The following is a 144179-nucleotide window of genomic DNA, read 5'->3' as shown; positions in this document are numbered from 1 at the left end:
AAACATTATTCATGCAGTATTGAAAGAATAGAATGTGGAAGGAAAAGTGGTTAGTCAAACAAACAGATGATGGCGCTTCAGTAATGGGGGGGGGGGGGCAGAGAAAGAGGACTACAGCAATTGGTGAAGCAGTTCTGTCTCCTTGCGCTGTTTATTCATTGTTAAGCACACCACTTGAATTTGGTGTTGCTACATGCCTCCAAAATCATATGACAAGTACGCATGTTTGTAAGTGATAGTACTACATTCCATTCGTTTTTCAGCAAATCATCAAAACAAACTGTATTGCTAACTGAGAGAGGATTTAAACTGCCAGGCGCGAGCAACACTTGCTGAAACTTTCGTTCCAGGACAGTTTCAACAATATCTAGTCATTTCTCAGAGTTATATGGTGCTTTTAATTATATAATTGATGATACAGACTCTCAATGGGACCCAGAATCTTTGAGATGTGCTGCGGGAATGAAACGACGAATGGATGATCCTACGTTTGTCTACTTGCTTTGCATCTACCAAGGGAGCTTTGTTTATGTCGATCATCTCTTTAATGTTCTTCAGTCTAAATCTGTCAGTATAATTGCTTGCCACGAAGAAATAAGAACTGTTTTGAGAATCTTATGACAATCAAGAACGGAAACATTCTTTGATGAATGCATTAAATGCAGCTTCTGTTTGAATGGCTACTTATTCTGTGACAGTCAAAAGACACCTCTCAGGGCATTAACTTACGAGATAATGGATTTGCAAATTGTTCAGATGGAAAGAAGATTTAAAGAGTGTATCCCAAATTCAGTTTGTTGAACTTCTGAACGAAAAGTGTTTCCCAAATTATCAAAAAGAATTCCCAAAGTTGAAACTGCTTCAGTTATTAGAACAGTATCCTTTTTACGAACAAGAACAACTTGAGCAGGAACTGTGTAACAAATACGCTGATGAGGAAAAACACTTATCTCCAAGAATCCTCTTAAAGTACATTGTCAACAATGACTTAAACTCTGCTTATGAAGAAACAACGAAGTTCCTGCTTTTGGTTTCGACCCTACCCGCAATTATAGCAAGCATAGATCTAAGCATGAGTACTCTTAAAACGAGTGAAGAGTTACTTAAGGAATTCAATGTCCAACACCTGGCTGTCGTGTTTGAGCACATTAGCAATAGAAAAGACACTACTTGGAGAGCTATCCAGTGATCAGATCTTTGTAGACCAAGTTATAGACTTATTCGTGTAAAGAAAAAACAGGCGCATTGCACTTGTGTACAAGAAAATATAAGTGCTTCTTCTCTTGCTGCTGGAGTTCTACAAATTTGTCATCCTTTCTTGAACAAGTTAGTTATTATTATTAATATTATTATTGTTAGTGGTGTGGTAGTAGTAGTTGTTGTTGTTGTTTTATTTGATGCATTTTGTTTCATTTGTTTAAATTATTGTTTATTGTACTATTTTGTCTCCCTGTAATAACTGTAGTCTCCCCAACCTTTACAACCATGCTACGCCACTGATGTACAGAGAGTTCAAACAATGAACACTGTATGACTATTTACCTGCAATAAGCACCTGTTTCCCCTCAGGAACAATGTTTCCTTTCCGGTTGGCATGATCCAAATCCTTGACCTTCTTTTGTTTGATCACATTCCTCTTCCACAATTCAGGGCGTCTTTTCTGCCTTCTTAATTCATGTAAATCGTCTTCGGACTCGTCTGACGGTTCCATCACCGAAGCCATTTGGAAATCTCACAGCTGACTACTGCAAACCGCTACAGTGGTGCCCTCACGCCTCACTTCTTTCGTGCAATATAGGGACTTGTCTCTGTGAGAAGTCCTCTTTGTGCACTAAACGTAATTTCAACACTGATTTTGGCAGGGAAAAATCAGTGAACAAGTCCCATTTTAGAACCAAGAGATGTGGAATCGTGTGGAAATTCCAATTACAGTATTAACTCATATACCCCAAAAATGATTACATGTCCCATTTCTGATTTCAACGCCTCAATTGTTGACAGTAGAGTAGTGAGAAGTTTAATCCTGCTTCGCAGATCAAAATGAGCCTAGCGACCCTTATTTAGACTGATCTCACATGCATAGCAAAATTGAGTCGAGTTGTGACGACTACGGTTCTACCCTGTCACTAAGTATCGCCAAAATACCCGAAAAGTACCGTGTTAACTAATGCAGTCAAAATAAAGTCGTATCTAAATAGACGTTTCTCCAAATTTTGCTTCCCAACACAATATCTGACCATGCATTTATCCCAGATTAGCATAGAATAAACGTGTTAAATAAGATTTAATGACATTGACAAAAATATTTGCTTCTAACATCAATAAACAAAGGATACCAAAGTTGAGTGATGAACCCACAATTTTACACGACTCTCATTCAAAGTAATCACAACCCGTGTGGTTTGACAGCTACACACCTTTGAATTACCCACTATAGAATGTTAGCACCAATAGCAAGCGTGCTTCACTGTCATTGGTCGACGTTTACGAAATTAATGGCGGGCGCCCTTGTCCAAGTAGCAAAACATTGCAATACGTCTGGTGTTACAGCACACGAATTTAGACACATACCCTCCAAAAGTTATAAAAAATATTCATGCAGCGGCAGCGGATTTAAAATTTAAAAGAATGGAAATAATTAAAAGGGAAATGGCTACTGCTAATGAAAGTCAACAATGTCTACATAGAACACACCACTTCGTGGAGAACACTTTTATTCTAAAGAAGACAAACGTTATGTGATTGTCAGCCAAAAGGAAAAGAAATTACAAATTAAAATTGTTTGCAATAATTTTGAGTCTTTGAGAGGAGAGCGCTGCTTTTAAATCCTATCTTGTGTTGTGACGATGGTCGCGATATCGACGGCAGCTGGCTGGTCCTGGTGAAACGCTGAGATCTGCTCCCACGGTCGTGTGATTGCAGCTGATGATTTTTCCTCGTAATCGGGCGGGCGGTGGTATTCATTAAGCTGCAAATCTGATTACAGTAGCGTTTTGCAGGCCACAGGCTGGTCGATGTAATTGTTGTTACAGATGTCCGTATGTGCACAGTTTTAATGTTTCTGGCGCGCACAATTTAAGTTTACTTATGCCACACACAGTTTATAAAACTTGCCGACGGCGAATTCTGTAGAAAGTCAATTCGTATTGTGAGTGCTGCGATCGCGAAAAACCGTCCTGGGCGGGAATGTACTCACACACAATAGACAGTTCGCATAAGTTCGGAACGACTGTTACTGATTATAGGCGCCCGGTAGTTCATCGAAACGCGAATAAATACATAAGTTCACAGTACTTGGGTGTACGAAAACACAGTCAAAATACAAGCGCAGTTCAATTCACAGACACAGAGCTACAATACCGTCCATTCTCGGTTGCATTGTCATAGTTACTTCGTCTCACGGCACAGTCTAAGTATTTACTTCGCCCAGTTTCTACACTCACTATTATCATATCACGTCCTGGTATAAAACAGTCATTAAAAACGTACATCGCTTGCTACTAAACTCAATCTTCACCAACTCGTAAAAGTCACGACTCCCACAGTAAAACATGTGTCCGCCTTTCTAGCTACCCAACAACACACCCCCGCTTTGTTGGATCGACTATCGATATTGCTCTCTTTCAATACTCTCGCCCACAGTTTATACAACATCAAAGTAAATTACATATATCTTTACACAACTATTTTCTACCAAACTTTTACAGTAAACGATAAACAAAAAAAATTAAAGCATTCCACAATCAATAAACTCTAAACATATTTATCTACTTACAAAAAAGAAATAATTTCCAGTTACAATTTACACCTAGAAAACAACTTTTATCTCTATATTACAGGACAAACGAAAAATGCGCTACAACATCAAAGATATACGAACAGACGGAAAAAAGGAAAAAAAACAAGATAAATATATATCTATCGCAAATAACGATGTCTTCACAGAATCCACGATTAAAAGTTTCCGGTCAAATAGGTGAAGTAGTGCGTCGCATAATTTGTGTCGCGTGCCGCACAACGGCGAGAATACCGTGGAGTCTGCCCACAGCGGGTAGCGTTCATCTCACGCTAGGTGAGGAGAACCCTACGTCATAGTGACGTAACACTACGTCATCGTGACGTAAATAACCTAAATGGACTACACGAGTGCGTAAATCGATCTTTGCGGTTCTACCGATAACGTCAAAGCTAAATGTAAATACATGTGTACAAACAAAGTGACAGGAGTTATCTGTTACGCCCATCCCAGTTGAATTAATTATTAAGCTGTAATTCCAACAATTTGGGATGGTATTATGTGTTTCAGGAACATAATGAATGTCTGAACAAAGGAACCATAACGAAAGTAAAAAAAAAAAAAGCTTTTAGTCATTTTTTTTAAATCCGATGAATCGTGCATAAATCGTGTGGATAGAAACGTGAAATAATTAATTATTAAGCTGCAATCCAGAGAATGTGGGATATTATTGTGTGTTTCACGTACATAACGAATATCTGAATGAAGGAATCATAACCATAACGAAAGTGTCTTGTTATTTTTCTAGCCTGAATTTTTTTTAAGAATCTGATGAATCGTGTCTAAATCCTGTGGATAGAAACATGAAATAATTAATTATTAAGCTGCAATCCAAAGAATGTGAGATGTTATTGTGTGTTTCGTGAACATAACGAATATCTGAATGAAGGAATCATAACCATAACGAAAGTGCCTAGGCATTTTTTAATCCTATTAATCGTGCATAAATCATGTGGATAAAAACGTGAAATAGGGAGAAATTAAAGTGTTTCGTATTTTTATAAAAGCCAATGAACTGTACATAATTCATGTGGGCAGAAATGTTAAACTGAGAAACTGAAGTTCGAAGTAATTCCGAATGTTGCTGGGAATATTAAACCATCTAGGTCGATTTAATTTTGCCTTCATGTTGTAAATCAACTAAGAACAATGAACAGTGCAGATTGAAGACGCAAACAACAGTCGATGCATACAGAATGCACACAACAGTCGATAGGACAACTCGTGAAACTCATGATGACGCGTGCCTACGTCACGTTGACGTAGGGCTCTCCTCACCTAGCGGGAAATGAATGCTACCCGCCCACAGCCGTGAGTGCGAGCGATTCCGCGTGACGCCGTCGAAGCTCCAGAGCACGGGAGGAAGGAACGTTTCGATAGCGCGAGTTGTATCCTGTACGTAGCAGGTCGTTCCAGGACTGAGTGGCAAGGCCTGAGGAGGTGCACAGAGATAAGGGGGGCGGAACGAAGCGTGCGCGTGACCTCAGGCACAATGTGTGTGTGTGTGTGTCCTTGCCGCCGGCTGACCCCGCCGGCCTGGCGGCTGTCCACACGATAAGGCGGCCCGCGGGCAGCGCAGCGGCCGCGCCACACCAACCCGCGGCTCCAGACAGCTCAGAGGTGAGTACTGCCTGCTGCTGCTGCTCAGCTCTCCAGTCCCAAAGCTAGTCACGCAGACACCGATCACTCCTGCTCTGCAATACCCTTTGAAACTACCGCAACTTAGCGACTGATGACCCTGTAGCTTGTTCCCTTTCTCTCCAAACTAAACAATGTACAGGCAGCTTCTCAACCATCTGACTACAAATAACATATTATCAAGAACACAGTTTGGATTTCTGAAGGGTTCTGATATCGAGAAGGCTATTTACACCTACAGCGAAAATGTATTTAATTCATTAAATAACAAATTACAAGCAGCAGGTATTTTCTGTGATTTGTCAAAGGCATTCGATTGTGTGAACCACAACATTGTTTTAAATAAATTAGAATTCTATGGTGTCACGGGCAGCGCTGCAAAATGGTTCGAGTCACACCTTGCTAACGAAACAAAGGGTGTCAGTGCAAGGGACTAGTGAATTAAGTCATCAGTCATCATCAGAATGGGAAGAAATTACATGTGGTGTCCCACAAGGATCCATTTTAGGGCCATTGCTTTTCCTTGTGTGCATTAATGATCTCTCATCAGTTACACTGCCATAAGCAGAGTTCGTTTTGTTTGCAGATAACACAAGTATTGCAATAAATAGTAAGATAGTTCTAGAAAGATTTGCTAATGATATTTTCATGGATATTAATAAATGGTTTAAAGCCAACTCACTGACATTAAACTTCGAAAAGACTCACTACATGCAATTCAGAACCTGTAAGAGGTTTCCACCCAGCATATGCATAAAGTATGAAGAAGAGCACATAGAAGAGGTTGACAGTCTTAAATTCCTGGGATTACAACTTGACAATAAATTCAGTTGGGAGGAGCACACCACAGAACTGCAGAAACACCTTAACAAATCTGTATTTGTAATTCGAGTGTTAGCAGACATAGGCGACATAAAAATGAAAAATCTTGCATACTTTGTCTACTTTCACTCCATAATGTCATATGGTATAATATTTTGGGGTAACTCTTCAAGTCAAACAAAAGTTTTCGGAGTCCAAAGGCGTGTAATACGTATTATTTGTGGAGTAAATTCACGGACATCCTGTAGAAACCTCTTCAAAGAACTGGGTATACTGACTACTGCCTCTCAGTTTATTTACTCCTTAATGAAATTTGTCCTAAATAATATATCTCTTTTTCCAACAAACAGCTCAGTTCATACATACAATACCAGGAACAAAAATGATGTGCACAAGGACTTAAAAGCACTTACTTTAGTTCAAAAAGGGGTCCACTACTCAGGAACACTCATCTTCAATAATTTGCCAGCAAACATTAAAAATTTAGTTACAAATAAAGATCAGTTTAAAAGAAGCCTGAAAGACTTACTAGTGGCCAACTCCTTCTACTCCATTGACGAATTTTTTAATAGAAACAGATGATGTATTGTATATACTCATATTATTAATATTGTTATTTCAGCTTAAAAAAATTATGTATTGTATATTCTCATACTATTAGTATTGTTATTTCAGCTTTAAAAAAATGTCACATGTTCCATATCCACGAGGATCTCCTCAGTACGGATCTATGGAACAAAAAACTAATCTAATCTAATCCAAAACCAACTACCGCAACTTATGACCACCGGAAGCCGCTCTACTTCGGCCGTTTATGACTTACCTGGCGAACATCTTGGGCACACCACATTATTTAAGTAATTAGGGGTAATACAAAGAAGCAACACAAAATGGGGTCATCCCGTAACATCAGTATTAGGGAGGGCGAATGAAAGACTTGGTATTATTGCAAGGACTCATTTACATCTACAGACATAATTCCCAGGCGGAAGGTACCCTATACTACTAATAGTCGTTTCCTTTCCTCTTCCTCGCAAATAGACGGAAGGAAAAATGACTATCTATATGCCTCCTTATGAGCCCTAATTTCTCGTATCGTATCTTCGTGTTCCTTAAGCAAAATGTGTGTTGGCGGCAGCACAATCGATCTCCAGTCAGCTTATAATGCCAGGTCTCTAAATTTTCTCAGTAGCATTCCTGGAAAAGATGTCACCTCTCCTCCAGCAATTCCCATTTGAGTTCCCGAAGCATCTTCGTAATACTTGCGTGTTGTTCAAACCTGCCTGTTACAAATGTACGACCCGCATCTGAATTCCTTCGATGTCTTCCTTTAGACTGACCTGGTACGGACCTCAAACACTCGAGCAGTACTCAAGGATAGGTCACACTACCATCCTATATGTGGTCTCCTATCAGATAAATCATACTTTCCTAAAATTTTCCCAATAAACCAAAGATGACCGTTCACCTTCCCTGCCAAAATGCTCACATGTTTGTTCCATTTCATATCACTTTGCAACGTTACATCCAGGTATTTAAACGACGCGATTGTGTCAAGCAGGACACTACTAATATTGTATCCAAATATTACGCGTTTGTTTTTCTTACCCATCCGCATTAAATTTCGCTTTCCTACATTCTAGGAAAGTTCTCTGCGTCTGTAAAGGAGATCGCTTGCAAGACTCTATGGCGACCATTTGTAGAGTAGTGTACTTCTGAACATTGTAGGCACGGCAGCAGACACAGAATAAATTCAGACATACAGTGCAAGGATTATACCAAGATGGTATAGCCTGTAAGGAAACCAGAGAATTTACGAAGGAATCCTCGGAAGAAACGCATGATGTGGTCCTCGTAAAACCCTCTTCGACAAATTTGGGAAACCTTTATTCGAAGAAGGCTGTGCAACCATTATGCTGCAATATCTCGCTTAGAGGTCGTGAGAATGAGAGGAGATTGCAGAACATACAGACACTCAATTTCCTTCACTCAACACGTGTACGTGATACAACAGAAAATCGATAAGGTTAGTCTCAAGCACCCTCAGCCACCCATCGTGTACTGTCTCGCTGAGCTTGTGTAAACACTGGTGTGCAAAACCTAAGAACGAAAGTAACTGTAGCATGATGTGTCACTGCCAAATAACAAAACTCGACGAAATGTGGATCACAGACGGACAGTGGATACAGAAAAAAAAACTGAAAGAAATACGCATTGAGACGAACAGGAGCGACACTTTTACTCAAAGGCAATAACAACATTGAAGTCACCACAATGCTCCCCTCCATATTACAAAAGGCGAAAAATGATTCCTAATAGAGTGTAAGATCACCACAGAGAGCAATGCACGCTCTGGGACGTGCCCCCATGCTAGCCACAAGCTTGGTAACAAATTCTTTTGGTAGACGTTCCATCCCTCCACCAGTTAGCTGGCAACTGCCGGATAGTCACTGGTGCATGTGGACATGCTACAATACTACTTCTCAACGCATCCACCGAGCAAGGCGATGCAGTGATTAGCACACTGGACTCGCATTCGGGAGGACAACAGTTCAAACTTGTGTCCAGTTATCCTGATTTAGGTTTTCTGTGATTTCCATAAATCACTTCAGGCAAATGCAGAGATGGTTCCTTTCAAAGGGCACAGCCGATTTCCTTCCCCATCCTTCCCTAATCTGATGGGACCAACGACCTCGCTGTTCGGTCCACTCACCCAAATCGTGCGACCAACCGACCTCAATCCATCCCACAAGTGCTCGATGAGATTCAAGTCAGGGCTATGGGCAGGCCAACCCATTCACAAAATACCCTCTCATTCCATGGGCTCTTCCAGCTGTGCTGTTGAATGGGGTCACATATTGTCATCCATAACAATGTAGAAAGGACAGAATGTACCCCTGAAAAGATGTGCAGGAGAGAGGAGTACAGTGTCACAATACTGTTGACTGGTGCATGTACCATTTTAAAGGACTTGGAGGTCAATACATCCACACAACTTTATGCTTCCAAAATCTTTATGGTGCCTTAGACCAACAAAATGATTGTGTTTGACAATGTTCCTGGGTGCATTAAATGTTCCCACCTATTTCCATACGAGGCCATGTCCAGAGTCATTATTCAGACTAAATCTGCTCTCAATCTAGAAGATCACATGCCCCCACTCCCTGTCAGTCCAGTCCCTCTCCACTGGGCGCCATCACAAACAGTGTTACCGTATGCAGGTGTCAATGGATCACAACGTACCAGTCGTCAGGCAAATAGACCACCCACATGCAATTGCTATGATACTGTGGTATTGCATGCCTTGCAGTCCTGTTAAATGCAGTCGTGATTGCACCCACTGTTTGACACGGACCACTTCTGCCTCTTGCGTAATGTAACAGTCATCTGCTGCTGTAGTAGACTGTGGTCCACCACATGCTCTTCTTTGGGCAGCATTGCCTGTGTCTTGGAATGCTCCCCATGCACCTGAAGCAATGCTGTGAGGAATACCAAACTCCTGGGCTACACTTGTCACACTTTGCCCTTCTTCTAGTTTCCTGACGAGTCTCCTCGTGGAATGTCATACAGACATTGTCTCCAGGCCACTTTGCAACAAAGAACACCATCACATTGACCTCGTGCCATGTGTCAACCACCTTACTCTGCACAAATGGGAGACCTCTGATGACATATTCCCAAACTTTCATTCATCTCCACCAAGTTGTTAATAAGTTATGTTTCTTTATCTGTCTCGTCCTTCTAGAAGTGGATGTGGAGTTTGTGCTACATGTGTCCTCACCACACCCTCCTCCAAGCATGTGTTACACACGAGGCAGCCAAGAAGCAAACAACTATCAATGCTAACACATGTCCGTTGAGCTACGCAAGTAATCCAAACTGACAGTTACGGCACATAATGAAGGTCCCATAACAGTGAGATGCTGATTGTTGTTTCCTTTTATGTACTTGGCGCCCAAGAGCTTGTAGATAAACTGCACAAAAGCAGTGTGCGCCACTCACAAATTTGCAGGCAAGCTTGGTCTTAGATTTGAGGGGGGGATGCCCGCATCTCGTGGTCGTGCGGTAGCGTTCTCGCTTCCCACGCCCGGGTTCCCGGGTTCGATTCCCGGTGGGGTCAGGGATTTTCTCTGCCTCGTGATGGCTGGGTGTTGTGTGCTGTCCCTAGGTTAGTTAGGTTTAAGTAGTTCTAAGTTCTAGGGGACTGATGACCATAGATGTTAAGTCCCATAGTGCTCAGAGCCATTTGAACCAGATTTGAGGGGAGCAGGGGAACACAGAATAAAACATGTGAAACTGAAAAAATAATTCAAATACAGTAAAAAGCAAATCTATAACCAAAAACGGCAGTACGTTCAAAGATACACATCTTTAGATATCTGTGAAATCAAAATCAGTCACCAGGTAACATTCTGCGCTTTATTGTTCCAACATACTCTGATTTTCTTGGCAAAGTGGTCGTAGCATTACTGCCTGAGCCTGTCACTCTCTTCGACAGTGGATCTCTCGAATACATCCAGTGTGTGTGAGGAGCATTGCTGCAATGATGTAGCATCAGTTGCCATCAAATGTGTCCAGTTAGGCTTATGCCAACAGATACCACAGAGCAAACCATTTGGTTGATTGCTGCCTCCTGGAGTAAGGTGTCCTCAGGGGGGTGCTCATGTTTTATCTTCTTCGAATGCATTGACAAAATGATGACTGTAGTGGTACACAACTGACCTTTCTCCCTGCTGAACCTGTGGCACTGCATATCTGAGTCATGCATTGCTACATTGTCACCTCAACATTCTTCTAGAACTTACCAGCCATCAGACAAATCTTTCATGCATTCATGAAGAGAATCCTACACCACTGATGGAGGTTCTCTTCCAGACATTCCATTGCATCCTTTCTTCTTTGTGCACATTAATGGTGGGAAGGTATTTGTGTGGGTGGGGGGTGTGCTTCTAAAATTGTTTGTATTGTACACCTAGAGGCCAAATCAATCATGTTCAGACAGTTGCATACTGTTAGGATTAGGACAGCCAGCCCAGGCCCCCAATTGCCGGAAAAATGGCAGCATTCAGTCCTGAAGCTTTCTGCTTGGGTTACCTGCAAGTCATAACCGGTAGGTAGCAGTCATCAGCTGGTGTTTTGACTGCTGGACACCTCTCTGAGGCAATCATTCTTCTGCTTAACTGCAGTGAGAACACCGGCAAATATAAAACCATTTATTTGAAGAAGGCCTTGATCAGTAGGATATACTGACTTTTTATTGGATATGATTTTGTATCTGGATGTGCATGTGTATTATTTTGTCATATACATATATACTGTACACTGTCTTTGCGTGCCAAGGTGTGATATGAGGCTGTATAATTGCTATGCCATTTATAACTGAGGGACCAGTGGAAGAAAGTGCTAAAACACAAGAGCATGTTTTGAGCTACTGCATATTATGTGCTTTGTTAAACTTAAAGACAAGAATATAAAAGCAATAAGACAAAACAATTTATATAGAAGACAGTGTTTTCTAGTGTTACAACTAGAATTATTGGTTATCAGCATGTGGTGCACTGGACTACACAACAGCTAGCTTAATTAATTAATTTATTTATTTAACCTGGCAAGATTAGGGCCATCAGGCCCTCTCTTACATCTAACCAGGCATTCCACTTATTTTACATTCATACGTTTTAGTAGGCATGTTAAACTACATCTAGTACAAAAAGTGAAATAAACAATTAGAAAGGTACACCTGGAAAAATACATACATATAGAGTTTATATTCGTAGATCATAAGTATTGTTATAATTAGACATTATTGAAGAGACAAATTTTAGATAGGAGTGCTGGCAGCAGGGAGTATGAGGGAGACTCATGGTGAAGGGAGGAGAAGAATAGACATGATGAAACATAATTAAGGAAATATAAAGGAAAAGAAGATTGCCTGGCTAATAGAGATAGATGAAGGGGAAGGCATCTCAGGAGCAAGATAGAAGACGCTAGCTTTGCTATTTGACAGATGAGAGGATTGGCCTGGTACATTAATTTTGCGGAGAACTTTATGAGGATGATAGTAGGAAATGCTTCAACTTCTTCTTAAAAGCAACAGGAGATTGAATTTTGTGCAAGGTAAGGGGCAGTTTGTTCCAGAGGCGGACAGCGGCAACTGAGGAGGAGTTTGCAAAAGTTTTTGTTTTGTGAGTGGGCACAGTTAGGATACCAAATAAGAGTGACCTCGTGTTTCAATTATGATGGCATGACAGGTTTTTAATCTCTGAAGCAAGGTACTGTGGTGCTTGTGCGACGCGGAGTCTGTGAAGTAGACATAGAGTGTGGTAGTCACGCAATTTGTCCGGCCGCAACCACTTTAGCTCGGCGTATGAAGCACTAACATGATCATATTGGCGAATGTTGCAGGTGTAACGCATACAGGCATTCATGGTTAGCTCTAGCCGTCTTTTGTTTTCACTACTCGTGCCTTGTTGAATCACATCACAATAGTGGAGGTTCGGTAGAACGAGTGCTTGCACGAGTTGGCGTTTCAAGTCCTGTGGAAATATGTTCCGAAACTTTTTGAGAGCATAGAGACAAGCAGACGTCTTTTGGCACACTGTGACTGTATTCTCCGCCCAATTGAGATGCTCATCCAAAGTTACACCCAAGTTCTTCACTGTTTTCTGATATGGTATTGGAGTACCGTCGAGTAGAATAGGAGGTAGCCATTCGCGGAAATCTGAACTTATTAATTTCTGATGGGCTATTAAGATTACTTGCGTCTTTTTTGCATTTAGTTTAAGCCCCAGGCTTTTCGCCCATGTCACTACCGAAGACAGATCATTATTCATCTGAGCGATTGCAGTGTTTACATCTTCAGGTCTGACGCTTAGGTAGAGCTGGAGGTCGTCGGCATAGAAATGATATTTACAGGAGGACAGAACCGACGAAATATCGTTGACATATAAAGAAAACAAAAGTGGTCCTAAGACTGATCCTTGTGGCACTCCCGAGGAAACATGTTTCCAGGAAGATTTTTCATTTACACAGACAACACATTGCTGTCTATCTTTTAAGTAGCTTTCAAACCATCTCATTGCACTATCAGAGAAATTAAGCTGTTGCATTTTTCTGAGCAATATGTCAAAGTTAACAGTGTCAAAAGCTTTGCTGAAGTCCAGTAGCGTCAATATTGTTGCCTTTCGATTGTCGATGGCACATTTCAGGTCATCTGTTACTTTAATTAGAGCAGTGTTTGTGCTGTGGAAACCGGATTGAAATTTGTCATATAGGCTGAATTCATGCAAGTTTTCAGTGATTTGGTCATGAACAATATACTAAATTGAGGGTAAGCACTTTGTTCTTCTGATCCCTTCACTCTGGGTAATTGGTGTGTGAGCACTACATATTCGTCAGCTTCGTCATCAGTATTAATAACTGATAATTTATTTATCATCTGATGACATGTTTTCAGTGTCCTCTGTGTGCTGCCATACAGCAGAGTTACGAAAAGTAAGGACAACTCAGATTATATTTTATTATTGGTGAATAGTGTTATCTGCAAGGGGGACACGGGTTGTTTAGACAAGTTTGTATTTGCCACACAGCTCGGAAGGAGCCAGCCAAAATGTGCTGGGTTTTGGCAAGGACAGTTGTCCACTGACATCACACACATATGTCAGAGGTGCAAATGCCTGGGTGTGCATGTCACTGGCCAATGCAAACTTAATTCTGGGCAAAAACTTTCTGAATTCAGTACTTTTCTTTCATAAAACACATTTCAGTGCCACAATAAACCTATAGCTGAAGGCTGCAGTGTTGCGTTTCTATGTTGTGTAATAGGAAATATAAATGAATTTGAGATTATGCAATGTACCACACAATTGTGGAAATTTTATGGTTAACTAATAGCATATACTATGTGCAATGAATGGGATAATCATACGGCATTATTGGCTTTGAGACCTGGGGTTGTTCAGCCTCCTGGTGCAGGTCTTTCTATTTGAAGCCACTTCGTGACTTACCTGTCAATGACAATGAGATGAAATTCCAGGACAATACAAACACTCAGCCCTTGAGCTAATAAAATCTCTGACTCAGCCAGGAATAGAACACAGAACCTTTGCAGTCTAGAGGCACCAATGTTAACCATTAGACCAGAAACTGAAAACTTGCAATGAAGCATAGATACACATGATGACTGTAAGAAAAGTCCAGCACCCAATTTATATGTGGGAATGTCTAAATGTTGTCAATTATTAGGCTTAATTTCATCCAAAATTACTGCAACAGACAACAAAACATCTGCAATGAGTGAAAATATTTGTGAGCTGAAATTTTTGGATACTCAGTTAAAAATATACATGAATGGACTTTCTCTGGGACTATCATTCACAAAAGAGTTTGACATCCACATATATTCTCCTCAGAAGGAGGGGTGGGGGAACACAGATTCGGACTTCAGTAAAAGGAAAAACATAACTGAATCCATCAATTATCCAGAATTAAGAAACAGGTTAAACTGAGCTTAACAGTGGTACATGCAGAACTGAAAATAGTTGATCAGAACTGAAAATAAGGTGAAAAAATTCTAACAAAGGGCATCATTAACTTTTTCATGACTGTGATCATAGTGACCACAGTTGTTTTACACTACCAGAAGATACACATTTATATTAACATTACATTTTGTTTTCTTCTTCTTCTTCTTCTTCCTTTTTTGCTTGTGCCTTGCCCCACAATTTTGGCAGGGTCAGCATTGTTACAATCAGACTGGGCATTGTTAGTCTGAAGGGGTGACCAGATGCCCTGCCTGCTGCCACCCCATATCCCCCAGGACAGAATCAGTGTATCCCAGCTGTCTGCATCTAATGTAAACCATGAAATAGTGCAAACATGTATCAAATATCTGTGAGCCTTGTTACTGAGGGGGACCAGCCCAGTATTCCCCTAGTGGGATGTGGCAAACCACCTAAAAATCACATCCAGGCTAGCCAGCACACTGACCCTTGTAGTTAATCCACTGGGCAGATTCGATCCGGGGCCGGCGCACCTACTCGAGTCCAGGAAGCAACGCATTAGCACTCTCAACTAACCTATTGACTCAAAAAATTGTTCATGTATGCAATGAAATATGTTTACAGTTTTTGTTTGCTTTCTAGACTTATGTTTTCAATGTTAGAAAGCAAGTCAAAAATAGTAAATATGTTTCACTGTGTACCACTATAAAGAAAGTAGCCTTATGATTTTTCATAACCCATTGCAGAGGGTTAAATGAGACATAGACCCAAACAAAACTGCAGATACTAAATATGATTCATTTTTCACAGAACATAAATGTTGTGTTGATGTTGCCTTCTCTTAGAAAATAAAAATTACCCCCAAATCTAATTGATGACTAACTGCAGGTATTAAGAAATCTGCAGGCACTTTTAGAAACCACAACAGGCTTACAAACTGTAATGCAGCACTAAAGGCACAGCTCAGCATATAGAAAGGTTGTACATGCAGCAAAGAAGATGAACAGTGACTTCCTTATCAGAAAAGGCAGCAATAAAACTAAGTCCATTTGAAGTCATACACTATAATCTAGGTAACTACAAAGTGATAAACATCTGGTTATAAAAAAGAAGGAAAAGTTGTTGAAGATCCTCAAAATGTTGCTAATATATTCAATGACTACTATATTAACATTTCTCAAAATCTTATGAAGAACTTGTGAAACTCAAAAGTAACAAACATAAAAGTTCCTATAAATGAAAGAACAACCTTTTTGTACCCAGTTACACATTCAGAAGTAAGAAATGCAATTAATAAGCTGAAAAATAAAATATCTTGTGGATGTGATAGTGTTCCCAAGAGGGTCATAAGACATAGTACAGACAAAATAATAACTGAACTAATGTACAAAATTACAGACCATTGGCACAACTATCAGGTTTTTCTAAAGTTATTGAGAGAATAATGTATTAGAAACTGTTAAATTTTATGAACAAATGTAAAATTCTTACCAATGCACAGAATGGTTTCAGGAAAAACACGTCTACTAATACAGCTGTGTATCACTTCTTAGAACAGGTTTCAACTGCAGCAGATAATGATGAATTAAACTGTGAATATTTTTAAATCTATCCAAGGCATTTGACCTCATTAACCAAGGCATATTGCTAGAGAAGCTGTCTTGCTATGGTGTCTGTGGAAAAGTATACAACTGGTTTAAATCTTATCTGTTTGACAGGTATCAAAGTGTTAAACTAACTCATAATGTAAGAACACATTACTCAACATACAAGAAAGTTAACTGTTGTATACTCCAAGGTTCTGTTTTAGACTTCCTGTTCTTCTTGGTTTTCATTAATGACTTTCCAAACCATCTAACAAGAGGTGAATCAGTACAGATGAGACAACCCCCTCTATCAACGGACAGAGTGAAGCCAACAACAAATGAGGCAGCAAAATGGTTGAAAGACAACTATTTAGTTATAAATGACAAAAAAAACACATGAATGCATTTTAGGCACATAAGGAACAAAGGAAAAAATAACATATGAGTAGAGATAGAGAACAGTATAATGGAACAAACATCTTTCACAAAATTTTAGGTGTATTGTTGGACAACAATTTAAGATGGTGAAAAACATGTTGCATGATTTCCACAGAGACATTCGTTCAAATGCCCTATACCAAAATATTTTGACGTATGTTCCAAAAATAATGGTCAATGCCTTGCCTAAAGAAATCAAAAAACTACAAAATTTACATAAATTTAAAAAAGAATTAAAGAAACTATTGTAAAGTAAGAGTTGTTACTGTACTGACATTATGAATTAAGTCCAAAAAGCTGCTTCTATTTTCAGATGTTTATTTAATCACGACAGGCCTGTTTGAGCACTATTGCCATCATCAGGCGATAGTGCTGAAACAAGCCTGTCGTGATTAAATAAACATCTGAAAATAGAAGCAGCTTTTTGGACTTAATTCATAATGTCTTTACATGACTTATATCGAGCTGAGGGCCCATTGTAAACGCAATTGTTATTGTATTGATGAATTAATTTGCCATCAAAACAGATAGGTCTTATCATTTGACTTATTTCTATGAACTATTGTTATTCAACCTATACGTACAAGGAAGACATGAAATTTGTGCAAATGTGTAAAGTGAAATTTAAAAAAATGTTTCCCTCCCCCCCCCCCACCCACACACACACCCTCTCTCTCTCTCTCTCTCTCTCTCTCTCTCTCTCTCTCCATCAAAACTTCCTCATTTCAGAGAGAAACCAAACTATTCAAACCATCCACAGTCTGAAACAACCCAATAAAGACTGAATTCCTTAAAAATTGTGCTAGCGGTGTGTAAGAAGCACTGAGATAAGATAGCAAAATATGGCAGTATTGCTCTGTCAAGAACTGTAATGAATTACATACTGAATCCATTGCACAACTCACTGATGACAGTATGTGTTGATCACTTACTACCACAAGTTCCACATTTTCCTATCTAATAGGACCATTATTATGAGTGTAAAGGAAGTAAAAATTCAAGTGTGCTGATACTGCTAACAAACAGAACATTTTGACAAACTTTTCTGTTTCAACACAAAGAACCACAAGCTGTCAAACACACATTCCATGTGATACATTTTCAGCATTCTCTTCTTTTCGACATTAGCACAATTGTCATTAGTTTGTTCACATAATCACTAAGAAGTTTGTTTGGAGAAAGCAGTGACAGCTACCTTAATGTGCAATCTTTAAAATTCCCATTTTACAAATTAAGTGTGTCAGGAAGAAAATGGCTCTGAGCACTATGGGACTTAACATCTGAGGTCATCAGTCCCCTAGAACTTAGAACTACTTAAACCTAACTAACCTAAGGACATCACACACATCCATGACCGAGGCAGGATTCGAACCTGCAACTGTAGCAGTCGCACGGTTCCAGACTGTAGTGCCTGGAACTGCTCGACCACTTCGGCCGGCCGTGTGTCAGGAAGAAACCCAGTTTGTACAAGATGTCTGTTTTACAAGTTTTCTCTAGTTATTTCAGCTCAAAAATTCAGTCTTATTGCTAGTTTCAATCAGTTTCTGTACTGTCATGTTGTTGTTCATGACGACATTCTCCGTATCCAAGTGTTGGTACAGCAATCCTCTATTCATATCTGTTATTAAAATAGTATTATAACTTTATCCAGAGCCTTGACTGAAGCACAAAATTCATGCATCAGTCTCTCCAGAGTAATCCAAGTACAACAGCCATATAAATATGTAAGAGGGGGAAAGAATGTGAGATTGCTTTCATCATCACCTCTCACAGGAACAGTTACATTCCAATATGAAACTGGATAGAAAAGGAAAGAGGTTATCAAATCTTGTCTTACATTCAATTTGAGAGACTTTTATTAAAGAAATTAAGTACTGTGAATCTGCAAATGTCTCTAATTTGCAAACATTGCCTCAAGAACATCTGTCTGTATTTCACTTGGCAAAAAATACTTGAAGGCAAATTCACGAATACAGTACTTTGTCATTTAAATTGACCTGCGAGAAGCACTTCACGTGGCCCAATAGGTCTCCCACGGCTAGCAATTGTACTTTATCCCCATTTAAAAAACTTATTTAGAAATTATCATAAGCTCCTTCCAGTCAAATCTTTCAGATGTTCACCTTTATATATTGTTTTAATATTCACCACTGACCACCCCTATTTAATTAAAAGTAACAAAACCTGCAGTACTCTCTGTTCGTTACTTAAAGTGAGAAACCATACACAGAATGTGGACTGAAACTATATTTTAAATTTTGCATTTCAAAATTTGGTGTACAGAGGTACTTCATCTACAAACCATTGGATTCCCTTTCCAAAGTATGGACCTTCTTCACTGTAAGCTATGAAGTCAAATTTGATGCCAGTCTTTTCCAGGGTTTTCAAAATTAAGATATGAGAAGACCTGCTATGAATTTTTCTGGTTAACCCAGTTGTTCACAATGCTTTTGATATGTGCACACTATCAGACATAAAAAATAATGATAATCAAGGGTAAGCAAAATAGGGATGAGCAACACTTTTTTGGTGGTTTTGAGAAATATGTCACACATTTTCTGTTTGTGGAATTTTTATCACTCACAGTATAAACCACTTTAAAATAGAAATTGTCCAAGCTCATCACAATATTCTTATCACAGGTGAAATCATCACGTCTCATGAGTTTTCGCAGGCAGAATGTGTACAAGCTCTTTAGAACAAAAGAGAAAACATATACACAGTTAGCTGCAGTGCTGCCATTTTTTTAAGTTGTCCCTTATACACAGAAGAGCCAAAGAAACTGGTAAACCCGCCTAATATCACGTAGGGCCCCTGCAAGCATGCAGAAGTGCTGCAACACGATGTGGGTTAGACTCAACTAATGTCTGAAGTCCATACTTCCATAAGAGTACAAGCTGATGGAGATCTCTTCTGAATATCACGTTGCAAGGCATCCCTGATATGCTCAATAATGTTCATGTCTCAGGAGTTTGGTGGCCAGTGGAAGTGTTTAAACTCAGAAGAGTGTTCCTGGAGCCGCTCTGGACGTGTTGCATTGTCCTGCTGAAATTGCTCTAGTCTGTCGGAATGCACAATGGACACGAACAGATGCAGGTGATCATACAGGATACTTACATACATGTCACCTGTCAGGATCATATCTAGACATAACAGGGGTTCCATATCACTCCAACTGCACATGCCCCACACCGTTAGAGCCTCCACCAACTTGAACAATCCTCTGCTGACATGCAAGGTCTATGGATTCATGAGGTTGTCTCCATACCCGTACACATCCATCCACTCAATGCAATTTTAAATGAGACTCATCCAACCGGGCAACATGCTTCCAGTCATCAGCAGTCCAGTGTCAATGTTAACAGGTCCACACGAGATGTAAAGCTTTGTGTTGTGCAGTCATCTAGAGTACATGAGTGGGCCTCTGGCTCCAAAAGCCCACATCGATGATGCTTCATTGCATAGTTCACATACTGACACTTGTTGATGGGGCAGCATTGAAATCTGCAGCAATTTGTGGAAGGGTTACACTTCTGTCACATTGAATGATTCTCTTCAGTGATCGTTGGTCCTGTTCTTGCAGGATCTTTTTCTGGACGCATTGATGTTGAAGATTTGATGTTTTACAGGCTTCCTGACATTCACGGTACACTCGTGAAGTGGTCCTATGGGAAAATCCCCACTTCTTCGCAAGCTCAAAGATGGTGTGCCCCATTGTCCATGCACCAACTGTAACACCACATTCAAAGTTACTTAATTCTTAATAACCTGCTATTGTAGCAGCAGTAACCAATCTAACAACTGCACCAGAAACTTGTTGCCTTATATAGGCACTGCCGACCGCAGCGCTGTATTCTGCCTCTTTACATATCTCTGTATTGGAATTCATGTGCCTATACCAGTTTGTTTGGCACTTCAGTGTAGCTTCAAGCTAAAAACATGTTCAATGTTAGACACAACTTAAAACAGTGTAGAAAAGTGCCACAGATCAAGAACAGACCCTGTAACTAAAGAAATCATGAAAATTCATTTAACAGCATTCATAACGTATGTGTACCTTTATGCTTATTGATGAGCAATAATGGTTAAATTGTGTCACCAATAAATTAATGTTAGAAAATTTAGCACTGAGTCTGGCTGTCATACATACATGTAACCTACAAACTGCAAAACATTGGTGATGATATTATGTAAATTGAAGGTGGAGGAGAAAAGGAAAATAAAGGAAGGGGAAGGAACTATTGATATCAGCTACATCAGGACTTTATGTGGAATCTGCATCAAAAAGCTAATAACATGTATCACAGCAACGGATTCCGCGTGGTGTTCATATAATTTACTGATGTAATTGCAAACGTCTCCCGAGTGGAAAAATTCAATTATTCTTATGAGATTATTGAACTGGAAGGACTAAATCTGTCCACCATGGGGTGTGTGGCAGAGGGTACATCCCATTATACGAGTTATTAGGGCTTCTTCCTGTTCCATTCACATATGAAATGTGAGAAAAACAATTGTTTGAATGTCTCTGTGCATGCAGTAATTATTCTAATCTCATCCTCATGATCCCTGTGTGAGTGATACATATGGGATTGTAGTATATCCCTAGCATAATCATTTAAAGATGTGACTTGAAACTTTGTTAACAGACCTTCTTGGGATAGTTTACGGCTGTCTTCAAGAGTCTTCCAGTTTAGTTCCTTCAGTATCTCTGTGACGCTCTCTTTGGATTACACAAACCTGTGACCATTCTTACTGCCCTTCTACATATATGTTCAATACCTCCTGTTAGTCCTATCTGATACAGGTCCCAACACTTGAGCAATATCCTAGAACCAGTCGCACAAGTGATTTGTAAGCAATCTCCTTTGTAGACTGATTGCACTTCTCCAATATTCTACCAATAAGCCGAAGTCTACAGCCCCAATTTAATCCTCATATCACTGAAAAGATTAATGAAATAAGTGGTAGGGACACTCGTGTTAAGAAACAGCTGAAATTGTTAAAACTAAACTAAGCTCCAGGCCCTGATGGAATCCCTGCCAGATTCTATACTGGATTTGTGGCTGAGTTAGCCCCTCTTCCAACTATAATCTACCATAGATCCCTCAAACAAAAAACTGTCCCCAGTTCTTGGAAAAATGCCCAGGCCACACTCATCTACAGGAAGGGTAGTAGAAGTGACTCACAAAATTACCGTGTAATATCATTGACATTGATTTGTTGTAGAATCTTACAGTAAATTCTGAGCTCAAATATAATGACCTATCTTGAACAGAATGAGCTCCTCAATGCCAACCAGGATAGATTTCAAAAACATCTATCATGTGAAACTCAACTTGCACTTTTCTCACATGATATACTGAAAGCTTTGGATCAAGGCAACCAGGTAGATGCAGTGTTTGCTGATTTATGAAAAGCATTTGATTCAGTAGTGCACCTACACTTATTTTCAAAAGTACAGGGTATCTAGTGAAATATGTGACTAGATTGAGGACTTTTTGGTAGGGAGGACACAGCATGTTATCTTGAATGGAGAGTCATCATCAGATGTAGAAGTAACTTCGAGTGTGCCCCAGGGAAGTATGTTGGGACCCAAGCTGTTCATTATATGTTAATGACCTTGCAGACAATATTAATAGCTTTTTGCAGATGATGTTATCTACAATGATGTACTATCTGCGAGAAGATGCATATATATTAAGTCAGACTTTATAAGATTTCAACATGGTGTGGAGATTGGTGACTTGCTCTAAATGTTCAGAAATGTAAAATTTTGCTGTTCACAAAACAAAAAAATGTAGTACCCTTCGACTATAATATCGGTGAGTCAGTGTTGGAATCAGCCAACTCATACATATACCTAAGTGTAACACTTTGTAGTGGTATCTAATAGAATGATCACACGGATTCAGTCATGGGTAAAGCAGGTGGTAGACATCAGTCTGGTTGAATACTGGGGAAGTGCAATCAGTTTACAAAAGAGATTGCTAACAAATCACTCGTGCGATCCATCCTAGAATACAACTCAAGTGCGTGGGACTTACCAGATAGGACTAACAGGAGATATTGAACCTTTACAGAGAAGGGCAGCATGAACAGTCACAGGATCATTTAATCCTTAGGAGAGTGTCACAGAGAATCTGAAGACCTAAACTGGGAGACTCTTGAAGACAGATGTAAACTATTCCGAGAAAGTCTATTACCAAAGTTTCAAGAACTGGCTTTAAATGATTACTCTAGGGATATACTATATCTCCCTATGTACTGCTCACACAAGGACCATGAGGATGAGATTAAAATAATTACTGCATGCACAGAGGCATTCAAACATTATTCTTGCCACAGGAAGAAGCCTTAATAACTGGTACAATGGGATGTACGCACTTCATGGTGGTTTGCAGATTACTTAGAAAAAATCACAGTGGATGTAGCCAGAAAGCTTAAATACAGGAATCTAAAAACATCATTTTATGTGCACTACACACTTGGATACAGATACAGATAGCACTCCAGCTTACTAAAAGAGTTAAGTATATAAAACACTTGCAATTCAAGGCAAATTCTATAATTTCGTTATGTCAAAGAAGAAAAAATTACTTTGTGTAATCACAGCTGTTTTACTCCCGTGCTTAATCTCACTAGTGTATATTATCTGTTCGTAATTTAGGACCTATTAAAGACAAGATTATTTTCTTCAGCCACAACTTTGGAACATATCACCAAAGTTTATTGTTCAATTTATTTTTTTCCGTGAACAACTGTGGTAATTTATATAAACAGGGTGGTCCATTGATAGTGATCTGGCCAAATATCTCACAAAATTAGCATCAAAAGAAAAAATAAGAACAACAAATCTGTTCGAGCGTGATGGGGGAAAACAGATGGCACTATGGATGGCCCACTAGATGGCACTGCCATAGATCAAATTGATAGACACTGTATTTTTTAAAAAAATAGGTACCCCCATTTTTATTACATATTCATATAGTACATAAATAAATAGAAATGTTTGAACATTTGTTTCGCTTTGTGATGGATAGCGTTGTAATATTCCAACACTTATAATATGCCGTGCCAATATAGATGAACAGTTGGTAACAATGTGGTTTTTTAAATTAAAACACAAAAAGTAGTTACATTTGGACTTTATTTCTATTGTTCCAATGTGATATATTTACTTTTGTGACCTTATCATAAATTACGGGAATGCATGCTGTTAGTGCATGAGCAACCATAATAACCTCATTAATGTAATAAATGCTCAAAATGATGTCCCTTAGCTTCAGTGCATTTGGCAATATGCGTAATGAAATTCCTCTCATCAGCAAGTAGACCGCCTTCAGTAATTGTCGCACATGCATTGACAATGCACTGATGCATGTTTTCAGGTGTTGTCAGTGGATCACGATAACAAATATCTTTCAATTTTCCCCAAAGAAAGAAGTCCATAAATGTAAGGTCCGGTGAAAGTGCACACCATGGTATGGTACTTCTATGACCAATCCACCAGTCATTAAATATTCTATTTAATACCATTTCAACTGCACATGTGCTATGTGCCGGACATCCGTCATGTTGAAAGTACATCACCATTCTGTCATGAAGTGAAATATCTTGTAGTAGAACTGGCAATACATTAATTAAGAAATTGGTATATGTTGCACCACTTAGATTTCCATTGATAAAATAAGGCCCAATTAGATGTCCTCCCACAATTCCACACCATAATTAACCTGCCAGGATTGCTGATATTTCATTTGTCACAGCCATCGTGTATTTTCCATTGCCCAATAGTGCATATTATGCTGGTTTACGTTACCTCTGTTTGTAAATGGTGCTTTGCCACTAAATAGAACTCATGAAAAAATCTGTTATCTCCTCATAATTTATTTTGTGTTCAGTGGCAAAAATTTATGTGATGTTCAAAATCATCACCCTGCAATTCCTGGTGCATAGAAACATGGTAAGGGTGAAATGTATGATGATGTAGAATTCTCATCTACATCTACATCTACATCTACATGACTACTCTGCAATTCACATTTAAGTGCTTGGCAGAGGGTTCGTCGAACCACAATCATACTATCTCTTTACCATTCCACTCCCGAACAGCGCGCGGGAAAAACAAGCACCTAAACCTTTCTGTTCGAGCTCTGATTTCTCTTATTTTATTTTGATGATCATTCCTACCTATGTAGGCTGGGTTCAACAAAATATTTTCGCATTCGGAAAAGAAAGTTGTTGACTGAAATTTCGTAAATAGATCTCGCCGCGACGAAAAACGTCTTTGCTGTAATGACTTCCATTCCAATTCGCGTATCATATATGCCACACTCTCTCCCCTATTACGTGAAACACAAAACGAGCTGCCCTTTTTTGCACCCTTTCGATGTCCTCCGTCAATCCCACCTGGTAAGGATCCCACACCGCACAGCAATATTCTAACAGAGGATGAACGAGTGTAATGTAAGCTGTCTCTTTAGTGGACTTGTTGCATCTTCTTGAAATGCAACCTTTGGCTCGCCTTCCCCACAATATTATCTATGTGGCCTTTCCAACTGAAGTTGTTCGTAATTTTAACACCCAGGTACTTAGTTGAATTGACAGCCTTGAGAATTGTACTATTTATCGAGTAATCGAATTCCAACGGATTTCTTTTGGAACTCATGTGGATCACCTCACACTTTTCGTTATTTAGCGTCAACTGCCACCTGCCACACCATACAGCAATCTTTTCTAAATCGCTTTGCAACTGATACTGGTCTTCGGATGACCTTACTAGACGGTAAATTACAGCATCATCTGCGAACAACCTAAGAGAACTGCTCAGATTGTCACCCAAGTCATTTATATAGATCAGGACATTTTTGAAATTCCCTATTCCCGCTCAGTTTATCTGCTACTGGTGTGCGGATTAGCCTCAACTGGAGCTAAAACACTTATTCAGGCATCTTTGCAGTTCTTGGTTGCATCTTCTTCTTTGGATGATCACTTCCGGTTTCTTTAAATACACTAACTATCCGACAAAAGTTCCGGACACTTGGATGCTGTCTGTCACGATAATGATCAACATACATAGCACAAAGCTTGTTGGGCATTTTGACCACAATAGCCATAAATAAACACCATACCTACCTTTTCTGCAGCTGTTGAACATTCCATTTTAACAAATTATGACTTTTGCATAATTATTATAACTGGACAAGCATATTATCATACCTAATTTAAGAAATGAATTGCACACAGTGTTATCAGGTGTGTTGCTACATTTGTGAGAATATTGCAGCACCATCCATCACAAAGCAAAACAAATTCCTATTTATTTGCATACTATAAGAATGTGTAATAAAAATGGGGGTATATATTTAAAATATGCAGTTTCTATCAATTTGACCTATGGCAGCACCATCTAGTGGGCCATCCATAGCACCATTTGTTTTCCCTGTCACAATCAAACAGATTTATTCTTCTTATTTTTTCATTTGATGCTAATTTCATGAGATATTTGGCCCAATCACTATCAACGCACCAACCTGTATATTTGTCTTAGTAAAATAATCTTACAGCACATTTATGTTGAAATAGTCCTTCTTGTTTTATTCCTAAACCTGATGTTAACCATTTTCATCTCTGAAAATGGTGATACTCTGTAGATTCACTAGTTTAAAATCTTTGGTCCAACAGAATTTCACTGCACCACATACTTATCTTTGTACCTGATGACGCCCTAACAGCCAAAAACCGGTTTCTGAAATAAATAATAAATATTCTAGAATATTATAACAGTGTTGTGTGTGTTTTCATTCATGAATCAGGAAACTTTCCAGAGTATTTAAAAAAGGCAAGAGTTGCACCTCTAATAAAAAATGCAATACGGAAGATGCAGAGGACTACTGGCCCATTCCTCTGCTATCATCATCCTCAAAAATAACAGAATCAATTACAAACACAGCTTAATGATATATGACGGTAGTATCTGTTCCCGAAAGAACAGTTACCATGGATGACCATGCAGCTTTGCTAGAAATGAAATGATAATTAAATGCTAATTTCATGAGATATTTGGCCCGATCACTATCAATGCACCAACCTGTATATTTTATCTTAGTAAAATAATCTTACAGCACATTTATGTTGAAATAGTCCTTCTTGTTTGATTCCTAAACCTGATGTTAACCTGTATATTTTATCTTAGTAAAATAATCTTACAGCACATTTATGTTGAAATAGTCCTTCTTGTTTTATTCCTAAACCTGATGTTAACCTGTATATTTTATCTTAGTAAAATAATCTTACAGCACATTTATGTTGAAATAGTCCTTCTTGTTTTATTCCTAAACCTGATGTTAACCATCTATTAGGCGTGTGGACTTGTTGGGAATGTGGATCTCACGGGAAGTGTACAAGGGATAAGTCCCTGCAGACGCACTATCCTCTGTGCTCGCGGTGGCTCAGATGGATAGAGCGTCTGCCATGTAAGCAGGAGGTCCCAGGTTGGAAACCCAGTCGGGGCACACATTTTCAACATGTCCCCAATGAAGTACATCAACGCCTGTTTGCAGCTAGGGTGTCCATTTAATTATCATTTCACAGCTTAATGAATTATTTGACTAAATATGACCTTTTAAGTGCTTCACAGTCCAGTTTATATAGTGACAGAAGCGAGGAATCAACCATAGCAGAATTTATGAAAATGGTACTTGACACTCTTGACAAGGATGAGCATATTATAGGCAGATTCTTAAATATGTCAAAAGCTTCTGATACTGTTGCTCACAAAATTCTGCTAAGTTAGCTATAATCATTTGGAATAAAGGTGTAACTAATGATTGGTTCTGATCACAAAGAGTACAGATAACATGAACCTCAAATAAGGTCAAACATTTAGTGAAATGTTTACCAACATGAAAATCTTTTAATATAGGAAATCCTTAAGGTCTCAGACCATGACCAACACTGTTAATAATATACATCAAGCACTTTCCCAACCGCTTTACTATTGGGGAAAAAAATTCTCCTTGCCGATGACAGCAATAATACATTCAGTGAAAAACAAGACAAATCCTTGTAGAGAAAGCAATTGAAACCCTCGGTGTAGTTAACAATTGGTCAATATGCAATAAAGTTATAAGGAGCATTCAAAAAGAAATGAGCCAGAGGCATAATTACAGAAACCAGTATCTGTATGTTAGAAGTATTGACCATGGCTGTTGAGGCACTCGTCCCACTGTGAAACAAGGCGGTGAATGGCTGTCTCATAAAATTACCGGGTCTGTGATGTTAACCAGTTCCACACGTACAGCTGGACATCGTCATCTGAGGTGAATCATTTGCCGCTCAGAGTCTTTTTAAGGGGACTGAAAATGGTTGTACGGAGGGCGGCCGAGAACCTCCCACTTGAATTTCTGCAGAAGTGCCATGACTTTGTTGGCCATATGAGTCTTTGAATTGTCGTGGAGCAGAATGACCCCATGGGTGAGACTGCTTGGTCATTTTGATTTGATCGCTTGGCGAAGGGTGGTCAAGGTTTATGAGTAACACTGGGCTTTCACTGTTTTCCTGCACTGCAGGAAGTGAATCAGAAGGGGGCCATCTTGGTCAAAGAAAAACGTCAGCATAACCTATCCTGCACTTGTGTGTATGGCCTTGGCTTTTTTGGTGGTGGTGGTGGTGGTGATGGTGACCCTAGATGCTTCCACTGGACACTTTATCATTTTGATTCTGGTTCGAAGTGATGACACCATAATTCATCTCCAGCCACCACTTGTGCCAGGAACGCATTCCATTCACGAGCATAGCTCTGCAGATGAGCAAGACAGTGGGACATTTGACATGCTTCCTGGTGTGGTTGAAGACTGTGGGGCACCCATTGGGCCACACTTTGCTCACGTGCAGTCATTCCTTTGTGATAGGGAGAACATTTCCAATGCTCAATCCGACCATGGTAGCTAAGGCTTTCACTATCACTTGGCAGTCCTGAGTAATGAGTGCATCCACCAGCTGGATGATGTCATCTGCAATGCAGTGTGGTGCTCCAGACTGTGCATCATCAGCTAGTGACATCCGTCCTTCTCTGGAGTGCTTGTGCCACGCCTTGGCCCTTGCAAGGGACATGCAGTGTTTGCTGTACACTTGTGACATTCGTCAATGAATGTCCGTTTCTCCCCTGTCAGAAAATGAACAACACCTCTTTGCTCTTCATTTGATGCCTCAATGTCACTGTTTGCAATGCGACTGGCACTGTTGGACGATTGATGCATGCTGCTGCTAGCTCTGTATAGTCATGTCATGTGTACGCGTGCCCTATAGCAGTGGGCTGTGAACTTCCATGCACTGTTTGGAATCACGCCTCATTACACAAGCCACGATATTGCTCTCCTGTTACCAGTTTGCACATTCCATACTCTGGCTCATTTCTTTTTGAACACCCCTTATACATCAAACACAAAGAAAACAAATGCTGTGAATTCTGGTATGAAGAAGTAAAATTATGGTTTTAAATTAAATGTAGGTGGACTTCTACAAAACTAAATCTAAATTTATATCGACATCTATAATCTGAAAATCACTATGCAGAGTATGGCAGACAACATACAACTGGCATGGTAGAGGAATGCATACTGATTCTCAGCTGAAAAGGTGTGAATATAAAAAAAGATTCTTGCACACAGTATGTCATCAGCATGTTACGCCCTCACAGACCTGACATCAGTGTGTAAAAGCCAGTCATTTAGTTAGATGCTATTTGTATACTCAATACTCAATTCTTAGTTTTGGAATACTTTTATGGGAAAAAATGCAAAAAAAATTGAAAACAGTGTTCAATATACAGAAGAGGGTGATAAGAATGACCAGAATGAAAAATGCTCTTATTATAGTACAAAAAAGATGAATATGCCCTGGGAACAGTTAGTGATGTAAAAGAAAGGAACTAGCTTTTTGACTTATCTGGTAGCTTCAAACACATTTAAGACAAAACACCATGACATATTCCATATTCACAATTATTTACTTGTTAGTAGTAGGACTCATATCATGCAATGTAATGCATCATGTCAAGTAAAGTATCATGATACATGATGTGTCGTATAACATAAGACAAGCTACAGTGTCATCCAATGTGACATTTAACACTTTGTGCAATATTCTTCCTATTGTAGATGCAGCCTGCTCTCTAGAAGCACACAAATCAAATCTGTATCTGTTTGTTCTTACATGCCTCACCATATATGTAACAGGGAATAGGTTTTGGACAGAAATGGTCCCGTTGGGGAAATCAGCCCTCCCTCTCCCCCCCCCCCCTCCAAAAAAACCAGAAACAAATTCATCCACAGAAATTTTATCTGCCCCCCCCCCCCCACCCTTCACCACCACCAGAAAAACTTTTTTATTTATTACCACTGAGCCATGATATTATTGCACCTGGTCTCCAGTAGCTGACAAACTGTAGGTAGGGATTCCTGACTGGGGATGGAGGAAAAAAGGCCCTAAGAACATATTTCTGGAAATGCATCATTGCCATGGTAGATGGTGCTGACGAATGACAGTTCCGCTGTCCATGTGCCATGTGTTCATTAAGTGTTGCGGATGATATGGACAGTAGTGGTTGTCATGCAGGATACACATAGCTGTACTTTGGCTTACCCCATGTTGGCAGGCCACTTGCCTGGAGCAGGGACTAAGGTTTGTCTCAATATCCTGTAGAACTCAAGTCTTCCAAATTTTCTGTATGCACAGTCCGTCACCTCCCTGCACGTTCCTCTGTCTGAAAGATCCCATGATCACACAAAAGCCCCTAATTGTGCAATATGATTGGTGTCTGTGAGGGTAATTGTTTTGGTATAGCCATGGTGCCTCTCAGCCATTTGCATCTTATGAAATTTGAACCAATTCACCCAAGTTTGAAACATAGCAGCAGCATGCTTCAAAAACTTTGCAGAAAAACATGTTTTTTGCACGTAAAATCCAAATGTGACAAGAGGTTTTTTTTTTTTTTTTTTTTTTTTTTCCCCCCCCCCCCCCAAACAGTTAAAACTGACATTAGGTCAATGTCCAATACATCAGTGGGCCAAATTCAAACCACCAGTCTTATTTGAGTCTGGAGTTATTTAATGGTAAAACCTGAACAGTGCATATACAAATGGTGCCATTAGCTGAGTATTAATTTCTGCCCAAATAAAGTCTTTTGCAAAAGGAATTAATCTATTTGCACAATTTGGCCACATGCTAGTTCCAATTCATCATTCAAATCTTGCATAATATATTGTAACATAGTAAGACAAATGTTCCAGTGGGCATATAAATGCCGCTGGTCCAGGCTAGACCAAAAACTTTTTACCTCTTGTTCCATGCTCAAAGAGGAACCGAGAACATAGACCCCTCCAAACCATGATTCTGCTCATGGCCTTTTCATACATATCTATTCCAGCACTTCCATACTGTGACAATAACCAAAGACAGAAATCAGATTTGTGGTAACAATCTGTTAAAAACATTAAGAATTTTAACTACATCTTGTGAGTACATTTAAGAATCAGTTATGCATATCAAATATAACCTTGATGATCACAGCATAAACAGTGCTGTCCATAATCATGGAAAGATACCTAGACTGAATTTAGGTTTTCCCAAAAAAGAATGTATTGAAAACCTAGCACAGCATTTTCTACCAAGCAAAAGAATTATAAAATAGCTTGTTTAAGGTGAATCAGGATACAATGACAACAAACTAGTTTAAAAGTAAGTATTATTCTGTACAGTAAAAGCTTATTAGGTAATACATAGTAGATGGTCTGGTAAAATGTGTAACACAAATAAATAACAGTAAAAAATCAGTCATTTTACAACATGCTTTCACATTATAATATTTTTTCTTCTCTGGACAAACTTACTTCAAAGCTCTGTAAAGGGTGATACTAATATCTTATACTCTTTATGAGGTCAGCATATCTTTCATTAGGGAAGGATGCTGATAATTTTTTTTCCAGTAAGCTAATGGGAGTTTATGCTACAAGAAATTGAAACCAAATGTCTTTGTCACAATCTTGATGCCCCCTGATAGTGTGTGGCATCTTACCTTATGAAATACTGAGTTTACAGTATGTGGAGTGATTGGTATTAATAAATGAAAGAACAGTATAGCACTAGCATTTTACATTAGCAGCATTAAATAACTTCTTTGATGAATGTATAAATAAAACAGTATTGTACAGTAGGGATAAGATAAATGAGATTGACTGTTTTAAGCAGACTGGCCAAGTGTTTAGAAAGATGGAGGTTCCACACTCTGTCCTGTCACAATGATTTATATGTCCCACAGTTTCCGTAAATTACTTCTGGCAAATGCTTCTACAACTACCTGTCCTATCATTGTCTTCTTCTTCTTCTTCTTCTTCTTCTACTACTATTACTGCTACTACTGTTACATGTCCCAATTTTTAGCCAAGGCACGGATTTGCTGGAGGTGCAGAACAGTTTATCAGGTGTTGGAGATGGCACTGGCATGGCTGTGCCCACACACAAAGAAGACGCCGACAGTGCGGGTGCGTGACTTGAATGCCATGACTGACGGAGAGTGCGCAGCGCTGCTGCTCAACGTGGTGGAGCGCTGGCCTGCTGCTGCCGAGGCCGTCTGCTCTGGCAGGCCCTACCAAAGTGCCGACCATGTGGCCGCTGCTGCTGGTGACTACCTGGACTGCTTAACACCAGCAGGCAAGTGCTCTAGGCCACCACCATTTCTTAGCACCATTACACCACTAGACCCAGTTTCCAAACTGTAATAAGTTCTCTCTATAGAACAGGGAAGAGGAATAGGAGTAGGAATACACATTTTTGGGACAAGTGGTATGTTTGTAGTATACAGACAAATGTTTTCTGACAATGTAGATACGCAGCTCCAAACCTCGTATGTAGATGTGTGCGCCCTGGTAACTACCAGTTCCTCACCTCACACCCACATAGGTGCTGACTGCACTCTGGATATGTCAATTCAGTGCATGAACTGCACACTTTACACTGCTGACTGCAACAACTTCTGAGGGGACCAACCTCAGCTGAAGACCTCTCTCTCTGCTCTCCAGTCATTGCAGATGGTGTTTGCAGTTATTTTTTTCTGCCCAAGTACAAAATTTTGTTTATACTTTTAGTGTCCCTTTTCCTATTCAAATTCATCACTTGACTTATATAAAATGTAGTCCAATACATTTGTTTTACTTTCAATGATATTCCTCTTGTACACTCTTTTCCAGAAACTGCCGATTCCATTTGACTGACTTCCTACTCCATTGCCATCACTGACAAAATTCCAATGTCAATTGCAAGCCTTGAAGTTTTTATTTCTTCTGCCTGAACTTCAGTTCCATTTCTCAAATTTTCCTATGTTTCCTTCTTTGCTTGCTCTACATCCTTCAACTCTTATAACAGTATTTCTGAATAATTTGAGACCAAACATTTTTTAAGAGGAGGACAGTGACATTTGCATGTAACATGTCACACTGTCAAATGACTTTGTCCATCTCAAACTTTTGTGGTGTATTCCCACAGTGAGAATACATTCCTGACATGGAGGTCCAGCTGCACACGTAACAGGAGCGAGACCAGGTTGTCTCGGAGACATCTCTCAGTTTGGTGATGACATCTGCCTCCCACTCTCACCCAGTTAGCAGTTGCTTTTGTATGTGCATCCAAAAGTCACAGTGCCTGTGGACAAACCATCAGTGCACAGGACTCAGAGGGTGCCATCTGTTCAAGAAGTTGTGACAATGCATTCACAAACATAGAAAGGTGAGACAGATATTTCTGTGTAGTGGCTCTGGTTATGTCAGGCGGTATCTTCCACACATTACAAGCCTGTCAGCATGCAACTGTTGTTACGTGTTTATGGGTACTCAATGGCTAGGTTACCAATGTCCATAACTGTTATTGTTCCTTTCTGTTACAGCATCCATTTATTGATCCATGTTCCACAAATTCTAACACAAAGAAGAGTGTTCTGTGATGTAGAATCAGTTGAAGTACATATTAAAAAAGAAAAGTTAGTGCACCAGTGGTTAACCATCATGAAACTGCTACATTGTCCTGCTGTTGGGACTTTTTTGTGATCAGTCTTAAGAGCACTTAATGTAACCTGCCATGAATTCCTGTCTTGTGTCAACCTCTTCATCTCAGAGTAGCACTTGCAGCCTATGTTCTCAATTATTTGTTGGATTATTCCAGTCTCTGTCTCCCCCTGTAGTTTTCACCTTCTACTTCTTCCTCTGGTATCATGCAAGTTATTCTCTGATGTCCTCACCTCCTCATCAGTTATCAGTCCACCCAATTTTTGTCGTCGTCCTACAGACTACATTTGAAGCATTCTCTTCATTTCCAGTGTTCCTACAGTCCATGGTTCCCTACTGTAATATGATCCTGTGCTTCAAATAACAGTCTCAGAAATTTATTTCTCAAATAAGGCCTATGTTCAATACTAGTAGATTTCTTTTGGCCAGGAATGCCCAGTTTGCCTGTGCTAATATGCTTTGTGCACCATGCGTTACTTTGCATCCAAGGTAGCAGAATTCCTTGTCTGCTTTGTGGACCCCAACTTTGACATTAAGTTTATTACTAAACTCATTTCTGCTACTTCTCAATACATTTTTCTACCTTCAGTTTGCTCTCAATCCATATTTTGTACCGATTATACTGTTCATCCCTTTCAACAAATTCTGTAATTCTTCATTTTCACTGAGGTTGGCAGTGTCATATGTGAATCTTGTATTAATATCCTTTCACACTGATTCTAATTCCACTCTTGAATCTTTCTTTCTGTTTCCATCATTGCTTCTCCTGTGTATAGGTGGAACAGTAGAGGTATTTCTGTCTTACACACTTTTTAATCTGAGCTCTTTCTTCTTGGTCTTCCATTCTTATTGTTCCATCTTGGTTCTTGTACATACTGTATATTAGCCGTCTTTACATATAGATTTTCCTGATAATTTTGCACCTCTTGCACAACTTTACACTGTTGAAGAATTTTTCTAGGTTGACATACCTATGAAGGTCTCTTCATTTTTCTCCAGTCTTGCTTCCTTTATCAACCGCAATATCAGAATTGCCTCTCTGGTGCTTCACCATTCTTAAAGCCAAATTGATCATCATCTAACAGCTCCTCCATTTTCTTTTCCATTCTTCTGTATAGTATTCTCATCAGCCAATTGGGATATACAAGATGTAAAACTAATTATGCGATAGTTCTCTCACTTATCGCCCTTGCTATCTTTGGGATTGTGGGGATACTTTTTCCAAAAGTCTGATGGAATATCTCTGTTCTCACAGAATCTACACGCCAACTTTAGTAGTTGTATGTTTTGATTGCTAGCCAAAGAAACTATCCCTAGATGATGTACATGCTTATAAAAACAATTTTAACATAGTGTAGTTCACAGGAAAGCAGCTTCTTTCAGAACAGATAGTACTTTATCAGGTATACTAAATAGTTGGCATGTGTCTGTCTGCAAGGGTGACCTTCCTTTAAGTGACTGAGTGTATACAGGGTGTCTCAAACCTTTTGGGTCAAATTGAAACAAATGATAGTGGGTCCACAACTAACTATATTGAGATAGGGAACCAACTGTCAGATAAGCATATTTATTGTGTTATGAACATACATGGCATATGCCACATAATGATTATGTACCTCATACTAATTGTTCAAAGTGATGACCACCAGTCTCAGTGTGTGTATTGGAAGGGTGCATGCTGTTCTGCTGCACTCTCACAAAGATCCCAGGTGTTTGTCGTACTCTGCAACATGTAGCATGTAATAACAGTGGACATCGCTGACCACCAATGGTTTGGAAGGTGAGGTCCTCTCCCATGGCCAGCTTGACTGCTGGATCTCACGCCTCTAGAGTTTTCATCTAGGGTTACGTCAAGACAATGGTGAACAAAACCCTCATTGAGACAAATAAAGATCTGCTCGCTAAGGTCTAAGCTGCCTGTCTCAGGGCACAACAGGCACCAGGGACCTTTGAGAGAGTGCGCACTGTTGCCACACATGCACTGAGACTGGTGGTTGTCCCTTTGAACAATCAGTATGAGCTACGTTATTGTTATGCAGTGTATGCTGTGTATGTCACAGTCTAATCAGTTGTGGACACACTATCTTCAATTTCTACTTGACTCAAAGGGTTAGAGACAATCTGTACATGTTTCTCCTATTAGATAAAACATGTTATACCTGGCAGGTACTGTACAGTAGCTTGCAAAGTGTAGAAGTCAATGCTGATTGCAAAACTGTGTGTTTCCTCTGTCTCACAATAATTTTGGTAAAAGAACACTGTATTCTAGAACATGATTTCTTCTAAGTACAATAATATGTGAACAACAAACAATTTAGATGCTGGGAAATCAATATGCACCAACAGAAAAAATCACAGTACCAAAAAATAATTAATGCGGTGTAATGCTGTTTTGAGAATACATTTGTCTAGGTAACATATTTAGTGATTAACAGTACAAGATCACAGGTCAATCCAAGTGCAGAATACGCCATTACAAAAGTAAAACACCAGTACATTAACAATCTGTGTAACTGCCAGAATGTTGAATGCAAGCATGCAGACTTGTGTTGTACAGATGCCAGATGTCAGTTATGGGATAGAGTTCCACACATGTTGAACTTGGTCAGTCAATATAGGGATGGTTAATGTTGTGTGTGGATGATGCTCGAGTTGTCATCCAATGATGTCCAATATGTGGTCAACTGGAGACAGATATGGTGATTGAGCAGGTCAAGGCAACATGTTGATACTCTGTAGAGGATGTTGGGCTACAACAGCAGCATGTCAGCAAGCTTTTCCTTGTTGGAAAACATCTCCTGAAATGCTGTTCATGATTGGCAGCACAACAGGTCAAATCACCAGACAGACATACAAATTAGCAGTCGGGATGCACGGGACAACCCCTAGAGTGCTCCTGCTGTCGTACAAAGTCACATCCCAGACCATAATTCCAGGTGTAGGTCCTACATGTCTAGCATGCAGATATGTTGGTTGCAGGCCCTCAATTGTTCTTATTCTAACCAACACACTGCCACCACTGGCACAGAGGCAACACCACCGTTAATCAGAAAACAAAACAGACATCCACACTGCCCTCCATCAAGCTCTCACCTGACACCATTGGAATCACAAATGATTTGGTGTCAGTGGAATGCACACTAAAGGGTGTCTGGCTCGCAGCTGTCCCTGAAGTAACCGATTTGTAACAGTTCATTGTGTCAATGTTTAAACTCAGTGAGGTGTTGATAAAGGCATATTTGCAGCCTTAAAGGCATTCTTGGCTAATATCAATTCCTCATGTCCAATCTCAAAGGTAACTAATACTCATGACTGTTCTGTCATATATTTCGAATTTTGACTAGATATCATCTTTAAGATGTAGACACATACCTCTGCACTTTTGTTTATGTCACACAACTCCGTCTTGGTATTGCAGTTTTCATTTTTTTGCTGTCAGTGTGATTATAGGCATATAATATTTTGTGTTATTTGACACTGTATAATGTTCCAAGTGTTGTAGTGCCGTACATGAAAATGGGCATATAATATTTTGTGTTTTTTGACACTGTATAATGTTCCAAGTGGTGTTGTGCCATACACGAAAATGTGTAAGTTGTAATACAAAAGAAGAGCCGGCTATGAAACCCAGTTCCCCATGCGCACATGACGGTCTTGTGAGGATTAGTTCGAAGTCACTCATTTTAGTGGAATGTAATGAAATGGAATGATAACATAGGATCAGTTGTGGGTAAAGCAGGTGGTAGACTTCAATATATTGGTAGAATATTGGGGAAGCGCAATCAGTCTACAGAAGAGATTGCTTACAAATCACTCATGCAACCCATCCTAAAATATTGATCTGGTGTGTATAACCAATACCAGATCGGATTAACAGGGAATTTTGAATGTGTACAGAGAAGGCCAGCACGAATGGTCACAGGTTTTTTTTAATCCGTGGAAGAGTGTCAAGAAGATAGTGAAGGAACAGAAATGGATGACTCTTGAAGACAGACGGAAACTATACTGAGAAAGTCTATTAAAGTTCCAAGAACTAGCTTTAAATGATTACTCTAGGGATATATTGCAACACCCTAAATATCACTCACACAGGGATCGTGAAGATAAGATTAGAATAATTACTTCATGCAAAGAGGCATTCAAATAATCATTCTTCCCACACTCCATATGTAAATGGAACAGGAAGAAACCCTAATAACTGGTACAATGGGATATACCTTCTGCCATTCACCTCATGGTGGTTTGCAGAGTATAGATGTAGATGAAATACTGAGGTATAATCTCTCTCTTCTTCTAGCAGTGTTTCGAACACACATGACTGTGACAAGATTTTGCTGTGGCTTCAGTTTTGTATAGCGAATGAAGATACTGATTAAGGACCCAAACACATCTATGCTAAACACAGACAGGAGGATAATGCTGTGTACATATGAAATTATTTTTGTTTCTATTGCTGTGAGGGTGAATTGTGCACTTCATACTAAATGTGTTCTTGTTATTAACCACAAGTGCCGCTAGGGAGTATGTGTACTGGCAAAAGAGTGTGAGGATCCCTATGTCTTAGAAGAACAAGATGTTCAGTTATCACCTTTACATAATAGTCTTCACTATACATTATGATTACATTATAGAACAGTATTGCGGGGAAAATAGGCTAGCAATCTCATCTAGTGACCTACACACAGCGAGAGATTTCTAAGTGCAAAAAGTAGCAAAACTGAACAATATTATTAAACAATGGAAAGTCCAGGACGGAACGTAACAATATTACAAAAAAGATAATTGCTGCTCACCACATAGTGGATATGCTGACTCGCAGATAGGCACAACAAAATGCTGTCCAAAAGCTCACTTTCCAACAGTCTTTTTGTTGTGCCTATTTGTGACTCAGCATCTCCACTTTATATGAGCAATATTATTGTTATTCCATCCCAAATTTTCTGTTATTTGAGGATGCCTAAGAACTTCACACATGATAACTCGTATAACTAGTGCCAGTTGAACTCTACTTCTAGTACCTACAAGTCATTTTTATTTGTTTGGTATTTCATAATGTGGGTCTTTTTAAAATTAAGGTCCAAGCTGTTTGCTGTGGACTAGTTGTAGGCCTGTTTCACTCTCCTAAAAAAACTGAGACAGAATTACTGGTCATTACTTACCTTAAAAGCACCAATGTATAGTACTACTGAGACACATACAGCAATAAAAGTGACACACTACATAGTTTACAGAACTAATAGTTCCTCACTATCATGTTGAGAACCTTAGCTGCAGTACAATTATAAGGTTTATAATTTAAACAGCATCAAGCCTACAAGTATTATTTTAAGAAAATATTTAAATCAAACCATTACTGTTTTAGGATTTACTACAACTCTACCTTCATGCTGGGGCCTCATTTTGTACTCTTAACTGGTTTTGTGCACTAAGGTAAACAAGAAGTTTTTGTTTAAAATGGTAAACGTACATCTCTTGTAAGTTAACTGAATTTTGAACAAAAAACTATGTTTTTCTTGGTGCACAAAATCAATTATATACACAAAACAAGGGACCAGTGAGAAAAACTTTAAGAGCCATTTGAAGCTGGATTTGTAAATAAACACCCAAAACTGGAAATTGTTGATTTAAATAATCGTTTCTAACTGTGCATATGGCTAGTTGTTGTTGTTGTTGTTGTTGTTGAGAGAGGGGGTGGGATGAAACTTCGCTTTCCTCATGTTACACCGATTCTCTTGTGCTACAAACTTACAAACTATACAAACATTTCCCCTGTAGACAAGGAGGAGGTTCTGCGCAGCCACCCAGACCTGGGCAGCAAGGAGCAGCTGACAGAGGAGTCCAACAGGGAGCAGCACATGGCTGGCCTGCAGACAAACTCCAAGGCAACCGTCAGTGACATACATGAGCTGAGCCTCAGGTAGGCATTCCATGTTTATTTTCTTTTACCTCTCTGCATTATCTCAAGCACTCATTGTCTTTGTAAAGAAGAAATGAGAAATACTATTGTGTCAGTAAAACAACTTTTTTTTCAGTACACAAGAACACAGTAGGTCCCACATCATGTAACACTGGACTCAGACAGTTTCACTCTATGGTAATTCCCAGAGTTCATATTTGTATGGAAGAAATAATTACACTTCCTAATACACATTCTTCTCAAATTATGTAACTCATGCAGATGTTGGAGCTTTCTGTCAGTCTAATTGTGATTTTCTGTGTCGCTGTCATTCATGTTTGGATTTGCAGTACCATGCACTATACTACAGTCAGAAGTTTCTGTTAGACTTTCTTTGTGACTGTGGAGTCTTTCCACATCCCCAGAAAAATCTGCTCTGGTCTTCCTCAGTTTTTCTGTCCTAGTTACTACTCAGCTATGTTTTTTTGTGTAAATTTTTTTACATGTTGTACCCACATCTCTGTCAGGGCTTCGCCTACTGATGCAATCCATTTTATCACCTATATTCTATCTTTACTGCAAGTCTCATAGAATTCCACAACTTTCTCAGTTTTTAAAAATTATTAATTCAATCATCATGTGAGATAAATGTTATCATGTATATCCTTCCAGAATGTACAAGAAGTCACAGTATACATTAACAAAGACAATTTTAATCTGTATGCTTTATTAAGAATTATACTACCACTATTATGCTGCTCACATTTACACCAGCTAAATCTAACCAAGTACTTGAAAGAAAGCTGCTGCTTCCTGTATGATATTAAATCACTGCTGTTCAAGTTTAATATTCACTTGACCAGACTGGTATTTTTCAATGAAAAAAGTCACCTGCAGCTGTATATACAAAGCCCTATTTACAATATATGATTACTTGTCATGTGGTTTTGCAAGGAACCTTGCTATTTGCCATGTAGCTAACAGAACTTTTCCAATTCTTGAATCTAGATATTCAGATAATTTAGAGGTGGTGTGGCTAATGAGGTACATTTTCTTTTGAACCATTATGAGTCCCTGACTTCTACTACATCAATGTCAATACTCCAAAAGTCACCTGACAGTATGTGGCAGGGGCTACTATTTACTTTTGGTATGACTGTCTGACCTCTGTCTGACGAGGTCACACAAATCTGATATGCCGCGTACCAGCCGATTGCATACAGCTGTAATTCCTGAAGTTTTGGAACATGCGTACATTCTCATTTGAGATTATCAATGGATTACAAATAAACACCTCACTGCACAGCTGCACTGGGACTCTGAAGGTGTTATTCTGTTTTATGGTGAAATGACGAACTCTGAAGTTTATTGTGCTACCATCAGGAAACTGGAGAAACAACTTTAATGTGTTCATTGCCACAACAATGCAAATGAACTACTTCTCCTCCAAAACAACACAACCCTTGCTCAAGCTGCAAGGAGATCACAAAAATTCATTGGACTGTTGTTCCTCATGCACCCTACAGCCCAAATCTTGCACCTTCGGACTTCCATCTGTTTGGCCCAATGAAGGACGCATTCCACAGGAAGCAGTACATAGATGATGGGGAGGTTACTAATGCAGCAAAACGTAGGTCTGACATCAACCAGTAGAGTGGTGCTGTGTGGGCATACGTGCACTCGCAGTAAGGTGGCATAATGCCATCGCCTTGGATGGAGATTGTATTGGAAAATAGGATTTTGTAGCCAAAAGAGTGGGGAAAAATACGGTGTATTGGAATCTTGCTGGAAAACAACCTTTTCTCAGAAAAAGAAATGTGTTGCATTACTTATTGAATGATCCTCATATCTCTGCCTGTCAAATTCACTGATTGCCTTATGTAAACTCTTTGTGTTGTTCAATCTCCCTAGCTGAATACCTCCTTTTCTGCATTAGTTGACAGACTTAATGGAAAAGTGGCCGCAAACCAAGTAAAGAGACAACAGAGCAGGCTGCTCGGAAGTATGAATTAAGGAAGCTGTTTCTGACCCAGCGTGGACTATGCCAATTGTTATTCACTGTAGAGGGAAGCTCGTAATTGTACCAGGTACTGTGTGATCGTTTTCATTTCGTTTACAGAAGATGATATATACTTGCATAGGCACTGCTATTGTGAAATAACTGAAAGTAGACTGTCATCTGTAAAACGAACATTAATAGTTTCTTTTTACAATATGTGGGTGTGTAAATCAACTACACATCAAAGTTCCACACACTGTGTGGAATGTGAAAACTTATTTGAAAAGTCATAGCTTCTGACACTGGAACAGGGCTACTACGTAAACGCATGGGGGGGAGGTGGGGGGGATGTCGGAACTTCATAAATGAAAAGAAACAAGACTTATTAATCCAAAGCCTTGACAATGTAGCACACATCATTGTTTTGAAGAACTTTACAATTGAGATAAGTCAGTTTTTGATTAGTTATCAGTTGAAAAAGGCTGTAATGTACATGCATGGAATCAATCATCAGTTAGTTGATGGCGCTCAGCACTATGGTATCAGTTAGTTGAGAAAGAGAACTTGTGTGCCAGCACAGGTAACCATTGACGGAAGAGAGTCAAACGAATATGAAGTTCAAGAATTATGTAAATACACATTATTTTACTTAAATAGGAATTTTACACACACAAACGTATTTGAAAAGAAAAATTCAATACCGATAATTTTATGCATATTTCGTTCATTTAACTTACCACTGAAAGGGCAAGAAAAAGTCATCAGTGAAACTCTCGCTGAATGACTTTTCAGTAAAAACATTAATTTGTCACAATGACATAACATACAGCCTATTTTAAAGGTGCTTGTGTTTTGCCTGAAAGCGTTTTGAAAAAAGATCTCTTGTATTTACCTTGCAGGTGTAAGATATATGAGAGGATTATACTGATAGTTTTTTTGAATTTACTGTGAATTTTCTTCTCGAAGAATCCTCTTGTGGAGTGTCTTTCCGCACTCCAACAGGATTCATCATGCAGGATGGAAGGTGAAAGTCTTTAATGTATTCAAAAAGTTTACATTCCAGATGAAGTTGAATTTAAACCCCATGATGAGGCTGCAATTTGTCCTATTTACATTTTCCTTACCAGTATGTATTTCTAAGCATGATCCTGTGACACTTCAGAAACCAAAGCACCTTATTTGGATTTCAAAATTCTTTTTTCCAGGTGAAATGTAAATACGATTTTACACCATTTTACAATTTTTAAAATAGAGAGGTACCCCTTCCCCTTTGCCAGCTAAGGAAAAATCATGAATGACTCACCCTTTTATGCAAAGAAACCAACTAGGGGGTGCCAAAAGGAAACAATCAAACTTTAAAATTATCTTAAAAACTATTCGTTACAATGCAAGCAGTCAAAATTTTAAAAATCTACAAATAAAAAAAGCAACAGCTTCTCATAAGTATGTGTGTGTTTCACAGTTGATAGAAAAGACGAAAAATGTGATTTCATTACATACGACTTAACTATTATATATGTTCCATAATTATAAAACAGTTGAACTCAAATGAGGAATGAGTGATTACACAAGAAAGGAGACCCAGATGGGAAAGACGAATGGAGGAACTAGACTGAGGAACAACACCAGCTGAAGTGACCTTAAATGGCCTTTCCTGTGAATGAGACTGACCACAACCAAAGTGAATGGTGAAGAACCATTCCTTGTAAGTCATTCCTAGGTCTTTCTGCCACTTCAGTGAACCATTCCTTCAACCCATTCATTCATGAATGTCCCCCTCTATGCAGCATCACACTGAGTGCCACTGTCTACAGTGCTGTGGATCTCATTTCTTTATTTACGTTAGACAGGTGCTAGTAGAATATCTTTGCAACAGCGTGCCTAACTCCATCGTGAATCATAGTTGAGAAGCTAAGCTCTACATAAAAATTATTTTTGTGTCTTATATTGTGACTGGGTAAATCACAGTTCAGTTGAAACTGATTTTTAGTATTCATGACAAAATTCATGAAGAAGTATAGCGAGGGGTCCAGAAAAATGTAGACTGTCTTTGATAGTCAGTATTAATGGAACATAATGACATATCACTACAATTCTTGCATGGAAGGAAGGTTATTTCATTTGACTGAACTACAGCTGTCAGCGTTGCTAGTGGGATGGCTGCACAGGATGTCTTGATGGTTTCTCGTAGCTCCTTCTGTGTGGCTGGTTTCTGTTGATAAACTTCATATTTAAAGGTCCTCCATGTAGAAGTCAAGAGGTGTAAGGTCTGGAGAATGCGGTGGATGCTCAGCTCCTCTTTGACCTGTCCATCATCCAGGCAGATTTTCATCCCAGTAGGCTACGACATCTCTGAGGTAGTAACATGGAGTGCCATCTTGTTGTAGGTAAAATCTTTCATTTCCGAACACCTCACAGATGGCCGGTAAAATGGAAGTTTGCAGCATATGAAGATGCACCTTACCAGTTACGGTACCTTCAAAGAAGAATGGGCCACACCACACCACACCACACCACACCACACCACACCACACCACACATTAACACCTGGTAGATTAACATGTTTGTCCATGTCAATGTGAAGATTTTCAGGAGTCCAATACATACAGTTGCAGTGGTTTACAGTACCGTTCAGTTTGAACTGCACCTTATCGGGTCAGATAACCATCCCTCCTCATGAAGCATGCTTTCAAAACACTTGCAGTACTCCATCCTTCGACCTGTGTCGTCCTCATTCATAGTGTGCAGCAATCTTTGAATGTATACTTTCCACTTCGCAGCCTTCAGAATTTGTCGTATATTTGATCACCTTACCCTGCTTTCATTTGCACCCTGTTCCACAGATTTTTGAGGTGACCCAGTAAACTGTCGCAACACAGCAGTGTTGGAAGCTGGACTTGATGTTTTTCCTGGGCCAGACCTTTCCTTATGCTCATCCTGAATGGTACTGTCAAGTTTCAAATTTATCCCGAATACAATAAATTGTTGTATGTGTTGGTGTCTGAGTTCCATACACATTACGGCATTGCCATTGTACCTCCATCATGTTTTTGTACTTCCAGTACCACTTCAATAGGACCTTGTGTTGCTCATATGAGAATCTTGCTGCTCTGTCATTTGCTGGAAAACGTGTGCCAAGATCTGTTGAGAAAACAATGGGTTATGCCACTATGCAAAGATATATCACATTTACTATCAAAGACTGTCTATATTTTCTGGATCCTCTGCATTTATTGGAGAATGAGAATGAAAATTCCAAGACCCTCAAATAGGGTTGTATAAGATGTGCAATTATCTACATGGCACAATTCTCTTAATCCTGACTTTCTCTGAATGGACACTATTTACACAAGATGCGCTGTCTCAGAAGGTAATTTACCCATGACTACAGGGATGTAAAATAAGCCACCTCTGGTTTTTATGGTTTTTAGGTGAAACACATACTGAACTGAACTGAACTTCTTGAATATTTTATCTATGTGTCGAGTACAGGGGTGTACAAGAGGTGGCCAGGAAAGGGCAGCTGCCGCCCTCCCCCCACTCACATTATTTAGTAAATTCACATTTAGCACTGCCAGATGGACAGGCATATAAATTCAGTGTTAGTTTGAAGAAAGCCGGCAAAGGTAATGCATATTTACTAGTAGAGAGTGTGTCCAGTGCCAACTGGCATGAAATCAGTTTCAAAACTGTTTTGTCATTCATCACAAAACTGAGCTACAGTGCTTACTTTTTGGACACTGATATATTGCTGTCAATTGCTTCCTAACCAATAGCATTATATCTCACATTACTTTTCAGTAAATCATCTTCACTAGCTTCCCATTAAAACTCCTGTTTAGTTACAGTCTTCATTTCTTTTACATGAACTAATAGGGTTTTTCTGCATTTTGTTACCTGTTGGCCAGAGAGTGAGAGGCAAATCCCACAATGACAATTCCAAATTAATAAATGTTTCCCATACAACTCTTCATCTACCCTCCACAGGAATACTTTAGGTTTATTTAGTTTTGCCTCCTATAGCTGCAATTAACTCCTAGTCGATACTGTTCTCTCAAATGATGATGTTAATGTGGTCTTCTGCAGAGATATTATCTCTGAATTTTTACAACAATAGATGGAATAATTCAAAGTAAAATCAACATATTCTGTTTCTACTACTCACAAACTGAAATTTTCTTTCATCCATAGTCAATCATTAATTCCTTAACGTCATTGTGTTATTTAGTTGCCTCCACATTCTTTCAACACTTTTTTCTGATTCTTCCAGCACTCACTCACTGCAAGGATTGTATAACACCCTCCACAGTTTTTTCATACTGTTGTTGTTGTTGTTGTTGTTGTTGTTGTGGTCTTCAGTCCTGAGACTGGTTTGATGCAGCTCTCCATGCTACTCTATCCTGTGCAAGCTTCTTCATCTCCCAGTACCTACTGCAGCCTACATCCTTCTGAATCTGCTTAGTGTATTCATCTCTTGGTCTCCCTCTACGGTTTTTATCCTCCACGCTGCCCTCCAATACTAAATTGGTGATCCCTCGATGTCTCAGAACATATCCTACCAACCGATCCCTTCTTCTAGTCAAGTTGTGCCACAAGCTCCTGTTCTCCTCAACTCTATTCAATACCTCCTCATTAGTTATGTGATCTACCCATCTAATCTTCAGCATTCTTCAGTAGCACCACATTTCTCATTTAATCATACAGTAAAGCTGCATGCCCTCCGGAAAAAATAATGCTGTAGTTTCCCCTTGCTTTCAGCCCATTCGCAGTACCAGAACAGCAAGGCCAATTTGGTTAGTGTTACAAGGCCAGATCAGTCAATCATCCAGACTGTTGCCCCTGCAACAACTGAAATGGCTGCTGCCCCTCTTCAGGAACCACACGTTTGTCTGGCCTCTCAACAGATACCCCTCCATTGTGGTTGCACCTATGGTACGGCTATCTGTATCGTTGAGGCAGGCAAGCCTCCCCACCAATGGCAAGGTCCATGATTTGTGGGGGGGGGGGGGTTCATACTATAGGTATTTAAAGGGAACAGTAACGCTTTCCAGTCATACTACACTGATATCTATAATTCCATGACAGTTGTCACATTTTTGAGCATTTGTTCCTTCTTGTATATAAAATAGTCAAAGCAAAGTTATTTGCAGAAGTAACTTGAGCACAATGTCATTTCATACCTATACATAATTTTTTATCTAGCACACAGGAATGGGCTGTCTTTTCGTATCAGGGGACTGAAGTTACACAGCACGTCAATTTATTATGACTTTGTTCTACTTCGTTGTTTATTTCAAGCATGTTATGTGAAGTTCTGACAGAATGTAAATACAATGCCTGACAAAACAAATGTGAAGAACCCAGAAGATGCGGTCAGATTTCAATACAAACTTTGAATGCATACACACCATAATCAGGCACATAAATAATGATAGTTGCAATTCTCTGTGGCAGGTTGAATAGTCAAAAGAGTGTATTGTTTGTGTTTAACATTGTTACCATGCCTGGTAGGGTATATAATGGGTGTGAAGAGGATCAGATGTCGAGTCAACACTGAAACATGTGAAAATGCCAAACACTAGTGTGAGACAGCTTTATCAGCATCAGAGGAGTTTGAAAGCGTCCTCGTTATGGATCTCCATTTGGCCGGCAGGTCGAATCGTATAATATGCTAAATTTGCAAAGCATTTAGATGAGACAGTGGCGAACGCTGTAATGCACGTGAACGTGAGGGCACGCATATTTGTTGTCAAGGTTCTGGACAACCACATCTGGCCACCAAAAGGGAGAATTGTCTTTCTGCGCTCTAAGCTCATTGTAGCCCCTTTACATCCTCATCTGCAATTCTACAACAACTAATGGGCTCCTTGATATATTCTGTGTCATCCCGCACCATTGGTGGAGACTAGTAACAGGTGGACTAGGGAATTAGTGTGACATTCATTGGCTGTCATTAACACCATAACACAGCTTTATTTGCAGTGGTGCCATGGCTGGGAAATATGGACTGCTGGGACGAATGGCATAAAATTGCGTTCAGCAATGGATCACGGTTCTGCACTACCCCGGATGACAATCGTCAATGAATATGATGGTGACTTTGGGAGATGTAGTGTTCTTACAATGTTTTGGAGGAGCACAGCCATGTTACTCCTGGTGTCACTGGTGCAGGGAGCCATCAGGTATGACTTCACGTCACGGCTGACGGCAAAATGGTGTGTCACGGACAGCCTGTGTCCTCACGTTACTCCTCAAGTGACAGAATCACAGTGCCATCTTTCAGCAAGACAATGCTTGTCCACACGTGGCACTTCTATGCCGCAACCAGCAGGATCACCAGAATCGTCCCAAACAGTACACGGGTGAGACTAGTTCAGATAGCAACTTCGTTCCCCAGCGCCAGCATCCAGGATATCGAGGACCAGTTACAACAGTAGTGGACCACCTAGCCTCAGAAGAGGATACAACAGCCTTACGACAGGCTTCCCAATTGCATCAGTGTGCTGACATTGCCAAGTTCTTCGTAAATTTGACTCTGTACTGTAATTGCTGAAATAACATCACACACACGCTATCAACCCATGAAGTTTCATTTCGTTTCCTGCTCCCCTTCTGGGACCTTCACTTTTTTTTCCAGGCAAGTGTAACTTAGGAATAACAGTAACAACTCACGAAATAGTAGAAGCAGTGAGTCATCGACAGATGCACAAATAAAGAGCAAAAACTCAGCTAACTTTTGGACAATATCCTTTCTCAAACTAGAGTACACACATGCGCACACACACACACACACTACATACACTTCTACTACTCGGTGAGTTGTTACCTACACTCATAAAATATTTACTTTGTAACTACTGGAATACAAATTTGATTCACATGTATTTTTTTTTTTTTTATTCCAGCTATAAATCAAAATTTGGATTCCCATTTGTAATTTGTGCACGGGAAAATAAAGCAGACACAATTCTTGAAGGGCTGAGGAGGAGGTTACAGAATTCTAAGGAAGACGAACTGGAAACAGGTATTTCTGAAGTAAAGAAGATATGCAATTTAAGAATAAAAGATTTAGTTGAAGACTGAACTTTTGCATCATGTATATAACAACTTGTTATTCAATGTATATGAAATAAAAACCAATATTTCCCTTCAAATAAAAATAAAGGTGTATCAGCTAGAAGTAGCACTACACTGGCTTAATTTATTAATTCATCATGTTTCATGGATTCCAGCGTCAGGAACAGTGCTCAGGGACATACAATGAATGCATTGTGTGTTCCAAAATTGCACAGCTGACAGAGGAATCAAAACAGTTGAAGATGAGATTAAGCAATGGACACAACTAAACAACGTCTGTTTTCTATGCAGTATCTTGTAGACAAAATGCAGTTTCTCGCTAGGCTGCCAATTAATCATGCCCTGTCACTGGTTTTCCTTATAACGGAGTCTATGTGGTCATTCTGAAATAGATACATTGGTGCTCTCTAATATTAGCGCAAAATGACACACTATTTAGAACTCATTAATCTGGTAGTCAAACGATAACAAAAGAATTACCAGAGAGAGGCAGTCAACAGCTTCTTCCTGGCTTGAAAATTAATTACCACTATATGTAACATATATGCTATATGTAAAAACCACTTGCCACCCTGTTGTCCATGCTTAAAAATGTAGCAGAAACTGTAATGTTTGCTGATGATGTAACAACACTGATCAATTATCCAAACTCAAACTCACTACAGTTCATACAATACGTGGTTTAACACATCACTTTTAGTACAGCAACATTTTATCCAGTGTCTACCTAGCTGGCGAATGATGATCATCACAGTGTAAACATTTTATTACCTAATTAGTTTAGTATAGCACGCTGCTTGGAAGTTTGTTACTGACTGCACATGTACATTGATATGGATGGATGCCAGTGCCTTCAAGGCGGGATGACGGTGGCAGTTTTGCTACACATTGCGGTACCTGCTGGCTTGGCAGTTATTCCTCACTATGAGACCCCAGTACAGAGAAGCAGGGCAGGGCACGGCACACCATCAAATGAAGGACGCACGTTGACAATGGCGCTGACATCACGGAAGACAAAGTTTTCATTAGCTGACATTAATCTCATACAGAATGCATTTAATATCATAGCGCATGTATGAACACAACAATGTCATGAAGTGTTGGCATATTGTAACTTTTTCTTATTCTCGTATCAGAAAGATACATACTCTATACAGTTATGACATTTTGTAACAGTAGAAGCACTATAACTGTATTTCAGATGAAGAGTTGACTATTATTTAGTAGAAAAGTGGAGACAGATAAAAGCCTCCAGATTCCAGCAAAGGACAATTGCAACAGTGAAGAAGTCCAAGCACAGAAGAAAATATATGGTTTGTCTAAACAGTATTTAAAGAGGCAGAACTTCAGAGTTCAAGAGTAACAGTGCTCATAGTCTGAATATATACTATTTCAGAGACCAGTAATATTTCAGATAGAAGTGGCTCATAGCTTAAGTATTAACCTCATGTAAAAGAAACACCATGTGAAAAAGTCCTTGGGGTCAACTGGGTTACAAGGAGGAGATTAGTGTTTAATGTTCCGTTGACAATGAGGTCATTAGAGAGAGAGCACGAGCTCGGATTTGGGAAGGAAATTGGCCATGCCCTTTCAAAGGAACCATCCCCACATTTGCCTGAAACGATTTAGGGAAATCATGGACAACCTAAATCAGGATGGCCAGAGACGGGTTCGAAGCATCCTCCTCCAAAATGTATGTCCAGTGTGCTAACCACTGTGCCACTCCCCTCGGTAACTGGATTACAAGTCAACGCATAGATAAATTAATCAGGATGCTCGGTTCAGCATGTTTTGTGTTCAGAAGTATAAGAAAGTTGGCTTCTTTTGCATATTTCCACTCCCCATAGTTTTCTGGATTCATCTTCTGGGGCAGTGTACCTAAACTATATCGGGTCCACAATTAAAGTTCCAGTTCCAAAATGCCATAGAAAGAGAACCATGGTTCAGAATGACAGAAATTTGAACAACATATTATTGATGCAAGGGGAAACATATTGGAATAAAAAAATAATTAACAAAAATTTGACAAATTGATGGCACTGTAAGTGTCAGAATATGCACAGCAACAGCCACGCAGCACACGACTGCTCTTCAGGTTGCATCCATGACACCCAACATGACTGCCTCCATGAAGGATCACGCACAGCTGGTAAAGCTCTTTTACAATAACAGTGACTGTTCATCAGTAGTCCTACAGAAGTTCTGAACATTAGTCTAATATCTGTTAAGGGTCTGGAGAAAATCATTATGAAATTCGAAAAGACAGGTTCTTTTGAAGTGCAACACGGCAAATGGAGGAATGCAGTTGATCCACCGTCTGTCAAAGATGTGGCCACAGCATTGACGGAGGGGTCGAGCAGTGGTGTGCAAACAAGCAGTGCACGGGGAATTGCCCTAACTGGACATGTCTGTGAACATGGTGCATAAGATCCTACGAAACAACCATATAAAATGTCTTCCTTCAGAAGCTGCTTCCTGCCAACCGGCCAGCATGACAAGCATTCACTTTGGAATTTCTTGGCTGCATGTAAGTCCAAGGACATGTCAATAAGCAGAATTGCAGAACATATGCAACAGAAAATTCAGTCACATCAACATGTACTTCATTCTGCAAAGGTGACTGTGTGGTGCAGGTTGAGAGCATCGTTTAACATAGGGCTGTATTTTTTAAGAGATGAGTCCTGCGGGTCCTGTTACTTCTGCAGTCACGAGTAAATGCTATGGGAGACTTTTACGCACCAACGTCATTCCAACCCTTCAACAATGTGTATGTATGGGTACAATCATTTTAATGCAAGATTTTGGTCCTATGCACATTGCACAGCAAGTTAAGTGGCTGCTGCAGAGGCATTTCCGAAATTTTAGAATTATCAGCCATCATTTGCCTACAGTCTGGCTGTTCAGATAACGGGATTTTAATCCATGTGACTTATGTCTTTGGGATTATCTGAAAGATGCTGTGTTCTGTGCACACATTACAAGCATAGCTGAATTGAAGGCATGCAATGGGTAACACATTCTGAGTGTGATCTCTAGGACAGTCTGATCTGTTGTGGAACGTGCTGTTTCTCAATTTCAACTTGTGACGTACAGTGGTAGACAGCATACTGAACATGTCTTGCACCTGTCTCACGACCATTAGAAACTGATGTTGTTTTGCTTTTACATGGCTTTTGCCCAAGGACAATCAAAAACCGATGACATTTTGCTTCTTATGCAGTTTTTGGCCTCATGACAATTAAAAACCTATTTTTTCCAACAAATGTGGTACAACCTTGCCATGGTGGGTGGACTTGCCTAACTGACAGTGCCACAACTGTTGCCTGCCAAACTTGTGCATTCATGCACACTGAACTGTACAGATGGTGTAATGTGCAACTCGAACCGTAGGCATCGTACTGCGATTCATCTGTCTTTTGTAATTGACCCCATTTACGTTAAGTCGCTTAAAGTGCCATGTATTCATAAAATTTTTGTTAATTTATTTTTGTTCCATGACATTTTCCTGTGTGTCAGAAACATGCCATTGAAATTTGGTATCATCCCGAGCGTTTCTACAGCATTTTGAAATTGGAACTTTCATTATGGATACCCTGTAAATAAATTGTTTATTCAGAAGATAACTAATCATCTTTAGGTGGTGTCTTAGGATCTTTGACATGTTACACTCATTTTCCAATACATTTACTAACTGATGGTTTTTGCTGTTGATAGTAAAACATAAACCATGGACCTTGGGGAGATAGGGTGGCCTGCCTGCATCAACGATACAGATAGCCCTACTGTATGTGCAACCATAATGGACGGATATCTGTGGAGAGACCAGACTAGCCCAATATTCATGAAGAGGGACAGCAACATCAGCAGTTGCGCAGGCAATAATATGGACGATTGACTGATCTGGCCTTGTAACATCTGCTGACATGCCTGCGTTGGTATTGTACGGAGGGGGGAGTGGTAAGTAGCAGAAAGGAGAGAAATAAAAAGAAATTAAAAGACTGGGTGTGGCGGTGAAATAACGGCTGTGTAGTGCTGGAATGGGAACAGGGAGGGGGCTGGATGGGTGAAGACAGTGACTAACAAAAGTTGAGACCAGGAGAATTATGGGAACGTAGGATGTATTGCAGGGAAAGTTCCCACCTGCGCAATTCAGAAAAGCTGGTGTTGGTGGGAAGGATCCATATGGCACAGGCTGTGAAGCAGTCATTGAGATGAGGAATATCATGTTTGGCAGCGTGTTCCCCAAAAGGGTGGTCCACCTGTTTTTTGGCCACAGTTTGTCGGTGGCCATTCGTACGGACAGACAGCTTGTTGGTTGTCATGCAATAGAATGCAGCACAATGATTGCAGCTTAGCTTGTAAATCACGTGACTGGTTTCACAGGTAGTCCTGCCTTTGATCGTATAGGTGATGTTAGTGACCTGACAGGAGTAGGTGGTAGTAGGAGGGTGTATGGGACAGGTCTTGCATCTAGGTCTATTGCAGGGGTATGAGGCATGAAATGAGGGGTTGGGAGCAGGGGTTGTGTTAGGATGGACATGTATATTGTATAGGTTCAGTGGACGGCAGAATACCACGGTAGGAGGGGTGGGAAGGATAGTGGGCAGGGCATTTCTCATTTCAGGGCACGACGAGAGGTAATCGAAACCCTGACGGAGAATGTAATTCAATTGCTCCAGTCCCGGTTGCTACTGAGTTATGAGCGGAACGCTCCTCTGTGGCTGGACTGTGGGACTTTGGAAGGTGGTGGGAGACTGGAAAGATAAGGCACGGGAGATTTGTTTTTGTACAAGGATGGGAGGATAATTACGGTCAGTGAAGGCTTCAGTGAAGCTCTCGCTGTATTTTGAGAGGGACTGCTCATCACTGCAGATGCGACAACCATGGGTGGCTAGGCTGTACGGAAGGGACTTCTTGGTATGGAATGGGTGGCAGCTGTCAAAGTGGAGATATTGCTGGTGGTTAGTAGGTTTGATACGGATGAAGGCACTGATGTAGCCATCTGAGGTGGAGGTCAACATCTAGGAAGGTGGCTTGTTAGGTTGAATAGGACCAGGTGAAGCAAATGGGGGAGAAGTTGTTGAGGTTCTGGAGGAATGTGAATAAGGTGTCCTCACCTTCAACCCAGATAGCAAAGATGTCATCAATGAATTTGAACCAGGTGAGGGGTTTAGGATTCTGGGTATTTGGGAAGGATTCCTCTAGATGGCCCATGAATAGGTTAGCATAGGATGGTGCTATGGGGGTGCCCATAGCTGTACTGCGAATTTGTAGGTAATGCCTTCAAAGGAGAAGTAATTGTGGGTGAGGATATAGTTGGTCATGGAGACTAGGAAGGAGGTTGTTGAGTTTGGAATAAATAGGGTGTCTGGAAAGGCAGTGTTCGATAGCAGTAAGGCCATGGGCATTAGGAATGTTAGTGCACAGGGAGGTGGCATCAATAGTGATGAGCAGGGAATCATGTGGTTAAGGGACAGGAACTGTGGAGAGTCGGTCGAGGAAATGGTTGGTATCTTTTATATAGGAGGATAGGTTCTGGGTAATAGGTTGAAGGTGTTGGTCTATGAGAGCAGAGATTCTCTCAGTGGGGGCACAGTAACCGGCCACAATGCGGCATCCTGGGTGGTTGGGTTAATGGACTTTAGGAAGCATGTAGAAGGTGGGAGTGCGGGGAGCGGTAGGGGTAAGTAGAGAGATGGACTCTGGGAAGAGGTTCTGGGATGGCCCTAAGGATTTGAGTTGAGTAGTGACTGGAGATCCTGCTGGATTACTGGAATGGGATCACAGTGGCATGGCTAGTAGGTGGAAGTATCTGACAGATGATGTAGTCCTTCTGCCACAAAATCCTTGCTGTTCAAAACAACAGTGATGGAGCCTTTGTCTGCAGGTAGGATTATAATGTTGGGATCAGTTTTTAGATGGTGTACTGTGGTTCTTTCTGTGGATGTAAGGTTAGTTTTCATATTGAGGGATTTGAGGAATGATGGTGAGGCAAGGTTCAAGGTTAAGAAATTCTGGAAAGTTAACAGGGGGTGGTTTACAGGCAATGGGGGTGGATCACGGTTGGATAGAGGAGTGAACTGAGTTAGGCAAGATTCAATATTGGTCTTTGGTTGAGTCTGATTGGTCGGGTTGGTGGCGAAAAAGTCCGGCCACAGGGGAGCATTCCCCTCATAGCTCAGTACCATCCGGGACTGGAGCAACTGAATTACATTCTCCGCCAGGGTTTCGATTACCTCTCGTCGTGCCCTGAAATGAGAAATGTCCTGCCCACTATCCTTCCCACCCCTCCTACCGTGGTATTCCACCGTCCACTGAACCTACACAATATACTTGCCCATCCTTACACAACCCCTGCTCCCACCCCTCATTTCATGGCTCATACCCCTGCAATAGACCTAGATGCAAGACCTGTCCCATACATCCTCCTTCCACCACCTACTCCAGTCAGGTCACTAACATCACCTATACAATCAAAGGCAGGGATAACTGCGAAACCAGTCACATGATTTACAAGCTAAGCAGCAACCACTGTGCTGCATTCTATGCAGGCATAACAACCAACAAGCTGTCTGTCCATATGAATGGCCACCGACAAACCGTGGCCAAAAAACAAGTGGACCACCCTGTTGCGGATCACGCTGCCAAACATGATATCCCTCATCTCAATGACTGTGCCAAATGGATCCTTCCCACCAACACCAGCTTTTCTGAATTGCGCAGGTGGGAACTTTCCCTGCAATACATCCTACGTTCCCGTAACCCTCCTGGCCTCAACCTTCGTTAGTCACTGTTTTCACCCATCCAGCCCCCTCCCTGTTCCCATTCCAGCACTAAACAGCTGTCATTTCACCACCACACCCAGTCTTTTAATTTCTTTTTATTCTCTCCTTTCTGCTATTTACCCCCTCCCCCCTCCACATCTTCTCTCCTGGCCTCCGTATAAACTGCAACACTTCACTGTCCACTACTCCCATCATACTATCCCTCTCCCTCCCCACCCCAGCCTCCTCCTTACCCCACCCACTCACCACTCCCATCATGCACTGATACTGCTGCTCACAGTGTGGCATCAGCTCTCTGAGACTGCAGACGTGTGTGCAAGTTGCATTTGCGTGCGTGCGCACATGTTTGTTTGTGTGTGTGTGTGTGTGTGTGTGTGTGTGTGTGTGTGTCTACTGCTGACAAAGGCCTTTATGGCTGAAAGCTACAACTGTGCGAGCTTTTTGTTACGCCTATCGTGACTCAGCATCTCCGCTATATGGTATTGATAGATTGAAATTAGACACAGTGGGAATGAGTGAAGTGCAGTGGCAGGAAGGAGATTTCTTATCAGGTTAGTACAGCATTAAAAACACAAAATCAAATGAGGTAATGCAGGAGTACACTTAATAATGAATAAGAAAATAGGAATGCACATAAGCTACTATGAATACCAAAGTAAACTCATTAGCACAGCCAAGATAGACATGTAGTCGACACCCACCATAGTAGTACAACTTGACATGCCAACTAGACCCACAGATTAAGGGACTAAATTTAATTGTGATAGGTGATTGCAATTCTGTAGTAGTAGGAAAAGGAAGAGAAGGAAAACTTGAAGGGAAACATGGACTGGGGGGAAAGGAAAGAATGAGGTGGGCACTTGGTAGAACTTTGCACAGAGCATATTTTAATCATTGCTAGCACTTAGTTTAAGAATAATGAGAGAGACGGTTGTATAATACTTGGAAAGGACCTGAAGAAACTAGTAGATTTCAGACTGATTATATTATGTTAAGACAGATCTCGAAATCAGATTTTAAACTGTAAGACATTACCAGAGGCAGATGTAGAGTCTGATCATAATTTACTGGTTATGAACTGAAGAATCTGCAAAAAGGCAGGGATTTAGAGAAATAGGACCTGGATAAACTGAGCAAACCTGAAGTCGTTGAGCATTTCAAAAGGCGCATTGTGCAACGTGGAACTGAAACAGGGGTAAGGAATACAACATAAGATGAACAAGTAGTGAATACACCAGAGGACCACATAGGCAAAAAAACAAGCCCCAGTAAAAATCCTCAGATAACACATGAAATACTAAATTTAAGTGACTAAAGGAGAAAATATAAAAATGTAGCACAGGAAAAAGGTGAAATCGAATATAAGTGCCTAAAAAATGAGATTTATAGGAAATTCAATATGGCTAAGCAGGAATGGAATAGCTAGAGGGGGAATGCAAAACTGTAGAAACATGGGGGAAAGATAGTTGCCATCTCCAGGGAAATTAAAGAGATCTGTGGAGAAAAGAGCAGGAGCATGTGAGCTAACATCCAATAGATATTCGGGCTGACATGCGGTTCCTCTTTATCGATATGTCTTGGCTCAAACTCGTCTAGGAGTTGAACTGGACGTGTCACATTACATGCTGTAAATTAGGCACTTGTGACCCTTTGGTTAATTGTCTGGCTGATGGCAAAATGTAAAGTTAATATAACATACAATAACTGTAATAATAATATCTGGAACTTTTTTGAAAAGTTGTTAAACTGTCCTGTTCCAACAGATGAATTAGAATTTCCAGTGACACCTCAAAATCTAGAGGAAGATTTCCCGCCAACAGAGCTAGAAATTCATGAAGCCATCAAAACACTCAAAAACAATAAAGCAAGTGGTGAAGACTCCATTACAGCAGAATTATTGAAGTGGTCAGAATCAAAAATCATAAAGGATCTACAGCTGCTTTTTGAGAACATTTGGAAAACTGAAAAGATTCCAGTTGAATGGAAAACAGCAATAATCCACCCGCTACATAAAAAGGGAGACAAACAAAATGTCAGTAATTACAGAGGAGTGTCACTTCTGCCAGTGGCATACAAAATATTATCAAAAATTCTCCTCAACAGAGTGGTAGATACTTTAGACAAACAAATAGGAGAATATCAGGGTGGTTTTCGATAGGGAAGATCCTGTGCAGAACAAATTTTTTAACTTAAAGTCAATAATTCGCCATAGAATGTTAACCAGCAAACCAATACTAGTGTCATTTATAGATTTCAAGAAAGCATTTGACTGTATAGACAGAGAAACGATAGATAAGGTCGTTAGAGAATTTGGTGTTAAAGCAAAACAAGCAAACATAATTCGTGAAACACTAACAGGTACAGTATCTAAAGTCAAATTTATGGGAGAAGTATCTCAGCCTTTTGAAATAAAAACTGGTGTTAGACAAGGTGACGGTTTATCACCTTTACTGTTTAACTGTGTTCTAGAAAAAATTGTAAGGATCTGGAATTCGGAGCTAAAAAAAAAAAAATCACAAAATTGAACCAATAACTCTGGGAAGGAAAACAAATGGAATTAAGGTAAACTGTTTGGCTTTTGCAGATGATTTCGCAATACTTTCAGAAAACCTGACAGAAGCAGTTACTCAAATAAACATTCTGGAAAAATTAGCAAACAGAACTGGTCTCAAAATTTCAGCTGAAAAAACAAAATTCATGACAAATATAAAAAATGCACCAAAATACATAGAAACATAAATAGGTAAAATAGAGTGAGTAAATAAATTTAAATATCTTGGAGAAACTATACAACAGAATGGACTAGAAAAATCTGCAGTAGATGTAAGAATTAACAAAATGGAAAGAGCATATCGTTTGACCAAAAACATTTACAAAAAGAAATGTATATCTAGAAAAAACAAAACTGAAACACTACACCACAGTGGTACGACCAGAATGTTTATATGGATCTGAATGCCTAATGATGAACTATAAGATGGACAAACTAGAGGTACTGGAAAGAAGGATTATTAGAAAAATAATGGGTGCAATCAAAACTGCAGATGGTTGGAAAATAAGAAGTAATGAGGAGATCTACAAAAATATAGAGAAAATATCTGAAGTAATAGCCAAACAAAGATTACTTTTTTTTGGACATCTCTACCGAATGGATGGAAATAGACTAACAAAACAAATACTCCTATATTTTTGGAAGAAGAAATCGACAATAGCATGGATTACAGAAGTAAGAAAAGATCTTGAAAGAAACAACATCAAAGAATCAGAAATAGCAGAAAGAAACCGTTTTAAAAACAAAATACTAAATTTGGAAGGCTTTCAAAGCAGAAGAAATAAAAAATCGGGAACAACATGGACAGAAGAAAGGAAGAGACTTCATGGGGAGAAAATGAGGGAATACTGGAAAAATAGGAAACAACAACAAAGGAAGAAGAGGAACTGAAGTTGTTAACGTGATCCTAGTTGGTCAATACGACTGTAAAAAAAAAAATCTGGAATTAAATTAAGGACCCATAAATGATGTAGGCCACACAGTTGCGATTTGGTTAGAATGTTTGTTCAGAAAGCAAACTAACACGAAAAGTTGTCGTATTTAGAATTACTGTTACACTCGAGCGCAAATCCATTTGAGAGAGTTCGATCACTCACAATCTCATCACGAAACACAAGTCCAATACTCGACCTCAATATTTAAATGACAAGTTTGAGTTCACACCAGGCGCACAGCTGCTCATCGCTCAGAGACTAATCCCACGATACCACACAATGTGAAATTTTCTACATCGCTTCAATTCCTAGCTACCTAGAGACCAAACATCCGCTTTTGCATCTCCATCAACACTGTTCCCTTTGGTGTCTAGACCAGAACTCTCCCACTGCCTGTCTCTGGCCACGTCCCCTGCAAGCCAAACATCATTGCTCAACTGACTAGGTCAGTTCCATTTCCTGAAGCTGTCAATCTGATTGGCTACAGCTTATTCTACATTATTTTACATTTTAACATATTTAAATAATCAAAGCTTGACCACCTCCACGTTCTAAATAAAGTAACAATAATATCCATTACATAATATACATTAAATTATTTTACAATAAAACCAATACAATTTCCTTCTTAGGTTTGAATACCATGGCCAGTAGCCTTGCACAATGTGCTTTCTGATAAATAAATAAAGAACAACAGTAACTATTATGCACTAAGCTTTACAACAAATATTCTATTACCTAATGACTTATCATTCAATGTGTTTTGTGTGGAGGAAATGATGATCTGATGGTTAACTGAAAATACTGATAATTTACAATTACTATATATTTTAAACAAATAAAGTTACAGAGTTGATATTTACAACATTTGCCATTTTAATTATGCACTTCTATATGAAATATTGATCATTAAGATCGACCAATGTATTCAGATTTTAGCATTCAGGTCTTTGTTACATAACTTGTTAGTTTCACTTTAACAGTAAATCCTAAACTATTATAGATATGATCAGTACTCAAGTTTTATTGGGATCACCATGAAAATTTATGGAGGATGGTAGAGTAAAATTACTGTGGCTTCATTCCCTGAATTACTACAAAATTAAACAGTTTTCATAAATGCTTCCCTTTATGGCTGATCTTAGGTCCACCCTATTTAACACTGTTACGTCTCCCTCGCCATAAAAAGCTTCTACGGGGTTTCCCTATGACTTAAGTTCTTGTCCGTCTCACTCGCACACTACAGCACTTAGGCCTCATTCAGCACAACAGATGCCTGTGAATTTCCCCATCTTGTGGCAAATCTGCGCTCTTTGTGGCACACGGTCCTGGACGACAGAGGTCGTTTCACAGTTCCTGAGGGCTGACTCTTTGGCTATATACTTAAGTGAGAACAAAATGCTCATTAACTCACAAGCTGTGTGAATATCAAGAGCTCAGAAGGCAAGCCAGCACTACGCAAAGATGGGAAATCTGAAAGGTGTACGGAATATATAGACGGTCTATGAAAGAGAAACAAAAGTTAGGCCACTGTTATAGAAAGAACGGAGAACGTAGGTGAGGATGAGATGGGCGAAATGATACTGAGGGAAGAATCTGACAGAGCGCTGCAAGACATAAATGCAAACAAGCTCTCTAAGTAGATGTTCCCTATGAATTACTGATATAATTGGGAATGCTAAGCATGACGAAACTATTCCACCTGGTGCGCAGAGTATATGAAACAGGGCAAATACCTTCAGATTTCAAGAACAATGTTATAATTCTAACTCCAAAGAACGCAGTGCTGATAGGTGTGAACAAGGTTGTCATCGGCGGGGAGGGGGGAGTGTGGGGGACAGGGTGGATGTGGCCCTGTCACTATTTTTTTGAAAAGCAATTTCAATTTTTTGTGTCCTAGTTGACACAAAAGGATGCTGTTGAATGAATATCTCCAAGCTTAACCTATTACACATAGTAATAGCTCTTGTGCAGTTAGAATTGATGGTTTGCAGGATTTACTAATGAGCCAGAATATCAATATTATTCACTAAAGCGACAATATTCCAAGTTTATGTGAACTGTGTTGGTATGACTATGAGTGGTGAAGGAGCATGCTAGATAAGCGCAAATCTGATTGCTTTTGCTATGTTTTTAGAAGGGTGGCAAAGAGACACACAGCTAACAATTGAATGCCATGCGACAATCACTTATAATCTGGTGTTGGTATAGTAATATCACTAACTGTATCAAGAGGAATTGCTATGAAGTGAGTTCAAAGCAGTTCACCCATACTGATTTTTTTTAGGCAAATGTACGATGGTAAGCAAATATTTATTACAAAATGTATTTTACTTTACTCAAATTTACCACCACAATGTAGTAGAAACATAGTTTATATGGATTTATCAACTATCTCTTAAACTGATCTAAATACGATACACAGACTATAAAGTTCTACATACAGGGTGTATACACGGACAAGGAAAAACATTCCTCGATTTTCCAGTTAAAAATACACTTGTCTCCAGGTGGAAACATTTTCCTGAGCAGAAAAAAAAAAAAAAAAACCAGCACACGTTTTGGAAAGATCTTTGATGAGCAGCAACTTGTACGCTGTGTATTTTTGTTTTACAGATGCATAAATACAAATTCCACCAAACATAACACATTGTCTCTGAAGTTTTGAAATCAAGATTGTAATATGCTTTTGTCAGTCAATCGTGGTTCAGGTCACATAATCTCGGCTGCCAATGACAGCAGATATTCAGAGCATGGGACACATGATGTAGTCGGCCAACAGCATCACTTAAGTAGTGTGAACACACAAATAGGGAAAGTTAATAGTTTAAATTAATATAGGTATAGTACAGCTACAAGAAAAGCTAAGCTTTTACATATGATATTGGTCTATTTGCATGTGTTATTCTTTAAGATATATCAAATGTGTGAGTAAAATTTTAAATAGTAACATAAATGTCTGGTCTTCTGGCCCGAAATTCATCTGGTGTAAAAGAAAATTACTTTGAAAGTAACGCTTCTCAAACTACCATTCCCAATATTTTTTTTTCATGACCAGTTAGAAACGTAAACAGTTGCGACGTCACGCTCAAACAAACTAGTTACTTGTTATGAAGTATTGCGTAGTCTTCGTCCTAAAGCCTTTGACACATTCTATGGAGAAACTTGGAAACAGAATTAAAGTTCAAGGAGAGAAAATAAAACCTGAGTTTTGTCGATGGCATAATTCTAGCAAGGCAGCAAAGAACATGGAAGAGCAGGTCTTGAAAAGTGATTGCAAGATGAACATCAATCAGACTTAAAGAAAGATAATGGAGAATACAGTCAAGTTAAGGCAGGTGATGTTGAGAAAATTAGATTAGGAAACGGGACAAAAAAGATCATGAGTTTTGCTATTTGGGCAGCAAAGTAACTGATGATGGCCAAAGTTGAGATGCTATTAAATGCAGATGGGATATACGAGGGTAAGTCAATTATTATCCATAGTTTGGTTATATTTTTGTTTATTTTGGTAGTACTGTCATTTTACGTTGATGACACATGCTTTGTTTATTTGTTGTTATATCTTTGTAATTTTCAAGCTGCTAGGTTAGTTTCGTTATTGCTGCCGTGCTGTTAATCATAGCTGCTCTGCTGTCTATTTGCACCAAAGAAGAGCAACATTCAGTGATCCATTTTTTGTGCTCGGAAGGTGTATCAGAGCCCGAAATTCATCGAAGACTTTCAGTACAGTACAGGAACAGTGTTTTGCCACAACGAAGTGTCTATGAATGGATTGAAACATTTCGAAATGGTCACACAAGTGCAACGCACAATGAAGGAGTCGGACAACAGTTTACCGCCACAAATGAAGAAAACATAGTGCATTCATGTGAAATGATTCTCTTACACAGACTATTAACTATTGATGAAGTGGCACATTGTCTGCAAATTAGTCAAGGTTCTGCCTATGAAACTATACACAACAGACTTTGGTTTCATAAAGTTTGTGCAAGATGGGTCCCAAAACAACTCAAACAGTTGCATAAACAAACATGCTTGGACATCTGCAAAAAACATTTGGATCGCTATGGTAACAAAGGCGACAACTTCTTATACAGGATCATTACTGGTGACAAGACATGGATCCATCATTACGAGCTGGAGAGTAAACGGCAGAGTATGGAATGGAAACATCCGAATTGGCCATGCAAGAAAAAGTTCAAGACCCAATCGTCCACAGGAAAACTGATGCCTACAGTTTTTTGGGATGCACAAGGTCCAGTACTGCAACATTATGGGGAAAGGGGCACAACAATAAAGTGTACATTATAGTGAGATGCTAACTGCCAGACTAAAGCCTGCAATTCAAAGCAAACGCCAAGGATTGCTGTCAAAAGGTGTTGTGTTGTTGCACGACAATGCCCGTCCACATACTGGTGCCCACACTACTGAAACACTTCAGAAACTCTGGATCTTCCTCCATATAGTCCCGGTCTTGCTCCTTCTGACTATCAATTGTTTGGTCCACTTAAACAGACATTAAGGGGTCGTTGATTTGCCTCGGATGAAGAAGTGAAAGAAGCGGTGCATTCCTGGCTTGCAGCTCAACCGAGAACCTTCTTTTATGAGAACATCAGGAAACTTTTACAACAATGGACAAAGTGTGTTGAAATGCAAGAAGACTATGTCGAAAAATGATGTTTTTGTAAGTTTCCTATTGGAAAAACACACACACACACACACACACACACACACACACACACACACACACACACACACACAAAAGCAGGCACCTCACGCATATGACCACCATCACCAGCATTTTTGTGCTGGAATGGCAGGTGATGGTCATGTGTGCGTGAGGTGTGCCTGCTTGTGTGAATGAATATATATCTGTGTGTGTGTGTGTGTGTAGCGGGGGGGGGGGGGGGGGCGGACGCGTGCGCGAGTAGCAGTCTATCTCTTCCTTATACTGTTGTTATTCCAACTTGGAACTTCTATTGTTTACACTCCTCTAAACAAATTTTTATATTGCGAATCTATGTAAACAAAAAAATACCTAATTCAATGCTCCATTAGATCACTGTAAAATATTAAATAAGCAGCACATGAGTCATGTTGTGTGTTAATGATCTTGCAGACAATATTAATAGTAAAATCAGGCTTTCTGCAGATACGCAGTTATCTATAGTGAAGCACTACCCGAGAGAAGCTGCATAAATATTCAGTCAGATCTTGATAGGATTTCAGCCATGGTGCAGACTGACAACTTCCTCTAAATGTTGATAAATGTAAAATTTTGTACTTCACAAAATGAAAAAATGTAGTATCCTATGATTATAATGTCAATGAGTACTGTTGGAATTGGCCACTCATACAAATACCTGGGTGTAACACTTTGTAGGGATATGAAATGGAATGATCACACAAGCTCAGTAATAGGTAAAGCAGGTGGTGGCAGATTTGGGTTAATTGGTAGTTAGAATACTGGGGAAGTGCAATCAGTCCACAAAAGAGATTGCTTACAAACCACAGCTTTAAATTATTACTCTAGGGATATACAACAACTTCCTACATATCACTCACTCAGGGATCATGAGGATAAGATTAGCATTAACTACTGCATGCACAGAGGCATTCAATCATTCTTCCTGCACTCCATATGTGAATGGAATAGGAAGAAACTCTAATAACTGGTACAATGGGGCATACCCTCTGACATGCACCTCAAGGTGGTTTGCAGAGTATGGGTGTAGATTTAGTACTGCCCTAAAAATGCTAAATCATTCCAAATGAAACTGCAAATGTGAAAGTCCCCCCCCCCCCCCCCCCCCCAAATCCAGAAGATGAATATTATGTGGTCTAGCACAAGTAATATATTACTTCATTTGTTTCACTGATCAAACCTGAGAACTTTTTCATTAAAATTAATAACTATGTTTTTTATTAAACAATGGAAACTACAGGATGGAATAACAACATTACGAAAAGGATAGATTGCTACTCACTATATACAGGAGATATTGAGTTGACAAGCACACATTTAAGCTTTTTGTGTCTTCTTCTAAAGTGAAAGCACGTGTGTATAAAAACGTGCACGCGCACACACGCATCATCTCTGGTCACAGAGGCTGTGGTGCGAGCCATCCAGCCTCTGTTATCACACACAATGGTGTGTGTGTGTGTGTGTGTGTGTGTGTGTGTGTGTGTTTCTGCTTTAGAAGGCCATTTGGCACAAGTCTTAAAAGTATAGTGTGTGCTTGTTGTGCCTGTCTGCAACTCAGTATCTCCTCTATATGGTGGATAACAAACTATCCTTTTCATAATATGTTGTTTGTTACTGCTAGGTGAACGACTGAAACAGACATAATGTCCATAATGTCTGTACATTCCTCAAAAATGTAAGTTATAGCTACCAAACATGTTGGACAGTAACTGGAAAATAAAAATACTGTGACTGAAAAACAGAATGTTATTAATAAAGTACAGTCCAAACCTATAACAAGTTACAGACAGTCTACTAACATTAAAGTAGCACTGAAATTAGTTCCCATTTATAAGATAGAACCTGTAAGATGTGTATGTTTACAGGGATAGTACATGTGAAGGGATGTATTTCCACTTGATATGTGCCTGAATTAAATTCATACACAAAAGGTACAGAGCAAAATGAAACATAGCCTTTGCTGGCTTATAAGCAAGTAAGCTCATGCTGAGATGCGGGAGATTGTGTTTCATATTTTGTGTTTACCAAAAATCTATTTCAATATTTTTCTTCCGATGTAATGTAGCTGACGACAACAGGTACCAACTACAAAATTCCATGTGAAAGAGAGGAGACAAAAAAAATGATCAAGTGAGGTAGAGTACAGAAATTCAAAATTTTGCTACAGTAAAGTTGTTTTTGTTCTGTAAAATTGAAACAGTTTAAGTAACTAGATATGCTCATTCAGAACAGATCCATAAATACTGTAAATTTCAAGCTTTGAGTGTACAGTAAAATAAGTATTTATTATGAGTTTTAGATTCTGATTTTAATAAAGTGTAGTGTCGGATGACTATCAATTTATTAGATCTTGTTACAAAGTATTTCCGATGAAGATACTGGATTATGGGCATGTGTTTGAAACAACTACTAAATCAGTTTTAAGAGAAAAGTGAAGTCATTCTAGTGTATATTGCCAAACTAATGTAATACTGGATCCAAAACCAAATAATATAAGGGAAGATAGTACACACACCAAAGTTCAATATATTGCTGAACTCAAGTTAAGAACAAAGCTGACTGCTCTGAAGTAGAGGAGTGGTAGAAAGCATGCCACAGGGTATTCAGGGACTCCATCCAGCATGCGAATTTGAAACCCAGTGCTCCCATATGCAATTTGAGCACTTTGACTACTCGCTCAGTAACAACACTCAGGTGCATAATAATGAAACTGTTTGGTGTTTACTGCATGCAAGACTTCACAGTCCTATAACTGCTTGTCTGGTTTTGGAATTAGTGCATAAATATGAAAAAAGTTGCTCTTGTAATAACACAACACTACAGTAGATTGAGTCTCTTACATTTCAGTAATATACATAGCATGCATGGAGACGTAATGTACTGAAAGTCTTTCAAACTGTCATACTTTACAATATTTAACTTATATTTACTAGGTATTATCATCATATTACCTACACTGCACAGCCAGATGGATGTCTTCCACCCAAATATTCTGCACTTTGTAGATAGAGGGTGTTTCAAAATAAATGTGCAGTTTTAAAGGTTTTGTGGCATTTATTACATTCAACTTACAATAATTAATAATATCTCAAATGAAAGAGCAACTCAAAACAGATTTGTATGTCTGTCTGTGTGCCAAGGGAAGAGTATGGAATGACCATAGGTGACTGAAGAATATATTGAAAGAGTGGGAGTCTTTCACACATAGCCCCAAGAAAGTTTGGAAGGCTAGTTGTGAACTAGCAATTCCAATTATGTCTGTGTGGAGACTTTTAAGGTGATGTTTACATCTGTTTGCAGTTCTTACAAGCTCTAAAGCCTAAAGACTACAGTTGACATACCATCTTTGCAAACGAAATGTTGTTGCATGACACAGATTTTCTGGATCCTGTCATCTTCAGTGATGAATCGACATTTCATGCAAATGGAAATGTCAACACACACAATGTGCACATTACTCTCTTAAATTCGATGTTTTTGTGCAATATCCCAACAAAACGTTGATGGGCCTTTCTTTGTGGATGAGGCACCTGTAACTGGCATTTCATATCTTGATGCACTAGAACTGTGGCACTTTCCACAACTGGAAGAAGCTGAGTCACATAACTTTATTTGACAAAATAATGCCACTTCACCGGCATAACTTACAAGGGAACCTCCCCATCGCACCCCCCTCAGATTTAGTTACAAGTTGGCACAGTGGATAGGCCCTGAAAAACTGAACACAGATCAGTCGAGAAAACAGGAAGAAGTTGTGTGGAACTATGAAAAAAATAAGTAAAATATACAAACTTAGTAGTTCATGCACAAGATAGGCAACTTCAAGGATAATGTGAGCTCATGAGTGCCGTGGTCCCGTGGTTAGCGTGAGCAGCTGCGGAACGAGAGGTCCTTCGTTCAAGTCTTCCCTTGAGTGAAAAGTTTACATTCTTTATTTTCGCAAAGTTATGATCTGTCCGTTCGTTCATTGACGTCTCTATTCACTGTAATAACTTTAGTGTCTGTGTTTTGCGACCGCACCGCAAACTTGCAGTTCGGAAAATATTAATTGACCTTGTTATTGAAGTCGCGAGCTATATTTACTGGACTTATATTGCCCACGGAATACATCTCAAGTATTTAATGCACTCTCCTCCAAAGTAGCGAACAGTCAACTGCCAGCCAGAGAGCCTCGTTAGCAAGAATACTCTCTCTTCCGTGCGCTGTAGTCAACTGAGGGTCGTGTGCTTCCATGTTTGTTTAGGTGTAGCGTCCCTATACTACGGCGCAGTTAGCTCGCATCGGACGGACAGATAATAATTGTGTGAAAATAAAAAATTAAACTTTTCACTCGAGGGAAGACTTGAACCAAGGACCCCTCGTTCCGCAGCTGCTCACACTAACCACGGGACCACGGCGCTCATGAGCTCATACTGTCCTTGAAGTTGCGTATCTTGCACATGGACTGCTCAGTTTGTATATTTTGCTTATTTTTTCCATAGTTCCACACAACTTCTTCCTGTTTTCTCGATTGATCTGTGTTCAGTTTTTCAAGGCCTATCCACTGTGCCAACTTATAAATAAATCTGAGGGGGGTGCGATGGGGAGGTTCCCTTGTTAGTATGCAAATGGGCAAACAACATTGTACCTGAGAGCTGGATTGGTCGCAAGTGGCCAGATGACAGACCTTGTTCTCCGACATCCACATTCACACACGATCTGACGCCTTGCGATTTTTACCTTCAGGGGTTCGTTAAGGATCATTTGTATGTGCTTCTGCTCCCAGCTGATTTACTCAACTTTTGAAGAAACAGCATTGTTGCAACAATTATTCCAGACACACTGACCAAGGTTTAGGAAGAACTCGCTTATCGGTTCAATGTGTGACGAATGGCACTCACATCGAACACTTGTAAAACATATGAGTTGCTCTTTCATTTGATGTATTACTAGGAATAAAGGAAATATCTCACCGATTAGTGGGAGAGTTAAGTCTTAGACAGGCACACACAGGAATGGAGTTCTACAGGTTGGCTGGAGTGAGGATTTGTGGTGGATGAGTGTAGAAAAGAAAAGACATGGAGCAGGAGGAAGGGTGGGTAATCAACCTTCCCTCCTCCTCCATGTCTCCCTTTTCCAATTACACTTGCACATTATATATTCTGTTAATTTTACACAGTTTAAATAATGAATCTAAGGTGAAAACTTTATTTAAGGGAAACAATATTAAAATCATACTTACCAACATAAACAATGACGTTATTCTGTGTTTCATCTGCTGCTAGGTTTGTTCTGCATATAATGGTAACAGCAGTTGTAGTAGATTTTCATTACTATTTAATCAGTCACAGTATGATGATCAGTTGTTCGCAATCAACAAACATTAGGCACGAACCAAAACTCTTAATGATAGCCATAGTTTTAAATTCATTTCAATCTGCACTGGTTTTCATATGGTATACAGTACTCAAAATACTTAAAACAGAAATGTTCTTAACACAGAAAAACATTTTAAAAAAATAACAAAAAAGAAAAAACAGCTTACATGACTACAAAATGCTAACTGAGATAATCTTAACATCAAAATTCATGACCATGTAGTAGATGACGAGAAGGATTTCTGCTATGTCTAATGAAAAATAATTCATCACAGACTAAGTGAAAAGGATAAAAGAAGTACACTAGTACAAGCAAATTCAGTCAATTAGTATCAAACATAGGCCTTAAAATGAGAAAGAAATTTCTGAAAATGTAGCTCTGGAGCACAGTATTGTATGAATGCGAATCTAGAACTGAGGGGGAAATGCAAGAAGAGAATCTAAGTGAATGAGATGTGTTAAGAGATGGATGAAATCTGAATGGGTCAATAAGATAAGAAATCAGGAAGTACTCTGCAGAATTGGCAACAAAAATGTGTGTGGAAAACACTGACCAGAAAGAGGGTAAGGATGATGGTAAATGTCCAATCAGGGAATAGCTTCAGTGGTATTAGGAAGCCATTGGAGGGGGGTGTTACAGGAAGAGAAGGAAGGTACAGGAAGAGAGAGACTAGAATATATAAATCAAATAATTGGTGACATTAGGTGTAAAAGCAACTCAAGGATGATGAGAAAGACCTAGGCGAGGAAATTGTGGAGCGCCGTATCAAAGTGATAATAAGATTGATTACCCAAAAGAAGTTATCGCTAACACTCCTACTCTGCTGTTTCATCTGTTTGGTTACATTAAGGAAAACACTAGCAATGTACGTAATGAGTGCAAATAATAACAGCACCCATAGGCATTTTTGAGGATGACGTTTAATTAACAAGAAAAAGTTTAAGGGCATTTCATACACACTTAGCAACAGAGTACGAAAGGAAAAATTTGAACTATTTGCAACAAATAGTACATTTATTGAGTTCAACAGCAAAAATAGTGACTGCACATTTCGACAAAAACACATTCTGGGCTTGAATAACAAAATTACGCAATTCAAATTAAATTCTAGGCAAGTGAATGGTGACAGGAACACAATAATTTAGCTACTGCAGACCCATATGAGTTTAAAATGTTACAACAACTGCATGTGTTGAATAGCAAACACATGAAGGTCAACCAGTAGTTACCTTTACTGGCCAATAATTAATTTAGTGGATCAATAATTGTACGTTTAGCTTTAGGATTCACTAGTAGGTCAGCCAGGATTTGTCTCAATTATCACTTTTCACCTACAGCAAATGTTGGTTAAGCTGAAAAACTCCAAGTCACATCATAGTTCACAGTCCACGTTAAACTGTAGGTACCGATATTTCTGTGTGGGTAAGTCAGTTTAAAGGCCAGAGGAAAGGTAACACCTCCAAAATGGCCATGCCTAGTAAATCACACTGGTGCCCAAATCAACCACTCAGTTGTTTACTGCTCTACTTAGGCCACCTGCTCTGGCAACAGCTTTTTAGCATTGAATAACAGTGGCTTTAAAACTTGTAAGCTACTGAAACTTTTGTCCTCATAGAAAACCACCCACAACCATGACCGATAGTCTACAATGCATTTTTGCATCATGCTCAGCAAACAGCTGAAAGCCCAATTCATTGCTACACTACAGTCAGCAACAGTTTGTGTTCAAAGTCAAATTGTTTGTGGCAAACAACAGTTGGCTATGAGTGTGGGGCTGTGGGTGGGTAGCTTCCAGATGACTTATTCTCTATGGTGTTGGTCACATTGGGAACTCTGACAACACTGTTTAGAAAACACACAGCCAGAATATGCCACTTGCTGTTTTCATAATATCCTGTGCCACTGTGGTGAGCAGCATACTGTGTTCCAGTGGCTTAAGTCCTGAGAAGTAGATTGCTTATTTCATTTACTATACATACATCTGACTCTTGTTTCTTTTGGCTTTGTAAAAAATATCTTGAAATTTGATAAGTTTCTTCAACTTATTTTCCTCCATCTTCACAATATGGAAACACTAATAATAAATACTGTGTATCTACAACATGCAATAAATATCTGTGGTCAAAGTCCAATATTCATGTTGATAGCTGATTTAGCTGTGTTGCCAAGCATGCCTTGTGCTAATTTCAATTAACAGTGAACCTTGTTAAATTGAGTGAAGTTCAGTGTTATACAACATAGCAAATTCATGAACTGGATTTTCTGTCAAAACTGATCTCCAGTCAGTGAAGTTTACACATTCGCTCTAAATATTATGTAGCTTTAAAACAATGCAATTAACTATAACGTCCAACAAAAAGCGTACAACCACTGGATTTTTAAAACATTTTATTATAATGTCTAAATTACAAGTTATGATCCAAAAATACAGGAAAATGGGAACACACAGCATTACAATTACTATTTGTCCCAAAGCTTCTCCAAAAGAAGGTGAGGTTGTGCCATCTCCTCACGGAACTCTTCGATGTTCAGTATGTCTTCGAAACCTATGCGGTCGTCACGCCCGGTCAGGGTGTCGTACATGAGATTTGAGCTGGGCAGAAAGGGCAAGTGACCCACCCTTCGTGCAGCACGCAGCTCCATTGCAAACTTCAGCGGCCCCTGCAGGCCTTGCAAGTTCTGCATCATCTGCATCGACATGCGGAGCTCGTTGGCAGCATACTGCAGTTGGAGAACAAAAAATATAACTAAATTTGAAAAATTTTACAATTCACTGCATTTCAATGAAAGTACTTTTTTTTCTTTTAACTTACATTACTTTCAGATTCTTCCAAAGGATGTGAAGGAACTAATTTTTCTTTTGTTGCAGCAAGTCTGAAAAAGACAAGTATTAAAGTTATGATTCATCATCTCTCAAGCTGTTTATTCTAAACAGAGGAATTATCTTTAACCATGTGAGAATTATATTTCACCATACTCATATCCCACAGAAAAGATGTAACAGAAATAACTTAATGGAGGTATTAAAAATGAACCAAGACAAGAAACATAATAAAAGGACACAGCAGATAGCTTGTCAAATTTGAACAAAATAAGTGGGAAACATTATACAGACAGAAAAAAGAAGTTACCATTAAATGGCACTGTAAGAGGCAGAATATGCAAAATAAAAGTTGCAGGATCCACAGTTGTTCCTCAGTTTGTATCAAAGACTCTTGGCATGACTTTCTCATGTGGGATCACACACGACTGGTAAAGCTCTTTTACAAGAATGGTGATTGTGTGCCAATAGCTCTGTATAAGTTCCAGACATTCAATGGCATGCAAAACGGCACTGGCCCAATGTCTACCAAAGGTCTGCAGAAAATGGTTACGAAATTCAAAAAGACAGGTTCTTTTGAAATGCAATGTGACAAGGGAACGGAAACAACTGATCCGACGTCAGTAAATGATGTGGCCACAACACTACAGGAGCACTTGAGTGGTGATGTGCACACATGCACTGTGTAGGGATTTGCCCAAACTTGGGATAGGCCTGTGAACACAGCCTGTAAATCTCTATGACACACACTGCACTGCTATCCACCCATAATCACCCATGTTCTGGAACTGCTTTTTACTGATGTGACAGTAAGGCCAGTGAAGCATCTACTGCAGCGGCATTTTGCAAGAGCTAGAATTATCAGCCATAATTTTCCTTCAGTCTGGCCATCCAGATCACCTGATCTCAACCCATGTGACTCCAAGCTCTGCAGTTATCTGAAAGATGCTGTGTTCAGTGCTCCAATTACAAATGTAGCTGAATTAAAGGCACACACTGCATGGCACACACTGCATAACACATTCTGAACATGAGCTCAGAGGCACTCCGATCTGCTGTGGAATATACTGTTTCTCAATTTCAACTTGTGGCATACAACAGTGGACAGCACATCATCTCGCCAGTTTCACAATGATCAAAAATGGATTTCAGTTTCTTTTTATGCAGTTTTTGGCCTCAGGAAATTCAAAACCAATGTTTCCCATCCAATGTGATGTGACCCTGCCATGGTGGATGGGCTTACATAACTAACAGTGCCCCAACTGCTGAATGCCACACTTGTGCTGTGATGCACATGGCACAGTATGGCTGATTTAATGTGCAACTCTCACCATAACCATCGTACTGCTATTCCTTTGTTATTTATAGTCAAACCTATTTCCGCCATGACTCTTAAAGCACTACCTAGTGGTAAAATTTTTTTCCATAATGCTTCCCCATAATTTGATAATATTCCACTGAAATTTCATGTCATTCTGAGCATTTTTAAACTGGTACTTTAATTATGATCAGCCTGTATACTTACACCCCATTCCCTTTCACGATTCCAGCTGCGGATCTACGTCAAATCTCTCTTTGTCCAAAAGTGGAATGACATCTGATGTTGCTTATAGTAATAAACTATGCACAATCAAGGCGTCTACTGCAGTTTGGTGCTCTTCCTTCCACTCCTCTCGGAAGGAGTCTACTGTTTTATGCCGTCTCCACATTGCTCATACCAGGCTCACCCATTGCTTCCTCCTGCATTATTAACCACCCCCATAATGTGGTTGTGGAGCCAGACTGACAGTATCCCACATACTGGTGAACTGTCCCCCATGGGTTGGGTTGGGTTGTTTGGGGAAGGAGACCAGACAGCGAGGTCATTGGTCTCGTCGGATTAGGGAAGGATGGGGAAGGAAGTCGGCCGTGCCCTTTCAGAGGAACCATCCCGGCATTTGCCTGTAGTGATTTAGGGAAATCACGGAAAACCTAAATCAGGATGGCCGGACGCGGGATTGAACCGTCGTCCTCCCGAATGCGAGTCCAGTGTCTAACCACTGCGCCACCTAGCTCGGTAACTGTCCCCCATCTTTTGGCCCTTTGTGCTAAGCATAGTCTTCCTGGTTCCTTAATTTTAATATTAGTAGACGCTTCACGGATGGCTGAACTGGTCCTCAGTTTCCTCTGTGAAAGTGGTTTTCATTTCCAGATATAAAGATTTTGCTTTACTCCTGGAGCAGGGGCAGGGTGGTTGTGGATGGGACCTCTCCATGTATTCTCAGTAGGGGGTCCCATGATCATGACCACTCCCCCATAGAAAGACCGCCCCTTTTTTCCAGTTTTTAAACTTGGTTTCACCTTTTAAGCTTTCTACTGTGTGTGTTTTAACTTCATTATTTTATGATTTGACTCCACTGACTGGAGCCCTCCACTTTTAATGGACCCTGTTTCTTCTGTGAGTAACTTCAGAACAGTGGGACTGATAACCTCACTGTTTGGTCCCATAAACCCTCTCAATCAATCAATCATCTGACACTGTTTCATAAGAATATCATTGTGTAATGAGATTGGTAACGTACATTTGATTCTTTCTACCGCATACATCCAGAACTCTGATGAAATATTTGTACGCATGTGCTGTGTCCATGGACAAGGCCACCTGTCATGGACAAATAAGAATACCAAAGATTGTGGCACCATATGCCTGCTTGGATATGTGATGTCACATGGCAGATTTCCCTGGTCAAAACATTGCTATGGTGACCATGACGTCACTTGTGCATATTTATTTTTCTTGTATACAGAAACTGATGTTAATGGAGATTGTTTTATTGGATTTTTAGCATTTGTTACTAGTTGCAGTTAATAATGATTCAGAGTGATGGGTACCATGGAGTTGCTTCTAGATTCACTCAAGTTAGCTCTTTGATAGTAGATCAGGGAGGTGTTTAATTTCATTCTTGCTACATAGGTCAAGTGGTGGAGTTTTCTATACCAGTTTTTTTAGTGATTTACAGTTTTTGTGGTATACAACACTGTATGAGCTGCAAGGTTCGAGTGGAGTTTTTGGTAGAACCTAACAGTGTTTTGCAGCTTAATTTGTGTGTTGATATCATAGAGTTAAGTTTATCTATTTAGGTTAACTGAAATTGTCAATGCTAATTTTATGGATTTTGTGTTTAATGTAGGCTTGTTTGATTTAGTACAGGTCTTTGTTTGGGTATATATTTTGTATTAGGAATGTCATTTTGTTTGTCCTCCTTCCCCAAACCCATCATTTTGTTTGTCCTTCCCCAAACCCCCTAATTACTGCAGTTGTCTTGTTGGTTTCATGTTCTTCCTCAATTTATTTTGTATAGTGGGATTGTTTTCCTTTCTCACTGTCTTGAATGTGTGATATAGTTGCCATATTGCACAAGGGTGAAACGGTGGTGCCTGTCATCTTCATATCGTCACAGGTCAAAGCTGATGGCAGGTATCAGACTTTAGGTATTTCCCTCACCAACATTTTGGTTGTAGTGTTACAAATATTGTGATGGAGCTTGTTGAAAATAAATGAAATGAAAAATAATTTAAAGTAAAGACATAAAGAAATTACAGACACTGGCTGTGAGCAGGCACTGATTTAAATCAATAGGCAAAGTAAAAAATATGTGCTGGACTAAGATTCGAACCTGGGGCTCCTTCTTATTAGGCAGATGCACTGATCACTAAGCCAGCCAGACACAGCTGTAAGGAATGCCTCGTCAGACTCAAATTCTCAACTTATCCACACACTACTGTGAGTGTACCTTGACCATTATTCTCGTTATTCGTGGCATTTCACTGATTCCCAGAAGAGTTTAGGCCTAGTGTGCGCCTGCCCTGAAGAAATCATTGACTGTCCTCACCTCTATTATATATTTGTTGCGTCTTAATTTGACATGTCAAACAGCAGACATCATTTATATACAATTTAGAATAACATTACTGCTGCAGTGGCATATGTATGTAAACATAATACTCATATCACACAGAACATTGCACTATATGGGTTGATGTGACAGTCAATGTGAAAATGGCATAGCACCAAAATCAGCTGATAGTGATATTTATTACAACAATTGTGTAACAGCCAAGGTGAAAAATGGAATTGTCCTTAAATATATTTATGGCTGTGGCACCAAGTATGAAACAACTTATTCAATAAGTTCTTTTTGGATGAGTCTGTTTTGAAATATAGTAGCAGATATAAGCTGCATAGATTTTCTAACCGACTTCTTCAGTGTCCATCACTTATCTACATCTACGTGACTACTCTGCAATTCACATTTAAGTGCTTGGCAGAGGGTTCATCGAACCACAATCACACTATCTCTCTACCATTCCACTCCCGAACAGCGCGCGGGAAAAACGAACACCTAAACCTTTCTGTTCGAACTCTGATTTCTCTAATTTTATTTTGATGATCATTCCTACCTATGTAGGTTGGGCTCAACAAAATATTTTCACATTTGGAAGAGAAAGTTGATGAGTGAAATTTCGTAAATAGATCTCGCCACGACGAAAAACGTCTTTGCTTTAATGACTTCCATCCCAACTCGCGTATATCTGCCACACTCTCTCCCCTATTACGTGATAATACAAAACGAGCTGCCCTTTTTTGCACCCTTTCGATGTCCTTCGTCAATCCCACCTGGTAAGGATCCCACACCGCGCAGCAATATTCTAACAGAGGACGAACGAGTGTAGTGTAAGCTGTCTCTTTAATGGACTTGTTGCATCTTCTGAGTGTCCTGCCAATGAAACGCAACCTTTGGCTCGCCTTCCCCACAATATTATCTATGTGGTCTTTCCAACTGAAGTTGTTCGTAATTTTAACACCCAGGTACTTAGTTGAATTGACAGCCTTGAGAATTGTACTATTTATCAAGTAATCAAATTCCAACGGATTTCTTTTGGAACTCATGTGGATCACCTCACACTTTTCGTTATTTAGCGTCAACTGCCACCTGCCACACCATATAGCAATCTTTTCTAAATTGCTTTGCAACTGATACTGGTCTTCGGATGACCTTACTAGACGGTAAATTACAGCATCATCTGCGAACAACCTTGTTCTCTCTGATGGACTCCATGTATAACTGGCAGCCATTCTTCTCACTTTTCTGCAGTTGTGGGACAAGAGAAATCATCTCATCCCCATCAACATGCAAGTCACCGAAGTTGCAACAGGTCTACCAGATGGGAGGCTCTAGCCACACGACATTTCCCATTATCTCCTCACATTCATGCTAAGCAAACTGAACATATCTTGTTGTAGCCATTCATTTTGACGTTTTATTTGATTACTGTTTTGTAGTTGCATGAGCAGAGATGATAGTGAGAGCCAACTGTATATCATTTCCAGTAAATAACATTTTCTCAGCTTTAGTTACATTCATTTTCCTAAACTTATTGGTACAACACATTTTGGAAGCATAGGGCCACCATCAGGCGCCTAAATGTTAACTACACAATAGCTGTTAATTACAGATTCATGTAAACTGCAAAAAGATTTTCTGCCAGTCGCGTCAGTGAGGTTGTATTCTGAGATGTCACTTTCCAGAAATTTAATGATAATGTGTGGTTTTTATTTAAATAATTTCAGAGTACATTATTATCTGCTACACAGAGTGCAAAAACAAAAACTGCTTCATCATTACTTGCCACCTATTCATTGAGGTGTGTGACTCTAGGCCCTGTTCATCTTGAGGCTTTATTCATTCTTATTAAGACTTATCATGCTCATTGATTTCAATGACTTCCCTGAACAAATAATTCTGGCAGGCCTTCCCCACCAGGATGTGCATGGCAGTGAATTTTATTATGGTATTGGTCTTGCAGAGCAGATGCTCCACCACAACTGATTCTCCACCTGTCTCAGCCTGCAGTACGATTACTGTTCGATGATCCTAGTCTTGTGGGTCAGCTACCAATTCATCTTGCACCTGCTACAGGTGTATTAATGATTCCTTTTTTCTGGCTCAAGAGATGATTTGAAAGTTGGCCAGGTATTGGTAGGTGTATGCCGCTTACCAATACACTCTGTAGTTTAGATTCTCATCATTCCTTGTAATCAGCACATTTAGAAAGTGTAGCTTTTGGTCCTTTTCTACCTCCATAGTAAATTTAATGTTGCTTTGAATACTGTTCAGATGTCTTATGAAATCGCCAAAATGTTTCCTAGCACAGCCCCACACAACAAACATTTCACTGACGTACTCTAGCCAGTTCCCTGGGATGACCACATGATTTAAGACCCATAGAAAGACAGCTGAGCAGGTGGCCAAGGGCAGAGAGATGGGTGGATAGCAAAGACCAAAGGGTGATGAGAGTAACATCAGTCGATAGCCTTCAGGCTGCTCATTGAATGTAAACAAATTAAAACACTATGGAGGGAGGCCTTAGAAACAAAATGGAGGACTCCGCGAACGGTTAGAAGTGCTGCTGTGAACACACTACATGATCATGGCAATAAATGGTGTTCTAAACCAGGAGATGTCAAAGCGTATCCTACCTTATCAATTGTATTAGAACCATCAATGTACAAGATGGTGGCACCCTGGAACTCTGCAAGGTTGGCACGTAGAAGATGCTGGAAAATTATAGGGGTGAGGGACCTTAGGATCCTGGAATAGGTCAGTCCTAATCCGTGGTCTAGGCACCACCACAGGAGGGTAATGGGAGGAAATACGTGGGGTGGATTCCAGTGAGTGGAGATGAAAATCCTGACGGGGAAGTGAGACGCACACCAACTCGTAATCCCACCCATGGGCAGTCGTCAGGAGGGTGATATCCCTCGTTTGCAAAGAGGATACACGGGATGGTCAGGGAATTGGCAAATGGCGATTGCACCATCATATTAATAGAGGAGGAATCCCCGCTTCTGTGAGGAGACTGTCACAGGGAATAGTGCAATAGCCAGATGCACCCCACAATGGTGAACAGGGTGAAATAGTTGCAAAGTGGAAGGAGCCGCTGAGCCACAAACCTTGTAACAATACCAACGCTATACTATTGTACATATAATAAATTTTTCTTCTAATTTTCGATAAATTAGTGTAATCGATGTTCTGATTTCATTTCTTTTCTTTTCATGTCATTATGTTAAAGAAACTGTAAACAACTTTCGATGTGAATATTAATGTTTATGTCAAATTGCAAGCAATATTGTAACAAAATTGAAATGTAAGAAATGTTGAAACTGTTGTAAGATGTTAAAGTTGTAATTGTGCGCCTGGTCCATACGTAGGCAATGTATTAGGATATGTAGAATGCAAAACCTCGGGTGAATACCCTGTCTGTAGGGGAGCGGTAAAAGGCGGATGGCAGGCGAGCGCGGGAAGATGCACACGGGCGCTGTACGGCATAACGGGCTCAGCAGTAGTAGTCGGAGTTGGGCATCGGTCTGAGAAACATGTTCTGGATCGAGGAGGCTCTCCTGGAAAACGTGATTTTGTTGAGCCTCGGATGTGCCGTTTCCGACGCCTATACAGCATGGCAATATTCCATAGGCACTAAACGGAAAAGTATGGCGACGCTAAGAAGAAGCAAAGTGCCGATACATCAAGAGTCATTGCTGTGATTGTATGTGTGCTCTGTGCCACGCCATCTCGCCGCCTGCCGACCGCCGCAGCGATACAAACAGGTTGAAACTTTTAGTACTGTATTCGTGTGGACCAGTGTTACTTTTGTTCCATACTGTTCAATAACAACTTAAATTTTACCAGAACTGTCCTATCAGTTAATTATCCTCACAACTAACCTAGACAGGGTCCTTTCCACATGTTGTGCAATCCGAGTGTCCCGAAATGAAGATTTAAAGTTGATGTTAATAAAAATTACCTGCAGCCCTATCTATGTTAGAATGATGTTTAACGAACTTTGTTGTTAATGAATATATCGGTAAATAACAAAGGTCTGACAAAGTTGGAAGATAATGTTGAAATGGGTTTAGTAATGAAATTTAATTAATTTGAGACAAAAATAATGGTAGTTAAATGAGCAGGAAATAAGACAAAAAGAGTAGTAACTCATATATCGGAAATCTTGAGTGCCTAATGATTTCAATAATCAAAATTTTCAATACAGTGATCATAACAGTTTCAGGGTCCTCCCCCCCCCCTTTTCCTTTTCTATACATTTGAATTCTGAAGTGTACGGAACTGATTTGACCAGCAAAGTTAAAGTCAATATAAAACCAAAATTTATCAGTGTTTTACCTTTTTCAAAATTGACATTGTATGTGTGTTTCGAAAGTGCTATTTCTAGGGTAACCTATGCCCGATTTTAATCAGATCAATAGACAGTACGAAGTTTGTAGTAAACATTATAGTGTAATGTTATGTATTTATGGTTTATCCATATTGGTACGGAAAAGGGAAATTATCAGTTCAGTAGATTTTCTGGTTCTAAAATTTACCATATTATGCAGTATTATTACGTGTTGTTTGGCACGAACGTACATCACTTGTACAGGGAAGAAACTTAGTTAATGCCTAATTGGGCTGGCGACTGTATTATTAACAATTTGGTAGCATCTTCTGTGTTGTTTCTTGTCCGTCCTGACGTGTAGTTTCATTTCGTACTTGCTTGACGTATCATTGTTATTATTGAGTGGGTATACGTCTGATTTGCCTCCATTCAGGTACACGCGGTCAAAATCTATACCAAAATCCTTTCTCTTAAGGTGAAGCCCGTCAACTTACCATAGTACAGGCTTTACAGAGTATCGTACGCCCAAGCGTAGTGTTACAAGTGGCGACCGGTGATAGGACATCCAGTTGTTATCGGATACAAATTAATGTGAATACCGAACAGTGGATGTTCAGTGGCACGAATTGCAATAATATTCAGTAAAGTAAATAGCAGTGAACGTCAAGTACAGTGGAGAGGTGTAATTTGCATTCAGTATGGACAAGAACATAGAAACAGTAGATGTGCCGAGCGTAATGAAGAATGCGCATGGCAATAGCAGGAGTTTACGCGGTCAGATAACAGATGGCGTTAGCGGAAGACAATTGGCGTATATACAATATCACGAACATGTTAACGAACAGATTGAAATGTCGAGATTGCCTCGAACACAGCAAGGGATAAAACAAGAAGTAGAGGATGACTTTGTAGATGATAGTGGGTATGTGAACGAATCCACTGACATGTTTGATTCTCCACAGATAAAGAAAGAATCGAAAGAAAATTTTGAGGTAGGATCGGAACACACCGATTCCGTAGAACAAAACAGTGTGAAAATTTTAAGCATGAACGATTTATTTGAACAATTAACCAAACAAATTGAAGGACAGAGTGAGCAGCTCATAACACAGAATAATCAGCTTAAAACACACGTTGCCGAGCAGCTCAAAACGCAGAATGATCAGCTTCAGAAACAAGTCAGTAATCAGGTTAGTAAGCTTAAAACACATGTTGATGAGCAGCTTAAAACAAAGTAATCAGCTTAAAACACACGTTGACAAGCAGCTTAAAACACAAGTTGGTCAGGTTAAAGCACAGGTCGAAGAGCAAGGAATTAAAATTAGTAAACAAATAGAACAGTTAGAACAACAAGTGGGTAGTTTAAGCTCTGTAGTAAATACTATGAAGTTTGAAATTGACACAATTAATAAAAATATGGATACTATGCAGGGGGAAATTGACAACATTAACAGTAGGTTTGATGTTGAAATTCTCAACATCCAAGAGAAAGTAGAGCCTCTAGTTGAAACAAAAGCAGACGAAAAAGTTTTCGATCTTAAAACTGAGATCGTAAACGAATGTCAACATGGAATCTCACAGTTGAAAAAGGCAGTTTCAGACACGGAAAGAGATTTAGGTGAGAAAGTTACCGGATGTGTACAAAAATGTGAACAAAATACTTCGAAAATTCAAGGCAAAATTTTCGATCTTGAGAGTAAAATTAAAGATAGGCCTGGTGTTGTCTATAATGGCACACCACTTACGAAGCTATTGGAAGGTGAGGAACGCTTCGATCCCGCCAAGAAACATAACGGATGGCATCCGTTAGATTTCATCAAAAATTGCGAGAGAATGTTTCCTGAACACTTGTCTGGTCAGGAAAAGATAAACGTAGTAATTAGCGCCTTAGCAGGTGACGCTAAGCGCTGGGGAATTAATTTGAATACCGAACGAATGACGTTCGAAGAATTTAAGCAAAAATTTACGGAAGAATATTGGTCTGAACAAAAACAGGATCATTTGTGGCGCGAGTTTATCATGGCCAAACTTCATGATAACAGGGGCAGGAATTCTTTGAAAGATTTCTGCGAATATTGGTACCGGAAGTTGACGCATTTAAGAGGAAGAAGATCCGATTCAGAAATCATCTGGGAGCTATATAAAACGCTTACAGAAGATTCAAAGAGATACGTGGGAAGCAATCATCGCAGCTTCCAAGCATTTCTCGAAAGGGTCGAAGACCACTGGCGCGAAAGTCGAGCCAATTACCAGAATTTTGGTAACAGAAATAATCGTAATAATGACGAAAGAAATGACGGCGATGGGTTTCGCGTCAATATGATACAAAGAGGTAGGGGCAGAGGAAGAGGAAGTTATCTAGGTCGCGGTAGAGGGTACACCGCGCAAAATAATAACAACGCGGGAAACTGATTTCCGCGAACGTTGTGGGCCAAACGGAAGCGGACAGTACATACCGGCCTCGATTTAAGAAATGTTACCGGACTAACACTAAAGTTATGAGACAGGTTAGAGACAGGCGTGGAACGACGCAACGTGTAATTGCGGGCCAAGCGCCAGGTGCGAGCGCTGGTGAGTCATCTTTGCCGCGCAGAGCAATACTTGTTAACAGGTGAGTGGAGCATCAGAGGGCAACGGCCCAGCCTAGCAGAACAGCTGTTCTGAGAGAAGCCGCTAGCAATGCGGCAGCATTAGGTACGAACATTGCCGTAAGAACTGGTGAATACATTACGAGTGGTAATTTCGGGACAAAGGAAATAGTAGATGAAACAGTGGATACACAGAGAGGTGCGGTTAGCAGTGTTAGCAATAAAGTAAATGGCGAGAACGAATTAGCAGAAGTAACTGATTGGCGTGTGCAGATCGACGATCTGTACAAAGGCCTTAAGCAATGTGAGTGGGAGGATTTTAAGAAGGAGTATGAGGCAAGGAAGTTAATTAGTGGAAAAGGAAATAGTAGGGGCGTCGATAAGGTGACGTGGCCCAAATTTGAAGAGGAGAGAGTAAATAGCGCCGCGCAAAGTACGCGTGCTGCCGATAGGACGAAGGTTAAAGATAGGAAGGAATTGGAGGATGAAATCCTTAGCATTGACGAGGAAGTAACTTCTGTTAACAATACGCCAATAGTACAAGCTGCTACCGAAAGGCACCGTGGGGAAGGGGCAGGTAATTACCTGAAAGTAATTGAAGTCCACGAGGATTACACTAAATATGAAGTAACAGTGGATGTGAGTAAAGCTGATAATGAGGCCGTTTTGCCAAAAGAAGATACTGAGTTAAAATCAAAGCCTGATGAAAATGCAGAGGAAGAACTTAGTGCCTGTCTCAGAAAAGCTTTTATATTAGAACCTGAAAGCGATCCAGAATGGTCGGATTCGGACGATAGTTCAGATGACGAATATTTCGGTACTAGTGAAAATAATGGGGATACAGCTAATTGCGATATTGTACCTAATGATGATGAAGTTTCAAAACAAAATCCAGATGTTGAGACTGAACAAAGAAAGAAAGAGCCACCTGACGACTCAGTGTTTATTTTGCAAAGAGTTCAGGTAAGCAAAGACTTTGAACTCCAGAAACCTAGAAAGCCACCAGATATAAATGGTTCATAGGTCAGGAACGTATCTGGGGACAATGTCACAGTCGACCAAGGTGCGTTGTGGAAAAAACAGGAAGCGGCATGATTTAGAGTCTGGGGCAGATTTATATTGGACTTTGAGACTGTCATGAACACCTTACATCATGAAACTACTGGGTTCCCACCGGAAGAAATTTTGTTAGGCAGCAGAAGTAAAAGTTTAATTGAAGAAAAACTAGAGTTTCCACCTTGTACAAGCTTGGGGTTGAGTCAAAAGAAAGAATTAGTCAGAAAAAAGGGCAAAGCAAAAAGCTGAATCTAGATCTAAAAGACGTGATAAAAACCTGAAAGTTTCAAAATTTAAAATTGGGGATTATGTTCTTTTAAAAACCCATGAAAAGTCTAGTGAACTGAACCATGAAATTTCCAAATTTAAATATATTTATAATGGACCGCATATAATACAGAACATTCCACACGATCATGCTTATTACTTGACCTACCCAAAAATCCAAAAGACCTTTAGGTGTAAGAAATGTGGTGGACCTGAAACTATGTTCCTAGGAGTGAGTGACCTAAGTACACTCAGAAAGCAATTTGCAATAAATATGCTATATTTTATACTGAAACTATTTTATTCCAAATGTAACAAATCTTTGTAACTGTATATATACCAATGTCAGTGTGCTAATATACTTATGCGAGTTTCAGATTACCAAATGTACTGTAAATGTAAAGATGTATGGAGAAAAGGGTTGAAAAGAAAGGATAAATGCTGTAAGCCAGATAAAAGATGGGACTGTCAAAAATCAAAGTGGGCAGTATATGAGTCATAATATAAAGGACTTCCATACACCAAAGAGGGCAGATAAATAGTCAAAGGAGAATTTTAAGTGTGGTACAGGAAATGTGATAAAATGGTGCGAAACAGACTGCCCAACTCTGAATAATAGGCAGCAAATATGTGTAGTAATTTTCTAAATATTATTGTGTGTTTATTAGTAAGTAAGGAAATGGACTGCCATTCAATGCAAGCAGCAACAAATTGTCTTATAGTGTATTTGCTTTTGTAGTTAAGTGTTAGTGTTCCAGATTTTGAAATTATTTCTTTGAGAAATTTAGTAAAAATGAGTAATTTGCTATTTAAATCATGTTTTGATAGGAGGTTGGACTGTGCCAAAGGCACTTAAGCAAACGATAAGTAAATGTTCTCGATATATTAAAAAGTATAGACCTATATAATGTGAGTGAAAGTAAGTTTGTGGTATAAAAAATTTTTGATGGGACAATCACACAAAGATTCAGAACCACTGTATAAATATAAAAATTAGTGTTCCCATCAAATTTGCACTTAGTGAAATTTACTGGAAACAGGGGCATGTGTAACAACACCAACGCTATACTATTGTACATATAATAAATTTTTCTTCTAATTTTCGATAAATTAGTGTAATCGATGTTCTGATTTCATTTCTTTTCTTTTCATGTCATTATGTTAAAGAAACTGTAAACAATGTTCGATGTGAATATTAATGTTTATGTCAAATTGCAAGCAATATTATAACAAAATTGAAATGCAAGAAATGTGGAAACTGTTGTAAGATGTTAAAGTTGTAATTGTGCGCCTGGTCCATACGTAGGCAATGTATTAGGATATGTAGAATGCAAAACCTCGGGTGAATACCCTGTCTGTAGGGGAGTGGTAAAAGATAGATGGCAGGCGAGCGCGGGAAGATGCACACGGGCGCTGTACGGCATAACGGGCTCAGCAGTAGTAGTCGGAGTTGGGCATCGGTCTGAGAAACATGTTCTGGATCGAGGAGGCTCTCCTGGTTCAAATGGCTCTGAGCACTATGGGACTTAACATCTATGGTCATCAGTCCCCTAGAACTTAGAACTACTTAAACCTAACTAACCTAAGGACAGCACACAACACCCAGCCATCACGAGGCAGAGAAAATCCCTGACCCCGCCGGGAATCGAACCCGGGAACCCGGGCGTGGGAAGCGAGAACGCGGAGGCTCTCCTGGAAAACGTGATTTTGTTGAGCCTCGGATGTGCCGTTTCCGACGCCTATACAGCATGGCAATATTCCATAGGCACTAAACGGAAAAGTATGGCGACGCTAAGAAGAAGCAAAGTGCCGATACATCAAGAGCCATTGCTGTGATTGTATGTGAGCTCTGTGCCTCGCCATCTCGCCGCCTGCCGACTGCTGCAGCGATACAAACAGGTTGAAACTTTTAGTACTGTATTCGTGTGGACCAGTGTTACTTTTGTTCCATACTGCTCAATAACAACTTAAATTTTACCAGAACTGTCCTATCAGTTAGTTATCCTCACAACCAACCTAGACAGGGTCCTTTCCACATGTTGTGCAATCCGAGTGTCCCGAAATGAAGATTTAAAGTTGATGTTAATAATAATTACCTGCAGCCCTATCTATGTTAGAATGATGTTTAACGAACTTTGTTGTTAATGAATATATCGGTAAATAACAAAGGTCTGACAAAGTTGGAATATAATGTTGAAATTGGTTTAGTAATGAAATTTAATTAATTTGAGACAAAAATAATGGTAGTTAAATGAGCAGGAAATAAGACAAAAAGAGTAGTAACTCATATATCGGAGATCTTGAGTGCTTAATGATTTCAATAATCAAAATTTTCAATACAGTGATCATAACAGTTTCAGGGTCCCCCCCCCCCCCCCTTTTCCTTTTCCTTTTCTATACATTTGAATTCTGAAGTGTACGGATCTGATTTGACCAGCAAAGTTAAAGTCAATATAAAACCAAAATTTATCAGTGTTTTACCTTTTTCAAAATTGACATTGTATGTGTGTTTCGAAAGTGCTATTTCTAGGGTAACCTATGCCCGATTTTAATCAGATCAATAGACAGTACGAAGTTTGTATTAAACATTGTGGTGTCACCGCCAGACACCACACTTGCTAGGTGGTAGCTTCTAAATCAGCAGCGGTCCGCTAGTATACGACGGACCCGCGTGTCGCCACTGTCAGTAATTGCAGACCGAGCGCCGCCACACGGCAGGCCTAGAGAGACGTCCTGGCACTCGCCCCAGTTGTACAGCCGACTTTGCTAGGAAAGGTTCACTGAGAATTACGCTCTCAATTGCCGAGACGATAGTTAACATAGCCTTCAGCTACATCAATTGCTACGACCTAGCAAGGCACCAATTATCCTTTGCTATGTATCTAATTAAGCATGTACAGTAACAAGACCAATGTTCACCAATTGTGGATTAAAGTTAAGTATTCCAGCAGCTACGTACTTTTCTTTATAGCATTCATTACGTATCCTGTTTCAGACCTCACGCCAGCCTGCGTGAGTTTAAGCGCGTGCCTTTCGGTTACCCGTCACTCTGGATTGGCTGTCTTGCCAGTCCACAACAAACATTATAGTGTAATGTTATGTATTTATGGTTTAGCCATATTGGTACGGAAAAGGGAAATTATCAGTTCAGTAGATTTTCTGGTTCTAGAATTTACCATATTATGCAGTATTATTACGTGTTGTTTGGCACGAACGTACATCACTTGCACAGGGAAGAAACTTAGTTAATGCCTAATTAGGCTGGCGACCGTATTATTAACCATTTGGTAGCATCTTCTGTGTTGTTTCTTGTCCGTCCTGGCGTGTAGTTTCATTTCGTACTTGCTTGACGTATCATTGTTATTACTGAGTGGTTATACGTCTGATTTGCCTCCATTCAGGTACACGCGGTCAAAATCTATACAAAAATCCTTTCTCTTAAGGTGAAGCCCGTCAACTTACCATAGTACAGGCTTTAAAGAGTATCGTACGCCCGAGCGTAGAGTTACAACCTGACTACCATAATCTAGTCTGGACAGGAAAAAAAGAGGTACTGTCTGCACCCCAAGATGTGAGGGCCAGGAGGCAGAGAGCATTAACCTTCCGCGTGCATGTAGTCTTTAGGTGGTGAATATGGGGAAGCCATGTCAGCTTTTTATCAAAAATAATCCGAAAAAAATGGGACTATGCTACTACATCAAGGAACAGGTCATCTAAATAAAGTTCCGGACAGGGGCGCACTGTGGTTCATGACAAAAATACATAACCTGCATTTTGGAGGGAGAAAACTGGAAGTCATGGGAGGTGGCCCACGCAGACGCCTGTCAGATGGTGCCTTGGAGCCGGCACTCAGCAGATGCTACTGCGTGGGAGCTGCACCAAATCGTCGACGTACATCATCAGGGTAATCACAGGCCCAACAGAGGTTACAAACAAGCCCACTGATGGCTATGAGGAAGAGTGTGACACTTAGCACAGAACCCTATGCGATATCATTCTCCTGAATCCGAGGGGCGCTGAGTTAAGTACCAACTTGAAACTGGAAGAGCCGGTGAGATAAAAACTCACAAATAAAAATCAGAAGGGGGTCACAGAAGCCCCCGTCATGGAGGGTAACTAAAATGTGATGGCACCAAGCCATGTCATATGCCTTATGTAGGTCAAAGAAGACTGCGACAACATGCTGGCAGTTAGTAAAAGCCTGTCAGATGGCTGTCTCCAATCTGAATAAATGGTCAGTTGGAGATCGTTCTGCCCGGATTGGTTGGTTGGTGAGGAAGGGACCAAACTGCCACGTCATCAGTCCCTTGTTCCGAATAAAACAATGCCACAAGGGCGAGAATAAAACAAGTGAGACTTACAACACAAAATGGAGAGAAAGTAAAAACCACAAGAATGACGGAAGAGCAACAAACACTTAAATGGACAAAAGGGGACAAGATAACTACAGAAACGCAAGAAACAGATAGAAGAGATTAAAACAACAAAACAGATTACCATGGCTGGCTGACCATGAGAATAAAAGAGAGAAGTCAGCCACTCTGCAACACATTAAAACCTCCACGCTAAAAGCACTAGGGTGGAGGACGCAGAGCGACAAAGGACATGCGCTAAAACTTAGATCAAATGATAAAATCCACCCTCACGAATAAAGTGTAAAATTAAATCAGCCAAGGTGGTGGTGTCAGATAAAATTAGCGGCAATGAGTCCGGTAACCAAGATTTCGTCACACGGCAGTTTAAGTGGGACAGTACACGAGAAAATGGGCCACTGACAACCGGGCGCCGCATCGACACTGAGGCAGCTCTTCACGGTGCAGGAGGTAGCCGCGGGTCGCCCAAGCGTGGCCAATGTGGAGCCAGCAGAGAATCACAGAGTCCATGCGAGAGGCCAACATGGAGGACTGCTACACATTCATAGTCTCCTCAATGGCACACAGCTTGTTGTTCATAATGAGACCATGCCATTCTGCCTCCAAAGCCAAAAAACCTAGTGGTGTACAAATGAATGCAGGTCAGTTATTGGAATGCCAACCTAAATAAGCGGTTTCCATGTAGTCTGTTTAGCCAGCCTGTCAGCAAGTTCATGCCTGGGATTCCTACGTGTCCTGGGGTCCACACAAACACCACTGAACGACCGGACCATTCTAGGGCATAGATGGACTCCTGGATGGTCACTACCAAAGGATGACGAGGGTAGTACTGGCCGATAGCTTGAAGAAACGACTCCCCAGGGCATGAACGGATGTGCTCAATAGCATGAGATATAGCCACCAGCTCTGCAGTGAAAACACTGCAGTCATTGGGCTAAGAATGCTGTTCAATATGTCCTCCATGGACATACGTGAAGCCAACGTGACCATCAGCCATCCAGCCATCAGTGTAAACTTCTTTGTGGCCTCAGTACATGTCAAGAATCTAGAGGAAGTGAGAGTGGAGAGCCGCGGGGTGAACTGAATCCTTTGGGCCATGTGAAAGGTCCAGGCGAAGCCGTGGCCTAGGTGTACACCATGGAAGTGTACGTGAATGGGCCACGAGTATAGGTGGTAAAGGCAAGGATTCCAGTTAAAATACAAGGGATCGGACACGAACTGACCTGGGCTCCCAATCGGGAGATGAATCGCCGTGGGTGGGAAAACAAGACAGTAATTTGGATGCGCAGGAGAATTACAGACGTGTGTGACATAACTGGCGAGCAGTTGCGCACCCCTGACCTGCAATGGAGGGACTCCAGCCTCTGCCAGGACGCTGGTCACCAGACTCATCCTAAAAGCTCCCATCACTAGTCGAACGCCACAGTGGTGCACTGGTTGAGTTAACGCAACACTGAAGGTGCTGCTGAACCATAAACCAGACTCCCATAGTCAAGACGGGATTGAACAAGGGCTCTGTAGAGCTGCAGCAGCGTAGAACGATCTGCACCTCAGTTGGTGCTGTCAGGTAGCAAAGCTTAAGCTGACGAAGATGAGGAAGCAAAGTCAACCGAGCATCGAAAACCAGTCCAAAAAATCGATATGTCTCCACTACAGTGAGGGGATTGTCAGTAAGGTAAAGTTCTGGTTCCGGATGAACAGTACGACGCCGACAGAACTGCATAACACATGACTCTGCGGCCAAAAACTGGAAGCCGTGGGCTACAGCCCATCACTGCGCCTTGTGGATGGCTCCCTGTAGGCGCCGCTCAGCAACACCAGTACTGGTGGAGCAGTATGAAATTCAGAAGTCGCCTGCATACAGAGAGGGTGAGACGGACGGCCCTACAGCTGCTGCTAGACCATTAATAGCCACTACAAATAGAGATACACTCAATACAGAGCCCTGTGGGAACTCATTCTCCTGGATATGGGAGGGGGGGGGGGGGGGGGGGACTATGGGAGGGACCAACTTGGACATGGAGAGTACGAAGTGACAGGAAATTCTGGATAAAAATCGGCAGCAGGCCTCCGAGACCTCTCGTATAATGTGGCAAGGATATGATGTCGCCTGATGGTGTCATGCGCTTTTCGTAAATAAAAAAAGATGGCAACAAGGTGTTGGCGTCTGGAAAAGGCCGTTCGGATGGTAGACTCCTGGGACACATGATTATCAGTGGCAGAGCAACCCAGGCGGAAACTGCCCTGGCACAGGGCCAGTAGGCCACGTAATTCCAGGACCCAACGCAACCACCAACACACCATACAGTCCAGCAGCTTGCAAAGAATGTTGGTGAGGTTGATGGGCCGACAGCTATCCACATCAAGCAGGTTTTTGGAAGGTTTGAGCACTGGTATGATGGTGTTCTCCCACCAGTGCGATGGAAAGATGCCATCGCACCAGATATGGTTGAAGATCTCGAGGAGATGTCGCTTGTAGTCAGACAAGAGATGTTTAATCATCTGACTGTGGATCTGATCTGCCTAGGAGCTGTGTCAGGGCAATGTACACGGGCACTGAGGAGCTCCCACTCTGTAAATGGGGCGTTATGGGATTCACTGCGGCGTGTAGTGAACGAGAGGACTTTCCCTTCCATTTGCTGTTTGAGAGTGCGAAAGGCTGGGAGGTAATTCTCCAATGCAGAGGCGCGAGCATAGTGCTCAGCAATCGCATTTGCGGTGGTACGTAACACGCCATTTATGTTAACACAGGGAACACCTGTTGGGATCTGGTACCAAAAACTCGTTTGATCTCTGCCCAGACTTGGGAAGGTGACATATGGCACCCAATGGTCGAGGCTACTCTCTTCAAACATTCCTGTTCCCACCTTTTGATAATCTGGCGAACGATGGCACGAAGCCGCTTAAAGGCTATGAGGTGCTCCAGGGAAGGTTGCCTCTTATGCCGCTGTAGAGCTCACCAACACTCCGTAACTGTCTCAGCGACTTCCGGCAAAAAAAAGGGACTGTCTTTCGCCGGGGGCACCCTAAAGAACGAGGGATCACATTTTCTGCCTCAGAAACGATCACTGTAGTTACCTGCTCAACCACCACATCGATGTTACCATGTAGGGGAGCTTCAACGGTGACAGCAGAGGTGAAAGCATCCCATTCTGCCTTGCTTAAAGCCCATCTGGGCGGGCATCCGTGGGCCTGACGCCGAGGCAGTGACAGGAAGATGGGGAGGTGGTCACTACCACACAGGTCATCATGTGCTCTCCAATGGATAGATGGGAGAAGACCAGGACTGCAAACCAAGAGATCAATGGCCGAGTATGTGCCACGTGCCACAGTGAAATGTGTGGGGGCACCTGTATTTAAGAGGCAGAGCTCGAACTGAGAAAGTAAGGTTTCGACATCTCTGCCTCGGCCAGTAAGCACGGTGCCACCTCACAAGCAGTTATGAGTGTTAAAATCTCCCAAAAGTAGGAAAGGTTTAGGGAGTTGATAAATCAATGCAGCCAATGTGTTCAGGGGTACCAGACCATCTGGAGGAAGATATACATTGCAGGCAGCCACAGCCAAGCTTCAAGAGGGGTTTGAAGGGGCACAGGTTCAATGCATACTGTGTTCAGGACATAGACACGAACTCCACCTGACACACTATTATAGTCACTACGGTTCTTGTAATATATTCCTATAGCTGCAGAGGGCAGGGGTCCGCATTTCCGGGAAGCAGGTTTCCTGAAGGGCAATGCAGAAAGCAGGTGTAAAGCTTAACAGTTGCTGTAGCTCAGCCAGGTGGTGGAAAAAACTGCAGAAATTCCACAGGAGGATGACGTTATCGTGAGGCTGGGAAGGTGTGAAGCATGCAAGGAGGCAGGGCACCTCAGGGTCACCTGCTGCCACCGACTGAGTATTTGTAGCCTTTTGGTCACCTCTTATGACAGGCAGGAATACCTCGGGCCTATTCTAACCCCCGAAACTGCAGGGGGCGTTCTGCCCAGAAGACACACTGAGATTCAAGTACCCCACTTCGATCGGGGCTCTGACCACGGGCGCCACCCAGCCACAGCAAAGGCTAAGTGGCATGATAGCTGTTGCAGGGAGTCCTGATGCGCCAGGAAGACAGGCACCTACTCCTTGGCATATGTGGGGAATTTACAGCTCAGGCATCAGCACAGCAGTGCGATCCATGTGTTGTCAGGGGTCTACCACCAAATGGGTACATGACGGCCTCACCACAATGGATTGGCTACCGTGCTGGATGTTGGGCGCAGAGAAATACAATATTGTCCTGGGGACAAAAGAGGACATGAGACAACGGAAGGAGGTGACGACATGCCCCGGAAGGTGTCCTCGCCCAAATAGTTGAATTGCAGGTGGAGATGCAAATCCATGACAAGAGAATCAGGAGATTGAATATAAGGGTACTATGGATAACTCTTACACCACATAAGGCATCCTTCCCCACATGGCCCGCACTTCTGTAGAATTTTGAAAGTGGCAGGTCAAACCATAGAGTGGGACCTGAACTCACAGGGCTAAAAGTGTGCAACTCCTTTTAGTCACCTCTTATGACAGGCAAGAATACCTCGGGCCTATTCTGACCCCCGAAACCGCAGGGGGCGTTCTGCCCGGAAGACACACGGAGATTCGAGTACCCAACATGATCTGAAGCTACGCATCCTCTTGAACAGTTTACAAAGTACATTCATCAGGCTAATTGGGCAGTAGCTATCGCAAGATGTTGGGTTCTTCCCGGGCTCAAGGATGGGGATAGCTATACTGTCTCAACATTGTGACAGAAACGCACTCTTGAGCCAAATGCGGTTGAATACCCTGAGGAGATACTGCCTCTGGGGAATGTAGAGGTGTTGGATCATCTGGTTGTGGATGGAATCCGGGCCTAGGTATATGTCTCGTGAAGACGTAAGAGCCTGCAAGAATTTCCACTCAGTGAAGAGTTCATTACAGGGTTCCATGTGGTGCAAGGTGTGAAACAGAGGGTGGGCTGTTCAACTCGGCATAGAAGGATAGGAAGAGGACACTGATGCCTTCACAAAGTGTGTTGCGAGGTGTTCTGGGAGGACCATCAGATCAGTGCACAGAGTACTTTGGAGGTTAAGACCCTGGACAGTTGCATGTTGCTGGCAGCCCAGAAGGCTACAGAGCTTGGACCAAACCTGTGATGAAGAGGCATACGTTCCCTGAGAGAAAACTTAGCATCCCCAGCATTCCTACTTACTATTCTTAATAAAGTATGATTAAAGGCAAGGAGGTTGGTCTCTGAAGGATGGCGTTTAAGTCGCTGCAGCGCCCGTCAGCAATCCACCAAGGTACTGATCGACAACAAGGGGAACCTGTGGAAAGGGGGACAGCAGCGCCAGCAGCATGAAGAATAGTGGCAGAAACACCTTGCACAACCGCATCAATCGAATTCGAGATTGAGGAGTCGAAGTGCACAGCAGACGTATATAATGGCCAATTGGCCCTGTGGAATGCCCAATGTGGGGGGCTGTCTGCCTGTCGGCAGCAGGGGAACAATAAAATCACCAGAAAGTGGTCACTGTCACAAAGGTCATCATCGGATGACCAATGAAGAGGAGCCAGGAGAGCAGGGGAGGTGATCGTAAGATCGATAGCAGTAAAGGTGCATTGAGCGGCACTGGAGTGGGTACCGGAACTACTACTGAGGAGAGACAAATCGAGGTCTATAGTAAGTTGGTCAGTTAGGAGACCCCTACCCATTGAAGTGGCACTCCCCCCACAGTGGGTGGTAGCCACTGAAGTCCCCAAGGATGAAAAATGGGGGTGGGAGTTGCTGGATTAAGGTAGACTGTTCAACATAAGGAAGTGACCTACCTGGAGGGAGGTAGACATTCCAAATGGTGATTGCCAGAGTTTTTGCACTCTAGGCACTATTGCTTCCCAGTTGGTATCTAGGGGGCTCCAGTCACTAATAACATCGGATCAAACCAAAGTGCAGACCTTACCAGATGCTACCCTGGGGCTGGCATGGTTCCAACAGAATGCCTGATAACCATAAAATGTTGGAGAGTTGTCATGTGGAGGTCCGTTTCTCTCAGAGCAAAACAGAACACAGAATAGGAGGAGACAAAACAACATATTTCCAGTAGGTGGTGATAGTATCCGTTGCCATTCCACTGGATGATCATGTGGCAAGGGACCGGTTTAGACATAAAGAAGCTGAGGAGGAGGTCATGTCACTCAGTCAGTGATCATCACCGACAAGGATGGGGTGATATCCACAAATAAGATGTCAGACTCAGGTTGCGAGAGGGGAGATGCCACCTCTGGGGGCACCGGGGAGATCAACCACCAGCAGGTGCCAAAGAACGGGGGCACTTCTTCAACCGGGGAGAGGGAGTGGCTCCCAGGAAGGGATGTCGCGGGATCTGCAGGGGAGGGGGAGCGGTGAGGGGGACAGGGCTGGGGTATAGAAGAGGTAAGAGGAGGAAAGGATGTAACAGATGCAAAACTTGAAAATAGTGACATTGGATGGAGTCTCTCATACTTTTGGTGAGCCTCAGCATAAGACAAGCGATCCAGGGACATGTACTCTTGGATCTTCTTTCCTCTCTTGTAAGCCGGTGAGCGATGGGAGTGGCGGTCATGACAATTGACACATACAGATGGCAGAATACAGGGGCATCCCTCGTGGGGCGGGTGTCCAGTCACCACATAGAGCGTCTGTCATTCAGTGGGAAGACATATGCCCAAAACACAAGCACTGAAAGCATCTCATGGGTGGTGGGATGTACGGCTTCACATCACATCTGTAGCACATAACCTTGACCTTCTCTGGGAGGGTATACCCCTCGAAAGCCAGAATGAACATGCCAGTATCTATGCAATTGCCTTTGTGACCCTTCTGTACACGTCGAACAAAATTAACGCCATGTCACTCCAGGTAAGCCCGGAGTTCCTCGTCATTCTGCAGGATGAGGTCCCTATGAAAAATCACTCCCTGGACCATATTGAGAGACTGGTGAGGGGTAATAGACACTGGGACATTTCCATGATTATGACAAGCACAAAGAGCTGCAGATGGGGTGGCAGAACAAGCTTTGATCAACAGGGGGCCCAATGCATCTTACTACGAGACTACACTTCACTTCACCAAACTTGTCCTCAATATTCTCCAAAAAAAAAATGGCTTTGTGGCATGAATGTGTACCCATCTGTCGTAGTACAGGTAAGGCAGTGGGGAAACTGTTTCATCCTAAGATAGTGAGCCTGGCCTTCCTCCCATGGTGTAACCAGGGAAGGGAAGGCTGCTGGGTCATATGAAGCACTATTCAATGATCCTTCACCATTCAAAGATATGGCCACTTGAGAATGGCCAGATTTTTGCAGTTTGATAAGCTTCATGCGCCAAGCATCCATCCTGATACCACCCCCTCCGATCAGGGGCTCTCCCCAAGGATGCCACCCAGCCACAGTAAGGGCCACCTGGCATATCAGCTGTTGCCGGGAATACCGGTGCTCCGAGAAGACAAGCAACCGCTCCTTGGTATACATAAGGAGGGATCAGTTCAGTGTCAGTAGTGTGATCCCTGTGTTGTCTGGGGGCTCAGCCAGATGGGTACACAACAGCCCCACCACATGGACTGGCTGCACTTGCTGGGCTACAGGGGAAGGGAGAGAGGAAGGAAGGAGGGAGAGGAATCCATACCGTAGATGCTAGGGAGGGAGTTCTTCCCCAAATGGTTCACACTACAAACAAACAAACAAAAATATGAATGGAGGTCAAACCTAACTGCAAACAGGATGAAAGAATGGGCAGAAGTAACAAAATTGCAAGCAATACAGCGAACCAGGTGGATATGGATAACGAGATTGATATAAATCAGAACACCGAGAGAGAGGAAGGAGAGGGCAACAGGGAGGGAGCAAGGACAGGGAGGAAGTGAAGACAGGGAGGGAGGGCAGGGTGAAGGAAATGAAGCCAGGGAAGGAAGAATGGGCTGCAATAACTCAAGGCCCCATGTTCACCACACACAAACTCATGAATGAACCGTGAGTCCTCTGGGGGGGGGGGGGGGGGGGCAGTGTCAGATGTTGGATGAGTCCTGTATTGGAAGACTGATTTAAATTTGGTAATTGCCGTGAAGTGTATGAGAAACTGACAGAACAACTCAAGGAATGCTGTTTTTAGAATGTCAAAAGAAGCAGTTGGAAAGAAATTGGAAATTTTACATACTTCTCTGGAATGTAGACATATGAATAGGTGCATCTCCTCTCCTGAAATGCTAATGGTGGAACTGAAGTTAGCACGCAAATGCAATTAACTTAATGAGTTCTATTAAAGTTGCTCAACAGAAAACAATGTAATTTTAAAAAGCTCCCAGAAAACCACATAAAAACAACAAATTACTTTTTCACATCCCAGCAATTTGAAAAATTTCATTTTACAAACAAGGACCAAACCACAAAAGATAACTACGGATATCCAAATAAATTTTTATGCCCCAATAATGCACACAAGATGCATCTAAAATTACTTAGAATTATGTTTTCTTTTAAAAGTAGCTACCAAAAATGACATTATCTTTCCAAACAAAAACGTACAACTCAGAAGTTTTGGATTCCAAGGAAAAAACCTGGTTTCTGAAACATTATAAACAATGGACAGGGGAGTATCTGACAGTTTTTAATTATTTGGCAAGGGAATATATAAACAGTCCTACTGATTGTGTGTGTGTGTGTGTGTGTGTGTGTGTGTGTGTGTGTGTGTGTGTGTGTGTGTGCACACAAATATTTCATCAAAGTTCTTTGGATGCGGGCAGTAGAAAGCATAAAACGTATGTTACCAATCTCATTGCACAATGATATTCTTATGAAAATAAGAAGTGTCATATGATGCTGGGCGAAGAATATGAGAAACTAATAGGAAAACTCAAGGTGTCTCTTCTGTTCTACAAAATGAGAGTAATGCACATTATGGCCAATGGGACCTCATGGCTTAACTACAGGCGACATGTTAATACATGCTATATTTTACCCTATTATTTTGTACAATGACTGAATTCTAACTACAATTTTTGCACTGCAGTAGCATTCCACTATTAAAATGACAAAATAGTACCTTTCCACTGAGTCAACAAGCATGAAGTTAATAAACATTTACATGTCCAACCATGTTTGTAACATCCTATTGAAACACTGATTCCTGTTGTCCCATTAAAGAAGTGTAGACAGGGCTAAGACACAATCAGAGTGGAAAAAATAAACTCAGACTTCCAGCCAGCCTTTTTAAACTCATGTAAAATATTCATGACATAGATGTCTGTACAAATCAACAAGATTGCACATTTTCACACAAAGATTTAATGCAGCTAAGAAAACCTTTACAGCAGAACTTTCAAACCTTAGAAAACAGGTCCACTGTAATGAAATCTCACAATTTACAAATGTAAGCAAAGCCTCCTGGAAACTGATCAATTGCGTATGGAAAAATCTCCACAACTAGGGACAGCAAACCCTTATGTTTACAGGATGGTAATATAATAAAAGAACCAAAAGCATTATGTAACCTTTTTAATAATCATTTCGGGAATATGGAAGTGTACGATTCCACCCCTCTGCTTTGACCTATGACATCATCAATTTGGCGGAAATGGCTATTCTAAGTGTCTCCAATATGGTGCCTATGATATCTCTACATACACACAGCAACAAACACTAAAATACGTATAAATAAGACAATAACATCTCCCTCCAAAAATACAATCAAACTAATGGGACAACCGCAGGAAATTGGGGGTTTTAGTGAGGAGAAAAGCTAAATATAACAGAAAAAAACACACACATCACAATCCTAAAATACGCAAGACGGCAAAAAAAAAAAAAAAAAAAAAAAAAAAAAAAAAAAAAAAAAAAAAAAATTGAAAATTAAAAAAATTTTAAAAAAATAAAAAATTTCAAAATCTACAGGAATCCCTTGACATATATATCTCAATGGCAGCCGACGATACCGAAACACCAATGCCTACAGCAAAAACTATAGAAATTGGAATCAGACATTTCCCTTGACACAGCTGATGGTAACTTACCAAAACGCCTATACCTACATATAAAAATATGAAAATTGGAATTGGGCATTTCCCTTGACCTGTATAGGTCAAGTATAGGTCAACTATAACTACTGGTACGAAAAAACCAACACTTACAACTACGAAAACCAAAACCAAAACCACAACGCCTCAAAAATTAAAAACTCAAACATCCCTATGTAAATTAAAACACATTCAACACACAATAAATTACAACTCGAGAAAAACAGACCGGAAAAAAAAATAAATAAAAAAAAATTACTTACCACCAACAAAGTTCGGCCGGCCATCACACACACACACACACACACACACACACACACACACACACAGAGGACGCCATCAACCACAACAAGACGACATCTACAAACATAACCAACTCAAACTCCGTGTTGTAATGACGTCACACCACAACACCCTTACGTCATGGGCCAAAGCAGACGGGTGGAATTGGACGCTTCCGTTGACCCAACATTTCATATCACTAACGGGAAATCCAACACACACCTTAGAAGTGTACTGAGAGATACCATATCATACCCTTCAAGTAGTGAGTTTTGAATTTGGTGAGACCAAAGAAAATCATTATTTAATAATATTGGTCTTTAAATATGTCTGCTTGTGTCTGTATATGTGTGGATGGATGTGTGTGTGTGTGTGCGCGCGAGTGTATACCCGTCCTTTTTTCCCCCTAAGGTAAGTCTTTCCGCTCCCGGGATTGGAATGACTCCTTACCCTCTCCCTTAAAACCCACATCCTTTCGTCTTTCCCTCTCCTTCCCTCTTTCCTGATGAGGCAACAGTTTGTTGCGAAAGCTTGAATTTTGTGTGTATGTTTCTGTTTGTTTGTGTGTCTGTCGACCTGCCAGCACTTTCATTTGGTAAGTCACATCATCTTTGTTTTTAGATATATTTTTCCTACGTGGAATGTTTCCCTCTATTATAATGATTAGATTAGATTAATACTTGTTCCATAGATCATGAATACGACACTTCGTAATGATGTGGAATGTGTCAGGTTAATAAAAGATGTTTGTACAAGATATTACATTACACAAAAAATTGCATGACACTAATGTTTAAGTCCCCCCCCCCCCCCCCTTAATTTATATCTAAAAATTCAGCCAATGAGTAGAAGGAGTTGTCATCTAGAAATTCTTTTAATTTATTTTTAAATGTTAGTTGGCTATCTGTCAGACTTTTGATGCTGTTTGGTAGGTGACCAAAGACTTTTGTGGCAGCATAATTTACCCCTTTCTGTGCCAAAGTCAGATTTAACCCTGCATAGTGAAGATCATCCTTTCTCCTGGTGTTATAGCTATGCACACTGCTATTACTTTTGAACTGGGTTGGATTATTAACAACAAATTTCATAAGTGAATATATATACTGCGAGGTTACTGTGAGGATCCCTAGATCCTTAAATAGTTGTCTGCAGGATGACTGTGGGTGGGCTCCAGCAATTATTCTGATTACACGTTTTTGAGCAATGAATACTTTTCTACTCAACGATGAATTACCCCAGAATATGATGCCATACGAAAGCAGTGAATGAAAGTAGGCATAGTAAGTTAATTTACTGAGATTCGTATCACCAAAATTTGCAATAACCCTAATAGCATACATAGCTGAACTCAGACGTTTCAGCAGACCATCAATGTGTTGCTTCCAGTTTAACCTCTTATCAATGGACACACCTAAAAATTTTGAAAATTCTACCTTAGCTACAGACTTCTGTTCAAATTCTATATTTATTACTGGAGTTGTGCCATTTACTGTACAGAACTGTATATACTGTGTTTTATCAAAATTTAAAGAGAGTCCGTTTGCTGAGAACCACTTAATAATTTTGGGAAAAACATCATTTACAATTACATCACTTAGTTTTGGTTTTTGGATGTTATTACTATACTTGTATTATCAGCAAAAAGAACTAACTTTGCATCTTCATCAATGTGGAATGGTAAGTCATTAATGTTTATCAAGAACAGTAAAGGACCTAAGACCGAACCCTGTGGGACCCCGTACTCGATAGCCCCCCAGTTTGAGGAATCAGCTGTTGTTTTAACATTACATGAACCACTTATTTCAACTTTCTGCATTCTTCCAGTTAAGTATGAATTAAACCATTTGTGCAATGCCCCACTCAAACCATAATGATCTAGCTTATCTAAAAGAATTCCATGATTTACACAATCAAAGGCCTTTGAGAGATCACAAAAAATACCAATGGGTGATGTCCGGTTATTCGGAGCATTTAATATTTGATCAGTGAAAGTGTATATAGCATTTTCTGTTGAAAACCCTTTCTGAAAACCAAACTGATATTTTGTTAGTGCTTTATTTTTACAAATATGGGAGGCTACTCTTGAATACAATAATTTCTCAAAAATGTTTGAAAGAGCTGTCAGAAGAGAGATTGGGCGGTAGTTGTTGACATCCGACGTATCCCCCTTTTTATGCAATGGTTTTACAATGGCATATTTCAGTCTATCGGGGAAAACACCCTGCTCTAAGAGCTATTACATACGTGGCCGTAAGAGCTTTTGCTTTTCAGTGAGTTTATTATTTTACTGATTTCAGAGGGAGAGGTTGGTGGAACTGCACAGGTATGGCCTCTTCTATTAGTAGCCTTCCCTCTCTTCTAGTGAAGATCTAGATCCTATTTTCTCCACAACATTTAAAAAATGATTATTGAAAATATTTTCAATTTCTGATTGTTTGCTAGTACACTTGTAATTCAGTTTGATGGCACTAAAGTCTTCCTGTGCTCTTGGTTGCCCTGTTTCCCTTTCAATAATATTCCAAATTGCTTTAATTTTATTATCAGAGTTATTGATCTCAGACATGATACACATTCTTCCGGACTTTTTAATAACTTTTCTTAGTACCGCACAATAGTTTTTATAATATTGAACAATTTCGGGGTCAGTACTCCCTCTTGCTGTTAGACACAGTTCTCTTTTACAGTTGCAAGATATTCTTATTCCTTTAGTTAGCCAAGGTTTTTTTATATGTTTTCTTGGAATTATGTTTAACTATTTTCTTGGGAAAACAATTTTCAAATACCCTTAAAAATGTATCGTGAAATAAGTTATATTTCAAGTTCGTATCGGGTTCCTTATACACTTCATCCCAGTCTAGCTGCTGTAGGCTTTCCCTAAAGTTTGCAATATTTATATTGTTAGTTGAACGCACTGCTTTGAAAGTCTGATTTGATATACTGCATGGAGCTATGTCATGTACTGTAACTAGCTGTGCACCATGATCTGAAAGACCATTCTCAACAGGATAAGCATTTATGTCCTTAAACTTATCTTGGTCTATAAAAAAGTTATCTATCAATGTACTGCTGTTCTTTGTTATCCGAGTAGGAAAATCAATGATGGAGCTCAAATTGAAAGAACTGAGTAATACTACAAGGTCATTCTTCCTATTACACTTTTTCAGGGAATCAACAATGAAATCCCCACAAATGATAATTTGCTTCCCCCTGTCTGACAGATAGCACAACAAAGCATCCAAGTTTTCTAGAAATAGCTGGAAATTCCCCGAGGGGGACCTATACACTGTTACAATTATGAAAGTGCCATCATTTACTTTAAGTTCAGTGGCACATGCTTCCATATGTTGCTCTACACAAAATTTTTTAGTTTCTAAATTTTTTACACCGTGGAAGCTTTTGACATATATGGCAACTCCTCCTCTCATCATATTACCTCTACTTACATGTGCAGCTAATTTGTACCCATTGATGCTAACCTTTTGCATAGCAGTGACAATGTGATGCTCAGACAGGCATAGTACATCTATTACATTCTCAGTTGCTATTTCTTCTAAACAAAGCAGAAGCTCATCAATTTTATTCTTCAATCCCCCAATATTTTGATGAAATATAATGACATTATTTTTCACTTTACTTTTGTTTCTTGAACTTTTTTAACATCTTTAGTACTTGCCTGGCTGAGTTTCCAACTGGACACTGACCTTACACTAAAAAAGAGTTTCCACCATGAGATGTAGTTCCTCCCCCATTTAAATTTCCTGCTATCAGCCCAGCCAGTTTACCCTTCCCTTTCTTGTTGAGGTGTAGGCCATGTCTAGTATAGTCCCACCTACAGAGTGAATCAACAGGAACCACACCAATGTGTGACCCCGCACCAGATCCAAGTAGCCGTTCCAACTCCAAATTAACTCTCCTGACAGAAGAGCTCAAATGAGGTCGGTCGTGGCACTCCAGAACCGACACAAACCCAACACTGGTATGACTCAATGTTGATGCAATCTTTGCCACGCCACACTCTATGCTGTGCCCCGGATCTCTGTCAATACTGTTGCCTGGCCCACCCACAATAACCACGGTATCTTCCTTAGTAAAGCCTCTACATAGTGAACCTAAATCCTCTGTAACCTGCCCCAGCCCAGCACTAGGTTTGAAAAAACTTGTGACCTGGTATTCTGACCCTAATTCATCCTGCAGAAGTTGGCCCACACCCCTAGCACGTGAACTACCTAGCAACAAGACTTTCTTTCTCTTTGCAGACTTCCCTACATTCTTATTCAATTTGCTGCTGAAAGCTTGTTGAGCCCTGTCTACATCTACTTCTGTGAGAGGCTCATCAGTTTCTGACTGAGGCAACAGGTCAAACCTATTTTGTACATTAATAACAAAGCTGTCAGAATAATTTCTTAGCCTGTTCCTTACACCTGTTGCCACTTCCCACCCCTGTTTACCCCTCTCCCCCCTTAACCTGCCCAGCTCTCGCCCAGCCTCATCTAACTCAGCCTGAAGGGCAGCAATTTTCCCCTCCTGTTCCACAATCTTTCTATCTCTACTGCATAGCTTACAGAACCACTGATGAGTCTCATTCATTATCCCAATTCCCACGCCACCACAATCGCCCCAATGAAAAAAGTACTACATCCATCACACCAGACCCCGGAGCTAACGATTCTACGGCACGTCACGAACTTTAAACTCATGGTACAAATCAATTTTAGGGATAGAAAGACAATTAAGTTACTGGAAAACAATGAAAATACGTGTACAAAAAATTAGGCCTACTCGCGACTATGTAAACAGTGGTTCAGAAGTTTTTTACTGGAAATTACTTAAGAAATAACGATACTCTACAGATATATAGGGGCAGCAAACGTATTTAGCACACTAAACTATCAGTAAATGCACTTAAAATTGCGATATGAAGTTTAATCTGAAAGGTCAAATGTTCGACCTGGCCGCAATATGTAAACAAAACGAACTTTACGTGACTACTGTGAAAATATGCGAGTAAGACAAAAACCTTTAATGGTACGCTTGAAGAGCACTATAATTAACGTAATAAATTAGTTTCAAGTGTTATAAACAGTTTGTTACTACTTAAATTACTTATCTTGTACGAGAGCTGTGTGATGAATGATCAAATGGCTGGAATCAGTAACTCAAACTGATCTATGTAGGTGGTCAAGTCTAATTAACAATTCCAAATATTTGATGGTTCATAATTTTGGACAGATTTCTATAGTCTATTTCTTATTCATCTCAGAACTACCATGAGAAAGTAACAAGTATTGTAGGTACAGCCTCCAAATTTTTCTCTTTTTCACACCGGTGATGCGAGTAATACCATACCGTCGATGAAGAAACAATACCACGTAACTGACAATTTGCCAATTTTTCGTTTTTCAGTCAGATGATGTCGTTGACCATACGCACATCTGCTCTTAATGCCATAATGACGAATTTTTAATTATTTACCATGAAAAAAATTATCTAAAACAATACCACGTATGTGACACAGCAAATAAATAGATGGCAATACCACGGAACTGTGGAGAATTAAATACCGCGTATCTACAATTTATGGATACTGTAAACAATATCGTGTAAATACAAAAGTGCGTGCAGCCGCAGCACATTGTTACTGCCTTATTACGTATTTAACAGTGCTCAAAAGTGGTTCCATGCTTGTAGCTTCATTTTTGATAATGGACAGCGACATAGATGATTTTTTTACCAAAGAAGAAATTGTTTCTCAGCTGAAATCAGCTTATGAAAGAGGAGAATCGTTCCCGAGAGTGACTGATAATGGTAACAAAATGGTAATATTAGCTTATTTTGCCCCAAGAAAGGCCAGTGCGACTTGTGTTGTAGTGAAGACGTGTGGAAGCAAAACACAGAATGGAAAGAGCAGGCAAGGATGCAAAAAGATGCTGACAAGAAAGAAGCCCAGCAGAAGCTCTGCTCAGTGCACACCATGGACTCACAGGCCGTGAAAGTAGCTCCATTTCTAAGTGCAAGTGCAGTTTATTATAAAACAAAGTTGGCTGTTCATAACTTTACAATGTATAATTTAGAAAGTCATGACGCAGTATGTTACTGGTTCAATGAAATGCACGGTGATTTGGTTGCATCATGTTTTGCTTCATGCGTCGTGGACACCCTATCCAGAATGATTAAGGAAAACCCCATTCAAGTCATTCTGTATTTTGATGGCTGCACATATCAGAATAGAAATGTGATATTATCAAATGCTCTTTTAAGATTAGCAATTGATACTGGAGTATTGATCACACACAAGTTTTTGGAGAAAGGCCATACTCAGATGGAATCTGACTCAGTTCACAGCTCCATTGAGTGCAAGCTTAAAGGACGTGAAGGTACACTTCCTAGCCAATATGCTACGATATCTAAAGAATTGAGAAAAAAGCCACATCCATGCGAAGTCCATTACCTAGATTATTCCTTTTTCATCAAATATGCAGAGAAAAGTTTGTGGCTGTACAACTCAATTAGGCCAGGAAGAGCTGTAAAAAATGAGCCTACAGCTACCAATCTGAGGGCACAACAGTACCACCCACATGGTATTATTTACTACAAGTGCTCTTTCAACGAGGTGTGGTAAGAATTACCGAGGCATCCGAGGAAAATTCTTGGAGATGTTTGCTTCCCGAAACTATACAACGAAAGACGGAAAAATCAAGAAATCCAAATGGGATCATTTACAACAACTTAAATCTGTTCTTCCTAAAGATTGTCATAGTTATTATGACAACATTCCTTATGAATGAAAATTATCGCGGAGGTAACTGTGTGACGAGTATCAGTGCAGTGTGATTCTCTGTTGCTGCTTTGAGTGACGTTTAGGATTTTTCTTGAAGAAATGTGCAGGCATTATCGCAAATATGTAAACAGTATATTTATTTTAAATGTTTCTATGAAATCTTTCAATAAAAATGATTAATGCTCCAAAACATGTTCTTCCTAGCTTTCCCTTCACCAAATACCAATGTAAATGTGTCAAGTCGTGCCGGGAGACTGACAAACAAATACAGCATAAGTAGCAGATCATGGCATAAATACCCAGACAATTCCGCGTATGTGCCGTAATTAAGCTGAATAAAGCATTTTTTTTGTTTCACATTTTTATTTGATCCAATCTTTCCTTGTACTGCTACGATGCAAATTTAGTGCCGCTGTGAAATGTATTAGGCACTTTAAACAGTTTTTTGTCTTTCGTGTAAAATTCTTATTTTGTTACTTATGCAGTATTGTTTCTTCACCAACGATATGTAGAAATCCTGTAACACTTTAGTGCACACACTTGTTGTTAAAACGGTCTATATAATGAACTGTGGAATGGTTGTAATTTATAACTCGAATTAACCTGTATAAGGCAGTTCCACTTACCGATTCCAGTATTTGTGAGGCCCTACTTTTTGTGAATTTTCGATAGTTGTGTACTAGTCCTATTAGATTTAATAGTAATTATTACAAGTTTATGTTATTTCACAGTATTATGACTTCATCTTGCACTATACTGCAATGGATTTAAGGGTTCTCTGTGCTTTTCTTACTTGCATAAATTACGATAATAATGAATTCAGACATGTATACTTCTCTTTTTCTGTTCTTATTTATTTTCATTACTTTTAATTCTTGTCAATATAATTTGTGACTAAATATTAATCACGTGAACTGTGATTCTAATTTTATCGTATGCTACATTCTTGTTTGCAAACATGATCAGTTGCTTTCAATGATTGCCTCTATGTAGCCTATCTGACTTAGGTATGACGTCATTGCTCAAAGCCGACAAGTGGAATCAGACACTAGAATTGACCCTACTTCTGTATGTGTGAAAGTAAGCAGTAGCTTGTATGTGGTAAGTCAACTGGCATACATAGTCCGAAGTCAAACATAAAAAATGGTTTACTATGGAACAATTTATCCATTTCTTAATTATGATATCGAACCGTGGGGTTGCATGGCAGACCTGCACCTGCATATTATAGCAATATTACAGAAAAGACCCATTAGGTTAATGTATGGACTGAAGTCCAGAGAGTCCTGTCAAGAAACCTTTGTCCAGGACAAATTTTTAACAGCATATCCCTTGTATGTGTATAAACTTATATTTTTTCTTAATAGTAACAACAAAGTAAATAATAAGTGCAGTGATACACATAATTACAATACTAGAAGTAAGAGTAACTACTTCAGACGAGGGCAAAATTAAAAACAACAGACAACAATCTTTATATTAATGGGCATATATGGTTCAACAAGCTGCCACATGCTTTGAAAACTGTTCCACAGGGAGTTAAAACGCTTCTTAATAAATAAATGTTTATATTGACTCAGTGAATTCTAATTTATTTGACCTCTTTTGTAACATAATTAGACGATTAAGATGAATGTAATCACCAGTACTGTATGTAAGTTATCTATACTAATCTAAACAACCTATGTATGACGTTTGCAAAAGCCATTAGTTTGGCGGCCTAAACTAAAAAAAAAGAATAAATATACGTTATACTCCAGTTATAATGTTAATATAAATTTAATCACGTAAGATAATGATCAGTGGTAGAATTAGTAATAATTTTTCATATCTTCTCACCCGTAGACCATTGGATCCGGAACTCCATAATGGCCTTCCTGGATTTCGAACTTCCCTGCTGCAGAAGGCTTAGGTTTCACAGGTGGCAAGCCAAAACTCTGCAACACGAAAACAAATAAATAAAACGATGAGTATCACCAACGATTTATGAAATTAAAGAGCATTTAAACGTTCAAGACACCCATGTTGCAAATTCAAAATTGCTCTGTCATGTCAAAACTATTCACATTACAAATGATTTGACATAATGTGGCTTGACAAGAAAATTACCATTCTGATACTAGCTTATTCACAGGCTGTACTTCACACAAACTTATAGACCGGAGTTTATTTCCTAGTTTCCAAGAGCACTTCCACTATATCCCACTGTTTACAAATTATTTACAACAGTACCCTCTTTCGTCTTGACGCGCCAAAGATCACGATGTGGTTTGTCAGCAATTTTACCCAAAGATTATTAGTGATCTAAAAAGTTCATGGACGTTCGAAACTTCTCAAATATCCTTGAACTCGCCACATGCCTGAAAAATATATGAATATTAGCCAATTTCGAGTTATATGAATAATATAAACTATAACCTATTCGAGTTTGCACAGCTTTATAAAATAATCTGTACATGAATTTTCCGTTCATATACTGCAGATGAATACAGAGATCTTTATTATAACATAAATTAGAATTTATGGCTCATTTAGTTATGAGATTGATTTATTGACGCAAATTCAGATTTTTTTCCCATTAGTCAGCAATTCGTTCTGTTGTTGATCTATCTTTCCAGCGATTTGTGTTATCAATTTTCCCGCGTGTGTGTTGTTCCAAATCATGCTGTGGAATGGCGAACGGGAAGGGGGAAATTCAACAAGCTTATGTACAGGAGAGTGATTCGTCAGTATGTATTGCTTCATATAGCAATTGTATTTAACCACAGATTTTTTTTTAAACAATTTAACTGTAGACGGTAGGGAGTTTAAGGAGTGATCCTTGACATTTTAATGAAAAATAAACGGGCAAAGCATATGGGGATATGGTGAAGACAATTGCTGGCTTTTCTCGCTAGGAGTTGCCTATTTTGTGGCCTAACCTCCCCCCACCCCCTCTTTATTGAGTTTTCTCGTCGTCGTATACAACAAGGTCAAAAACAATTGATTTTTGTCGAGTATGCTGCAACTATTCCAGTATAATTTCCTGGACCAAAAAATCCAATGCATAATGTTTATATAACACAGTAGGTGGTACTTAGAGGCCGAGGTGCTTTAAATGATAAGAGAAATTGCTTACATACATTGTTTCACTTGTCGTGTTCCACAAATCATATAAAATACTTCTGCAACGTGTACGAACAACCAATTACAGCTAGTGCCAATGAAATCGCATAGATAACCATAGGAATTATTTCTTGATTACTTTATATGTGCTTATGTACTTTTAAAAAAACTCGCTGCTCTTCTTTCAGCAGTCATCTTCTGTTTTTTATGTGATTCACAAAAACAGGTTTACATCTAAGACTTTACATTATCAGATGCCTATAATTGCAAGTTAAAATTTGTTTAATGTGAGTTTCGTGTTTCAGTTGAGTATATATCCCCGAGTTCAGGAATCAGATAAATTATGAAAGATGGTAATAAGTTACTCATTTTTTCTTATTGAAGGGGTTTCCTGCGTGACGTCTGTTGACAACCTGTTACAGACTTTGCAGCAGAATTTATAAACTCTAATTCTGAATGTTAGATCGGGATACATAGTCTGCATAAAACATAGCTGTACCACTGTGCCTGTGGAAGCACCCTGGTTGTAGATTTAACAGCTCAACATCTAAACTCCACAAACCATTGTGAAGTGCATGGCAGGAGATACATCCCACTACAAGTTATTAGGGTTTTCCCACCATTCTATTCACAAATGGAGTGTGGCATGGATGATTGTTTAAAACTTCCATGGATACTCTAATTAATATAATCGTGTTCTCAAGATCCCTGTGGCAGCGCTAGAGGATTGTAGTGTATTCCTATGGTCATCGTGCAAGGGCGTTTCTTGAAACTTTGTAAGTTGGCATTCTTGGGTACTTTACACCTTCTTCAGAGGTCTGCAAATTCAGCTTCTTCAGCATCTCTGTGACACTCTCCCACTGATCAAATAAATCTGTTACCATTCGTGCTTGTCCTCTCTGTATGCGTCCAATATCCTCTGTTAATCCTATTTGGTCAGGTCCCACACACTTAAGCAATGTTCTAGGATGGGTCGCATGAGTGATTTGTAAGAAATCTGCTTTGTAGACTGAGTGCATTTCCCCAGAACTCGTTCAACAAACCAAAGTCTACCACCTGCTTTACCCACGACTGAACTTATGTGACCATTACATTTCATATCCCAACAAAGTATTACACCCAGATGTTTGTATGAGTTGGCTGATTCCAACTGTGTCTCATTGATATTGTAGGATACTACGTTTTTTGTTTTGTGATTTACACAGTTTTATATTTCTGAACATTTAAAGCAAGTTGCCAATCTTTGCACCACTTTGAAATCTTATCAGGATCCGTCTGAATAATTAAGTAGCTTCTTTCAGACAATACTTCATTAGAGATAACTGCATCATCTGCAAAAGTCTGAGGTTACTGTTAATATTGTCCACAAAATCATTAATGTGAAACGTGTACAGCAAGGGTACCAACATACGTCCCTTGGGCATACATGAAGTTATTTAAACTTCTGTCAATGAATCTCCATCGAAGATAACTTGCTACATCCTCCCAATCTAGAAAAGATTAACACAATAACAAATTTCCCTTGATACCCCAAGTAAGTGTACTGGGGCAATTCCATTGGAAATCATCAGATGAGGGTTCCATCATGGTTACAGATTTTAATGAAATTTGGTACAGTTAATAACAGCACTAAAGTAAGTTCATATCTCAGCCTGGGGGGCTGAGCTAGGCCCTCCCAAAGTTACAATTTTTTTTTCTTCAAAAAACATGCCACCATGCGTGACCTCCTAGCTCCTGTACTAAATCAGATAAAAACAAAAGGTGGGTCTCATTTGAAAGGTAACACCTCTCCCTTGTAGGAGAAAGCAAGGATGTGTTGCAATGATTCATGGTTCAGAAGTAAGACATAGACAAACAGCTACACAAGTTATCACATTTTTGGACGTTTCCAATATTTTTTATCTCGTGTGAATAATTGTACTGAAATGATATTTGGTGTATATAGAGAGGTGATAAGGCTGAATTCATGCAACAAATTTAGTTGTGGTAGTTGCATGCACACATTGAGTTTTTGGATTTGGAAAATCCTGAAATTGTCAAAAATCATTATTAGGGACCTCCCCAAATGCAATGTGTGCAAGGTCAAAGCGTGCTGCAAATTGGTTCATTATGTAGCTTGTATCTAAGTCTAATTACAGCCAAAATATCTTTGTGTTTCTCCCATTTATTGTAAGTCATTTAAGAATGTTCTAATACTGATGAACGTATTATACCAGGCCTTCAATGAGTGAATGACCTAGGATGTAAGTGAAAAATGTGAAAGTCATGACAGTGAATAGTTTCAATGGAATCCTAAGGCACTGAAATTACATGTAGAGAATAGCAACATTTCCCCCCTTTCGTTTATCACCAGAGAGAAATTAGTGGTAGTGGTAAACATCAGGTTGTCATGTGTGCAATGATTTCACACCATTATTGACAAACAGTTCATTGTTGCACTGATTGCCCACCATTATTGACAAACAGTTCATTATTAAACTCGTTTTCAGTAGCATAGCCAGAAAGTCTGGAAATTACACTCATGCTCACAAATTAAGGATAATTGCAAAATCTGGTGCCACACAACGTGGCACTACGCAAAACTGACGCTAATAGCAAAGGCACATAGGGAGCACACACGACACAGATCTGCAAGTCCACAGTATTGGTGATAAGTTGAGAAAACCGTTCCGAAACAAGTGGTACAAAATGCCGCTGTTTCCTGTGCATGTACCCCGACATCAGTATGGAATACGATCCTCATGCACATGTACACAGGCTGCACAATGGGTTGGCATACTCTGGATCAGGTGGTTGAGCAGCTGCTTGGGTATAGCCTCCCATTCTTGCACCAGTGCCTGTTGGAGCTCCTGAAGTGTCATATGGGTTTGAAGACCTGCAGCAATTATGTCGACTGAGAGCATTCCAGACATGCTCGATGGGGTTTAGGTCTGGAAACAGGCAGGCCATTCCATTCGCCTGATATCTTCTGTTTTAAGGTACTCCTCCACGATGGCAGCTCGGTGGGGCCATGCATTATCATCCATCAGGAATAAGGTGGGACCCACTGCACCCCTGAAAAGGTGGACATACTGGTGCAAAATGACATCCCAATACACCTGAACTGTTACAGTTCCTCTGTCAAAGACATGCAGGGGTGTACGTGCACTAATCATAATCCTACCCCACACACTCAAACCGCAACCTCTGTACAGGTCCCTTTCAAGGACATTAAGGTGTTGGTATCTGGTTCCTGATTCACGCCAGATGAAAACCCAGCGAGAATCACTGTTCAGACTATACTTGAACTCATCCGTGAACATAACCTGGGACCACTGTTCCAATGACAATGTACAGTGTTCTTACACCAGGCTTTACGGGCTCTCCTGTGACCAGGTGTCAATGGAATACATCTTCCAGGTCTCCCAGTGAATAAACCATGTCTGTTCAGTCATCTGTAGACTATGTGTCTGGAGACAACTGTTCCAGTGGCTGCGGTAAGGTCCCAAGCAAGGCTACCTGCAGTACTCCGTCAACTTCTGCGGGCACTGATGGTGAGATATTGGTCTTCTTGTGGTGTTGTACTCTGTGGACGTCCCGTACTGTAGTGCCTGAACACGTTTTCTGTCTGCTGGAATCGTTGCCATAATCTTGAGATCACACTTTGTGGCATGCGGAGGGCCCGTGCTGTGACCTGCTGTGTTTGACCAGCCTCCAGTCGCCCTAGTATTCTACCCCTCATAACGTCGTCAATATGTGTTCTTTGAGCCATTTTCAACACACAGTCACCATTAGCATCTCTGAAAACGTCTGCACACTTATTTGCTGCACCGTACTCTGACATGCACCAACACACCTCTGCATATGTGGACTGCTGCCAGCGCCACCATGCGACGACCGCAGGTCAAATACACCGCATGGTCATACTCCAAGGTGATTTAAAGCCACAAACCGCCCACCAGAGCGTTGTTTCACCATGTATCAGCATTATCCTTAATTTATGAGCGTAAGTGTAGTTGGCACCACCAAGTTCTTTTGCAATGATTTCTTTTTTACAATGAAAGCTCTCCCATCTGGCACTAAAGTCATGCATTGGTTTTTGATAGTAAAGAAAGACTTTAATTTCATTGAGTCTTGCTCAAGATCTACTGAATTCTGTTAGTTATATTTTCATTCAAATTGATTTTTCCTACATAAACACGGAGATGGATGGCACATGCTACTCATGATGGATGGGACGATTTATATGAGATAATTAAGTTAAAACCTATCCCCTAAAGCATCAAACCATGACACTGCTATCTTTCAGAGATGTTTTCTGAAGTGTCCAAAGCGCATTAAGCTGATTTCAACATTAAATTTTTAAATTTTCACTCTGTTTTATTTTTATGGTGTTAATCCAGAATTATTAGTCAAAACTGCAGACAAAAATAATGGTGAATTACCGAAATTGCCCATTAATCTTGCCTATCAAATAATAAATATTTGAGTTCCAGCTAAAGATATCAAGGATTTAAATTAAACATTTTATATTCATTTCCTTAACTCCAAATATCCCATCTATCACTTGTGGAAAGCCCTTTACATATAATAATAATTTATTGTTTTTATATACAGACAGCAACTTAACATACCACATGTAAAACAGTTCTGCCAGCCCAGGAATCCTAATGGGTCCACCACCATCATCGAATCACAGCTGAGCAGTCATGGTGCACAGTATTGAATCATCTTATTAGGAGTGTGCATACACTACAATTCAATATGGAAGTGAGTCGTGAAGTGCATGGTCAGTGTATGGATGGCAGAGAGAAATGTTTTCTTGGTACAGCATTAGAACAGGAGTGTCATAAACTCTTACTGTAGACAATCAGGACTCAAACAGATGTGTGATTATAGTGATGAGACAAAACACCTTCTGCTGTTCGTACAGGATTACAAATTGATGATAAGGAAACTTTGTGTCACTATCATGAGAAAGTATACCTGGACAATTTTACAGAGAACTATATGCTGCAGCCAGTAGTTCAAATGATAACAGTAGGATTACACTCTATAAAATCTACAATAAAGTTCTGAATAAGACCATTCAGGCAGCAAAGAACATGTGCTTGAAGGCAGAAATTGACAACTCGAGCAATAAAGTAAAAACTATCTGGAAATTTGTAAAGAAGGAAACGGGGAAAACTGCAGCTTGTAGTGAAAATATCCAAATCAAAAGTGAGGGTAATCTTGTTAGCGATCCAAAAACAGTTGCAGACACATTCAACAACAATTTTTTAACAGTAACAGAAAAAATAGGTTTACAAGGGTCCATGAAGCAAGCCATCAATCTTTTGAAAGCTAGAGTACCTGGTTCAGTATAACACATTAAGGTAAAAACAGTCACTATTCAAGAAATTGAAAGAGTTATTAAATTCCTGAAAAGTAAAAACTCTGCTGGAATTGACAACATTTCCAACAAATTATTAAAATAATGCTCCAGCCATGTAAGTTAAGTCCTTTGCCACATTTTTGATGCGTCACTTAAGCAAGGAATAGTTCCTGAGAGGCTTAGGTATGCAGTTGTAAAACCGCTGTATAAGAAGGGGGTAAGACGGATACTGCTAACTATAGGCCAATATCACTACTGACAAGCTTTTCAAAGGTTTTAGAGAAACTAATGCATGCCAGGATTGTTAAGCATCTCAGTGAACACAATAGCTTCAGCAAAAGTCAGTTTGGATTTCAGAAAGGTTTGTCAACAGAAGGTGCAATATCTGCATTTACTGGCAAACTCTTGGAATCTGTCAACAAAAAACTGAAAGTGATTGGCATATTTTGTGACGTAACAAAAGCATTTGACTGTGTAAATCACCAAATTCTTTTACAAAAAGCTGCACATCTCGGTATAAGTGATGCAGCAGGGAAATGGCGTGACTCGTATCTGTCAAACAGGAAACAAAAAGTTGTAGTAGATAGTCAAGATGGTGTCCCAGTATCTTCAGAATGGGGTACCATCACATGTGGAGCGCCGCAGTGATCAGTTCTGGGTCCCCTACTTTTTATTATATTTATAAATGATCTCCCTCTCTCTACGGAATATTGTAGATTCACCATTTTCACTGATGACACTACACTACTTATTGATAATTCAGTAGATAAACTTGAGGTAACATCAAATAAGGTTTTTAATGAAATAGTGAACTGGTTCAACATTAATGGTCTTTCTTTAAATTACTGTAAAACAAACTACATTCAGTTCCACAAAACATCCAAAGATGAGGAAATAGGGAAATACGGAAGCGTCCGATCCCACCCGTCTGCTTTGATCAATGACGTCACAAATATGGCGACAACAAAAACAAACACACACACACTTTCCACAAGAAGCCTAATGACACTAACGGGACAAGCGCAGGAAATGGGGTGTTTTGGGTGGGGGCAAACTAAATATAAACAAATTTAGACGCCTTGCGTGGCTACAACGTGTAAGTGAAGACAGCCATGCATGAATACCCACCCACCTCCCCAGGGGTCGTAACCCCTGCAACCCATAGAAGATAAAGATGCTTCAGTAGCTGATTAGTGTTTTTTGTCTTTTTTAAAAAAAAAAAAATCTCACAGGATAGAACGAACAGATCAGAAAGATAAATATAATAAACTAAAACAGAAATTCGAGGAAACAGATAATTAAAATAAGTAATAAGTGTTTTTAAATTTAAAAAAAATCTCACGAGATAGAACGAACAGATCAGAAAAGTAAATAAAATAAGATAAAACGGAACTGGAGACAGCCACACTCAAACCAAACTCCGCGCCGTCATGACGTCACACACGACAACTCCCTTACGTCACTGGTCAAAGCCGACGCGTTGGATCGGACGCTTCTGTCGACCCGGAAATAGTAATAAAAATAGGTGATCAGACAATAACCAGGATAGATTCCTCAAAATACCTAGGCTTGCATATTGACAGCAAACTGAATTGGTCAAACCACATCGTGGATCTATCCAAAAGACTAAGTTCAGCAACATACGCATTGCGCATTGTTCCTTCTTATAGAAATATGGAAACCATGAAGTCAGCGTATTATGGTTACTTTCATGCAATTATGGCATTTGGAATTATATTTTGGGGAAATCAGCCACTGGCTAAAAAAGTACTGTGTGTACAAAAAAGAGACATAAGGATCATGTGTGAAGTCCATCCTAGAGCCACATGCAGGAATCTTTTTAAGAAGCTTGAAATACTTACATCTACTGCTCAATATATATTCTCATTGATGTGCTTCATACGGAAAGACAAATCCATCTTTAAGCTGACTAGTGCATATCAGTCACAATACTAGAAGGAAACATGATATCCACTATGAACAGCCAAATCTAAGTATGGTGCAGAAAGGAGTCCATTTCAGTGGCTGTAAGATTTTTAATGCCCTCCGTTCAAGAATTAAGTGTTTGGTAGATTATGATCTCTTGTTTAAAAAAACCTTAAGGCAGTTCCTATTGCAAGGATCAGTTTATACAATAGAAGAGTTCCTGTACTACAGTGTTTAACATTTCTTGTATTGTAAATTGCAAATGTATTACCAAATTTGTGTTTGTAATACCAAATATTTTTATTGTAAACATATATTTTGCAATATTTATTTCTCTGTAACACTTATTATTTTGCAATCTTTATCTATCTCTAAAATGTATTTTTTGTAAGGGGGCCCAAGTTACTGTGTACTGTTTTTTGTTTTGTAATCTCTATCTATCTCTAAAATGTATTTTTTGTAGTGGGACCTAAGTTACTGTTTTTGTTTTGTTTTATATATTACCTTAAATTCTGGCCAAAAGCATGTAAAATTGACAGATTCCATATCCTGTGATAGTGTCACAACAAGGATCACCAGAACAAGAGATAAATAAATAAATAAAATATAAATAAATAAACACACATTTTTGGTCATGTATGTTGTGACCTCTTCTCTCGTCACAAGACTGTGGTAAAAAAGTTTCTGAGAGTTTTTTCCACAGAGCTGTGTAGGCAGATTTCTGGTAATGTTAATTTTACACCTGGCAAATCTCTGTGCTCAAAGTGTTATTGGATGATTAACACCATTATAAGAGGCAACCAAGAGAATGAATGTTCAATAGATACAAGTGACAGTTTTCAACCTACTGAAGAATTTGTAGCTGCAGTGAATACGGCCTGTAGTCCTCTCGTTGTGTCACCACTTAAGAAACGGCATCTGAGTAGTAGTAAAAGAGTCTCATATGGCAAAAAGAAGTACAAGAAAATCTGTTCTACTGTTCATAAGCACTTTGAAAACAGTCTCAAAGTTACAATATCTTATGATGAGGATCATATCCCTTCAACTTCCCTCGAGACAGGCTTTGCTGGTCTTATTGAACAGCTAAAACAAAAATATAAAATGGTTACCTATGAAATAAAAATCAAGATTATCAGTCTCCTTCCTTCGAAGTGGGCAACTGCATATTGTGCTAGGAAATTTGGGGTGTCAGAATATTTGGTTCGAAAGGCCAGGGCACTGAAGGAAAAGCAAGGAACCTTGCCTGATGTGACACAGTGTGGACGTGAGTCTTTATGTGATAATGTACAACGTGCTGTTTGTACATTTTATGAAGATGATGAGTACAGTCATTTGTGTCCAGGGATGAAAGATTTTGTATCTGTCCGATCGGAATGTGGTGTTAAAGAACACAAGCTGAAATGTCTTGTTTTAGTGAATTTGAAGAAGCTGTATGCAGCTTTCAAAGAGACGTTTCCCCACTTATAAAACTGGTTTCTCAAAATTTGCACAGTTGCGTCGCAAATGGTGTGTACTCGTGGGTGCTCATGGAACCCATGCTGTGTGTGTTTGTATTCATCACCAGAATTTGGAGCTAATGTTGGGTGTCGCCAAGCTTAATAAGACAACTACAGACTTACTTGAAAATATTGTGTGCTCTACAGAAAGCTGGGACTGTATGTCTTATAAGTGTCATAAGTGCCCTGGAGTACATTGTATTTCATCTCTTATTGCAGAATCAGAAGCACTGTGTTTGACTGAAGATGTCCAGTATATGGCAGTGGAAACTAACAGATTGGTGTACATTGATATCAGTGGTGGAAACAGTTGATGGTTTCACACACAGTTTTTGCAACAAACTGGAATTGCTGAAAATTCATCATTTTATAACAAAACAGCAATCACATTATCTAGCTTCACTGAAAGAAACACTTGGCCCAACAGAGTGTATTGTGATTGGTAATTTTTCTGGGAATTACTCGTTTATTGCAAAAGATGCAGGACAGGGATTTCATTGGCAGCAATCCGGGACCACAGTGTGTCCTTTTGTAGTTTATCACCGAAATCAGGGTCAGGGTCATCAACTGTACAGACAATGTGCACAATAAGTGACTGTCTCATCTTTGCCTGTGTCTCCTTCCTTGTCTATAACATTCTTTTCAAGTTTGTTTGCTTTTTTATAATCCTTCTGTAGACTTATTCCACTTTCAGCCTTTCCTTATTTGCTTAGTATTGGCTCACCATTTGAACCTTTAATATTCATACAGCCTTTTGTCTTTTTCCTAAAAGTCTCTGTAATTTTCCTATACACTCCTCCACCTTTCCCATTGTCATGTGTGCTTCTGCAAACTTGCATTTGTCCTCCAACCATTCCTGCTTGACATTTTACAAGTTCCATTAATATCATTTTTTTAGACAGCTGTATTCTCTTTTTACATGCTTCACTGCTGATTTTTCCCCCACTAATTTGTTTAAACATCTCATGTTATCCAAAGATTTCTACTAGGCCTTCTCTTTTTGCCTATCTGATACTCTGGTTTCATCTTTCAGAGGTACTTATTTGTCTTCTACTGTATTCCTTTCCCCTATTTCAGTCAATTGTTGTTTAATGTTCCCTTTGAAACTCAACAACATCTAGTTCATACAGTTTGTCCAGGCCCCTGCTCCTTAATGTACTACCTTTCTGCTATTGTATTTTATTCTTTGCTTTATAACAAACAAATTATGGTCAGAGTCAACATGTGGTTCTGGAAATGCATTACAATTTAAAATCTTGTTTCAAATTTTCTGTCTTACCATTCATTACATAATCAGTCTGAAGCATTTTAGTGTGTCCAGGTCCCTTCCACATGTACAGTCTTCTTTCACAATTTTTGAACCTAACATTAGCAGTGATTAAATTGTGCTCTGTGCAAAATTCAACCAGATGTCTTCCTCTTTCATTCCTTTCCCCCAGTCCTTACTTTCCTATTATTGTTTCTTCTTGTCTTTTTTCTGCCATTGAATTCTAGTTTATTATCACAATTAAATTGGCAATAGTTTCTGATCACAATTAAATTGTCATCTCCCTTAAAAATCTGAATAACATCTTTTATCTTATTGTGCTTTCTTTCAGTCTCTTCATTATCTGTTGAGCTACTTGGCATTGCTGTGGTGGGTGCTTGTTTTGTGACTATATTATCTTTCACAAAGTGTTTGCTATGCTGTTTATGGTAGATTATGCACATTCCTAGCACACTGGACTTGCGTTTGGGAGAATTCGGCTCAAACCTGTGTTCAGGCAGATGCTGGGATGTTTCCTTTGAAAGGGCATGGCCGATTTCCTTCCCCATCCTTCCCTAATCCGAGCTTGTGCTCCGTCTCTAATGACCTCCTCCTCCTCCTCCTTCTCCTCCTCCTCCTCCCACATTCCTCTTTGCTTATTCATTATCAGACCTACTCCTGCATTATCCCTTTTGAAACTGAGTTCTTATACTTCACTCAACTGACTGGAAGTCCTGTTCTTCACTAATTCTAACTTTAACTTGTCCATTTCTCTTTTTAATTTCTCTAACCTTCCTAGCTAATTAGGGGTGAAAGGAATCCAGAATTTACTCCCTTAATTATCAATATTAGCACAAGCTGGAATTGAGTATTAGTACACTTTATAGAAGTAGCCTGCACTTGCTTTATCTACATATCAATTTATTAACTTGGCTTGTTCCACCTCCTTGAAGTCTCTCCTTCATGATGGGATTTACATAACACGATATGCAAGTGCAGCAGCACTACTGATCACTTCTGCCACAGATCTTACCTGGATGCCTTAGTAAAACAGAAAATTTCTAAATGTGCAACACTTCAGTTAATTACTACAATATAATAATCAAATACATCATTAGTGCAGGAGATTGGAAGCTGCTGTGAATGGATGTGTGATGGTAGAGCTCCCGAGAGTTGTGTACCAGAGGTACTGAAAGTGCTTGAAGTACTGTCCTCTGCTAGGGGTGTTGCACTCATTCTCCCAAGTTCAAGGCACTGTCTTCCACTGAAACAGAAACTGATCCAGTCGGATTCACTTCACCTGTTGGGAAACGTACTGTGTCAAGAAAAGACAATTTGCAGAAGAGTTGAGATCTATTAATAGTCGACAGTTCAAATGTACAGCGAACAATGGTACAATGTAGGGAAATGACAGCAAAGGATGGTAAGGAACACCAGGCTCACTCAGTGTGTATGCCTGGGGACATTCTTTCTGAATGTTAAATGGTATTCTGGCAGTCATTGAGGGAACAGGGCGCGACCAACTGCAGATTGTGGTACATGTTGGAACAAATGCATGTCATCTTCCGAGGTCAGATTAGGCTCATTCCAGTGACTGGCAGAGAAGGTTGAGAAGACCAGCCTTGCCCATGGAGTTCCAGTGAGTCTCACAATTTTCACCACTGTTCTCAAAACTGATAATGGACCACTGATTCTGAATTTGAGTGGAAAGCATGAACCAGAGACTTCAAAGGTTCAGTGACAAGTTAGACTGGAACTTCCTCCACTTGTGCCATAAGGTTGGGAAATGTAGGCTCTCTTTAAAAGGCTCGGGTGTGCATTAGAGGCTGCTACGAGGGGTGTTTGAAAAGTCCGTGCAAAAATAAAAACTACTTACATGTTTGGCGTAAACCTTTTTTATTTTTTGACATCATCTCCTTTTAGACTTATACACTTCGTCCAACGCTGTTCTAATTTGTTGATCCCTTCTGAATAATAGGAATTATCCAAGTCTGCAAAACAGCTATTAATTGCTGCAATCACCTCCTCGTCTGAATAAAATCTTTGTCCCGCCAAATAACCCACTGCTTCCAATTGTGTCTTGCTCCCATGAGCCTCCATTGCTCATAGCAACTCGTAACCATTATTATGTCATTCTAGACCCACTCAATGGACAATGGAAGTACAGCTTTGGTTCCATCACTTCCTTTTGGTATGGGACCCTCTGCCTTGCCTCTGGACAGTTTGGACCTTGCATGTAGGGCTATGGATGACCGTCCCATTTTGGCACTGCTGTAGCTCACGTTGAGTTATTATCACATTCTGCTCACCAACTTCCATTCGGAGTAACACGTCATCCTCTTTTATTTGCATGAACATCCCCACCGGTTCTAGCTTTACTGGACAGGTGTGCACCGTGTAAAATTTAAACATCACATGCTTGTCTGCCACCAATACCTTCACTTACACATACAGCTGTGTGCTATCTGTTTTTACATCTACAACTGCTCCATGTTAGTAGAAAGATAGGTTGTGGCTACAGGGCTCTGCCATTAACCATAGCTCTCGCAGTAATTCTCTCCACACCTTCATCAGCCCCTTCAGATATTGCTTGAATGACAATAAGATCAGACTCAATGGCAAATGTAGTGCCTGATGAACGGCTTCCTGCAAGCTCGCCAACTCTACTCTTGTGTCCCAGGCACTAAACCCAGTATATTGATAATTTTCACTTATGGACCGTCTGACAGCAACTGAATAAAACACAGTTTTAGTGCCATACGCGTTTCGCCTTTATTTTCTGCAAGGCATCATCAGTGGCAGGTTGCGTAGACAGTTTCTTACATATTACGCTCCTGTTGCATTTTTGGTGTTGTTCTTCTTCCTATGAGCGCCAATTTGCTGTTTTTTCCACATTCCACAGCACTATGCACTGAACGCTTGTTTTAATGCAATGTTTTGGTTTCTGTTGCCGACTGTCCAAATTATAAGATCAGACTCAATGGCAAATGTAGTGCCTGATGAACGGCTTCCTGCAAGCTCGTCAACTCCACTCTTGTGTCCCAGACACTAAACCCAGTCGGCAACAGAAACCAAAACATTGCATTAAAACAAGCGTTCAGTGCATAGTGCTGTGGAATGTGGAGAAAACAGCAAATTGGCGCTCATAGGAAGAAGAACAACACCAAAAATGCAACAGGAGCGTAATATGTAAGAAACTGTCTACGCAACCTGCCACTGATGATGCCTTGCAGAAAATAAAGGCGAAACGCGTATGGCACTAAAATTGTGTTTTATTCCGTTGCTGTCAGACGGTCCATAAGTGAAAATTATCAATATACCGTAGTATTACGCGCAACTGAGGAGGACAGGACCACAAAAGTTGAAGATGACTAAACCCAGTGATTTCTATAGTCTTGCATCTAATACTTGCATCTGTGCCTGAATTGCCTCTAGATCCTGGTTTAGACTGCTGAATAATGCTGCGGCATAATCCATTAGTTCTCTAGTTATCTGTTGAAGCATGCATGTTTTGTTCGACACACCATTCTCTGAACTTGGAGTTCTCATGGAATGCCACTCTACAATCGCCCTATTCCTTTCCACCAATTCCATTGTGTCTTCTTCTGTCGTATTCAGTTTATTCACGTTGTTTGCATCCACTGTCCCAGATACTGTTTTTGTGTATCTTACCTCCAGCTTGTATCAATCCTCATTTTTACTTTTCGTGGCTCAGTGATCTACTCATTGTCATCAGCAGCGCACTACTTCCCTTGGTGTTGTGGAGTCCACACGGCTGCTTACTCTGCTTGCACCAACACAACGGCGTATAAGGACGCTGTGTGCAGTTTGTAACTTTTTGGCCTCCAACGGGAGTCAGCTGGCACTGTGGTGCTATGTCTCATTAGGATTTCAGTGTCAGAAGTGGCAGCAAGCTCAGAACAGCAGGTCAGTGGGACTGTGGCAGCAAGTCCCATGACAGACTCAGTACTGGTGGCAGGTGCAGCGCAGTCTCGAACCCTTGGCTGCTGCTGGCAGTGTCCAGTCACTTCACTGTTTGGCTTAGCTACAGTACTGTCATGCTGCTGGTTTCCGGTGTCAAGGTTTCAGCCTCTGCCTCAACATCCAGACTTATTTATCTGCCTCTGCCATGCATTTGTTTCACTAAAGCCCAGCACCTCTTCATGTCCCCCATAACAAGAGACCTGCTCTGGTTTGATGACATACACAGTTACTGCTATGCACTGCAGTTTACTGCTGTGCTTGGTTATCCTGGCCTCACAATCCACTCCAGTGTATGTTACTGTGACCCACATGTCACCATACTTGTGGCTGCCAGCTCGCAGCATTAATGCAACATTCCACAGCGGGTTCCACATTACTTCTCATTACTTTTACTAAGACTTATAATTTTTACTCAGAGAATAGTAGCGGTACTACAATGCACCCATCCACAGAGGAGACCCGGTCCCTCGAGTCTTGTTCTGGCCCAGTTCTCTATTGTAATGCTATCTATCTTTTAATCTGTAAAACAAATACATAATACTAAGGTGGTTACTCATAATTACTACATAAATTACTCTATCAATCTCTGACCCCTCACTCGGGGTGTCCAGTCTACGGGAACTTGGATTGGGTTCTCGCAAAGCCTGAAGAGTTGTGTGCTGCACCCTCGAATGGTCATAGATGTCCAGCATGCACTGTCATTGTCCTTGTCAGCAGCTGCAGCTTCACATTTAACAGTGATATAATTTCAGTTACGTGGTACGGGCCCTGGTACATTCTTAAAAACTTCTTATCTTTCCCTTCAGAGCTTAAGGGCTAGACAAAATCACCCACTGGTCTACGCTATTCTAAGGGCACCTTTTTCTCTGTACAGCACCTTGAATGGTGACAACCCTGTACTAGTGTGTACTTTGGAGCTATATGTACTCGCTGTGAAGGATAGATGTGTGTCCCAATCTGAATGGTTAGGATTCACATAATAACTAAGCATATTCCCAATAGTCCGATGAACTTGTTGCATCACTCCATTAGCTTGTGGATAAAGTGGACTGGTTCTCAGCTTTTTTACTTTTAGTAACCAACACAATGCTTTCATCAGATCTAACATCAAGTTCATCCCTTGGTCTATAATTATTGTCTCTGGCACCTTGAACTTCAATAGCCACCTATTAACCAACACCTGTGCATCTATGATTGCCTGCTTATCTGCCATCATGTAACAAGAAAAATTAAGCAGTAGGAGATCCAGGATGGAATAATGGCAATATGTGATGAAAAAATTATTTATTATGGTCAGCACAAAATGATTACCTGCTGGTGTTTGATTGATTGGGCCCAACTGTCCACCCCAATGAAATTGAACAGTTCTGTTGCTTCTGGCAGTCTCTGCAGCAGTACCTGCTTCAGATTTAAATCCGCCTATTGTGCACAGTACACACAATTTCTGACATACTGATCAACATCATTCTTCTTTCCCTTCCACCAGTACTTTCCTGCCACTCTCTGATTTGTCACCCTTCATACCCCATGGCCCTATAAATGCTGTCATGCATTTCACATAATACTTGTAGCTCCAGCTTGGCTGGCACCACCACTTGTGTCCTAATTTTGTTTCTCTGCATACACATACTAAACTGCTGTTGCTTGCCATACTGTGTAGAGTCCTCGTCGGCGCTCTGTCCTGGTTGCCATTCTCCACAGTCCTGACCTAGTGCTTGTACTACTGCTGTCTTGGTGTTCAATCCGTATGCATTTCCATGTTTCTTCACAGGTTTGTGGATTACTTTGTACTACAGTTCACTGAGATTCAACATCTACCTCGTCAATCTACTGTGTGGATCCTTCGAAGCTAGTAACTACTTCAAAACAGTGTGGTCAGTCACTACCTTGAATTTTCTACCATGCTAGTAACACCACAAGTATGTTCCTCCATACACCAGAAGTATGTTACTATGCTAACCATCTCTCTCTCTCAATTTTGAAGCAATTCCTTTCTGCTGAATTCAACTGTCTTGGAGCAAAGGCTATAGGATGCTCCTAATCCCCCACTTCCTTACTTAAAACACACCCAAGAGTGTGATTTGGCACATCACACAATAATATGAACTCCTTTTGAAAGTCTGGAAACACCAACACTGGGCTCAACATTAACACCTTTTTTAATTCAGCAAATACTCCCTGACATTCCTCTGACCATACCAACTAAACACCCATTTTCAGCAATTGGGTAAGTGGCTTTGCAATATGTGCAAACTACATGATCTTCATTATAATAATTTGCGAGACGTAGAAAGAACTGCAGTGCTTTTATTATTCCTGGTACTGGAAAATCTTGCACTGCTTTTACTAAGCTGGGGTCACATCATCTTTACTAATGATATGGCCCAAATAGTTATCTTTCTTCACTACAAAGTGACAGTTTTCTGTGCCGAGTGTCAAACAGGCTGCTCATAATCGCTTGGACACCACCCTCAGATGATGTATGTGATCTTGCATATCCCTTGAAAAGACAATTATGTCATCAATATACACTAAACACTGATGCAGTTTCAATCTTCTCAGCACTTCATGTGGCACCTGTCGGAATGTCGTCAGAGCAGTCTTCAACCCAGAAGGCATCATTCGATGTTGGTAGTGTCCTGAGGGTGCAGAAAACATTGTTTTCGGCTGTCTTCCAGAGCCATTTCCAACTGATGGTACCCACTCCTCAAGTCCATTGCTGATAAGTACTGGCTTTGTCCAATACTATCCATTGTCTCTGAGATGTTCAGAATTGAGTACACATCCATTGCAGTCTTACTATTCAAGTGGCAGTAATCACAATAACAGCAATACTTCTTTAAAGCATCCGTAGACTTGTTGGGGGTGATCACCATCCCCACTCCCCTTCCGGCACTACTGCTCTCTTCCAATACCTCATCAACCAACTGGCTGCAGAGATCGTGTATTCCCGTATGGCTTTCTATACACCAGTGCTTCGTTCTCTATCGGAATACTGTGTTGTGTTATTTTCGTAGCAGGCAGCAGTCCTTGCAGAAAACAATAATCCCAAAATTCTAGCCATAGCCCCTCCATCTGTGTCCAGTCTGTCCACTTTAAATACTTCAATTTCTTACAAAATGCTTTTCTGGTAGCATCCTGTGCCCTTTCATAGCCTACACCATATCTGTGGCAATCCTCCTCATCTGGAGTCTGTAGTGTAGCTAATGACATTCCCTTTGACAACTTAACTTCCTTGGTGCCAAAATTATCCACATTGATGGGTACTACTTTGGCTCAGTTCCCCTGTTGTACAACTACAATGCTACATTTCACCAAACAACACACTATATTCACTACCTCATTACCTTCCAGTGTTCTCCTACATATATCAACTGGAAGTCAGGCTCCACATTTACCCATATTGTCTGTCATGTGCCTCCCAACACACAATCATGTGAATCAGGCTTTAATGTCATTACTTGCAGTTTAACTAGGTTGTCTCATATACTAGACATGCCCCGCAGCAGGTGAACACTGCCAACAGTTTTCCCAAGCCGGAATATCTTGCCACTAAGTTCCAGTGTATGTTGTCGTCGAAGGACAATTATGGCATGATGCAAAAGTCTTACTGTAGTCCTCGCTTACATGAGACACCGCCTCCCCACATTGCTTAAACTTGGTTGCCTCCAATGAAAATTTCATCACTACTGACCCCAATGGCTGCATATCACTATCCCCTACCTCACGCAATTTGAAATGTTGTGGATTCCACCTTCTCTTGTCTACTAACTCTTTTGAGGCCACTGACACATGCACCTGAGTGTCCAATGAAACTTTATGTTCCCTACCATCTATCACACCCCTTATGGTACATTCCACCTCTGCATTAGTCTTTACTGGGAACTCCTTTCGATGGCTGTGGGGTTCCCTCTTGAGATTAATGGGCACTTCTTACCACCCAGACAAGCTCTTCCATTCTCCCTGTATCACTACCATTGGTCTGTATCATTCCTACTATTGTTTCAATTAAACCACCTGGAATCCTTGCCATCTATCTTATCCCTCTTTGGCTGGTAGCATTATTTTCGCAAGTGCCCCACAAGGCCACAATTAAATATCGTATATTCAATGCATGCATGGTCCTCCAATCTCTTACTTCCGTGGAAACGAGAATTGGCTTTTTGCAACAATATTTTGTTCACCCTCTCACTCTGTGTTAACTCATAAGTATGCACATTTTGTTTCCTAATCCTATCTGCAAACTCCTCGGCCACTTTGTTATGCCTCATGGAAACTGTACTCAACTGCTCATGAAAAAACCGTGCACTGCTCTGCTTCCTATACCTTTGCTAAGGTCCCTGCCTGAGTTGGTCAAAAGTTTGTGCACTGTGTAGCGCCTCTGTGTAATGAACAAGCAACACCATTTCCCCTATTAAATGTAACTTTAGTACATGTAACAACTGTCTGTCAGATTAATTCCCTATGTTATCCAATGACTTAAGATCCTCCACAAATGCCAACTTGCCTTGAGATGTCCCACCAAAGAAGGGAGAAACAAGATTAACAACTGCCGGATCCACTACTGGAGCCTGTGACCTGAACATCTCTATTTCGTGATCTTTCTCTGCCAGTTTATTGTCTGCGACCACTTAATCTGCCCTTAATTGAGCCATCTGATTCACAGACGACTGTATAGCCTCCTCATTGATGACACCTTGTGTTCTGATTTTGCCACTACATCCTCCTTACTCATCTTTATGATTAAAAAATAATACCTCAGAACATCACAAAAAATAATCTTCTAATAAAACAATGGAAACTCCAGGTAGGATTATTGATAGTGTAGGAAAAGACAGATTGCTGCTTATTACAAAGAAGACACTTTAAGTTTCAGACAGGCACAATTAAAGACACTTGCATACTTACTGATGAAGGCTCCGGCTGATAGCATATGTAAGTGTATTTTAATTGTGCCTGTCTACTACTTAACATGCCTTCTTTGCGGTAAGTAGCAATCTGTCTTTTCCTACATAGTTAATCCACTAATAACCCAGAAAGAATTGGTAGTCACAGAACACTCTACCAACCCACTTTCTATGCCTAATCTTGAGCCACCTGGACACTCTACATTGCCTGGCCATGTCACCAAAACGATTACACGTAACAGCTCTACAGACTTAGCACAAGGGACAGAATGCCCAAGCAAATTGCACTGCCTGAACACACAGTTACTAACCACTCATTCCTAGAATTCCCCTTAAACTGTTATATGTCCACTGGTTTCTCCATTTTCATAAAGCTACCTTTGTATAACCACACCCCCTCAAGTTCGATCCCATAACTACCACCACACAAGAACAAAAAATGTCTGACTCACTCCACAGGCATCACACTGTGAGGAGGGCACACCCTCCACTGGTGATTATGGCAATGTCAGCACACCTGGCACCACTCTGAAGGCTGCGGGGTGAGTGGTGGGGCCAAAGCTCCATTGGAAACACTGTTGACAGCAATGTGGAAGGCCAGCAACCTTTAGAGTCCCATGGCCATTGGTGTCAGTGGCACGCTATTTCCCTCAGGGTCGTGGAGTTTGCACAACCTGTCTCTTTGCTTGTGTCACCACGATGCCTCATAAAGGAGGTTGTGTGCGGGGTGCATCTCGTTGCTCTCTGAAAGAAATAGGATGACGGCTGGGGCTGTGGAGCCAAGTCCGTCTAGGAACTCTGTGTCTGATGCGGCAACAGGCTCGGACGGCAGGTTGGTGGTGCTGTGGTGCCAAGTCCCATGATGGACTTAGTCCTGACGCCAAGTGCAGCCCAGTCCCAAACCCACAGCTATTGTGGGCGGTGCCCAGTTGCCTCACTGTCTGGCATGTCGATATCATTGTGGTCGCGTTGCTAGTTTCTGGTGATGACATGTGATCCTCTGCCTCAAAATCCAGATTCGTTTACATGATTCTGCCATGAATATTTCACTGAACATGTCACTTAGTCGTACCACCCATAACAAGAGACCAGCCCTGGTTTGGCGACATTGCCCTGGTGGCTACACAATTGTCACTGTGTGGTACAGTTTACGGCTGCACTCAGCTATCCTGGCTTCACAATTCACTTGTGTGCCTGTTACTGGACCCCCATGTCGCCACTCTGGTGGCTGCTGCCTCGTGGCCATTAATCCGGCACCTCTTGGTGGCTTTCACACTACCTCTTATCACTTTTGCTAAAGACATAATTTTTACTCAAACACTAGGTAGCAGCACTACAGTGCATATGCGCCACGAGCAACTTCTTGTGTTCTTCCAAGACCTGCGTTAGTACTCTGTTTCTACTTCCTAATTTTTCAGAATAAAATTCAGTTATCAGTTGCAAATATATATTTTTTTTCTGAAAAATAGGTGCTGCAGTTGCTGAATAAAATAATACTTGCTAATTGTTGCAAACATGAAAATACCTTTTTAGTCTCCTTGTCTTGTTCTGCAGTACTGAATACGAAACTTAATGATTATTTGTGACTAGATAATACCACATCCTGCTGCCTGGATAACAAAACTCCATCCAGGCGATGATCTTGAAGCCTCAGGCAAAGAGGTACAGGTCTGCTAAAACTAGCATTCTTCTTTCCTCGCCACCTGTGAATGGCAGCCTGAGGTCAGGGGTTAATATCACCATCCCTCCCCCCCCCCCTCCCCTCCTCCCCCCAGAAATTTGCTGACACCAAACAGCACCTCTTACCAAATAACTAAAGGTAATCCTTACCCTACAGACGCACACACAATCCTACCCAAAATTACTTTAATACACAGTATATTCTGCTGCATGTTCCTCAGCTTCTTACTTTTTCCTTTCTTCCTTGGTTCAACTAATATTCCCCCTGGTATTGGTTCTGATGTGCTCTTGCAGGGTCATAAATGTTTAGCGTGTACAATCGTTAATCTCGTTGGCAACTGTATCTTCACATTCACAGGTGATGTGGTTTCAACCACTTGTTACAAGTCCTGGTGCTGCATCGTGATCTTCTTTGTATTCCTTTTTAGAGTACACAGACTCAATGTTACTACCTGTTGCCCTATCTTGTATTGAGGTAAAATTCCTGTACACTTCACTGCTGCCTCTTGCCTTTCCAGTGCCTTGGGGTTTGCTTTCTGGACCTTCTTTCAAACATCTCGTGCCATTCTCACAAGCTCTTGGACTGACCCTCTGTTCCTGCTCCCTTTCTGCTTAATCATATTAAGTGGTGACAGCATCTTCTTATCATACACCACCTCAAATGCCGACAACTCAGTGTATCTTTGAATTATATGCACTCACCTCAAAAGATAAAAACATGACCACCATCCCTGTGGTGGGAATTCACATAATAACTAAGTACCCTCCCAATCATCTGATGAACCTGCTCCCTCTTTCCGTTTGATTGAGATGAAGTGGACTATTTCTTAATTTTTTCACTTTCAGCAACCAACACTGTTCCTTCATCAGCTCTGACATGAAGTTTGTCTCCTGGTCCATAATTATTGTCTCTGGCACCTGAAACTTCACCATCCATACTGCTGATCTGGCATCGGCACCATCACAGTGTAATGTGAAAAATGGTCCAATATAGCCACAAAACAATTCCCTGCTGGGTTTCGGTTGAATGGCCATAACACATCCACCCCAGTAAAACAAAACGGCTCCGTCACTTCTGGCAATCTCTGTTATAATACTTGTTTCTGACTCAAACCTGCATGCTGTGCACACTGTACACAATTCCTGATGTATTGATCATTTTTCCTTCTTCTCTGCCACTACTTCTCCCCCACCCTCTGAATTTGTCGCCCTGCACCCTTCGTGGCCAGATAAAACATGATCGTGCATTTCTCTCTCAGCACCTCTTTCCTTAACTTCAGTAGTACAACCACTCGTGGTCCTCATCTTGTCTCCCTAAATAACAATGTGTCACACACTGAGCTCCTACTGCTTTCTGTAATGCTTACATTCTCTGTCAGTGCTCTGTACTACTTGCCACTCGGCAACATCTTCATCAAGTGCTTGTATCACTGCTACCTTCCTGGTTAGTGTGTCTGCATTTCCATGTTTCCTCACTGATTTGTGAAGTAGTTCTTACTCAAATTCATTGAGTTTCAAGACCCATCTGGCCAGTCTACTGGATGGGTAGTTCAAACATAATAACTGCTTCAAAGTAGCATATTCAGTCACTACTTCAAACTTCCTCCCCTACAGGTAAAACTGGAAGCATGTTAATTTGTACACCACACTAAGCATCTCTCTGTCGTGGTAGAATCATTTCTCCTGGCTCCATTCAGTTATCTCAACACCAAAGCAATAGGATGATTTGCAAACACCCTCACGAATTTTCTATAATAATTTGCAAAGCCCAGGAAAGGCTTTAACTCTTGCTTGTTCCTGGTACTGGAAAATCTGACTCCACTTGTATCAATCTTCGGTTAGTCGTCACACTATCATTACTAATCAGATGACATAAGTAATTTACTTCTTCCATTGCAGAGTGACAGTCTTTAGTACTCAGTAGTAAGTGAGCTGCCCGTAACCTCTAGAATACATCCCTTTGTCATTGTCTATGTTGCCGCATATTTCTTGAAAAAAATGATGAAGGCATCTAGATACACTGAACATTGATGATGCTTCAATTCTTTCAACACTCTGGTCATCAAATGCTGGAATCCTGCGGGTGCATTCCTTAAACCAAGCAGTATCCATCTATACTGGTAATATCTCCATAGTACTGAAAACGCCATCTTCTCTCTATCCTCTGGAGCCACTTCTAATTGACATTACCAACTCCTCAGTTTCATCTTTGAGGAATACCAGCACTGCCCAATATTATCAATGGTTCCCATGATATTTGGAACGGGGTAAGCATCTGTTGTTGTCTAACTCTTCAAATGGCGGTAGTTACGGCAGAATCGATATTTCCTCCAAACCATCTGTAACATATTCAATACAATTACAGTTCTTGCATCATCAAGGGCTACTACTCTCTTCTATTTTGCTGCAGGCCAACTGTTGATTGGTAAACTCCTCCAAAATCGGCTGCAGAGATTGTGGTATTCTGTACAGCCTCTGGTTCACCAGCACTTCATTCCCCATAGGAATCCTGTGTTGCATTGCAGGCAGTGGTTCTTGTGAGGAGGTCAAGTCTTGAAATTCTAGCAACAGGTCTTCCATCTGTGCCCTCCCTGCTCCCCTCATGCTTAACTTCTCCCACAATGCAGTCTTAGTGGCATCCTGTGCTCTTTTACAGCCTATACTTTCCATGCAGCCGTCTTCCTCGTCTGTAACTTCTAATGTTGCCTCTAATGTTTCCTTCACCAACTTAAGCTCCTCAGTGCCAAAATTATCCACATTCACAGATATTACCTTGACTCCATCTCCTTCCTGTACACGTACAATACTTTGTTTTAATGAACTACATGCTGCATCCAGTACCTCACTATGCTCCAGCAGTTCTGCTATACGCAGTGTACCAATTAGTAAGCTGTAAAAGTAACTTCGAGTGTACGCCAGTGAAGTGTGTTGGTTCCCTTACTATTCATGCTATATATACCAGCAATCTTGTGGACAATATTAATAGTAGATTTTCACAGATGATGCAGTTATCTACAATGAAGTACAGTCTGAAAGAAGCTGTACAAAATTCTGTCAGACCTTGATAAGATCTCAAATCCTGCAATGACTGGCAGCGTGCTTTAAATGCACAAAAATGTAAAATTGTGCACTTCACGAAATGCACAAAAATGTAAAATTGTACACTTCACGAAATGCACAAGAATGTAAAATTGTGCACTTCACACAATGAAAAAAAAAGTATCCTATGAATGTTATTAGTGAGTCAGTTGGAATCTGTAGACTCACACAAATACTTGGGTGTAACACTTAGTAGGGTAATGAAGTGGAATAATACCATATGCTCAGTCATGGGTAAAACATGTATAGTCCCCACAAAATGCCGTGGCCGGTAGATGAACAGTTGGCAGGGCACGCGTAGGGAGAACAGTAGTGGTGGGGCTGGGACTTGTGCTTTAGGGGAAATGCTGCTCTAAACTGAAGCCTACACTCACATTTTTTGTAGATATTAACACTTGCATGGTGGCCATTCAAAAAAATCTGTCACCTCTACTTTGATTAATATCTAAGAAGAATTCTGCAGAAAATGCAGCGTTTTATTTTCACTTGGCTGTTAACCATTTGTAACATTCAAAGAAGTGTCACGAGTGGTGAATTTTGAGTAAAACCAACACATTTCTCTGGTTGCCATGTTAATAGTTTGCTTCTTTTCACAGAACGCAGTGGAGTATAACAGTGGCACCTCCCCAACCTATTGTGCAGATGCAATTGTTAGAGAATTCTGAAACAGTGGTTTATTAAGTTTATTGAGGAACTGAGGAAAAGTAAGATCATTAGCTTATTAAAAAAGCACATCCTCGGTACAAAATAAATGTATATTGTCTTCTCTTATGTTGTTCCAAAACCCATAACATTTCTCATTTCACCAGCTATTGATGGCCACTAAAAATTACATTCTTTCATCAGATAAGTCTGTAGTTAGCGGATTAACATGTTAGATAATGAAGTTTTGCATAAGAACCATGTAGTAATATACTCTCTTTTTTGTGTGCTATCAATTGTCAAAATTTCATTTCGATATCTCAAACCGTTTCTGAAATATGAGTAATGTGCGTATTTCATTCTGGATTCATCACCGCCACTGAGAGATAGAAAATAAATGTGCCACTTCAGATCAGTTTTCTTGAGATTGGTAACACATGGAGATCTCCACCCAAATCTAAAGAAAAATTCATTATGTTAGTAAATTTTATACGCAGCAACATATCACGTAATTTGCACTTATCGGATCCCCATTTTTCATTGCAAGCTTTTTTGATTTTTGCACAGTATGTTACTTCCATGTAAACATCACAATAAATATGACCACTAACAAAATGATGGGCACATCATCATGAACCTTACACATAAAGCTGTAAGTAACACAAAAATCTTATTTTTTTACCAAATAGTGTCTGCAAAATCATTTGAGAAAGATTGCAGGGTGTGCGCCTCTATTCTGTTATCGCCAACCGGCCAAAAGGTGGCAAACACTCCCCATCTGAACAAATGAATAAACTCGCCTAGCACTTCGAGTGAAAATTGGTCACTGTGCATCGGGCACCTTATCCTGCACGAACTATAGGACCATTTGGTTTATTTGTAGACTACTGGGGAAATCAATCAGTCTGCAAACGAGATTGCTTACAAATCATTCGTGTGACCCATCCTAGAATACTGCTAAGTGTGTGCAATATTGAGTGTATCCAGAGAAGGACAGCACGAATGGTCACAAGTTTGTTTGACACATGGGAGGGTCTCACTGAGATGTTGAAAGAACTGAACAGCACACCTATCTCAAGAAAGTCTTCTAACAAAGTTTCAACAATGCTTTAAATGATAACTATAAGAATATTTTACAGCCCCCTACATATAGCTCCCATAGGGATTGTTAGGATAAAGATTAATTACAGCATGCACCGACACATTTAAACAATCATTTTTTCCTGTGCTCCGTACTTGAATGGAATGGGGAAAAGCCCTAATAACTAGTACAGTGGGGCGTACACTCTGCCATGTATTTCACAGTGGTTCACAGAGTACAGATGTAAATGTAGAATGTTTCTAAAAACCGTTTACAAGAGATAACCTTAGATGAAATTTATGATGGTTCAAATAGTAACATAAAATTTAATCTATTTCATGATAAATTCATATCATTATTTGAAAATAGTTTTGACAATGTAGTGTAATTGGATAGATAAAACAATCTACTCACCAAGCAACGGCAGAACAAGCACATAAGAGAAGGTTATATTTACGCAAGCTTTCAGAGCCAGTGGCCTCCTTCAGGCAGAAGGGAAAAGAAGAGGGGTGAAGAAAAAGAACTGGAGAGATTTAGGAAAAGGGGTAGATTTTGGAAAAGTCACCCAGAATCATGGGTCAGAGGAGACTTACTGGACAGGATGAGAAGGAAAGCCTGATTATTGGGGACTGCACCAGACAACCTTTGAAAACCTGAGAGCTTAAAGGTGGAAGACAGGGTAACATGCAAGAGAGAGATTACTGCAAAAACATTGTGCACAAATTAATAAGGGTGAAAAGCTATGAGCATTGTACATAACAGAAAATAGTTTTCCTTGTAAGCTAATCAGAAAGGACTTTGAACAGCAATGTAAAAATCATACATCACTATGAGGATTAAAGTATCAAGTGAAAGGAAGGGGAAATGTATATGCTGGCAAGAACAAAGATCCAGTGGTAGTTGCTCATTGCTAAGCAAAGTTATTAAAAATATTTGGGGTCATGCACATTATTTTAGAAATCAATAAAACCGACAATAAGGCTATATGGAATGTAGTGAAATGAGAAAGGGCAACAGGTCACAGAACAGGATAACATCACTGTTGAATTAAATGGAAGAGCAGCAGATATGTTTAGTAATCACTTCTTAAATGCAGTCGAAAATAAAGCAACAAACAGTTGAGGATAAAAATCACTGCAGTATGTTGAAAAAGCAACTCTCATAAAATACAGCCATATTAAAGTATCCCCAACATCTCCTTCTGAATTTAAGAGATATATTCTCTTAAAGGATATAAAATATAGACTGGCAATGGCAAGAAAAGTTTTTCCCCATAAGAGAAATTTGGTAACATCAAGTGTAGATTTAAATGTTAGGAAGTATTTTCTGAAAGTTATTGACAAAGTTTAGACAAGAAGAGAATAGAAGCTTTTGAAATGTGGTTCTACAGAAGAATGCTGAAGATTATTTGGGTGGATCACATGACTAATGAGGAGGTACTGAATAGAATGGAGGAGCAAAGAAATTTGTGGCACAACCTGTCTAGGAGGAGGGTTGGTTGGTAGGACATATTCTGAGACATCCAGGGATCACCAATTTAGTACTGGAGGTAAGTGTGGGAGTAAAAACCATAGAGGGAGAGCAAGAGATGAATACAGCAAAGCAGATTCAGAAGGTTGTAGGTTGCAGTAGTTACTCAGTGTTGAAGAGGCTTGCACAGGATAGAGTTGGATGAGAGCTGCAGCAAACCAGTCTTCGGACTCGAAACAATGACGACGACAGCCCGCATCTCGTGGTCGTGCGGTAGCGTTCTCGCTTCCCACGCCCGGGTTCGATTCCCGGCGGGGTCAGGGATTTTCTCTGCCTCGTGATGGCTGGGTGTTGTGTGCTGTCCTTAGGTTAGTTAGGTTTAAGTAGTTCTAAGTTCTAGGGGACTTATGACCACCGCAGTTGAGTCCCATAGTGCTCAGAGCCATTTGAACCATGACGACGACATCATCAACAATAACAACAAAATTCTCTCAAAAATAAAAACTTATCTGGATTTTATGGCGTTTCCAACAGAATACTACAGATTTGTTCTGATATAATAAGCCCTATATTATCTGAAATATATAATGCATCACTAACTCAAGGTATTTTTCTAGAGAGATTGAAATTTGCTGTTGTTAAACCCTTCTATAAGAAATGTGATAAGGAGATGTCAAAAATTACGAACATGTTTCACCCATTATCTTCCAAAAATTTTGAGCTTGTGATGTATTGTAGAATAGTATTCCACCTGACCAACAATAATATCTTCAGTAAATCACAGATTGGATCACAAATGAGTTGCTCAACTTAGAATGCCATTTACACGTTCCCTCAGCAAATTTTACAAGCAGTAAATAACAAAATAGTGTTGGTTGCTATTTTCTATGAACTGAACTGTCTAAGGTATTTGACTTTATGAATCACAGTATTCTCCCTGATAAATAAAGGTTTTGTGCAGTTCATGCAGGGACATAGTCAAAGGGGAGTTCCAGGGGTCTGGAGCCCCCCATCACCTAAATGAAATTACACACGACCTAGTTGCCATGTAGTGAAATTCAAAAAAATGGAAGTATAAGTAGCGTCAGTATCAGCCATGAAAGCTTACATTGTATGAAAGATATTTTGATTTTCAATCATACAAGGAATATGCACTTTCATTAGACAGCAAGGTGAATGATAGATTTAAGCTATCTATATATCTATAACACTATTGGCTATCGCCCATCCCTATTTAGCCAAGAGCAATTATTGGCCTTGCTTGAGCTTAATTGTTTCGATAACCAGTTCAGTTCTTATTTGCAGTTGAATTTAATGTAAGTGCTACCATTTATCATTTTTTTCTCTGTGTGGTGTTGCGATAGTTTCTAATTATGGATAAGTTTGTAACAAGAAAAAAAATTGTTTCTTCCGCTAGCTTTATGAAAAGTTAAAAATAAGTATGCACTACTATAATAGTTTAATTACCTGTCTATAACTGTTTAATGTTAGCACTTGAGTTGTTATTTGGATGCTGGTAGAACTTTGGTGTTGCAATATTTCAGTACTACACAAGACAGCGGAGCAGTAAATATAATGACAAATAACATCAAGTTAAAAGCAGTGCATAAACACTTTAATTTGTCTGTCATCCAAAAATTGCGTTGATGAACAAAAATATCACCCAAACAGCGATGGTTGCATTTCTTTAAAAAATTTGCTGAATTTTCTATGATTAGTAGCCTAAATGACAAAATATCGACCAGTCTGATCATGTGGGTGGTACTCAGTTATGAAAATCAGTTTCGAAACTGAACGGTGGGGAGCAGTTTGTGGAGAATGGAGGGGTATGTGATGACAGCACATTCTATAGTTCGTTCATTTCTAAAAGATTTTGTTCAGTGGGCTGCTTGAATTCATCTGAGCCAACTGCGCTCTGCATCCCTCCCTCCCCTTTTATCTAAAATCTATTTATGCTCTTGTAATATTATAGTAACAAGTAAGTCTGTGCACAATTAAATCTTAAAATATGCATGCATTCATGCACTACCAAATGACTAAACAAACACTATTGAAGATAAAACATGCAGTGTCAAAAATGAATCTTTTGTTGCAATGCATTTTATTTTATTTTATTTTAAAACAATATATAACAACCAGTATTAGTTCCCCCCCCCCCCTCCCCCCCCCCCTGCCCAAAATTCTTCATCAACTTGTGGTAGCTCTGTGTGTTGAGCCACTGAGATAGCAATCTCGAGATTCAAGAGACGAGGTGGTTTAAATCCATCCACCAGTCATCTTGAAAATTGTTTTCTCTGGTTTCCCATTTTCAATTTAGGCAAATGCTGGGGTTGGTCCCTTACTATATTCCACAGTCATTTCCTTCCAAATACCTTTCTTTCATGACAGATTCCAGTTCTCTTAAAGATGTGGCTCCCCTACTTAAATGAAAAGAGCTGCATCAAAGGCAAGCTGAGCATCTTTTTGGAGACTCCCAGCACTAAAAGCCATATGATAAATAAACAGTAATCCAAATATTCCTCATTTAGGCTCATACATTTGTCTGCCTGGACATTTTTTTAATGCAGAAAATGATCTTTCTTACACTGCAAGAAGGGACAGATGCATACTCATTTGCGTTTTTGCCACCTGAAATTGTTCTAGCTTCTCTGTCAAACAGAGATCTCTATTTCTAAAGCCCTGTTGCTAATAATTAGCACTTGTCCATTTCTGATCATTTCCTCGGTGCAAATCCAAGCTGAAAGGAGAAGAGTGTAAAATGACCGTGGAGGGCAAAGGAAGACTGGAGCATGACTGCTTCTTAGTAGTTTGTCAAAATACAGCACTCCTAAATAATGAGATTATATCTACGCGTGTCATAAACTCCAAGATAATTGTCAAATTCAATGGTTTTGCATTCTTTATGGAAATCTTCAAAATAAATGAAAAACCTGAATGACCTCTTTAGTCCGCTTTAGCAGATTAGACCCCCCCCCCCCCCCCCCTTTTTGACAAAATTCCAGCTACATCCTTGGTTGATGGTATGGCCAATCAGTGGATAATATCATGTCCAACCATAGGAATGCAGAAAATTGTACTCTGCAATTCAACCAATGTAGTCAGGGCAGATTCTACGGACTGGGTAGAAATCGTGTCTGCGTTACTCAAGTCTCAATCGTACGTCTACTTTTGTTCCCCATGTATGTAAACAATCTTCTGTGCAAGATAGAAAAAGCAGAAGTAGCTCTTTTTGCAGATAATACTATCATTATAATCAGTCTGAGCGTACATACAACTCCAGAAGAAATGATAAACAGTCTTCTTCAAAGTATCATTGACTGATTTTCTCTGAATGATCTCACTCTCAATTTCAAAAAGACACAGCATATTCAGTTCTGCATACATAGAGGTATTGCACCGATGATAAGTGTAACATATGGTGAGGAAATACAGTTTGTCCGCATTTGCACTTAGTTATTGCAAATCTTAGGGAGAGAGAAATGAGTAAGGTGACATGTTCTGCATTTTTTCATTCTATAATACCATATGATATAATGTTCTGGGGGTAATTCATCTTTAAGAAAGAAAGTCTCTATAGCTCAAAATGTGCTGTAAGAATAATATGTGATGCTCACCCTTGATCTTCTTGTAGACATCTATATAAGGAGTTGGGCATTCTGACTATTGTCTCACAGTATATTTATCCCCCATGAAGCATATTGTAAGTACTCCACTACAGTTCAAAAGGAACAATGATGTACATAATTTCAATATGAGAAGAAAAAATGACATTCATTATTCCACATTCAGGTCACCTTTAGCATAAAAAGGGGTCACAATGCACAACCTAAATTTGTGATCACTTACCCAGTGATATAAAATGTCTGACAGGCAGCAAAGTAAAATTTAGAAACAACCTGAAAAAGTTTATCATTGGCAACTCCTGTTTCGTAGAAGAATGTATATTATTTAAATGTGCAAAGGTGATGGGTAGGAATTACTAACTCAAACATGTATATTTAAAAAAAATAAAAAATGGTCAGCATGTAGCCATATTTACATACTAGTGTGTATTGTGAATTTAAAATGACTCGTTCTACATCGTTAAGATTTATCAAAAGAACTAATAATTTTTTGAAAATATAATATAATTGGTTGGATAAGAAAATATACTTGCCATGCAATAATATAATTGGATGGATAAGAAAGTATACTTGCCAAGCAGCAACAGGTTGGCGTGCAGCTACTTTTTTTTTTTAATTGTGTGTGTATTACATGCATTTTGGGCTTTTATGAAAGTTTTATATTCACCTTGTTAATGACATTGTGAGGTCAAAGTGAGCAGCTCATATCAGCAGGTTCAATATATCCTGTCTAGCACATTATTGCTCAGCTTCCTTAACACTTTCCAATTTAGAAATCTCATAGTTTATTAGAAACCATCTGAAAGAAGAAAACCTGTGCTGCACTATTGTCATATACTGCTTGGGTGTTGTAAGTAGACAACTTGCACAAGTCTTGAGACTGAGTGAAGCTATACGTTAACACAAAAGCAGCTTTTTTAACAACTAGCTACTGTATCTGAACTTCATATCTTCTTCTGATGAAGGATGTTTTATTGAAAACAAATGGTGGAAAATAAACAGTCTCCATTTTTAATATTGCTGTGATCACAAATGAAATTATCATGGCAGATGCCTAATGCTGTATTTAAGAGGATAATGGTGATGGTTGGATAGAGGACATTGCAACGTAGTATTATAAGCATGAGCTGACATACTTATCTCTCGAAACTGTGAAGTTTTAAGTGTGTTTGTGTTTTGTATAAATGCGAATATTTTAATTGTCTTATGTTATGTGGCTATGAACTGCATGTGGATAAAATTTAATTCTGATATTGATAGTGTTTCTGATACATATGTAAGACATCAAGTAGAATGACCCACTGAATGTGTCTGAAAATTGATATAATTGATATATCCTGAGAGAAAAATGTTGTCTTGTAGTTTTTGGGAAAACTAATAATTTTTTAAAGTTTTGTAATGGGGGCTTTTGCTTGTTTACATGTAATCAAAAGAGAAGTATATGATACAGCATTTTTATTTTATTGCGGACAGTGTGATCTTGAACATCAGATTCATCATAGAGCAAATGTTCTAATATTTACTAACGTAGCATATAAAATACAGTGGTGTTTAAATATTAGGCTCTATCACTGGAACTAATATGTGTAACCATATTTATTCCTGCTATATTCATTGCTAATCCCTGTTGTTTTCATTTTTGTAGAATAATGCCATCATTAAAGTGACAGAAGGAGAAGATAATGTCACTGTACCGGGGGAAAGTGAGATGCACCAGAAGACCTACAATTTTGATGATATTTTGACAGATATATCCCCCGAGTCTTCTGGTGGAATGGAGTATGTAATTTGCTCTTTCAGTATTACTTTTTTTATAAGCAGGATAATTGACAATATTGCTAATGGTGTGTCGTTCTAGGGATGGATTCAGAGAATTTGCAGTACTTCTCTGTGGCCTAGGACTCACTGTGGATGAAATCAGACTTGTGAAACAACGCAATATCGACATAGAGACATTTCTAGCATTAAAAGACACTGACTTAAAAATTATTGGAATTGAGGATGAGGAACGAAGACGTAAGCTAATTGAAGACATGCAAAATCTCTCGTCAAAACAACAGCCTCAGGAAAATAAGGCACATATGAAATCCAATTCCGCAATTAGGTGAGTAAAAGATTGTTTCTCAGTGGAATAAATTGTTCTTTATTTATTTATTATACTTTATCAAGTATGCTGTTGTTTTTTAGTGTACAAGAAGGGCAGCAAATTGTATCTTTGACTGCAACACATTTAGAAGAGCTGGATTTGGTACTGGACACCCTGTTAAAGGCAGTCGCCCAAAATTATGACGACGCTTTTGTGGATGAACAGTACTCCTCTAAAGCCGTCTTGCTTGTGGTATTGCAATTGGCGATGGAGCAAGCATATTGTCTCCATAACCAGCTTCAAAAACTGCCTGGAGAATTGTCTCAGGTCAAAAGACTATCATTAAATATGTTTTATTATTATTATTATTATTATGAAAATTTGTGTATATGGTTTTGACAGGTTCAATTTTCATACTCTGTACAATTTCTTTTTACCAGATGAGAAAGCAGTCCGACAGTCGGAGGGTGAAATATTTCTCCTCGAAAGTCGTGGGGCTTTTGGTGCCTGCCACAGCAGTGGCAGTGATAGCGTTTTGGAAAATGAAAAAACATTTACTCTCACATATTGTGTGAAACATTTTTAAAAAGTATGCCCATTGAGAACATAAGACTGCTTATGTCTTTAAATTATTATTTGTGTTGTAAGATAAGACATTATTTATTACTGGCTTACCGTAATACAGACATAATTGCAGATAATTTCATTACAACACACAGCAGTATATTGTTTTTATTTCCATTGATCTCAAATCCAGAAGAAGAAAATGCACAGCACATCAAATTATGTTGTTTCAATTATTTTATGCCACTCATGTGTACCCACTATCCTCTCCCTTTTAAGTAAAACAGATTCATCTTCAATGTATACTAAACCATGCCCTCAGTAATACGTAGGAAGAGAACAGCCGATGTGTGTAGTCGCCGGATGGATATTGGAAAAATGATAGTTTCCGTTTTATGCGCTTACCGATGAACTTCAGTAACGACTATATATTTCAAGAATGTTAGTTGCTGTAATTTATAAACTAAAGGAGGTCTACCAGATTTTGTATCTTAGTATATCTGGGTCAGAATGACAAAGAGATTGACAGCTAGCTGTTTAGAGGGTAGCTGCCAGGGCAAGAGCCATTCAGAGAATCAGCGTGGTCAGGCCTCCTGTTGTGTCTGCTGTTGCAATACCACTTTGCTGCTGCAGGTGCCAGTTACAGGCAACACTCGCAGCTGGTAATGTAACAGTTATACATTTTTATTGTTTGCATTGTTTCTGTGTGTGGCATATTTATTTTACTTGACAGAATGTCTTAAACTATTTGCTAAAGTATGCAGAAAAGTGATCAGATTATTACCACTATACCAAGCAAATCCAAAACTGCATGTTAATGGGCAGGGTATGAATGCATCCAAAGTGGGAATGCCCAGCTGTTTGCAGCTACAGCCATTATGTGTGCCCAGACAAATTTCAGTCGTCACCACCACCCACTCTCGTGCTCGACTGTCAATTGCTTCGTTATTTTGGTCAAGGTACAGAATAACTATGCTTTATGAAGGAACAGCAGTATTTACTCTAATATTGAATATATTTTTTGCAAATTCATAAATTTAGAGCTAGTTTATTCGTCAGTTTCATGTTCAATAGAGCATTTTGCACAATACGTGATAATGATGTGGAATGAATCATTTACATTCACCTTGCAAATTAATTTGTACATATGGTAATTTCTTTTGAGATATTGTGTTTCTTGAGGATGAAATACAAAATAGAATATACTCTATTTTCCTGATGTTCAGGCAAAGTTAGTTCGCAGAATGTCACTAGTAATCCTTTTTGTAAATATAATGTGGAGTTCTTGTCTATTTACACACACCATCATTTGAAAACAATAATACAGGTATCTGCTAAACTTTCTGGTTGAAATGCTCATTATTGAATGTTTGCTCACATGTGTCAAAATGTGAGATACAAACTCATTACAGACCTTAGTGGTTAGTCGTTCTCATTTCTCCCTAAGTGTGCTGTGCATCCTGTTTAACTAGCTACTATTAATTCATGCATTCTTTTCCTCTCTATTAATGTTTTGAGTAAAGAAGTCATTCTTTTCACCACTTCTCTAGTCCCCTAGGTCTTGAGGTGAATAGTAAAAATTCCTCAAGTAGAGGCTTTATGAATATCTGCAAAAAAAATCTAATTAATCAGCTGCTTTTACCATTCAAAAATGTGTTATAATAAATATATCTTAAATTTGAATTGTAAGTAGCTTACAGTCTTGCAGATACAGAGCTGACTGACAATTGCTGAGTATTCCTCCTTCCCAAAACATTTAATTTAAGAAGATGCTATAACTACCGATGTGGCAGTAGATACTGATTTCCTCCACTAGAATTACTTCTTGGAAGGGAACTGTAATAACTTTTTGTGTACCGAAGGAAACTGGAAGATGTTCTTCTGTACAAGTTATACAGTTGCAGCAAAAAAAAAAAGGGGGGGGGGGGACAGAAATATATATGAGTTACAAAATTAGTAATAATGTAAGTGGATAGATAAAAAATCTACTCACCTAGTGGCGGCAGGAGAACACACATATAAAAAGTATTAAAGTTTGCAAGCTTTCAGAGCCGGTGGCTCCTTCTTACGGCGGAAGAGTTGAGGGGGAAGAAAGAAGGGTGAAGGAAAAGGGCTGATGAGATTTAGGAAAACAGTTATAGCTTGAAAAAGACAAGAAAGTCTTTCCTTCTCATCCTGTCTGGTAAACTGGGGTTGTGGGTGACTTTCCTGAACTCTAACTGTTTTTCTAAAGCTCGCCAGTCCTTTTCCTTAACCGCTCTTCCTTCCCCCTCAACTTTTTTGCTAGAAGGAGGAGCCACGGGCTGCGAAAGCTTGCAAACTTT

General features: G+C 40.0%; 3 protein-coding genes across 4 annotated transcripts; 2 read left to right on the top strand and 1 right to left on the bottom strand.

Annotated features, from left to right (window-relative positions):
* The first annotated feature begins 22579 nt into the window (after positions 1-22579).
* Positions 22580-48916, top strand: LOC124805358 (2-oxo-4-hydroxy-4-carboxy-5-ureidoimidazoline decarboxylase-like). The gene is made up of 4 exons (XM_047265899.1): positions 22580-22606; positions 32226-32495; positions 39617-39758; positions 48642-48916. The coding sequence occupies exons 2-4, from the start codon at positions 32276-32278 to the stop codon at positions 48817-48819; spliced, it is 540 nt and encodes a 179-aa protein (XP_047121855.1). The 5' UTR covers positions 22580-22606; positions 32226-32275; the 3' UTR covers positions 48820-48916.
* Positions 48917-71521: 22605 nt separating this feature from the next.
* Positions 71522-107860, bottom strand: LOC124804958 (proteasome maturation protein). Its single transcript, XM_047265350.1, has 4 exons — positions 107703-107860; positions 107433-107530; positions 71964-72024; positions 71522-71871 (listed from the first exon to the last, which is right to left on the bottom strand). The coding sequence occupies exons 1-4, from the start codon at positions 107703-107705 to the stop codon at positions 71611-71613; spliced, it is 423 nt and encodes a 140-aa protein (XP_047121306.1). The 5' UTR covers positions 107706-107860; the 3' UTR covers positions 71522-71610.
* A 346-nt stretch (positions 107861-108206) lies between these two features.
* LOC124805131 lies at positions 108207-142074 on the top strand. 2 transcript variants are annotated; one of them, XM_047265589.1, is made up of 6 exons: positions 108241-108322; positions 132986-133093; positions 140851-140984; positions 141064-141309; positions 141393-141618; positions 141732-142074. In XM_047265589.1, the coding sequence occupies exons 3-6, from the start codon at positions 140914-140916 to the stop codon at positions 141864-141866; spliced, it is 678 nt and encodes a 225-aa protein (XP_047121545.1). In that variant the 5' UTR covers positions 108241-108322; positions 132986-133093; positions 140851-140913; the 3' UTR covers positions 141867-142074. The 2 variants fall into 2 exon arrangements, with proteins under 2 accessions (XP_047121544.1, XP_047121545.1); XM_047265588.1 differs by lacking the exon at positions 132986-133093 and having other exon boundaries at positions 108207-108322.
* The last annotated feature ends 2105 nt before the right edge of the window (positions 142075-144179 follow it).

The sequence above is a fragment of the Schistocerca piceifrons genome, chromosome 7 (genome assembly GCF_021461385.2).
Source record: "Schistocerca piceifrons isolate TAMUIC-IGC-003096 chromosome 7, iqSchPice1.1, whole genome shotgun sequence".
Classification (NCBI taxonomy): Eukaryota; Metazoa; Arthropoda; class Insecta; order Orthoptera; family Acrididae; genus Schistocerca; species Schistocerca piceifrons.
Note: the sequence above shows the minus strand (reverse complement) of the source record. Positions and strands in the feature narration are given on the sequence as shown.

What these genes read in the sequence shown, in the direction of transcription:
- LOC124805358 (XM_047265899.1), top strand. Translation starts at nt 32,276, where the DNA reads ATGGCACTGGCATGGCTGTGCCCACACACAAAGAAGACGCCGACAGTG. An exon ending in GGACTGCTTAACACCAGCAG is followed by an intron (nt 32,496 to 39,616) that starts GCAAGTGCTCTA and finishes TTTCCCCTGTAG; the next exon opens with ACAAGGAGGAGGTTCTGCGC. An exon ending in ATACATGAGCTGAGCCTCAG is followed by an intron (nt 39,759 to 48,641) that starts GTAGGCATTCCA and finishes TTTTTATTCCAG; the next exon opens with CTATAAATCAAAATTTGGAT.
- LOC124804958 (XM_047265350.1), bottom strand. An exon ending in CCGGATCCAATGGTCTACGG is followed by an intron (nt 72,025 to 107,432) that starts GTGAGAAGATAT and finishes TGTCTTTTTCAG; the next exon opens with ACTTGCTGCAACAAAAGAAA. An exon ending in TGGAAGAATCTGAAAGTAAT is followed by an intron (nt 71,872 to 71,963) that starts GTAAGTTAAAAG and finishes CTCCAACTGCAG; the next exon opens with TATGCTGCCAACGAGCTCCG.
- LOC124805131 (XM_047265588.1), top strand. Translation starts at nt 108,266, where the DNA reads ATGGCGAACGGGAAGGGGGAAATTCAACAAGCTTATGTACAGGAGAGT. An exon ending in GAGTCTTCTGGTGGAATGGA is followed by an intron (nt 140,985 to 141,063) that starts GTATGTAATTTG and finishes GTGTCGTTCTAG; the next exon opens with GGATGGATTCAGAGAATTTG. An exon ending in TGCCTGGAGAATTGTCTCAG is followed by an intron (nt 141,619 to 141,731) that starts GTCAAAAGACTA and finishes TCTTTTTACCAG; the next exon opens with ATGAGAAAGCAGTCCGACAG.